At 49.2% G+C, this 137,678-nt stretch overlaps 6 protein-coding genes, 1 long non-coding RNA gene and 1 pseudogene across 28 annotated transcripts in view; 6 read left to right on the top strand and 2 right to left on the bottom strand.

Moving 5' to 3' along the window:
• The window catches only part of OLFM2 (olfactomedin 2), an 84,736-nt gene extending 75,480 nt beyond the window's left edge, over nt 1-9,256 (top strand). For 2 of the 4 annotated variants that reach the window (XM_003914851.3, XM_009193450.3), the window contains exons 2-6: nt 1,786-1,935; nt 5,134-5,280; nt 5,513-5,732; nt 6,082-6,188; nt 8,114-9,256. In XM_003914851.3, coding sequence (XP_003914900.1) covers nt 1,786-1,935; nt 5,134-5,280; nt 5,513-5,732; nt 6,082-6,188; nt 8,114-8,791 — 1,302 coding nt within the window. In that variant the 3' untranslated portion in view covers nt 8,792-9,256. Of the gene's footprint in view, nt 1-1,785; nt 1,936-4,792; nt 4,895-5,133; nt 5,281-5,512; nt 5,733-6,081; nt 6,189-8,113 lie in introns of those variants that run through there. The other 2 variants (XM_009193451.4, XM_021930684.2) reach the window with 2 other exon arrangements.
• A 4,655-nt stretch (nt 9,257-13,911) lies between these two features.
• PIN1 (peptidylprolyl cis/trans isomerase, NIMA-interacting 1) lies at nt 13,912-28,369 on the bottom strand. The gene is made up of 4 exons (XM_003914852.2): nt 28,178-28,369; nt 24,938-25,150; nt 15,461-15,571; nt 13,912-14,512 (listed from the first exon to the last, which is right to left on the bottom strand). Exons 1-4 carry the CDS (start codon nt 28,233-28,235, stop codon nt 14,403-14,405), a joined length of 492 nt encoding a protein of 163 aa, XP_003914901.1. The 5' UTR covers nt 28,236-28,369; the 3' UTR covers nt 13,912-14,402.
• A 158-nt stretch (nt 28,370-28,527) lies between these two features.
• On the top strand, nt 28,528-29,499 carry LOC103879923. The gene is made up of 2 exons (XR_640719.4): nt 28,528-28,716; nt 28,901-29,499. It is a non-coding gene; the product is annotated as an uncharacterized LOC103879923 (long non-coding RNA).
• A 5,393-nt stretch (nt 29,500-34,892) lies between these two features.
• Nucleotides 34,893-37,474, bottom strand: UBL5 (ubiquitin like 5). Of its 2 annotated transcripts, none has more exons than XM_003914848.3 (5): nt 37,351-37,474; nt 36,947-37,013; nt 36,667-36,750; nt 36,467-36,504; nt 34,893-35,047 (listed from the first exon to the last, which is right to left on the bottom strand). In XM_003914848.3, the coding sequence occupies exons 2-5, from the start codon at nt 37,000-37,002 to the stop codon at nt 35,004-35,006; spliced, it is 222 nt and encodes a 73-aa protein (XP_003914897.1). In that variant the 5' UTR covers nt 37,003-37,013; nt 37,351-37,474; the 3' UTR covers nt 34,893-35,003. The 2 variants fall into 2 exon arrangements, with proteins under 2 accessions (XP_003914897.1, XP_003914899.1); XM_003914850.2 differs by having other exon boundaries at nt 37,271-37,437.
• Nucleotides 37,475-39,459: 1,985 nt separating this feature from the next.
• Nucleotides 39,460-39,982, top strand: LOC116271698 (annotated as a pseudogene). The gene has a single exon (XR_004180390.1). The product of XR_004180390.1 is annotated as an NADH dehydrogenase [ubiquinone] 1 alpha subcomplex subunit 3 pseudogene (transcript).
• A 5,724-nt stretch (nt 39,983-45,706) lies between these two features.
• Nucleotides 45,707-54,477, top strand: FBXL12 (F-box and leucine rich repeat protein 12). 4 transcript variants are annotated; one of them, XM_009193448.4, is made up of 4 exons: nt 45,708-46,232; nt 46,344-46,416; nt 50,894-50,937; nt 53,031-54,477. In XM_009193448.4, the coding sequence occupies exon 4, from the start codon at nt 53,031-53,033 to the stop codon at nt 53,850-53,852; it is 822 nt and encodes a 273-aa protein (XP_009191712.1). In that variant the 5' UTR covers nt 45,708-46,232; nt 46,344-46,416; nt 50,894-50,937; the 3' UTR covers nt 53,853-54,477. The 4 variants fall into 4 exon arrangements, with proteins under 4 accessions (XP_003914895.1, XP_009191712.1, XP_009191713.1 ...); XM_009193449.4 differs by having other exon boundaries at nt 45,708-46,206; nt 53,031-54,474; XM_003914846.5 differs by lacking the exon at nt 50,894-50,937 and having other exon boundaries at nt 45,707-46,232; nt 53,031-54,474.
• Nucleotides 54,478-54,551: 74 nt separating this feature from the next.
• ZNF846 (zinc finger protein 846) lies at nt 54,552-106,809 on the top strand. 14 transcript variants are annotated; one of them, XM_009193436.4, is made up of 8 exons: nt 54,552-54,635; nt 71,506-71,677; nt 72,839-73,251; nt 99,568-99,657; nt 100,295-100,421; nt 101,546-101,632; nt 103,914-103,996; nt 105,440-106,729. In XM_009193436.4, exons 4-8 carry the CDS (start codon nt 99,643-99,645, stop codon nt 106,727-106,729), a joined length of 1,602 nt encoding a protein of 533 aa, XP_009191700.2. In that variant the 5' UTR covers nt 54,552-54,635; nt 71,506-71,677; nt 72,839-73,251; nt 99,568-99,642. The 14 variants fall into 14 exon arrangements, with proteins under 14 accessions (XP_009191700.2, XP_009191701.2, XP_017807669.2 ...); XM_009193437.4 differs by having other exon boundaries at nt 71,506-71,557; XM_009193438.4 differs by lacking the exons at nt 54,552-54,635; nt 71,506-71,677 and adding an exon at nt 72,416-72,518.
• Nucleotides 106,810-128,530: 21,721 nt separating this feature from the next.
• Nucleotides 128,531-137,678, top strand: part of LOC101010825 (zinc finger protein 562) — a 49,288-nt gene continuing 40,140 nt past the window's right edge. The window contains exon 1 of the mRNA XM_021930679.2: nt 128,531-128,943. Within this exon, the coding sequence (XP_021786371.2) occupies nt 128,852-128,943 (92 nt within the window). The 5' untranslated portion in view covers nt 128,531-128,851. The remainder of the gene's footprint in view (nt 128,944-137,678) is intronic.

Genomic DNA, 137,678 nt, shown 5'->3' on the forward strand with positions numbered 1-137,678 from the left:
GGGTTTCACCATGTTGGCCAGGCTGGTCTCGAACTCCTGACCTCAGGTGATCCACCTGCCTCATGGGTATCTTCTAGTCAGTTTGGAAGTTTATGACTGTCTTGTGCCTAGAGTTCCCTGGTACTTATTAGCATTTCTAAGACTCTGATAAGTCCCACAGTAACAAAACTTGTTTCTCCCAGTAAGACACACATTTATTTGACCACAGAGCATCCTTTTCCCAGCACACCTGGTAAGATTACCAGTGTTGCAAGGAGCATGGCTTGGGAAACAAAGCCATAATTGATCACTGGATTATCTGAGCATTTTGTCTGCCATTACCTTGCCTGAGTGGCTCCAGGTAGGGTGGGGCACAGCAGGGTTGCACTTAACATTTAGTGGCCCTGATGGCTGGGCACAGTGGCTCACGCCTGTAATGCCAGCACTGAGGCGGGCGGATCACCTGAGGTCAGATCCTTTTTTTTTTTCCTTTTGAGATAGGGTCTCACTCTGTTACCCAGGCTGGAGTGGAGGCCAGGTGTTGGAGATAAGCCTGGCCAACATGATGAAACCCCATCTCTGCTAAAAATACAAAAATTAGCTGAGCATGGAGGCGTGCACCTGTAATCCCAGCTACTCAGGAGGCTGAGGCAGGAGAATCCCTTGAACCCGGGAGGCAGAGGTTGCAGTGAGCCCAGATTGCGCCACTGCACTCCAGCCTGGGCGACAGGGCAAGACTGTGTCTCAAAAACAAACAACAGGCCGGGCGCAGTGGCTCAAGCCTGTAATCCCAGCACTTTGGGAGGCCGAGACGGGCGGATCATGAGGTCAGGAGATTGACACCATCCTGGCTAACCCGGTGAAACCCCGTCTCCACTAAAAAATACAAAAAAAACTAGCCGGGCGAGGTGGTGGGTGCCTGTAGTCCCAGCTACTGGGGAGGCTGAGGCAGGAGAATGGCGTAAACCCAGGAGGCGGAGCTTGCAGTGAGCTGAGATCCGGCCACTGCACTCCAGCCTGGGCGACAGAGCGAGACTCCGTCTCAAAAAACAACAACAACAACAACAACAACAAGAAAAAAACACCAAAAACTGAAAAACAAACAAAAAACAAACCATGAAGTGGTCCTGAGATAGCTCCAGAGCCGATATGTCACTGTGGCCTGGGGAAGCAGAGAGGAGGCCTAGGTTTGGGGGTTGAGTGGATCTTTTTTTTTTTTTTTTTTTTTTTTTTGAGATGGAGTCTCGCTCTGTCACCCAGGCTGGAGTGCAGTGGCACGATCTCTGCTCACTGAAAGCTCTGCCTCCCGGGTTCACGCCATTCTCCTGCCTCAGCCTCCTGAGTAGCTGGGCCTACAGATGCCGACCACCACGCCCAGCTAATTTTTTTGTGTTAGCCAGGATGGTCTCGATCTCCTGACCTCGTGATCTGCCCACCTCGGCCTCCCAAAGTACTGGGATTACAGGCATGAGCCACTGCGCCCGGCAGATCTCTGTTCTAATGGCAGTTACGGAGACAGTGTTGTGTGTGTGCATGAATCTGTGTGAGAGAATGAATTCTGGTCTTGGAGAACAGTTGAGTCCTCCAATTCCTTGCCGTGTTCCTCAACCCCTCTGCACCTCAGTCTTGCCATCTGTGAAATGAGGCTCCTTAAGGAGGGCCTGAGATCACACACAACAGGCACTGGCATATGCCTGGAACCCAGCAAAGGGCATCTGTGGTTTCCTCGGGCCCCCTTCCTGTCCCAGCGAGGACGAGGCAAGATCCTCACTGGGATCCCAGTCTCTGACGCCCATCTCTTTGCAGACTCTTTTCCAGAGCCCAGAAGAGGGCTGGCAGCTGTACACCTCAGCCCAGGCCCCTGATGGGAAATGCATCTGCACGGCTGTGATCCCAGCGCAGAGTACCTGCTCTCGAGATGGCAGGAGTCGGGAGCTGCGGCAACTGATGGAGAAGGTGAGAACCTTCCAGGTGCCCTGGGGGCGGCTGGGAAAATCTCCCAGTTCTCACCCCGCCCTCCAGCCCCATCCAGGTCAGCCAGTGGCCATATCCAGCTATGCAAATTATTCAGAGCTGGCTGATAATCCAGCTTCTCTCCAGGCAGGTCCTTTTTTTTTCTTCCCCCTTTTGACGCAGGGTCTCACTCTGTTACCCAGGCTGGAATGCAGGGACATGATCAGCTCACTGCGGCCTCAAACTCCTGGGTTCAAGCAATCCCCACTCCTCAGCCTCCGAGTAGCGGGGATTACAGGCATGCACCACCATGCCCTGCTAATTTTTTTTTTTTTTTTTTTTTTTGAGACGGAGTCTCGCGCTGTCACCCAGGCTGGAGTGCAGTGGCGCGATCTCGGCTCACTGCAAGCTCCGCCTCCTGGGTTCACGCCATTCTCCTGCCTCAGCCTCCTGAGTAGCTGGGACTACAGGCGCCCACCACCGCGCCCGGCTAATTTTTTGTATTTTTTTTAGTAGAGACGGGGTTTCACTGTGGTCTCGATCTCCTGACCTTGTGATCCGCCCGCCTCGGCCTCCCAAAGTGCTGGGATTACAGGCGTGAGCCACCGCGCCCGGCCGCCCTGCTAATTTTTACATCTTTTGTAGAGATGGGGTCTCCCTATGTTGCACAGGCTGGTCTCAATCTCCTGGGCTCAAGTGATCCTCCTGCCTCGACCTCCCAAAGTGTTTGGATTACAGGGGTGAGCCACCATGCCCAGATGGCTACTTTATCCACTATCTGTTCAGTGCTTTTTTTTTTCTTTTCTTTTTTTTTTTTTTTTTTGAGACAGAGTCTCACTCTGTCACCCAGGCTGGAGTGCAGGTGCAGTGGCATGATCTCAGCTCACCACAACCTCCACCTCCCAGGTTCAAGCGATTCTCTTGCCTCAGCCTCCCAAGTAGCTGGGATTACAGGTGTGTGCCACCACGCCCAGCTAATTTTTGTATTTTTAGCAGAGATGGGGTTTCACCATACTGGTCATGCTGGTCTCGAACTCCTGACTTCAGGTGATTTACCTGTCTTGGCCTCCCAAAGTGCTGGGATTACAGGCGTGAGCCACTGCGCCCGGCCTGTTCAATGCTATTTTGGGAGAGAAGCCAAGCACTTATTGGGGTTGGGGTAGGGGAAGGAAGGAAGGAAGACTGGAGGGGCAGCATCTCAGTGTCCTATGTGTGAGCTCTGGACACATAGCTCACACATGTGTCTGATGGGTCCACCAGACACATCCCACTCAGCTTTGCAGTTCACCAGACTCACCTGCTAAGAAGGCGTTCTGTGTCCGTTGGGGAGGGTCTCACCCTCCACCCCAAGAGGCTCCTATAAAAGTTTCCTTCTATCTCTGATCATGGTCAATAGAAAATAGTCCCCTGGGCCGGGCATGGTAGCTCACGCCTGTAATCCCAGCACTTTGGGAGGCCGAGGCACGTAGACCACTTGAGGTCAGGAGTTTGAGATCAGCCTCTACTAAAAATACAAAAATTAGCCGGGCATGGTGGCGTGTGCCTGTAGTCCCAGCTACTCGGGAGGCTGAGGCAGGAGAATTGCTTGAACCTGGGAGATGGAGGTTGCCGTGAGCTGAGATGGCGCCACTGCACTCCAGCCTGGGTGACAGAGCGAGTCTCCATCTCAAATAAATAAATATAAATAAATAAATAAATAAATAAATAAATAAATAAATAAAACTTATAAATTGCTGATGTCTGGAATTTCCCACTTAATATTTTCGGACTGCGGTTGGCCTCAGGCAGCTGAAATGTGAAACTGTGGAGAAGGGAAGAGTACTGTAAAAACGTTTTGTGGCGTTCAGGGTGGGTATTAGGCTGCTGGGTTTCTGAGAGTTTCCAAGTGTCATGTGAATAATTGTACAGGAAAGTCTGTATTTCAACAAGCATCCAGTGGTGACTCTGAGTTTACCTTAGCCAGGTGGAGTCCACTTTAGTCAGGTGAAGCTGGTAGGAATCTACCTTAGCCAGGTGAGGGTCTACCTTAGCCAGGTGAGGGTCTACCTTAGTCAGGTGAGGGTCTGCCTTAGCCAGGTAAGGGTCTGCCTTAGACAGGTGAGGGTCTACCTTAGCCAGGTGTTCATCTTAGCCAAGTGAGAGTCTACCTTAATACGGTGGGAGTCTACCTTAACCAGGTGTTCACCTTAGCCAGGTGGAGTCTACCTTAGCCAGGTGAGAGTCTACTTAAGCCAGAGATGGAGTTCACCTTAACAAGGTGGCTACCTTAGCCAGATGTTCACTTTAGTCAGGTGGGAGTCTACCTTAGCCAGGGGGAGTTCAACTTACCCAGGCGGAGTTCACCGTAGCCAGGTAACTCCTGGCTACAGTGAGGTGGGAGCTGGGGACTCTCAGGTTGGGTCAGGAGAGGCCAGGGCAAGGGAAGTTTATTTAACTCATTCAGCCAAAAAGTATTTACTGCGCCTCTACTCCAGGCCAGTGCTGGGCACTGGAGGTTAAGCTATGGACAAGCTAGACGCAGCCTCTGTCTCTGAGGGTCCCACCTGAAGGAGGCAGATGGATGAGAATGTTCTACATAGTCACACTGGGAAAGAAATGACCAGGCAAGAGGAGAGTGAGTGAGCGGCTACCTGGGACAGAGTGGTCAGGGAAGGATGCTTTGAGTGGGGGATGCTGGAGCTGAACCCTGAAGGATGAGAAGGAGCCAGCCATGGGAATGTGGGGGGAACAGCACTCCAGGTAGAGAGACCAGCAAGTGCAAAGACCCTGCGGAGGGAAGGAGCTTAGAGTCTGTGAGAACAAAGAGAGAGGAAGTGGGTGGGGTGGGGGGCGGGGCAGGACCAGCCAGCGCAGGATCTGTGGAGGAGGAAGGTGATTTAATCTGTTTTGAAAGTTCCTTCTGTCTGCTGTGTGGCGAATTGACTACAGGGGATGAAGGTGGAACTGGGAGACTAGGGAGGAGGTGAGAGGTGGTGGTGGGTGGACCAGATGGGAGCCAGTGGGTAGGAGGGAGAGAGGGATGGATGGATGGATGGATTGGGCACACGACTGGGAGGCTGCTGGTAAGCTCAGGGGAGGAGAAGGTGGCCTTGTCGATCTGGTGTTTGCGCAGCCTCTGGCCCTGCCAGCTCTTGTCTGTGGCATCTCTGGGTTGGGATTTGGGGAAGGAGGTCTGGTCCCTTCAGTTGTCCCCATTCCTAGGTCCAGAATGTCTCCCAGTCCATGGAGGTCCTTGAGCTGCGGACGTATCGCGACCTCCAGTATGTACGCGGCATGGAGACCCTCATGCGGAGCCTGGATGCGCGGCTCCGGGCGGCTGATGGGTCCCTCTCGGCCAAGAGCTTCCAGGTGGGTCCTCCTGGGTCCAGACCAGAGCTCAAACGAATGATTGGGATTTGGTATCCATTAGTTCCTACAGTGGAGTCATGTCTGGGAAGAATCTAGGGTCCAGTCTGAGCCAAATGCCAAGGGTCAGGTGTGCATCAAAGACAAAGAGTGAAGTTATGAGTCAGAGGTTGAGGTCATGTCTGGGTCAAAGACCAGAGGTCAGGCTTGGCCACGGTTCCATCTTGATGCACAGGAGCTGAAGGACAGGATGACAGAACTGTTGCCCCTGAGCTCGGTCCTGGAGCAGTACAAGGCAGACACACGGACCATTGTACGCCTGCGGGAGGAGGTGAGGAATCTCTCCGGCAGTCTGGCGACCATCCAGGAGGAGATGGGTGCCTACGGGTACGAGGACCTGCAGCAGCGGGTGATGGCCCTGGAGGCCCGGCTCCATGCCTGCGCCCAGAAGCTGGGTATGCCTTGGCCCTTGACCCTGACCCCTGATCTCTGACTGCCACACCCAACTCCAATATCACCTGTTTGTGCCTAGAAGCTGGGCACAGTTTTGACCTCTAACTTCTAAACCTCAACCCTTGACCTTCCTACCTAAGGCTACACCTGAGTCTAGAAGCTGGAAATGGCCCTGATCCTTGGCTTCTAACCCCTCACTCACAACTGAACAACATATTGGGACCAGATTTTTGAGTCTTCCCTCATCCCTGGTCCCAACTTTCCCAACTTGATCATAGCACTTCATCTTTGCCCTGCCTCTCTTGGGCTGTTCCCTTCCCCATCCTTATTCCCCCTGTTCCTACCTCCCAGGCTGTGGGAAGCTGACCGGGGTCAGTAACCCCATCACCGTTCGGGCCATGGGGTCCCGCTTCGGCTCCTGGATGACTGACACGATGGCCCCCAGTGCGGATAGCCGGGTGAGTGACTGCGCCCACCCCTGGGGTCAGGGCCTGGGAGGGACAGAGCCTCTGACTGCCCATACGTGCCCCGGGAGTTCACACTGGTGACTGTCTTGTAGCCCAAAGTGTCCTGGATCCCCCAGGGTCATTGGACCTCCCTGTCCAGTAACCCCCAAGTGACCAAGGGCTTTGCAGCCCTGTGAATCCCAGTCTGTTGACCTCCAGTGTCTGTATAGTGGCTAGTGGTTACTGAGTTCTACCGACCAGTTCTCAGGGACTACTGACGTCCAAGTAACTACCCAATGACCAATGCCTTCCCAAGGACAAGAGACCTCCTCCACCAAGCACTGCTCAGTGACCTTTGGACTTCTAGTAGCTTCCATGGTCATGACTGTCTATCACTTAGACACACAAGAACCATCCATGAGGCCAGGCATGGTGGCTCACGCCTGTAATCCCAGCACTTTGGGAGGCCGAGGTGGGTGGATCACCTGAGGCTGGGAGTTCGAGACCAGCCTGACCAACATGGAGAAACCCCGTCTCTACTAGAAATACAAAATTAGCCGCGCATGGTGGTACATGCCTATAATCCCAGCTACTCAGGAGGCTGAGGAAGGAGAATCGCTTGAACCCGGGAGGTGGAGGTTGCAGTGAGCCAAGATTGCATCATTGCACTCCAGCCTGGGCAACAAGAATGAAACTCTGTCTCAAAAACAAAACAAAACAAAAACAACAAATGCTAGTTAACATGATGACAGCGATAATGTCAATGACACACCTAGTCACCTCGTGGTGACAGGGGTTAGTTAACCATGGCAATGAATTCAGGTGATGTCTTATCATTCAGTAGCTGTCCAGTGACCACTAACCACCCAGTATCCAATGACCAGGGAATTCCTGGACCCAGTGAGTCCCCAGGGGCTGCAGTTCCCCGGGTCCTTTGGGATGAAGCATTGTCCACTTCAGGTCTGTTTTAAGATCAATAGCAGCTGGGTGCGGTGGCTCACGCCTGTAATCCCAGCACTTTAGGAGGCCAAGGCAGGCAGATCACTTGAGTTCAGCAGTTTGAGACTAGCCTGGGCAACATTGTGAGACCTTGTCTCTACTAAAGATACAATAAATTAGCCGGGCATGGTGACTTGTGCTTGTAGTCCCAGCTATCCGGGGAGCTGAGGTGGGAGGATCGCTTGAGCCTGGGAGGTCAAGGCCGCAGTGAGCTGTGATTGTGCCCCTGCACTCCAGCCTGGGAAGAATGGTGAGACCTTGTTTCAAAAGAAAAAAAAAGGCCAGGCATGGTGGCTCATACCTGTAATCCCAGCACTTTGGGAGGCCGAGACAGTGGATCACAAGGACAGGAGTTTGAGAGCAGCCTGACCAACATTGCGAAACCCCATCTCTACTAAAAATGCAAAAATTAGCCAGGCATGGTGATACGCACCTGTAATCCCAGCTACTCGGGAGGCTGAGGCAGGAGAATCGCTTGAACCCGGGAGGTTGCAGTGAGCTGAGATCACGCCACTGCACTCCAGCCTGGGCGAGAGAGAGAGACTCCATCTCAAAAAAAAAAGACCAATAGCACTCACTGGGATCGTGGTCCCACTGGGGCCATGCAGTTCCCCAAGAAACTGCAGCCCCTGGGGACTCACTGGGCCCAGGAATTCCCTGGTCATTGGATATTGGGTGGTTAGTGGTCACTGGACAGCCACTGAGTCATAAGACATCACTTGAATTCACTGCCCATGGTTAATGCTGTCACCACGAGACGATCATGGTCACACTAGGGCCATAATTGGTAATGAACGGTCAACAGAATTCCCATGACTAATGACCACTTAGTGACCGTTGATCTCTAATGGCTGTAACTGGTGCTGGGACCCTTGGGTCATTGGTGGTGGTCCCCCCCCACCAGTGAACAGCCCAGTGACCAGCGGCTGTTCCCATAGGTCTGGTACATGGATGGCTATTACAAGGGCCGCCGGGTCCTGGAGTTCCGTACCCTGGGAGACTTCATCAAAGGCCAGAACTTTATCCAGCACCTGCTACCCCAGCCGTGGGCGGGCACGGGCCACGTGGTGTACAACGGCTCCCTGTTCTATAACAAGTACCAGAGCAACGTGGTGGTCAAATACCACTTCCGCTCGCGCTCCGTGCTGGTGCAGAGGAGCCTCCCGGGCGCCGGTTACAACAACACCTTCCCCTACTCCTGGGGCGGTTTCTCCGACATGGACTTCATGGTGGACGAGAGCGGGCTCTGGGCTGTGTACACCACCAACCAGAACGCGGGCAACATCGTGGTCAGCCGGCTGGACCCACACACCCTCGAGGTCATGCGGTCCTGGGACACCGGCTACCCCAAGCGCAGCGCCGGCGAGGCCTTCATGATCTGCGGTGTGCTCTACGTGACCAACTCCCACCTGGCTGGGGCCAAGGTCTACTTTGCCTATTTCACCAACACGTCCAGTTACGAGTACACGGACGTGCCCTTCCACAACCAGTATTCCCACATCTCGATGCTGGATTACAACCCCCGGGAGCGCGCCCTCTATACCTGGAACAACGGCCACCAGGTGCTCTACAATGTCACCCTGTTTCACGTCATCAGCACCTCTGGGGACCCCTGAGCCAATGCTGTGGCTCAGGCTGCTGCCTGGGGGGCCTCCGGGGGCTGGGGGCCCTTTTCATTCTGCCTGTGTCCCTCAAGGGTGATCTCTCTGTCTCTGTCATGCCCTTTCTCCCCACCTTTTTGCTGGGCTTTTGTTCTCTGCCTGTGTATTTCTGTCTATTTTCTCAATTTCCCCTCTTCTCCTTTATTGATCCCTGCTTTTAATACACTTCTTTCTTTCTGCCTTTTTATGGATGTCTTTTTCTTTTTATGGCTCTGGTTCTCCAGTTCTTTCCCTGTCTCTGCCTCTCTCTGTCTCTCTCACTCTCTCTGTCCTTCCACCCCTCCCTCCTTGCTTCCCACCCATTCCTCATCCCTCACTCCCACCCCCACCCCCAGGAGTTGAGTGCATGGATCTGTTTCTTTTTTTATTTACACTTTTTCTTTCCGGTTTGCCGGAATAAACGGGACCTTTGACATTTGATGCTTTGATGACTCTGTGTGTCCAACAGGGGCAGAGGTGGAGGTGGCCCCAAAGTCCAAGCCTGGAGACCCATCTCCAGTGAGGATCCCCTTATTCCATGACTTGAGCTTAAGCAAACTGGGGGGAAGGGGTTCCCCAGGGCCAGCCCTTTGGAGAGATGGGTGAGGAGACCCAATCCCAAGTTGTTTTGATCGAAAGCAATTCATTTAAAAGCAGTTTGATCAAAACAACCGAGAATTCTAGCACAACAATGAAAACTGGTCTCAAATGAGTATTCTCCCGTCACTGGATTGCCACTCTCTGATCACTCTTGATGCATTACCAAGTGGTCTGGAAAAAAAATTTTTTTTTTTTTTTTTTTGAGGCGGAGTCTCGCTCTGTGGCCCAGGCTGGAGTGCAGTGGCCGGATCTCAGCTCACTGCAAGCTCCGCCTCCCGGGTTCACGCCATTCTCCTGCCTCAGCCTCCCGAGTAGCTGGGACTACAGGCGCCCGCCACCTCGCCCGGCTAGTTTTTTGTATTTTTTAGTAGAGACGGGGTTTCACCGGGTTAGCCAGGATGGTCTCAATCTCCTGACCTCGTGATCCGCCCGTCTCGGCCTCCCAAAGTGCTGGGATTACAGGCTTGAGCCACCGCGCCCGGCCCAAAAAAAATTTTTTTTTGAGACAGTCTTGCTCTGTCACCCAGGCTGGTGTGCAGTGGCATGATCTCAGCACACTGCAACCTCCGCCTCCCGGGTTCAAACGATTCGCGTGCCTCAGCCTCCCAAGTAGCTGGGATTACAGGCACGCACCACCACGCCAGGCTAATTTTTGTATTTTTAGTAGAGATGGGGGTTTCGACATGTTGTCCAGGGTGATCTTGAACTCCTGGGCTCAAGTGATCTGCCCCCCTCGGCCTCCCAAAGTGCTGGGATTACAGGCGTGAGCCACTGAGCCCGGCCAGTCCGGCAATTTTTTAAATGGGTTTTTAACAATCGAGCTGGCTTCTGACAAGCAGGGTATGAAAGAGTAGGGCCCAGCTGAATTTTTCCTTTTTCTTTTTTCTCTTGTTGCTTTGTAATTTCAAAAATCGTTTTTAAATGAGTCACATTTGTGCCGAGTTAGCTAATCACAAAAAAAGCTAGAAACAGCCTAAAGGGGCACTCAGGTGCCTTCAGCTGAACACACTCACCCCGCACACATGGAGCCTGTTTGCCTGGAAGAGGGATTGGGCAGGGATAGCCCTTGATGGGGAACCAGAACTCTTGGAGGGGAAGAAGAGGAAAAGACAAGACGTTTTGGAGGCAGGAAAGAAGAGTATGAGGGAGACAGGAAGGGACTGAACTATGAGAAGGCCGGATACAGCAGCTCATGCCTGTAATCCCAGCACTTTGGGAAACTGAGGTGGAAGGATCGCTTGAGCCCAGGAGTTCAAGACCAGCCTGGGCAACCTAACAAGACCACATCTCTAAAAAAAATTGAGAAAACTAGCCAGGCGTGGTGGTGTGCGCCTACAGTCCCAGCTACTCGGGAGGCTGAGGTGGGAGGATCTCTTGAATCCAGGAGTTCGAGGCTGCCATGAACCATGAGCGCCACTGCATTGCAGCGGGGCCACAGAGTGAGACCTTGTCTCAATTTTAAAAATAAAAAAGGAGGCCGGGCGCGGTGGCTCAAGCCTGTAATCCCAGCACTTTGGGAGGCTGAGACGGGCGGATCACAAGGTCAGGAGATCGAGACCAGCCTGGCTAATACGGTGAAACTCCGTCTCTACTAAAAAAATACAAAAAAAACTAGCCGGGTGAGGTGGCGGGCGCCTGTAGTCCCAGCTACTCGGGAGGCTGAGGCAGGAGAATGGCGTAGACCCGGGAGGCGGAGCTTGCAGTGAGCTGAGATGCGGCCACTGCACTCCAGCCTGGGCGACAGAGCGAGACTCCGTCTCAATAAATAAATAAATAAATAAATAAATAAATAAATAAATAAAAATAAAAAAGGAGAAGCTAAGTCCTCAGCAGCCTTAGAGATCTGGCTAAAGGCAGGGGAGGGGAAGTCACAGACGGGGAAGAACCAGATGAAGGCTTTATACGAGCCAGGCCTGTCTGAAGGCCTGCATGAGGTGGACCTAAGGGGTGCAGCCAGGCTAGTTGGAAGGGGTACAAGAACAATGAGGAGCGTCACCCTTGGGGCTGAGGGGCCAAGAATGAAGGTAGGGGAAGCTGCCCAGGTGATCCTGCCCCATGTTGACCCCAGTGGTTGGTCCCTATTGAATCCAGAGCAGAAACATCATTTAAAGAACCCCAGTAGCCCAGACCCCCACCCCGCTGAGGCCACAGAGTGGGTGCTCCCCACTCCCCCGAGGGAAGCTCTCCCCATCTCTAATTAATGGTTTCCCTGATTAAATCATCTCCGCTCCGTGCTGGCATCTCCGGGAACTCGGATAGTGGGGCCATATTGGGAATGAAACCAATGAATAATAAATGGGACTGCCTAATGTACTCATTTAAAACCAATTTTTAGAGAAATCCTCAAGAAAAGCAATTAATTTCCATTTAAGCAAATATGTTTGACATTGGAAAAAGGATTCATTCCCGGATTAGCACGTGGAGAGGCACCTTACTCTGTACCAACTGAAAAAATGAAATGAAAAGCAGCACAAAGCCGGGACACCTAGAACATCTGTATCCCCCCAACTCCCACCCCAATTTACATTTATTTGGAGGCAGAGAGTCTCCACAGTGAGAGGACAGGGTAGTTTATTGCCCTTAGATACTGGATTCTCCCAAAGTAAGGTGCAGAATTGAGGATGCTGAGGTCCACAATCTTTGTCCACAATACGCTGAGTGCTGGGGAGCCACATTCTCAAACCGCGATTGGGGCTGGGTGTGGGTGTGTCCATCACATCTGTACCAGGTCCTCAGAGAGATCACACACACACACACACACACACACACACACACACACACACACAGGCTCAGAGCTTTTGAGTTTGTGGTTTTTGTTACAAACAAGGATGGGCAGGCAGACTAACACTTCCCAGGCCAGGATCAATCTGTGTGCATATGTGTGCGTCTTCGGCTGTCCACTGCTAACTCACTGATTTCCCCTCTCATCATGGACATGGGCACCGCGAAGCCAACTCCAATCCTGGGGCAGTAATCCCGTTTACCCCAAGGTGACCTGCTCCAGCCCTGCCCTACGGCCACAGAAGCCAGGGGCATGTGGAGATTGACCCCCTGGGGCAGGTCTGGCCTGGGAGGTGCCTGTAAAGTGGCACTAGGGAAGACTACACTGTCACCATCCTAAAGGCCTGGGATTTATGCCCTGTTTCTAGGCAGGAGGGGGTGAGTGGGAGGTAAGGGAATGCACAGCTGCTTAATAATGAATCACGGCCCCGAAGTGGGCTCTGGAGGCATGGTTACCTAACAGTGACATTCTCATTTGGGTTTTGGCCACTGCACAGACAGACAAGGGAAGGGGGTGCCTGGGGGGGCAGGTGGTCACACCTAGACCAGGGGACTCCCGAAATGCACAGGACACAGAGACAACCAATCACATGGCCCCACACATTACTGGGCAAATGCAGACAAACACACACACACACACACACACACACACACACACACACACACGGGTGGGGGGCAGCGTCTCCCACACAGAACGATGCACACCCTTCCCTGGGCCCTGCTGCTGACAGGACACAAAACCCATTCTTCACCTTAGAGTGGAACTCGGCAAACCCTCTGGGCCCCAGCCACTAATTTCCTATCCTTCCAGAACCAGGGCCTCCACTGTTCCAGGAGGGGTGGTCACTTCCCCAACCCCACATCCAACTGCTGGTGTGAATGGTGGCGCGGCTGCCTCACTCCCAACCCCCTTCCACCAGGCGACGGGAGAACATTCTGCCTGGCGGTGTAGCCATGCAGCCGGCTCTCCCCAGCCCTCTGGAGCTGAGAGGAAACCCATTAAACCTTCCTAATGACAAACGCTCCGGCAGGCAGGCAGCAGGCGAGTGAGCGATTGCTCCCGAAGCCAGCCAGATGGGAGCAGGCGCAGGTGATTGTTTATGAGGCTTGGCCTTTATTAGAAACTCAGCGCTTGCAGGAGGGGAGGTCCCCTGGGGCCAGGCTTTAGTTGCTCAGGTCCCTAAGCTCTGCCAGCCAGGCACCCCCACAATCTGGGCTGGTCCCCATCAAGTGGAAGGGGAATAGGGCGTGCAGGCATAACCACTTTTCCACCAGACCCACAGCCCCCGACTGAACAGGGGATGGGGGTCAGGCAGGCCACATCCATAGCCCCAACACTGGCGGGGGACCCCATCTCCCCACCACCCGCCCCAGGATCCCCTCTGTTGCACCTTCAATTGAGCACTAGAAGCCGTGTCTGCTCCCATCCCCCTCCCCGCAGAAGCCCCCTCCAGTCCAGGAGGGCCCTGTTGTCATGGTAACCGCAGCTGCAGTGGGTGCTGGGCCAGGTGCTGGGTTTGACCCATGAACCTTCCGGAAGTACCTGAGATGGCAGGGAAGCAGGTCTCAGGGTGCAGGTCTCAGGGTGCTGGCCCAGGGCAAGGGGGAGTCTTGGGGGAGAACGTGCAGCTGGGACTCAGGATGGGGTGGCTGTGATCCCCTCCCCGCGACATCGTCCCCCCATGCTTCCCCGGGGAGAAATGAGACACAGGAGAGCGGAGCAGTGGTTCTGGGTTTAATTGGGGGTGAAAGGGTGCTGCACAGTTGCTCAGAGGGCCCATGGCTGGGCCGCACGAGTGTTTGCTTTTGCGACTGAACAGAGGAGCGTGGCCTAACTAGAAATAACTCGGTCCTCAAGTCTGCCTCCAGGACCTGGGGGAACACGGGGCAGCTCTGCTGACCAGGTCTTCTCTTTGGAACACCCCTCCCACCACACTGCCCTGGGTCTGAGAGCCTCCCACCCCTGCTGAAGTCAATTCCTTAAGGGAGAATCTGGCAGTCGCAGCCCCAACTGGGGATGGACAGGGAGTGGGGACCCCAGGGCCCCTAATCTGGAAGGGCCCCCTCCCAGCCATTTTGGGAACAATAAATACTGTGTTACGGTGGCAGGGAGTGGGGGATTTGGCTACTGGCTGGCGGGCAAGAGGGGAGCTGGCGGGCCCAGCTGCCCTGCCCCACCCCGAGGCCAGGCCTGGGCTCCCCACCCTCACTCAGTGCGGAGGATGATGTGGATGCCGGAATCCGTGAACACAGGCCCGCTCATCTCCCCCGTCCGCAGCGCAAACGAGGCGTCTTCAAATGGCTTCTGCATCTGACCTGGGAGCCAGGAGGGGCGGTGGGGGCGTCAAGGCTGGGCTGGCAGAGGACAGGATGAGGCAGGGCGGGCAGCAGCCACGACAGATGGGGCTCCTGCCTGCGCTGAGCCTCACACTCGTCCACATTCATCCGTCACCACGTTTATTGCTGGTGCTGAGCGGCGGCCCAGCTAGGGGCGGCAGGGCCATTAAGAAGGCCCTGGGAAGCCGGAGGACAGCATGAAGGATGGCAGGCAGGGCTGCGGCTGCCGCTGCACGTTTAGGGGCCACTTCGGTGGTGAACTCGTCTCCCTGGGCCTGGTTCCCAGCCCTGCCATGTCATCTGTCCCACCAGCCTTCTCGGAGCTGGTGGGCAGCTCCTGGCCCCATGCTGCCACCCCGCCCCACTAAGACACCTGCACACCATACCCTGCAACCCATCCTGGCCTTTCCCTGATGTTCTGCAGATCACGAGGACTGAAGAGGAGAAAGAGGAGGCTGCTTGGTCCCCTCTGTCCCTGATTTCCACTCTCCTGGCCAGACAGGCCTAAACTCAGGGCCACCTCCTCTCACCCCTGGTTTCCCCACCTTTGAAAGGGATTCTGGGGGACATGCCCTGGGACTCTTAGGGCCCCCAGCCTTAAACCACAAAAAGGAAGAGGCAGAGGACAGGACGTACCTGCCTTGGTGGGCCTGGGATGAGGACATCTGCGCGCAGACACACAGAGGCCGCGCCCCCACCCCCGGGTAGAGATGATTCCAGGAAGAAAGTGCTGCAGCCCCCTCCCTGTGTGGCCCTGGCCCTGCCCAGCAGAGCAGCCTCTGAAGCCTGAGGAAGGGGCTGTGCTGCCACCTGCTGGACCCCGAAGGCCGGTGTGGCACCCGGGAGCCCAGTGCCCAGACCCTCCCGGCCTCTATCCCTCAGGGTAGTGGGGGTCCCCCGACCTGGTGGGGCCCATTCCTTGCGCACCTCTGCTGAAGGCACCCAGGTCTCCCCTGGCCTTGGCTGAGCTGCAGTCGCTGAACTGTGAGGCCAGAGACTCAAAGTCCTCCTCTCCCGACTTGATCTTCTGGATGTAGCCTGCGGACATGGAACGGAATGGGAGTGCCAGGTCAGGGTGGCGGGACCTGACCAGACAGGATGGAGGGCTCCAGAGCTGGCCGGCGGGGGAGGCAGCACTTCACTCGGAAAGCCTCCCCCTACAGGCACACATGCTCCCCATACCCCTCTCCTCACACACACCTGCAGGCACAGTCACACCTGTCCTCACACACACCCAAGAAGAGGCGACTTTCACGTGCATGAGCACTCGGTGCACCCCGCCAGTCACCCATGAGCCCTGCAACCCTGCGGGTCTCACATCCCTGCTCCCGCTGTCACTCTCTCCAGCACACACACATGCACACACACACACACACACACATTTGAGGGAAAATCTACATCCAAGCTGGACAGATCAGAGGAGTGCAGGAAGCAGGGAGACGCTGACCCAGGCAGGGAGCTGGGCCCCCAGGGCCCCCTGGGCAGAGGTGGGAGAACTGTCCAGAGAGGGCCCAGCATTGCCACGGCAGCCCATGGCCTCAGCTGTCCCATCTGGGAAGAACAGCCTGGCACTGGGAAGGGTCTCCAAGGCACCCCGGTGGGCTTTGCAAGGGACACTCGTGGACTGTAGCCCCAGGGTCCCAGAGGCAGGCGACACAGCTCTTCTCCTGGCTCCCCACCTACGGTCTGCATGCTGACAGAACTTAGGGCGGCCCCACCCTGTGTGGCCTAAACCAGCCCATCGACTCTGACTCTCCAGGAGGCGGGGGAGGCCAGGGCTGCTGGAGGAAGGAGGAACAGGGCTGCTGGCAGAGGGGGGCAGGATAGCAGCAGAGTAGCATCTGAGTGACTCATGTTTCGGGAGCCAAGTGGGGAGGGTTGCGTGTGTGTGCACGTGGTGTGTGTTGTGTGAATGTGTGTGAGCAAGTCTGTGTATGCACTCTTGTGCACATGCCAGGTGGGAAGAAATGGCTTACCGCCTTCCCGAGTCCAGGCCGCCCCCAGGAAGGTGCCCATGGGCCAAAGTCTGCTCTACCCCAATCCTCCTCTTGCTCTGACACCAATGGGTGTCCCTTCCAGTGTCCTCCCTAGGCCAGTGATGTGACAGCCCCAGCAAGCCAGGGCAGCCCTCTGGGTGAACTGCACCCACCCCGTGTACCCTATGGCCTGGCAGCCACGCTCCAGGGACACCAGTTCTTCTCTCCAACATGAGAGTCACCCTGACACACTCAGTAGGGGGTTTCCTAACGTCACCCTGACACTTCTACCCATTGCTCCTTCTGACCTAAATGAGGCCATGACACGACTGCCGGCCAACCTGCCCAGGACACACATAGCTGACGCACCCGCCTACAGCCTGTCAGAGAGCCATGGGGACACTGCTGGGTGACCTAGCCAGTGCTAGGAGGCCTGGACACCCAATCATGGCACCTGCTGAACACACTGAACTGATCCAATTGTCCCCAGGGTTCCTCGGCCTCACACTCTGACCTGGTTGGGACCATGATGGAAATGGTACCACCATGACAGCACAGCCATAGCTCCCTGTTGGGCTGCACGTCATGGCAGCCACCAGTGTCCTGGTATCTGAGCTGGATGTCAACAGGACCTGCTGCCCTGACATCCCTTTGCCCCTCCACCTGACGGTCTTGTGCCAGTGGCTGTGACATGCAGCACAGTGCCTGGCACCGAGCAGGACCCTGACCAATGTCCCTTGCTTTCATCATTCTTCCCCTCCGTGTGGACTGCATCCCAGGGATGACGCAGCCTCTACTGCTCTGCTGCCCCTATCCTTGGCCCTTCCGGCCCACGTGTCCTGGTCAGATCTGGCCATCACTCTGGGGCATTGCGTGGTGCCTGTCCGACAGGGACATCAATGCCATACAGGGCCCCAGCTTCTGTTGGGATGGCATATTACAGAGGCTTCTGCCCATGATGCCCTGGTTTGATCAGAACACCCCACTTCCAGGGCTGCCACAGGGTCCCCCTCTGTGCCAGACACATCCACCAGTGACTCCGACTTAAATTAGATGTTGCTAGGACCCCCTCCCACCCTTCCTCTCCCTGAACTTCTAGGTATCTCCTTGGCCTTAGGCACAGAGCACTGGAGTCCCCTGTCCCCGCTTCTGTCTGGACCACTAAGCCAGCCAAGGTACCCACCTGCTTCGGGGAAGCAGGACTGCCTGCAGGCGCTGAGCATCTGAGGAGCCAGGTCCAGCCCCAGGCCCTGAACAAGCATCACCCTGCTGCAGCCCCCAGCGACCAGGGCTGGGGGCACAGCCACAGGGATCCCTGAAATTGGACAGCCTGTCCAAGTTGTCCTCTCACACACACAGTGGCAAGCCATACCACTTAAAAACAAATAAAAGCCACACTTTGGCGCCCCCATAGCTCATCTCACCCAGATCTGCCTCTGACCTGCCAGCTCTCTTGGAAAACCTGCTTTGATGAAAGCCAGCAACGACTGTTTTGTTTTCCGTTTGTAGAGATGGGGTCTCATCATATTTCTCCGGCTGGCCTTGAACCCCTGGGCTGCAGCAATCCTCTTGCCTCAGCCTCCCAAGTAGCTGGAATGATTTTTTTTTTTAAAGTGCTTTCTCCTGAACCTGGGAGGTGGAAGGTGCAGTGAACTGGGATCGTGCCACTGCACTCCAGCATGGCAAAGCATGGGCAACAAGAGCGAAATTCCATCTCAAAAAGAAAAAACCAAACACTTTCTTCCTGAGTTCCTGCTCTGTGAGGCTGACCTTGAGGGGTTTGGTTCTGTGTCTTGTTAGCTCAGCCTGCACCCGACCCCCCGACAATGAAATCCTCCTACTCCCGCCCTGCTCCCCTGCCTCGCAGACCTTGGTTTAAGCCTCTCGTCCTGCCTGAAACTCACCAGCTATCCTCTGGTCTCCCCCAGAAGCCTCCCCTAATCCCCTACTGTGTGAGATGCCTCCCCCTGGGTGCTGCATTTACTGCCGTCCTATTGGCAGGTTGCTTCCCTGCCTCACAGTGTGGGAACGAAGGCTGCTGGGTTGGCCTTGTTCATTGCTACACCCTCAGAACCCAGCACTGTGCACAAAACAGGTGTTCATGAATGTTCAAGAAGTTCATGAATAAATGAGACAGAAATAGGCCATGGGGAAGGAGGCAGACAGGGACCTACCACGGGGCTTGAAGCAGAAATGCTGGAATCTCATGCCCTGTCTACCTGAAACTCAGGCTGTGATCCTAAGGCCAGATTTCCTGGGCCTCCTCCAAGACAACATGTCAGCCTTATGGCACCAAACCCATGAAATTTGATGGGGGCTGTCAGGTGCTGGAGCCCCATCCTGATTCGATGTGGCTCCAGCTTAGAACCACACAGATGCAGGGTGGCCTCTCCAGGAGCTCCCAGTCTGGAGCAGGGGCCTCCACCTGCTTCAAGGTGTTCAGGACCCCCTGAAATTGTATGCAAAACAGAATGGCACCTGTCTGTGCTGGCAGACCCCAGCCAGCCTGCTCACAGCATATCCCCAAGGCCCAAGAGGACACGTTATGGGTGCTGACTCTGGACTACGTCAGGTTCAGATCCTACCTCTGCTGCTCCTGAACAATGTGAGTCTGGCAGGTGACCTTACCTCTTGGAGCCTCACTCAACTAGCCTGTAAAATGGGGTAACAGCTGCTCCCACGTTGGAGGCTGCTCCAAGGAGTGAATCAGTGACCGCTTAAGCAGCGGCTGTTGCAGAGCAGGCCCCTGACAGATCCAAGCTGCCCATCCATCTGTTATGGACTCAATGTTTGTGTCACCCCAAATTCATGTGTTAAAGCCCTAACCCCCAGTGTGGCTGCATTTGGAGATGGGGACTTTAGGGAAGTAACTAGGGTTAAATGTGGTCATAAGGGTGGAGCCCTGATCCAACAGGATTAGTGTCCCCTTTTTGTTTTTGTTTTTTTTTTTTTGAGGCAGAGTCTGGCTGTGTCACCCGGGCTGGAGTTCAATGGTGTGATCTCAGCTCACTGTGACCTCTGCCTACAAGGTTCAAGCGATCCTCCTGCCTCAGCCTCCTGAGAAGCTGGGATCACACGCATGTGCCACTACATCCGACTACTTTTTTTTTTTTAGTATTTTTAGTAGAGATGGAGATTCACCATGTTGACCAGGCTGGGTCTTGAATTCCTGACCTCAAGTGATTTGCCCGCCTCAGTCTCCCAAAGCTCTGGGATTACACGCATGAGCCACTGCGTCTGGCCAGGATTAGTGTCCTTATAAGAAGAGACACCAGAGAGCCTGTGCTCCTTCACTCCGTGCACATGCGACTGGGGAATACCATGTGAGTACACAGTGAGAGGGCAGCCATCTACAAGCCAGGAAATGGGTTCTCGCCAGGAACAGAATCTGAGGGAACCTGGATCATGGACTTCTGGCCTCCAGAACTGTGGAAAGTGGTGACTGTTGTTTAAGCCACAGTCTGTGGTATTTTGTTACAACAGTCCAAGCTAATGCACCTCAGTGACCTAGGTGGGAGTGAGGGAACAAACGGGGTAGTCCTTGACCCCAAAAAGGTTTTGAGATGTGCTCTCTCCTCTGCCTTGCCAGATCATTACGCTGCTTCCAGCATACTTCCTTGAGGCTGCCCAGGCACCAGAGGGGAAGGGGCCCGGTTGGGGAAAGAGGTGACAGGGTCAGGTCTGAGAAGACCAAGATCCAGAAGGAGAGGCTAGAGGCTGGCCCAAGGCCAGCAAGCTGGAAGGGTGCCAGTGACCTTGGGGACCCTGGGGCAAAGGGGCTGACCTGGATGCTGGGATGGGTATGTGGATAGGATGGCTGCTCATAGTCTCAGCCTCCCTGGGACCCTCCAGGCCCTGGGCATGTGAGGGGCCGGGGGTGGAGAGTAGGCAGGGAGGGCTTCTCCACGGCCCATCCTCCTTAGACAAGGACACTGGCAATGACTCCCTCGGATCCCTGACAGCCTCTGGCTGCAGCCCAGCAGCTGCAGAGGAGCCAATGCTGGGAAAAGGAGCCTCAGCAGAAAACGTGGAGGCCCCGACTCTCTCTGCAGGCAGCCTGTCCCTTCGGGGCAAGGGCGGAGCACCAGATCTAAATGGGCACTGATGAGATTCAGCCCACCGCCAGCTGGGGAGTGAGCTGCCCAAATCATGATCTCCTGATCACCCGGCATGAACCCTCGAGGGGAGAACATCCACTTCATGGAAGAGAAAATGAGGCCCAGGTGCCCAATGCCCACACCGACACTGCACATGAGGATGTTACTGAGTGTACCCTGGCCAGGGCCACCTCACTGCAGCCTCCTACTGACCTCTGAGGGGATCTGCCCCAGTACCGTCTCAGGCAGTATACCAGGAGAGGGAGGTCGTGGGCCAAGGTCATCATCTGTGTGCTGAGCCCACCAGGCCGCCTGTGGTCCTACCCAGAACTCTTTCTATGGGCTGTGGGGTGGCAGCAGGGGCTACCCATGAGCAGAGACCTTGACTTGACCTCAGCTGCCCCACTGTCCACACCCGAATGACTGGGGCTGAGGCTCCACCATGCAGAATGCACCAGCCACAGAGCCCATCGCTCCTGGATCCTCATAGCCACCCTCTCCCCATTCTACAGATGAGGCAACTGAGGCCCATGGAATGAAGACCACACAGCCGGCACTGAAACTCAGCCCTGTACAAGCCCAGGGTGGGCCATGCTATTCTTCCCTGACCCTCCCCCAGACATCCCACCCCTGCCCACCTAATCCATCACCCAGTCCTTTCTATCCTGCCTCTTGAATCTCTCTCAGGTCTGCTCCCTTTCACTTCTTCCTCCACTTCCAGCCCCCAAGTTCAAGTCACACTGTCTCTCGCTGCAGTTCCTCCCACAGCTTCCATCATGTGGGCAGGCGGGGCTCCTGCTGACATTCCCGAATCTGCAGGTACCTACGGCGAGGCCCTAAGACCTGGCTACTTACCAGGTGCACCTGTCCAACCCAGAGATGGGGGAAACACCCTCGCCCACCACACCCAGGCCCATGCCCTCCTCACTGTCCCCATCGGCCTCAGCCTTCTGCCAGCTCTCATCAAGACCGCCTGAAGCAGCTCTGTCCTACGCCTGGCCGCTCTGCTGACCCCCAGGAGCCCACCTCATGCCGCTCCATCCCCAAATGCCTGAGCCCTCCTACTCACTCTTATGGGGTCCGGAAGCCTCAGAACAGTGACCACTAGAGCTGGGAGGACCCGAGGGGTCATCTCGTGATTCTCTCCTGGCTTCTCCCTCCACTTCTTCCTCTTGCTCTGGGGCAACCAGAACCTCTGAAGGTTCTGCGCCTTCCAGTTTCCCTGGTCCTTGACATTCTAGCTTCCCAGATCTTTGCTGAAAGCAGAGCACTGCTGGGTTCCTCTCCTCATCCCACATGGCCACATTATGTCCTGCTGCCTCCAGGAAAGAACTCAAACTCCTCACCTGACAAGGACCATCCTCAACCTGGCTGGGACCTGCCCGTGAGAGGTCTCACCACCCCCCAGCTCCCTGCAAAGCCTTCCCCAGAGTCCTGGCTACATCCTAGCCCTAGGCCTTTACTTCTGCCCGTTCTTGTGCCAGGAATCCTTCTTGCTTCCTACTGGCTCATGAAACAAGGCTGTAAGGGCTGACTCCGGGCCAGGCTTTGTGTGGCAGGATGGGAATACAGGGGAAAGAGAGAGATCCAGTCCCTGCCCTCAGAGGTCAGGAGGCTGGCTCTTTAATCAGCCTTCAAGATTCCGTGCAAGAGCTTGGCTTCTCTCTACCATGCTTACATATAAGGCTAACGGGGGCACTTACTGTGCTAGATGCTATGTTGGGGGTGTGCATGTGTAATAACATCCTACAGGCCAGTACTGGACCAAGTGATGAGAGAGTAAAACAACAGCCAATACTGACCGAGTGTGCACTCTGTGCTGGGCCCTGTGTTACCACAACCAACAACTGCAATGACAGTGGCCACTAACAATAACAGAACGTTTACCAATGCCAGGAGCTGTTACTCCCACTTTACTGTACTAGCCAGGAGTCCTCACAACTACCCTGGGAGGTGGGTCCTATTATTCTAATACTAATTTTATAAATGAAAAAGACTTGACGACCGGGAGCAGTGGTTCACGCTTGTCATCCCAGCACTTTGGGAGGCTGAGGTGGAAGGATCACTTAAGCCCAGGAGTTTGAGACCATCCTGGGCAACATGGTGAAGTCCTCTCTCTACTAAAAATACAAAAATCAGCCAGGTGTGGTGTTATGAGCCTGCGGTCCCAGCTACTTGGGAGGCTGAGGTGGAAGGATCACCTGATCCCAAGGAGGTTGAGGCTGCAGTGAGCTATGACACAGCAAGATCCTGTCTCAAAAGAAGAAGGAGAAAAAGATTGAGGTCCAGAGATGTTAAGTAACTTGCTCAAGATCACACAGCCAGGACCCGGCAGAGCTGCATAGCAACCCAGGCTGTCTGGGCATGGTTGAGGGATGGGTTGTTTGGAGTAGGGATAGCCCAGGAGGTTCTGGCGACTCTGAGAAAGGCTGTCAGACACAACTTCCTGCAAGAATGGAAATTGTCTTTTTTTTTTGAAATGGAGTCTCGCTCTGTTGCCTAGGCTGGAGTGCAGTGGTGCGATCTCAGCTCACTGCAAGCTCCACCTCCCAGGTTCATGCCATTCTCCTGCCTCAGCCTCCCAAGTAGCTGGGACTACAGGTGTCTGCCACCACGTCCAGCTAATTTTTTTGTATTTTCAGTAGAAACGGGGTTTCACCATGTTAGCCAGGATGGTCTCAATCTCCTGACCTCGTGATCCACCCACCTCGGCCTCCCAAAGTGCTGGGATTACAGGTGTGAGCCACCATGCCCGGCCAAGAATGGAAATGTGTTTTATATTCCCGCTGTCGAAGATGGCAGCCACCAGCTAAAGTATGACCAGTGCAACTGAGAAACCAATTTTTGATATTATCTTACTTATTTATTTTTGAGACAGGGTCTCGCTCTGTCACCCAGGCTGGAGTGCGGTAGCATGATCTCGGCTCATTACAACCTCTGCCTCCTGGGCTCAAGGGATCCTCCCACCTCAGTTCTCTGAGTAACTGGCACTATAGGTGTATACCACCACGTCCAGCTAATTTTTGTATTTTTTTGTAGAGACAGGGTTTTGCTCTGTTGCACAAGCTGGTCTCAAACTCCCGGGCTTAAGTGATCCTCCCGCCTTGGCCTCCCAAAGTGTTGGGATCAGAGGTGTAAGCCACTGCATCTGAATGGTAATTTTAATTAATTTACATGGAAATAGTACATGTGGTGAGTGGCAGCCAAACTGGACAGCTTTACACAGGGCTCTGCAAATGATGGCCTGCAGGCCAAATCCTCCCTGATTTTGTAAATAATAAAGTTTTCTTGGCACACAGCCATGACCATGTGCTTGCTCACACATTGGTTATGACTGCCATCCAGTTACAAAGCAGAGCTGACGGAGACTGCATGGCCCACGAAACCTAAAATATTTACCATCTGGCCTTTAAAGTTTGCCACCCCAGTGCCAGACTGCAGAGGAAACACAGAACAGAGCAGGGAATAGCTTCCTCCCTTAGGTCAGAATTAACTCACTAGCTCTGCTGGCACTCACTACCTTTCTTTCTTTCGTTTTTTTTTTTTGAGATGGAGCCTTGCTTTGCTGCCCAGGCTGGAGTGGAGTGGTGCGATCTCAGCTCACTACAACCTCCGCCTCCCGGGTTCAAGCAATTCTCCTGCCTCAGCCTCCCGAGTAGCTGGGATTATAGGCACGCACCACCACATCTGCCTAATCTTTGTATTTTTAGTAGAGACAAAGTTTCACCATACTGCCCAGGCTAATCTCGAACTCCTGACCTCAGGTGATCTGCCCTCCAAGGCCTCCCAAAGTGCTGGGATTACAGGTGTGAGCCACCGCACCCTGCACGCAGTCACTACCTTTCTGACCACTCTCTCTGGACCCACCTATGTTTGTGACTTGGGCCCCTACTGGATGATATTACTATTGACAACAGTTCCCACAGACTGAGGGCCCACTGGGCAAAATGCATTGCCTTATTCCCTTGAACTTTCACAATGGTCCTCAGAGGATGCCCATTTTACAGAGAACGCTGAGTCTAGGGGAGGTGACATGAGTCCCCTCTCAAAGGTCACAGAGTTCACAGAGGCACAGTACTACCTGAACCCAGGTCTGCCAGTCCCCGGACTGGGTCCTCTGCCCCTACCTGGCTCACCCTGAAATGCCAGATGGAAAGGAAAGAGAATGGCTGCTGTGAAGGTCAGGGTCATGTCATGCACTGGCGTTCTGGTGTTGGCCAACACCAACGCCTGGTAGCTGAGCAAGCTGGGGTGAAGGGTCTGGTGTGACTTCTACAAAGGCCCACCTGGGAGAAGATCCCCTCCCAAGCCTTTGCCCTTGCCCTGCTCACCGTTGATCAGCTCCAGGGCCTCCTCCTTGGTCCGGGTGATCTTCTCCTGCCGCCAGGACGAGGGCCGCCTTGACTGGCTGTGCTTCACCAGCAGGTGCGAGCAGCGGACCCTGGCGGGCTCCCCCTGCCCGTTTTTGCCACCACTGCTGCTGTTGCCGCTGGGCCGCTCCCACTGGCTGGCGTTAGTGATGTGGTTGAAGTAGTATACTCGGCCTGGAGGGGAGGGCAGGTGGGAATTCAGCTAGGGTTGTGCTTCCATGACACCACCTGAGCCCACAGCCAGAAGCCAGGGTAAGGGCCTGGCTTGCAGGGGATGCCTTCATTCAACAAATCCATGGCGTGTTCACCATGTGCCACAGGCTCTCCAGACATGAGCCAATGTGGCAGGATACAGTCCCTACCCTTAGAGAGCTAACATTCTAGGTGAGAACAGACAGGTGCTAAACAAGCAAACAAAACACAGGATAACATCAATCCCCGATAACTTCAAGGAGGAAAATAACCCAGATAACTTCAAGGAGGAAGCTGGGGGACAGGAAGTTGACTCGAAGCATGCACTCAGCAGGCAGACCACCTGAATTCAAATCTGAATCTGCGTTCAAATGTGATCTACCTTCCCTGGGCCTCAGCGTTCTCACCTGTAAAATGGAGATAACAGTTCCTACCTTAGGGTCATTGAAAGGACTAAATAATAATTTTTTAAAAATTTAAAAAGGGCTAAGCGTGGTAGCTCTCGCCTGTAATCCCAGCACTTTGGGAGGCCAAGGTGGGGTGGATCACCTGAGGTCAGGAGGTTGAGACCAGCCTGGCCAACACAGTGAAACCCCATCTCTACTAAAAATATAAAAAATTAGCCGGGCATGGTGGCGGGCACCTGTAATCCCAGCTACTGGGGAGGCTGAAGCAGGAGAATCACTTGAATCTGGGAGGTGGAGGTTGCAGTGAGCTGAGATTGTGCCACTGCACTCCAGCCTGGGCAACAAAAGCGAAACTCCACCTCAAACAAACAAACAAACAAACATTAGCCGGGTGTGGTGGTATATATCTGTAATCCCAGCTACTCGGGAGGCTAAGGCAGGAGAATTGTTTAAATCTGGAAGGCGGAGGCTACAGTGAGCCAAGATCATGTCACTGCACTCCAGCCTGGGTGCAAGAGTGAGACTCTTGTCTCAGAAAAAACAAAAACAAACCAAAAAACAGGCTGGCTGGGCTCAGTGGCTCAGGCCTATAATCTCAGTACTTTGGGAGGCTGAGGCAGGTGGATCACCTGAGGTCAGGAGTTCAAGACCAGTCTGGCCAACATGGTGAAACCTCGTCTCTACTAAAAATACAAAAATTAGGCAGATGTGGTGGCAGGCACCTGTAATGCCAGCTACTCAGCAGGCTGAGGCAGGAGAATCACTTGAACCCGAGAGGCGGAGGCTGCAGTGAGCCAAGATCATGCCACTGCATTCCAGCCTGGGTGACAGAGTGAGACTCCGTCTCAAAATAAATAAATAAATAGAAGTAAATAAATAAAAAATAAAAAATTAGCCATGGGTGGTGGTACATGCCTGTGGTCTCAGCTACTTGAAAGGCTGAGGTGGGAGGACTGCTTAAGCCTGGGAGGCAGACGCTGCACTGCAGCCGGAGCCACACAGTGAGACCGTCTCCAGAAAAAAGAAGAAGAAAGCACCAAATAAGCTCACACATCTGCAAAATGCCTAGGACAGAAACTGGCACACATTAAGAGTGGGATAGCCTTTATTATCTCCATTGTATAGACGACAAAACGGAGGCCTCACCTTCTGCATCTCTGGGAATGGCAGCAATGAGTAACATTACTCTGTTCCAGGCACATACAGGGGGAGGGAGGAACTGTACTCAGGTACTTCACACCTGAAAGCTCTGCTCTTAGCTACTACACCGTGCACAGTGTTGCAGAGCTAGGAACCAGCATTACTGGTGGCCAGATGTTACCCAGGGAGTAAGGGGTATGAAGGAGTGAATACTGTGAACAAGAAGCTGGAAGTAAAGACCCTACTGGGTGCCACTCTAAAGGCTGACAGTTCGCCTGGGTGACATGGAGTGTCGCCCATAAAGGAAGCCATCAGGGTTGAACCGAGCAGACACAGCAGAAATGGGCCCAGGGCTGGGCAGAGCATCCGGTTTATGCTGGAGGTCCCAGCCACAGGCCAGGGCTAGAGCAGAATGGGCCAGAGCACGGGTTCCAGGGGCAAATGCAGCTGAGCTACGGACTCACTCTAAAACCTTGGCAATGGGCTCTCTCTCTCTGCACCTCAGTTTTCTCATCTGAAAAATGGGGACTAGAGAATAAGGAGATCAAACCTCACGGGGTTAATGAGGAGAGTCCATGTATCCAAAGCGTTCACCAGAACCTGGCACTCAACCAAGGAGAATTATTACTGCAAATGCGATTGCTATGGGCTCTGGAGGCAGCAGAGTGACTCGCGACCTGCCCACAGATGCTGGGCCTGCTACTCAGGAGTTTGCTGTGACACGGGCGGGGGGATCTGGAGGCAAACTGCCTAGGTCCTAATTCAACCCCCAGCCCCTGGAATGATCTTGGACGAGTTCCTTCAGTTTTCTGGCCTCAGTTTCCTTGCTGGTAAGAAAGGAAGTAATAACTATCTGGCTCCCAGAGTTGTGGCAATTCAGAGAGAACTTAAAGCGCTTGACACAGACAAACGGGCCCTGTTACTGGCAATATTATCATTGTGGCTAACCGTTAAATCGGGCCTAAGCACAGGGGCCATCGTCTGGCAGAATGTCACCGGCGATGTCGCAGACTCAGCATTAGGTGTACACGGTAGGGGTGTTAGCAGCGGTAGGTTGTGGACCCGAGGTCGGGCAACACCCTATGCCCTTTGCAGGGTACTGGAGTGTCCCCTTCCCAGGGGTGCCCCCGGGCCCAGCAAGGTGCAGAGACGTCCCCCGGGGGCGTCAGGTGCATTAGGCCGAGAGGTATCAGCCGGGCCGGCAGGGCCAGGGCCATCGCCCCGGACTTCCCGGACCCTCACCCGCCCAGCCCCCTGCCTCAGCTTCCTTTGGCTTCCCGGCGGCTCCTGAGGCTCGCAGTCCCCACAACAGGGCAGGCCGGGGCCGTTACCCCGGGTACGACGCGGAGGAGCCAGGACCCCACAGGAGGGAGGCACCGCTGCCGCCGCGCCCAAGAGGTGAGCTCGAGCCCTGCTTACGCGGGCCCGCGCGGTCCCGCCCCAGCCCCGACCCCCGCGGCACCTGAGCTGCGGCTCATGCGCTTCTCCCAGCCGGGCGGCAGCTTCTCCTCGTCCGCCATCTTCCCTCCTGCCGCAGCGCCTGCTCCGCCTCAGCCGCGCCGCCGGTCGCCCGCGCCCGCCCGCCGCCGCTGCCTATTGGCTAGACGCGCTCTGCAACGGGGCCTCGCGGCAACGCCCATTGGACGCCCCAACCGTCCGGATTGGCTTTCTAGCCTTCTATTGGGTAGAAGAGAGATTGGGCGGACCCTCCCACGTTATCCCTTTGCCCCGCCCCCGGCCAGCCTCAGCCTGTCCCCGCCCACTCGCTCTCCTCGGCTCCTGAGTGGTCCGAAGCGACGCGGCCCCGCCCTTCTCAACGCCCTTTAGCGAGCGCCAAAAAACTCCCGACCCCTTCTTGGCGCGCCTCGCCGCAGAGCCCACCCAGGCGGGACAGAGCTTATGGATTGGCTAATGCAGCAGCAACTCCCGCCTTCCTGAGCCGTTCCCGAAGGTCCGCAAGCCCCCAGCCCTCTCATGCGGAAGCGTCTGGCTGCTGCGGAGGTAACGGCGGTCGAGGTGGTACTTGGGCGGGGCGGTGCTGCCTCTGCTGTTGCCATAGCAATGCAGTTGCCTTGGAGATGAGCACCTAAGTGCCCGATGCTTAAATTTGGCTCCTCCATCCTCCCTCATTCCACCTGTTTCCCCAGATGTCCAAAGCTAACCCAGCCTCTTTTATTTTTTGCAGGGCCAAACTTTTCCCTAGGCTCTGGACCCAAACGCCTTCCACGTCTTTTGGAACCTGCTTACTTCCCTTATTCCTTCACAGTCTGGCTCCTTCCTCCATCCTGGGTGACCAGTGGGTGCCGACATTGACATTCATATAAGAACATGGAGGAGGTACAGGTGGGAGGAGATGAGCTCAGTTTTAGCCAACTTAAAATAGAGTCTGCAGAGCCCGTGGGACACAGAGGAGGTATTTGGGACCCAGGGTTCGGGAACTGTGGGTAGATATGGGAGTTGAAGACACTGACAGCAAACAGTTCAACTACAGTTCACCTAGCATAGAACCCTATGTGACCGCTAAAAAGAATGAGGCTGAGTGAAGTGAACTCAGGGAAAACTGCCCACAACAAATTAGATGCAGGATGCAGTAGAAGGCTAAGAGAAGTCTAGAGCCAGACTTGGGTTTAAAGCCTGGCACTGCCACTTGCTATGTGACCTTGAACTGATTACTTAATGTTACTCTGTACTTTGGTTTCCCAATCTGCAAAGTGCGGATAAGCAATAATACATCCTTCTGTTTGATGTGAAGATTAAATAAATTAATCCACATAAAGCACTCAAGCCAGGCTCGGTGGCTCACACCCGTAATCCCAGCATTTTGGGAGGCCCAGGCGGGCAGACAACCTGAAGTCGAATTCAAGACCAGCCTGGTAACATGGTGAAACCCTGTCTTTACTAAAAATGCAAAAATTAGCCAGGCGTGGTAGCGGGCACCTTTAATCCCAGCTACTCAGGAGACTGAGACAGAAGAATTACTTGAACCTGGGAGGCAGAGGTTGCAGTGAGCCGTGATTGTGCCACTGCACTCCAACCTGGGCAACAGAGCGAGATTTCATCTCAAAAAAAAAAAAAAAAAAAAGGCGAGTGTGGTGGCGCACCTGTAATCTCAGCTACTCAGGAGGCTCAAGTGGGAGGATAGCTTGAGCCTCAGAGGTCGAGGGTGCAGTGAGGCTGTGATTATGCCACTGCACTCCAGTCTGGTTGACAGAGCAAGACCCCATGTAGAAAAAAAAAAAAACCCCACCTCCAAAAACAAAAAACAGTGCCTGGCCCATACCTAGGATATGTAGTGTTAACTGGTATTGTCTGCCGGGTGAAAAAGCAAGTCATAATATGGTACAGCAATTATAGTATGTATGAAAGAACAACAAAACCAAAGCAAAGGAAATTTATGAATAGATCACTTATAGAAAGATATCAAAGATATAAAGCATAAAAAGCAAGCTGCTGAACAGTATGAGTATGAAATTATATATAATTATCAATTACCTGTTAAAAAATAAATAATATGCCGGGCACAGTGGCTCACGCCTGTAATCCCAGCACTTTGGGAGGCCGAGGCAGGCAGATCACAAGGTCAGGAAACCGAGACCATCTTAGCTAACATGGTGAAACCCCGTCTCTACTAAAAATACAAAAAATTAGCCCGGTGCGGTAGCACGTGCCTGTAGTCCCATCAGCTGCTTGGGAGGCTGAGGCAGAATCGCTTTAACCCGGGAGGCGGAGGTTGCAGTGAGCTAAGATCATGCCATTGCACTCCAGCCTGGGCGACAGAGCGAGACTCTATCTCAAAAATAAAATAAAATTAAATAAATAAATAAATAAATAAATAAATAAAAATAAGTAATATGTAATTATCACAATTATATAAAAACTATAGATTTATATCACTAAAAACTTCTGGATTCTTTCCAATATGTTAATGACTATCACTGGAGATGCAGGTGAAGGAAGAAATTAAGAATTTAAGTTTTAGGCTGGGCGTGGTGGCTCACACCAGCACTTTGGGAGGCCAAGGCAGGAGGATCACCTGAGGTCAGGAGTTCAAGACCAGCCTGGCCAACATGGTAAAACCCTGTCTCTACAAAAAATACAAAAATTAGCTGAGCATGGTGGAGGGAGCCTGTAATCCCAGCTACTCGGGAGGCCGAGGTAGGAGAAAGACATGAACCCAGGAGGTGGAGCTTGCAGTGAGCCGAGATCGCACCACTGCACTCCAACCTGGGTGACAAAGCGAGACTCCGTCTCAAAAAAAAAAAAGCGTAAGTTTTAATAGAACATTTTTTACAAGCATGTATTAGCATAATAAAAATACACTTTTTTTTGAGACGGAGTTTTGCTCTTGTTGCCCAGGCTGGAGTGCAGTGGCACTATCTCGACTCACTGCAACCTCCACCTCCCTCGTTCATGCAATTCTCCTGCTTCAGCCTCCCGAGTAGCGAGGATTACTGGCATGCGCCACCATGCCCGGCTAATTTTGTATTTTTAGTAGAGATGGGGTTTCTCCATGTTGGTCAGGCTGGTCTCGAACTCCTGACCTCAGGTGATCCACCCACCTCGGCCTCCCAAAGTGCTGGGATTTTGGCTACTACACCTGGGCAAAAAGATACTTTTTTAAAAAAAAATTGTAGACATGGGCAGTTAGAAAAACAGTGGGGTTTTCATGTACGCTTCACCCAGCCTTCCGTAATATTAGTGTCTTAAATAAATAATAGAACAAAATTCTCAACCAGTAGGGACTTTGTTTCCCAAGGGACATTTGGCAACATCTTGATACATTTTTGGTTATTACAATATCTTCAGACATTTTGGAGCAGGAGATGCTACTGGCTACTGGCATTTCGTATTATATGCCAAGGATGCTGCTAACATCCTGCAAGGCACAGCCCCAACCAAAAGAATTATCCAACCCAAGGGCTGGGCGTGGTGGCTCACACCTGTAATCCAGGGCTTTGGAAGGCCAAGGCAGGAGGATTGCTTGAACCCGGAGTCTGGGACAAGCCTGGGCAATATGGCAAGACCCCATCTCTACAAAAATAATTCACTGGGTGTGGTGGCACGTGCCTGTAATCCCAGCTACTTGGAAGGCTGAGGTGGGAAGATCTTGAGTCTAGGAGTTAAGAGGCTGCAATTAGCCATAAGCTTCCCACTGCACTCCAGCCTGGGTGACAGAATGAGACTGTCTCAAAAAAAAAAAAAAAAAGGCCAGGCACAGTGGCTCACGCCTGTAATCCCAGCACTTTGGAAGGCCAAGGTGGGTGGATCACGAGGTCAGGAGTTCAAGTCCAGCCTGGCCAAGATGGTCAAAACCCATCTCTACTAAAAATACAAAAATTAGCTAGGCGTGGTGGCAGGCGCCTGTAATCCCAGCTACTCGGGAGGCTGAGGCGGAGAATTGCTTGAACCCAGGGAGTGGAGGTTTCAGTGAGCCAAGATCATGCCACTGCACTCCAGCCTGGGTGACACAGCGAGACTCTGTCTCAAAAAAAAAAAAAAAATCCAACCCAAAAAGGTCAACAATGCCAAAGCTCAGAAACCCTGCCATAATATAATTATCAACACTAAGAGACCAATATCAATATAATACTATTAACTAAACCACAAATTCCACCCCCGGTCCTGTTATCCCACTAGTGTTCTCTTTATGTTCCAGGATGGGTGCTCACTGCTACTGGAGTGTCACTGTTTCTGGTCCCTCGAAGTGGACAGAGCAAGGAAATATATATATATGTATACACACATCTATAGGTACTAATATATCTATTAAACAAAAACCTTGAATTCAGACTGATGCCTCCAAATCCAATCCTACAAGGTTCATTTTAAGCACTCCCATCTCCTGTTTTATTTGTAACTTCCTTCTCCACAGTGAGACACCCAGCTCTCTTATTTGTTCAACCCTGTTTGTGTGTATTACATGGGCCCATATGCCCATACCTACAAAAGTAGTTTCAAAATTGCTAAATCATGGCTGGCCTAAGGGCTCACACCTGTAATCCCAGCACCTTGGGAGGCTAAGGCGGGCGGATCACTTGAGCTCAGGCGTTTGAGACTAGCCTGGTCAACATGGTGAAACCCCGTCTCTGCTGGAAATACAAAAAATTAGCCAGGTGTGGTGGCTCCTGCCTGTAGTCCTAGGTACTTGGGAGGCTGAGGCAGGAGAATCGCTTGAACCTGGCAGGCAGAGGTTGTAGTGAGCCGAGATTGCATCATCGCACCCTAGCCTGGGCAAAAAGAGCAAAACTCCATCTCACAAAATAATAATAATCAAAAATAATAATTAAAAAAAATAAAGCATAGAAAAGCAAACTGTGGAATGGTATATAAATATTACAGAACATATAATCATCCCCGTATGATGAAAACTCTAGGTCATTTCAGAAAGTTTCTAGAGTCACTTAAATGTATTAATGCTCACCACTGGTGGGAGGAGTGGTATAAAGAAATAAGAAATTCAGGGCCGGGTGCAGTGGCTCACGCCTGTAATCCCAGCACTGTGGGAGGCTGAGGCGAACAGATCATGAGGTCAGGAGATCGAGACCATCATGGCTAACATGGTGAAACCCCAGCTCTACTAAAAAAATTAGCTGGGCATGGTGGCGTGCACCTATAACTTCCAGCTACTCAGGAGGCTGAGGCAAAAGGATCACATGCTAAGGATCAATCAAAATTCAAATGTAGCTGGGCACGGTGGCTCAAGCCTATAATCCCAGCACTTTGGGAGGCCGAGACGGGTGGATCACGAGGTCAGGAGATCGAGACCATCCTGGCTAACACGGTGAAACCCCGTCTCTACTAAAAATACAAAAAAACTAGCCGGGCGAGGTGGCAGGCGCCTATAGTCCCAGCTACTCGGGAGGCTGAGGCAGTAGAATGGCGTGAACCCAAGAGGTGGAGCTTGCAGTGAGCTGAGATCCGGCCACTGCACTCCAGCCTGGGCGATACAGCGAGACTCCGTCTCAAAAAAAAAAAAAAAAAAAAGAAAATTCAAATCTAAGCCAGGCGCAGTGGCTCACACCTGTAATCCCAGCACTTTGGGAGGCCGAGGCAGGTGGATCACGAGGTCAGGAGATCGAAACCATCCTGGCTAACTCGGTGAAACCCTGTCTCTATGAAAAAAATACAAAAAATTAGCCGGGCGTGGTGGTGGGCACCTGTAGTCCCAGCTACCCAGGAGGCTGAGGCAGGAGAATGGCGTGAACCCGGGAGGCGGAGCTTGCAGTGAACGGAGATCGCGCCACTGCACTCCAGCCTGGGCTGACTCCGTCTCAAAAAAAAAAAAAAAATTCACATCTAGTTGGTCTGACTCTTGAGGCTGAGCTCATGTAGTCACACTTACAGTGCCACACTTTCTACTATCACCTTATTTTTGTCTTGAAAAGAAGTGCCAGGGCCAAGCATGATGGCTCACGCCTATAATCTCAGTACTTTGGGAGGCCAAGGCTGGACGATCGTCTGAGGTCAGGAGTTCAAGACCATCCTGGGCAACATAGGGATACCGTCTCTACAAAAAATTTTACATGGTATGTAATCCCAGCACTCAGGTGAGGCAGGAGAATTGCTTGAATCCAGGAGGCAGAGGTTGCACTGCACTCCAGCCTGGGCGATAGAGCGAGACTCTGTCTCAAAAAAAAAAATAAAAATAAAAAAATTTTAGCAGGCATGGTGGTACACACCGCCCAGCTACTTGGAAGGCTGATGCAGGAGGACTGTGTGAGTCCACTTCAGGGCTGCAGTGGGCTATGATCACACCACTGCATTCCAGCCTGGGTGAAAGAGCAAGACCCTGTCTTAAAAAAAAAAAAAAAAAAATGGTGCCAGGAACTGTGGATGTTTAAACATGCTTTAAACTCATCTATACCTCCTCAGGTCTGTGTGATTTCAGAATCTTAATTCCTAACAATTCCATCTACTGTCATTACCTGGAGGCTCTTTGGTCTATTAGGGTGACAATAATCCCAGCGTCTCTTGACCTTCAGACACCCACAGCAAACCCCAGAGCTCTCTCTGGGCTCCTACACAGACTCCCAGCCTGCTGGTCTACTCTGCCCTCATGGATCCAGTTGATCTGAAGCTCTTATTTCAGCAGGTACACACTGATGGTGCAGTGAAGACCAAACAGCGACCAATCCATCCATCACTAGACAGCTCTCATGCAAAGAGACAGCAACAAAGCAACATCTAAGTCTTTATTAAGGTGAGTTTTTACAAACAAGCATCTATCCCAGTGTGGGGGATGAGGATGGGAAAGGAGAGCGGGGCAGCAGGAAGATGAGGATTCTCATCTATTGGTAATAAAGCTCCAGGTTCATCCCATCGTGGATTTCATCTGAAGGAAAGGTGTTAAGGAATCCTGACTCTGGCTTCCATCCCCACCCCTCTCATCCATTCACAGCTGGGTCAGGGTGGCCTGAGGTCTCAGTTCAGGGCTAAGGAAGCCCATTTTGGACCAGGCCATTTTTATTTGGAGAGAACTGAAACTTTACCAAAAAATTTCTGGCTGGGTGCAGTGGCTCACGCCTGTAATCCCAGCACTTTGGGAAGCTGAAGCAGGTGGATCACTTGATGTCAGGAGTTTGAGACCAGCCTGGCCAACACCGTGATGTTTAAACACAGTGAAAACCCATCTCTACTAAAAATACAAAAAAGTTAGCTGGGCGTGGTGGTGGGCACCTGTAATCCCAGCTACCTGGAAGGCTGAGACAGAAGAATCGCTTAAACCCAGGAGGTAGAGGCTGCAGTGAGCGAAGATTGTGCCACTGTACTCCAGCCTGGGCAACAACAGCACAACTCTGTCTCAAAAAAAAAAAAAAGTTTATGTTCCTTCTGGGCCAAGTGTAGTGGCTCATGGCTATAATCCCAGCACTTTGGGAGGCCGAGGCGGGAGGATCACTTGAGGCCAGGAGTTCGAGACTAGCCTGGAAAATGTGGCAGAACCCCATCTCTACTAAAAATACAAAAACTAGCAAGGAGTGGTGGCACACGCCTGTAATCCCAGCTTCTTGGGAGGCTGAGGCAGAACTGCTTGAACCCGGGAGGTGGAGGTTGCAGTGGACCAAGACCGCGCCACTGCACTCCAGCCTGGGCGACAGAGCGAGACTGTCTCAAAAAAATAAATAAAATAAAAATTCAAAAAGCTTCTGTTCCTTCTGCACAATAGATATACCTGAGTCTCACCCCACCCTGACCTACTGTCCAGCACTCAGGTGGAGGTCAGTAATGAATATTTTGAACTTGAAGTCAAACTTTCACCAACTACCCTCTTCCCCAACCAAATAATTACATAGCTCCCATGTTCTTCTTCTTCTTTTTTTTTTTTTGAGACAGTCTTCGCTCTGTTGCCTAGGATGGAGTGCAGTGGCACGATGTCGGTTCACTGCAAGCTCCGCCTCCCCGGTTCATGCCATTCTCCTGCCTCAGCCTCCCGAGCAGCTGGGACTACAGGCGCCCGCCACTATGCCCGGCTAATTTTTTTGTATTTTTTAGTAGAGACGGGGTTTCACCGTGTTAGCCAGGATGGTCTCGATCTCCTCACCTTGTGATCCGCCTACCTCGGCCTCCCAAAGTGCCGGGATTACAGGGGTGAGCCACCGCGCCCAGCCTAGCTCCCACTTTCTAAGTGCTCACCATGTGCCACGTACTAAGTTAAACACTTAATAAACATTATCTCATGCAGACTTTAGTTTTGAACGAAGATAACCGAGGCTGGGTATGTAGATGCTTCCTCAAGAAGTCACACAAAGGATACAGTCCCCCAGAGACACGTGGTCCTTAAAAATCGTGTACCTAAGGAAAAGAGACATTTCAGAGATAAGGCTAAGTAGGCTCTTCAGCCTGGAGGCTGAATGAGGTAGCCCAGCCTAAGCAAAGGGCTGCTTGCAGCGCTCCCCCAAACCAAAACCTTCCGGCCTAGTCCAGTCCACCCAGTGGCTCTACTACTGCACTCACCACTTCTTCAGGACAATCTTGTTCCAACGGGTGCCAGTTTGGGCTGCAATCAGCTTCTTAAGGTCCCCGATAGTATCATCCGTGCTGGGCGCAGAGGAGTTAAGGCAAATGGGAGCGGTAGAACGAGGAAGAGGACATTCCAGGGCTAAATACCATCTGCCAGAACCCCATCCGCCCCCTCTCCCGGGTTTAACTAAAACCATCCGACAACAGATTGAGTTGCCTGCCTCACGCCAAGCACCCCTGCGGGTACCACTGCCTCTCGGCTGCCAGTGGATACTTGCATTTAACGCGGACCTTCTTCCCCAGCCGGTCGTTGCAAACAACCTCGATCATCCTAGCTGGTGCTACACAGAGCAGTGGGGTGGGAAGTAGCAAAATCAGAGCTTCGGGCGTCTCCCAGACCCAGAAGCCCCAGCCTACAAGTGTCCCAGTCCCAGGCCCTAAAATTCCCGGTTACTGAGCCTTCCGTTCTGCCCCCAACCCCCCGCACTCGAATACTCCCAGGCCAAGTCCCCTGTCCCAGGGCCGCGAACCCCAGGCAGCCGCGCATCCGCCCCTTCTCGACGCCTGAATGCCCTGACACAAAACTCCCTGGCCTCACCTCCCACCGACCCCAGACCCTGGGTGGCTGGGTCGCGACAGCTTTCCCCAACTCCGAGCCTCTCCGCTTGACCCCCTCACCTCGAATCGCCTCGAACCTGCCGACGCCACTAGCTCCTCACCCGAGCGCAGAACTCCGGCAGCAGTTGACGCTGGGAACCGGAAGCGGAAGTAAAAATGCGGGGCCGGAAGTCCCGCCCCTAGCCAGGCGGTGTGGTCAACGCTGGCTCAGGTTTTTCCGGGTTTGCAGTCTGTTGTGTGTTTGCGGTTCACAAGTACGGGTTTCCGTGTCCCAAGGCTTGGCAGGGGGACGCCTGCGGTAAGCGCGCGGGGTAGAGAGGGGGGTCTCGGCGGGTGTGGGGCCGGGGAAAGGGCGTGGAGCGAGAGCCAGAGATCCGGCGCTGGCCCCAGCTCTTTTGAAGTCATTGTTGCAGGGAGACTCGGTCACATGGTGGGACACCAGAGGGTCCCGGGGGTGGGGGCCCGAAGCCTCTTTCTGCGGCTACTAGGAGCTAGGGCGGAGCGGGTAGGGGGGAGCGAATTCTGCAGTCATCCCTTCTGACCCCCTGGGTTCATTCGGGGCTGGGCCTCGTGAGCATTTTGCTCACCTCTGCCCTCTGGCCATCGCATTCCCCCGGGATGCGGACTCCAGTCAATAGGCGAAGCTGGATCCTGGACTAGACTCTACGCTGCCCAATAGCTGCTGTTACCACACAGTTCCAGGCTCTTGGTGCCCCGAACAAAAATTTGAACGAGTCACACAGAGATAGCAAAGCAGCAAGTTTATTAAGCACAGTATTGCACTCTCGGAGGGGAGAGCGGACTGACCTCTGCGAGATAAGATCAGCCCCAGCTTGGTGTAGTTTGGGTCTTTTTTTTTTTTCCCGACGTAGTCTCGCTGTTGCCCAGACTGGAGTGCAATGGTGCGGTCTCGGCTCACTGCAGCCTTCGCCTCCCGAGTAGCTGGGATTACAGGCGCCCGCCACCACGCCCGGCTAATTTTTGTAGTTTTTGTAGAGATGATGTTTCACCATGTTGGCCAGGCTTTTCTTCTTTTCCCAAGGCTGCCTAATGTGTAGCCAGTGTCTACCTTTTTGAATGATAGGTGTGTTGCTTAGTTACTTTGGCCCCTGTGCGCTTGAGGGCTGTCTTCATTCCATAATTTTAAGTACCTGCATGATATGCCGTCCATATGCATGAGCGCTAATGAGCTGGTTATCCTTATGTTAAGGATACTTTTTGTCTTTAATGCGCATGCTTATGCCTAAAGAGCTGTTCTTTACTGGTTTGGTCCTGATTTCCCCGGCCATGGGATTTTTACTCAGTTTTTAATCTTTCTTTTGTTTTGTCTCCTCAGCTTCTGCCATTTATCTTGCTTCTTGCTCACCCGCCCCTTCACCTTGCTTCTGCTCTCTGGTTTTACTTATTTTGCCCTTTATCCAACGTTTAATTCCCTTTGCTCTTCTTCTGCTTCATTTTCCTTGTTCTCCTGCCTCACTGTCAGTCACCAACCTTAAATGCCTGCAAGGTAACTGGAAACTTTGGACAATTGCACAGTCTCCTGCATCTATATCTTTGGGGAGCACTCCATACCACATTCCAGGTTTGCGAGGGCTGGTGGGACAAGGGCCTTCCTTCCTCAATTCAGTCAATTTGTAAGCCAAAAAGTATCTGAGACAGGTCTCAATCGACAGGTTTATGTAGACAAGGTTAAGGACATGCCTGTAATCCCAGCACTTTGGGAGGCCGAGGTGGGCAGATCACGAGGTCAGGAGTTCAAGACTAGCCTGGCCAACATGGTGAAACTCCGTCTCTACTAAAAAAAAAAAAAAAAAATTTAGCCAGGTGTGGTGGCGGGCACCTATAATCCCAGCTACTTGGGAGACCGAGGCAGGAGAATCGCTTGAACACTGGAGGCGGAGGTTGCAGTGAGCTGAGATCACGCCACTGCACTCCATCCTGGGTAACAGAGTGAGGCTGTGTCTCAATTCTTTTTTTTGAGACAGAGTCTTGCTCTGTTGCCCAGGCTGGAGTGCAGTGGAACAAACTCAGCTCACTGCAACCTCTGCCTCCCTTGTTCAAGCGATTCTCTTGCCTCAGCCTCCTGAGTAGCTGGAATTACAGGCACGCACCACCACACCTAGCTATTTTTTGTATTTTTAGTAAAGACAGGGTTTCACCATGTTGTCCAGGCTGGTCTCGAACTGCTGACCTCAAGTGATCCGCCCACCTCAACCTCCCAAAATGCTGGGATTACAGGCGTGAGCCACCATGCCCGGCCTATCATTTGCTTTTGAATGGCAGGATCCAGAGACTAAAACCACCTTTTACTATTGTTGAACTATACTGCTACAATGGTTTAAGAATTCTCCAATGCCGGAGACCAAGATGGCTGCGAGGCTCAGCGCCTTCCTCAAGAAGGCCTGGGACAAGGAGCCAGTGCTGGTCGCGTCCTTTGTCATCGGGGGCCTCGCTATAATTATGCCCTCATTCAGCCCCTACTTCAAGTACTCCATCATGATCAATGAGGCCTCGCCCTACAACTACCCAGTGCCCGTCCGTGATGATGAGAACATGCCGGACGTGCCCAGCCACCCCCAGGACCCTCAGGGCCCCAGCCTGGAGTGGCTGAAGAAACTGTGAGCACCTTCACTGACAGAGGCGGCCCCTCCCACGGCTCCCAATAAAAATGTGAAAACCAAAAAAAAAAAAAGAATTCTCCAATGCCAGCGCGGTGGCTCAAGCCTGTTTCTGGCACTTTGGTAGGCTGAGGTGGGCAGATCACCTGAGGCCAGGAGTTCAAGACCTGCCTGACCAACATGGAGAAACCCCATCTCAGCTAAAAATACAAAATTAGCCTGGCGTGGTGGTGCATGCCTGTGATCCCACCTACTCGGGAGGCTGAGGCAGAAGAATTGCATGAACCAGAGAGGTGGAGGTTGCGGTGAGTCAAGATAGTGCCATTGCACTCCAGCCTGGGCAACAAGAGAAACTCCCCGGATTACAGGCATGCACCACCACGCCCGGCTAATTTTGTATTTTTAGTAGTGACGGGGTTTCTCCATGTTGGTCAGACTGGTCTCGAACTCCCGACCTCAGGTGATGCGCTGGCCTTGGCCTCCCAAAGTGCTGGGATTACAGGCATGAACCACCATGCCCAGCCTCTCTTCTGTTTTTCTATTCTAAGGTCTCATAATGTTTAACCTGTGTACTTTGCTTAAAAATTCCAGAAACTGGCCTTGAAAATCTAAATATAGGCCAGGCGTGGTGGCTCACACCTGTAATCCTAGCACTTTGGGAGGCCAAGGCAGGCGGATTGCATGAGTTCAGGAGTTGGAGACCAGCCTGGGCAACACGGTGAAACCCCGTCTCTACTAAAATACAAAAAAATTAGCCAGGTATGGCGGCATGCATCTGTAGTCCCAGCTACTTGGGAGGCTGAGGCAGGAGAGTTCTCTTGAACCCAGGGGGCAGAGGTTGCAGTGAGCTGAGGTCATGCCACTACACTCCGGCCTGGGAGACACAGTGAGACTCCCGTCTCCAAACGAAACCAAACCAAAAAAAGAAAATCTAAATATAAAACCAAAGTTGTGGAACGCCCCATCCCAGGGAAAGAATCTACAATCCTGTTTTGGTCAAGCTGACACCTGCCAGACCAGCAGGTGGCCCATTACTCAAATGGAAACCAGACATGCTGACTTATGCATCTGAACTCCATTTCCTGACCCCTAGCTGCAGCTGTACCTCGGTAGAACACCCTTTTCTTTCCTGTCTTGATGATTGTTGGAGTACTCTGTAAGTTTCCCTAATAAATGCTTTGGACTGATTGCTCTGGTAATTGGTGTTTTCTTGAAATCCCCACTGGTCCCATCTTGGGATGATTTAGGGCATTCCTTTGTGGGAACTCCCCTGCCTCTGCTTTTGGGGAGACTCCAGCCAGGACAAAACAGATTGGAAGGTCAAAAGTGAGCTGAGGGGGCTGAGGTGCCTGAGGAAGTTTAGAAGCAGCACATATTTGCATTCTCTTAGAAATCCTGGGTCATGGCCAGGCACAGTGACTCACACCTATAATCCCAACACTTTGGGAGGTCAAGGCGGGTGGATCACTTCAGGTCAGGAGTTTGAGACCAGCCTGGCCAATTGGCAAAACCCCATCTCTACTAAAACTACAAAAATGTGGTGGGCGTCTGTAATCCCAGCTAGTCAGGAGGCTGAGGCAGGAGAATCACTTGAACCTGCGAGGCAGAGGTTGCAGTGAGCGGAGATCGTGCCACTGCACTCCAGCCTGGGCAACAAAGTGAAACTCTGAAAACAAATACTGGGCCGGGCGCGGTGGCTCATGCCTATAATCCCAGCACTTTGGGAGGCCAAGGTGGGTGGATGATGAGGTCAAGAGATCAAGACCATCCTGGCTAATACAGTGAAACCCCGTCTGTACTAAAAGTACAAAAAAATTAGCCATGTGTGGTGGCAGGCGCCTGTAGTCCCAGGAGGGGAGGCTGAGGCAGGAGAATGGCATGAACCTGGGAGGTGGAGTTTGCAGTGAGCCAAGATCCAGCCTGGGTAATAGTGCAAGACTCCATCTCAAAAACAAACAAAAAGAAAACAAAGAAATACTGGGTCACGCAAGCATTGACTATAGTTACCACTGCATGGTAGCATGGTAGGATTACTGAGAGTCTCATTCTCCCTTCTTTTTTTTTAAATTTTTTTTTTGAGACAGTGTATTGCTCTGTCACCCAGGCTGGAGTGCATGGCACAATTATAGCTCACTGCAGCCTCCAATTCCTGGACTCCAGAGGACTCACCTCCTGGGACTTCAGGTGTGCACCACCATGCCCGGCTGATTTTTTTACTTTTTGGAGGGACACTGTCTCACTATGTTGCCCTGGCTGGTCTCAAACTCCTGGCCTCAAGTGACCCTCCCAAAGTGCTGGAATTACAGGCATGAGCGACCACACCCGGCCTAATTTTCCCACTTCGTGGTGTTTTTCCAGATTTCTGACACTGAACATATGTTACTTTTGTAATCACCGGGGGTGGAAAAGGAAATGTTTGCTTTTTCAAAATGTTCTAATTTCTCAGTGCTGGATTCAAAGATCCGCCAAGCACAGGGTCTTGGTGCTGAGCTGTGGGGCGAGGAGTTGGGAAAGGGATGAGGAGTACTGCTGAGGGAAGAGGAAAATGGGGCCAGGTGCCATTACATCACACCTGCAATCCCAGCACTGGGAGACCAAGGTGGTAGATCACCTGAGGTCAGGAGTTCGAGACCAGCTTGGGCAACATTGCAAAACCCCGTCTCTACTAAAAATTAAAAAATTAGCCAGTTGTGGTGGCACACATCTGTAGTTTCAGCTACCTGGGAGGTTGAGGCACAAGAATCACATGAACTTGGGAGATGGAGGTTGTAGTGAGCGAGATCACACCACTACACTCCAGCCTGGGGGACAGCCTGGGACTCTATCTCAAAAAAAGAAAAAAAAAGGTCGGGCACAGTGGCTCACGCCTGTAATCCCACTACTTTGGGAGGCTGAGGCGGGCAGATCACCTATCACCTGAGGTCAGGAGTTCAAAACCAGCCTGACCAACATGGTGAAACCCCATTTCTTCTAAAAATACAAAATTAGCTGGGCTTGGTGGCACATGCCTTAAATCCCAGCTACTTGGAAGGCTGAGGCAGGAGAATCGATTGAACCCGGGAGGCGGAGGTTGCAGGGAGCCAAGATTGCGCCATTGCACTCCAGCCTGGGCAACGAGAGCAAAACTCTGTGTCAAAATAATAAAGAAAAGAAAATAAATTTTTAAAAAATAAAGTGGATCCTGGTACAAGGTTTACAAGGTATGTAAGAATGTCTCCGTTATTTTAAATGAACTCTTAAGTTCTGAGGAAACCCAGGCGGGGTCTTAAGGACTTTGTTTTACCTTCTAGCTTTTGCTTGAAGGCCCCACTTTCTCCAGGTCTTTAATTTTTTTTTTTTTTTTTTTTTTTTTTTGAGACAGAGTCTTGCTCTGTCGCCCAGGCTGGAATGCAGTGGCGCGATCTCGGCTCACTGCAAGCTCCGCCTCCTGGGTTCACGCTATTCTCCTGCCTCAGCCTCCCGAGTAGCTACACATTCATCAGAGCTACTGCAAGGTATTGGTGAAGGCTCACTGCTGTGGTTGCACATGGAGACCTGGCCTGCTGTAGGAAGATCTGTTCTCAGAGCTGCTTTCCTTGGCGGGGGGCGGGGGGGATACTTTCCAGAAGGTAAAGTTTTGGGTCAAGACCCAAGGAGCAAGCTGGGCAGGCCCCTTCTACACTCTTGTTTCCTGGGTTCCTGGTCCAGAGGAAGGCTTGTATGTGGGTTTCTTTTTCTCTCACCTGACTACTTCTCTCCCTCTAGCCCTGTATGCTGGTGGTGCAGGAACCCCCTGTAACTGAGTGGGGATGGCGGGGAAGGGACACCTGGGTTCTGCCAAACTTAAAGGAACTCCCCTTCCCCTGCCAGAGTTCACAAGAAGGGAAGTAATCTTAGGGGTGGAGGCAGGTGCATAGGAGTTTCCTCCCCCCACTATCTGAGCACCTCAGCAGAGCTGGGGTGCACAAGTCCCATCTGCCACCCCAGAATTCAGTCTGATAATAGGAGGGCAACAAGCCAAGAAGATACACATAATGCAGCCATAAAAAAGAATGCAAGCAGCTGGGCATGGTGGCTCATGCCTGTAATCCTAGCACTTTGGGAGGCTGAAGCAGGAAGAACCTCTTGAGCCCAGGAGTTCAAGACCAGCCTGAGCAACGTGGCAAAACCCCGGCTCTACAAAAAAATACAAAAATTAGCCAGGCGTGGTGGCTCACACATGTAATCCCAGCATTCTGGGAAGCTGAGGCAGGTGGATCACTTGAGGTCAGAAGTTCGAGACCAGCCTGGCCAATATAGTGAAACCTCATCTCTAAAAATACAAAAATTAGCCGGACATAATGGCTGGCGCCTGTAGTCCCAGCTACCCCGGAGGCTGAGGCAGGAGAATCACTTGAACCTGGGAGGCGGAGGTTGCAGTGAGCCGAGATTGTGCCACTGCACTCCAGCCTGGGTGACAGAGCAAGACTTCATCTCAAAAAACGAAACAAAAATTAGCCGGGCGTGTTGGCATGCGCCTACAGTCCCAGCTACTCGGGAGATTGAGGTGGAAGGATCACTTGAGCCCCAGAGGCTAAGGCTGCAGTGAGCTGTAATTTCGCCACTGAACTCCAGACTGGGTGACAGAGCGAGACCTTGTCTCAAAATTAAAAAAAAAAAAGAAAGAAAAGATAATGAAATCATGTCCTTTGCAGCAACATGATTTTTATTTTTATTTATTTATTTATTTTTTTTTTTTGAGATGGAGTCTTGCACCCGTCTCGCAGGCTGGAGTGCAATGGCACGATCTGGGCTCACTGCAACCTCCGCAATCTCTCTCTCTCTCTTTTTTTTTTCTTTGAGACGGAATTTCACTCTGTCACCCAGGCTGGAGTGCAGTGGCGCTATCTCTGGCCACTGCAACCCCCACCTCTCGGCTTCAAGCGATTCTCCTGCCCGGGTCTCCCAAGTAGCTGGGACTACAGCCGCGCGTCACCACGCGCAGCAAATTTTTGTATTTTTAGTAGAGATGGAGTTTCACCATGTTGGGCAGGCTGGTCTCAAACTTCCGACCTGAGGTGATCCGCCCACCTCGGCCTCCCCAAGTGCGGGTATTACAGGCGTGAGCCACCGCGCCTGGCGAATTGCTGTTTTAAAAATACACACACACACACACACACACACACTCATAGTTTCTTGGTGGACTTGTCAATTCAGAAAGTATCTGTAGTATCAATGAAAGTGAAAAATTCAACAGGTCCTTTGGACACGCTATTCCACTAATACAAATTTATCCTTGTGCATAGACATCAAGAAGCATTACCAAGTAAAAAAGTAGAGTTCTCTGACTACCAAGTCATTCGCTCAGGGCCAGATTCACAGGCCTCGCCCCGCCTCAACCACGCCTTCATGGCGTGGTCTTCTCGCTGTCTCCCTCCGCCGTCCCCACCTTCGGAGCGTCTTCGTAGTTCCCCAGCCACGCCCTTGGCGCCGGGTCCTGTTGCAGTCTCGTTTCCGTCCCGACTACGTCTTCTCGGCTAGGTCCTTGTCGCCATCCCCGCCCCCAGGGTCTCGTCCCGCCCCAGCCCCGCCTTCCAGCGGTTGTCCGGACCTCTCCCGGCCCCGCAAGCCTCGTCCCGCCCTAGCCACACCTTCCAGGCGTGGTTCTCGTCTGCAGCCCCACCTAGGCCTCGCCCCGGCTTCCGGGCTTGGTCCTCGCCTCTATCCCCGCCTCCGATCTTCGCCCCACCCCAGCCACGCCTTTTGGACTTGGTCCTCGTCTCTAGCCCCGCCCCCGAGCCTCGCCCCAGCCCCGCCTTCCGGACTTGGGTCCGGTCTCTGGCTCCGTCCCTGAGCCTTGCCCAACTCCAGCCACGCCTTCCAGGCTCGGTCCTCGTCTCTAGCACCGCCTCCGATACTCGCCCCACCCCAGCCACGCCTTTCGGACTTGGTCCTCGTCTCTAGCTCCGCCCCCGAGCTTCGCCTCACTCCAGCCCCGCCTTGCGGACTTGGTCTTAGTTCCCAGTCGCGGCCAAATCACGCCTCAGCCACGTCCCGCAAGACTCTCACTGCCTCAGTCACGCTTTCCAGTCTGGTTTCTGGTCCCCATCCGCGGCTGGTCCGGCCCTGGGACCCAATCACTGCCCAGCGAGAGGAAAGTCAAAGCCCTCTACCGGCTACGGGAAGGTCGCGGCCGCCGCCCTGTCAGCCGCCTCGGGGCCCCCGGGGGGACCCCCTCGGGTCTCCTTAACCGGAAGCGGAAGTGCGTGTCGGCGGGATCATGGCGACTTTGGTCGAACTGCCGGACTCAGTCCTGCTTGAGATCTTCTCTTACCTCCCGGTACGGGACCGGATCCGCATCTCCAGGTGCGGCCCCGCCTCCGGGGGGGAAGGGCCGGGCGGAGGGCGCACCTGGGACCTGGAGATGCGATGTGGCCTGGGGCTGGGGTCGTTCTAACCGCGCGTCCCCTCCCCCAGGGTCTGTCACCGCTGGAAGAGGCTGGTGGACGACCGGTGGCTGTGGCGACATGTCGACCTGACGCTCTACACGGTAGGCATGGCTGGCCAGGCGGGCCTGGGCCGCGGTCGCGGTGCCCGGACCCAAAAGACCACCTCTCCCACCCTGGGACAGTATGTCGGTACCCGGGCTGGGGATTTAGAGCCAGGTAGTCCTGGGCCTATCTCGGCATCATCGCTTACCTGCTCCTATTCTACCTCAGGGCCTCAATTTCCCCATCCCTGCAATGGGGATAAAGGACAGTACCTGCCTCACGGGGCTATTGTGGGACTTCACTGAGATCATGCAGGGAAAGGGCTTAGAACAGTCTGGCACATATTTATCATTCGATAAATGCTAATTTATGACTATGTTATCAAGTTTTTGTTTTGTTTTTGAGACAGGGGTCTCGCTCTGCTGCTCAGGCTGGAGTGCAGTGGTGCGATTGTAGCCTCGACCTCCCAAACTCAAGCGATCCTCTCATGTCAGCCTCTTGAGTAGCTGGGACCACAGGCGCTCACCACTATACCCGCTAATCTTTTATTTTTTGTGGAGACAGAGTCTCACTATGTTGCCCAGGCTGGTCTCGAACTCCTGGGCTCAAGTGATCCTCCCGACTTAGCCTCCCAAAGTGCTCAGATTACAGGCATGAGCCACCGCAATTGGCCCACCCAAAACATTTAGAGATATATTTGTTACCCTTTTTGAAACTATTTTCATAGATAACTGCTATTATAAAGTGGATTTGCACCCTTCCTTTTACCTTACTTCATATGTGTGTGTCCATAAACAATTATAGTATTAGTAATGTATTTCTAAACTTCAGGTAATGCTGTTCTACTATTTAGATAGTGTTCTACTTTTAGACTATTTTACTGTATATATCCATCTGTAACTCCCTTTAATACAGTATTGCTTTTGAGGTTATTTTTTTAAGGACAGTCTTGCTATGTTGCTCAGGATGGTCTCGAACTCTTGGACTCAAGTTGTCTCCCACCTCAAGTCTCCTGGAGTGTTGGGGTTACAGGTCTGAGCCACAGCGCCTGGCCTGATATTATGAAACTTAGAGTATTCTCAGTCATTGGTTTTGCAAGGAAAAGTTGATTCATCCATTGGTTTTGTGTGCATTTATGCTCTGCAGTTTATCTTTCTGTAATTAATTTTTTTGAGATGGATCTCACTCTGTAACCCAGGCTGGGGTGCAGTGGCGAAATGATAGCACACTGCAGCCTCAACCTCCGGGGCTCAAGCGATCTTCCTGCCTCAGCTTCCTGAGAAGATTCATTAGAACATGTTTCTTTCTCTCTTGGTTCATGATATAGTTTGGCTGTGTCCCCAACCAAATCTCAACTTCTCAATTTCTAAGCAGCAAAGCACTCAAGAGGTGACTTGGGTACTGTTAAAAGTATTCAGTTTTCTAAGGGAAGCAGAGCTGAAAAGTTTGGAAATTTGCAGCCTGACTATGTGATAGAAAAGAAAAACCCATTTTCTAGGGAGAAATTCAAGCCAGCTGTAGAAATTTACATAAGTAGCAAGGAGTCTAATGGGCTATAGGGAAAATGTCTCCAGGCCATGTCAGAGACCTTCATGGCATCCCCTCTCATCTCAGGCCTGGAAGCCCAGGAGGGAAAAGTGGTTTCCTGGGCCGGGCCCAGGGCCCCCATGCTGCATGCACCCTGGGACTTGGTGCCCTGTGTCCTAGCCGCTCCAGCTGTGGCTGAAAGGGGCCAATGTATAACTCAGACTGTGGCTTCAGAGGGTGGAAGCCCCAAGTCTTGGCAACTTCCACGTGATCTTGAGCCTGCTGGTGCATAGAAGCCAAGAACGGAGGTACGGGGCCGTGCACGGTGGCTCACGCCTATAATCCCAGCACTTTGGGATGCCAAGGCAGGCGGATCACTTGAGGTCAGGAGTTTGAGACCAGCCTGGCCAACATGGTGAAACTCCATCTCTACTAAACATACAACAAATGCGTGGTGGCACATGCTTGTAATCCTAGCTACTTGGGAGGCTGAGGCAGGAGAATCGCTTGAACCCGGGAGGCAGAGGTTGCAGTGAGTCGAGATCATGCCATTACACTCCAGCCTGGGTGACAAGAGCGAAACTCCATCTCAAAAAAAAAAAAAAAGAAAAAAAAAAGAATTGAAGTTTGGGAACCTCTGCCTAGATTTCAGAAGATGTATGAAAACGCCTGGATGTCCAGGCAAAAGTTTGCTACAGGGGTGGGGCCCTCATGGAGAGCCTCTGCTAGGGCAGTGTGGAAGGGAAATGTGAGGTCAGAGCCCCCACACAGAGTCCCTACTGGGGCACTGCCTAGTTGAGCTGTGAGAAGAGGGCCACTGTTCTCCAGATTCCAGAATGGTAGATCCACCCACAGCTTGCACCATGCACCTGGAAAAGCTTCAGACACTGAACGCCAGCCTGTGCAAGCAGCCGGGAGGGAGGCTATACCTTGTAAAGCCATGAGGGGCCAAGCTGCCCAAGACCATGGGAACTCACCTCTTGCATCAGTGTGACCTGGATGTGAGACCTGGAATCAAAGGAGATCATTTTGGAGCTTTGAAATTTGACTGCCCCACTGGATTTCAGACTTGCATGGGGGAACCCCTTTGTTTTGGCCAGTTTCTCCCATTTGGAATGGCTGCATTTACCCGATACCTGTACCCCCATTGTATCTAGGAAGTAACTAGCTAGCTTTTGATTTTACAGGCTCATAGGTGGAAGGGACTTGCCTTGTCTCAGATGAGACTTTGGATTGTGGATTTTTGGATTAATGCTGAATGAGTTAAGACTTTGGAAGACTGTTGGGAAAGCATGATTGGTTGTGAAATGTGAGGACATGAGACTTGGAGGGACCAGGGGTGATGTGATATGGTTTGGCTGTGTCCCCACCCAAATCTCAACTTGAATTGTATTTCCCAGAATTCCCATATGTTGTGAGAGGGACCCAGGGGGAGATAATTGAATCATAGGGGCTGGTCTTTTGCATGCTATTCTTGTGATAGTGAATAAGTCTCACGAGATCTGATGGGTTTATCAGGGGTTTCCACTTTTGCTTCGTTCTCATTTTCTCAATTTTTTTTTTTTTTTTTTTTTTTTGAGATGGAGTCTTGCTCTGTTGCCAGGCTGGAGTGCAGTGGCACGATCTTGGCTCACTGCAACCTCTGCCTCCTGGGTTCAAGCAATTCCCCTGCCTCAGCTTCCTGAGTACCTGGCACTACAGGTGCGTGCCACCACACCAAGCTAATTTTTTGTATTTTTTAAATTATTTATTTATTTTTCTTTGAGACAGAGTCTTGCTCTGTCACCAGGCTGGAGTGCAGTGGTGCAATCTCGGCTCACTGGAACCTCTGCCTCCCGTGTTCAAGCAATTATCCTGCCTCAGCCTCTCGAGTAGCTGGGACTACAGGCGTGTGCCACCACACTTGGCTAATTTTTTTTTGTATTTTAGTAGAGACGGGGTTTCGTCATGTTGGCCAGGATGGTCCCAATCTCCTGACCTCGTGATCTGCCCGCATCGGCCTTCCAAAGTGCTGGGATTACAGGCATGAGCCACTGCACCTGGCCTTCTTTCTCATTTTCTCTTGCCACTGCTATGTAAGAAGTGCCTTTCGCCTCCTGCCGTGATTTTGAGGCCTGCCCAGCCGTGTGGAACTGTAAGTCCCATTAAACCTCTTTTTCTTACCAGTTTCAGGTATGTTTTTATCAGCAGCATGAAAATAGACTAATACAGTTTGTATTACATGGGTTTACATATGCATGTATAAAAGGCAAATGCAAGCATGCTTTCTTAAGGATTGATAATAAGCTATTTTCTTTCAGTGAATGGAAGAGCTTGATATAGAAACACCTTTTTGGCCGGGCGCGGTGGCTCACTCCTGTAATCCCAGCGCTTTGGGAGGCTGAGGCGAGCAGATCACTTGAGATCGGGTGTTTGAGACCAGCCTGACCTACATAGAGAAATCCCATCTCTACTAAAAATACAAAATTAAGGCCAGGCATGGTGGCTCATGCCCATAATCCCAGCACTTTGGGAGGCCATGGTGGTCGAATCACGAGGTCAGGAGATCAAGACCATCCTGGCTAACATAGTGAAACCCCATCTCTACTAAAAATACAAAAGAAAGCACAGCCGGGTGTGGTGGCACATGCCTGTAGTACCAGCTACTCGGGAAGCTGAGGCAGGAGAATTGCTTGAATCTGGGAGGCGGAGGTTGGAGTTAGCTGAGATCACACCACTGCACTCCAGCCTGGGCAACAGAGAGAGACTCCGTCTCAAAAAAAAAACCAAAAATACAAAATTAGCCAGGCATGGTGGCACATGCTTGTAATCCCAGCTACTCGGGAGGCTGAGGCCAGAGAATCGCTTGAACCCAGGAGGCGGAGGTTGTGGTGACCGAGATCGTGCCACTGCATTCCAGCCTGGGCAACAAGAGCAAAACTCCGTCTCAAAAAAAAAGAAAAGAAAAGAAACACCTTTGTAAGCACACATGAAGAATATGTTATTAGACAATTTTCCTTTTTCCATTAGGCCCTATGATGTCAAGTAGAGAAATCCAGCAATAAAAGGCAGATGTAAGCATGCTATTTTTTTCTTTTTAAGATAACATGTACTTATAATGAAATGCCCAGTGCTATCAATTATGTATGCTTTTTATTTTCTACTAAGTCTAACTTCCCAGGGTTGATTTTTGCAGCTTCCACTGTACCAGGCTGTGATTTTTTTGAGACGGAGTTTCGCTTTTGTTGCCCAGGCTGATACAATGGCACAATCTCGGCTCATCGCAACCTCTGCCTCTCAGGTTCAAGAGATTCTCCTGCCTCAGCCTCCCAAGTAGCTGGGATTACAGGCATGCACTACCACACCTGGCTAATTTTGTATTTTTAGTAGAGACGGGATTTCTCCATGTTGGTGAGGCTGGTCTTGAACTCCTGACCTCGGGTGATCCGCCTGCCTCAGCCTCACAAAGTGCTAGGCTTGAGCCACCACTCCTGGCTGTGATTTTTTTTTTTTTTTTTTTTTGAGACAGAGTCTCACCCTGTCGCCCAGGCAAGAGTGCAGTGGTGTGATCTCAGTTCACTGCAGCCTCCACCTCCCAGAGCTGGTTCTCATGCCTTCGCCTCCTAAGTAACTGGGACTACAGGTCCCTGCCACTTTGCCCAACTATTATTTTTATTTTTAGTTTTAGTTTTTTGTTTATGTTTTGAGGCAGAGTTTCACTCTTGTCACCTAGGCTGGTGCAATCTTGGCTCACTACAACCTCTGCCTCCTGGGTTCAATCAATTCTCCTGCCTCAGCCTCCCAAGTAGCTGGGAATACAGGCGCCCACCACCACGCCCAGCTAATTTTTGTATTTTTAGTAGAAACGGGATTTCACCATTTTGGCCAGGCCGGTCTCAAACTCCTGACCTCGAGTGATCCACCCGCCTCAGCCTTCCAAAGTGCTGAGATTATAGGCGTGAGCCACCATGCCTGGCTTTCTAAAATTTTTAGTAGAGACAGGATTTCGCCACGTTGCCCAGGCTGGTCTTGAACTCTTGAGCTCAGGCAATCCACCCACCTTGACCTCCCAAAGTGCTGGGATTGCAGGTGTGAGCCACCGTGCCCAGCCTTTTCATTTGTTGTTTTGTTTTTTTAACATAGACCTAATTTACTCCGGGTAGTTTTCACCTTTTAAAATTTTATTCTGTGTTGCTTATTTCTACTGGAGGTGATCATTAAGAAACAGGTAAAATGTCAATGAGTTGTTTTGCTCTCTTTCTTAGTCCAGAAAAATCGTAAGAATCTATTGCTAAAGGTAGATTCTGTTAGTATCTTTTTCCCCCCAGCAGATTTATCCTTTTTTTTTTTCTTTTTTTTTGAGACGGAGTCTCATTCTATCACACAGGCTGGATTGCAGTGGCACGATCTCAGCTCACTGCAACCTCTGTCTCCTGGGTTCAAGCGATTCTCTTGCCTCAGCCTCCTGAGTAGCTGGGATTACAGGCACTCGCCACCACGTCCAGCTAATTTTTGTATTTTTGGTAGAGACATGGTTTCACCATGTTGGCCAGGCTGGTCTTAAACTCCTGACCTCAAATGATCTACCCACCTCGGCCTCCCAAAGTGCTTGGATTACAGGCATGAGCCAGTGCGCCTGGCCCCCACCAGATTTATTCTAAGTGGCTGAGTGCAGTGGCTCATTACTGTAGGCCCAGCACTTTGAGGGGCTGAGATGGGAGGATCGCTTGAATCCAGGAGTTGGAGACCGGCCTGGGCAACGTAGCAAGACCTCGTCTCTACTAAAAATAACAAAAATTAGCTGGGCATGTGTCAGAAGTCCCAGCCACTTGGGAAGCTGAAGTGGGAGAATCACTTGAGCCTAGGAAGTCCAGGCTGCAGTGAGCCATTATCTCACCACTGCACTCTAGCCTGGGTGACAGAGCAAGACCCTGTCTCAAAAAAAAAAAAAAAAAAAAGATTTGTTCAAAGCCCTAGCAGGCAAGATGGTGCACTCAAACCGTCTTGTTGAACCTGGGGAGGTTGAACCTGGGGAGGAGACTGGCTAGGGAAGGGCAGAAGCAGGGCACCAGAATCCCCCACCCTGGGGATGTGTGTCTCCAGCCCAGCAGGGGCCTTGGAAACTCCATACCTCTCACTGTGTCACCCCAATCCCTGGCTCTTACAGATGCGACCTAAAGTCATGTGGCACCTCCTTCGAAGGTACATGGCATCCCGGCTCCATTCCCTGCGGATGGGTGGCTACTTGTTCTCTGGCTCCCAGGCCCCCCAGTTGTCCCCTGCTCTGTTGAGAGCCCTGGGCCAGAAATGCCCCAACCTGAAGCGCCTCTGCCTACACGTGGCCGACCTGAGCATGGTGCCCATCACCAGCCTGCCCAGCACCCTGAGGACCCTGGAGCTGCACAGCTGCGAGATCTCTATGGCTTGGCTCCACAAGCAGCAGGACCCCACCGTGCTGCCACTGCTCGAATGCATCGTGCTGGACCGCGTCCCCGCCTTCCGCGACGAGCACCTGCAGGGCCTGACGCGCTTCCGGGCCTTGCGCTCGCTGGTGCTGGGTGGCACCTACCGTGTGACCGAGACAGGGCTGGATGCTGGCCTGCAGGAGCTCAGCTATCTGCAGAGGCTCGAGGTGCTGGGCTGCACCCTGTCTGCTGACAGCACCCTGCTGGCTATCAGCCGCCACCTCCGGGATGTGCGCAAGATCCGGCTGACCGTGAGGGGCCTCTCTGCCCCTGGCCTGGCTGTCCTGGAGGGAATGCCGGCCTTGGAGAGTCTGTGCCTGCAGGGTCCCCTCATCACCCCGGAAATGCCCTCCCCCACTGAAATCCTCTCCTCCTGCCTCACTATGCCCAAGCTCAGAGTCCTTGAGCTGCAGGGGCTGGGCTGGGAGGGTCAGGAGGCGGAGAAGATCCTGTGTAAGGGGCTGCCCCACTGTATGGTCATTGTCAGGGCCTGCCCCAAAGAGTCTATGGACTGGTGGATGTAACTACTCCACCTGTCCCTGGGAGCCATCCTAGCTTTCATCGTTGAGCCCCAGACCCTCTGAGCAGCACTTTGAAGAGGGTAGATAATCAGACTTGAGGAAATTCAAAGCCCCAGGTTGACAGAACAGAGGCCTAGTGACCTCCAGACCATTGGAATCACTGTTTGCCAGCTGTGTGGCCTTGGTCATATCATCAGCCTCTGGGAAGCCTAGTTCCCACATCTGGAAATAAGGATGATCATAGCTACCTCATGGTTACATTGCAAAGCCTTACTCAAAAAGCTCCCAGCCTCCAGAGGCTCTCGATGAAGAGTCACCTTCACGGTCGTCCTCAGGAACAGGACAGATGAAGAAGGGGTGAGGTTAAGACTTAGGGGCACCCGAGGGGCTGAGCCCCCTTATGAGTACCCAAGAAGGACTGTCTATGCATGCACACCCACAAGCCTATATCCCATTTGTATACCTACACGCACGCAAGAGACGCGGAGAGATAGGCAACGCAGACTCGCTATTCAATGATTGATATGCTCATAAAAGCTCTCAATTCTATTTTCTGTATTTTGTATGCTGTATTTTCCAAGACATATTATTTTGCTATTAAAGAAAAAAATCATTTTTTTTTTCCCAAGAAGTATTCACTTTATTCATTCAACCAATGTGTCTTGAGCTTCTACTATTTTGCAGGCACTATTTTAGGTTCTGGGAAACTGGGCCACAACAATGAACAAAACTGACAAGACCCTGCCCTCATAGATCTCATAGAGGAGAAGACAGGACAACAAACAGGTAAACCAATCGATGTTTTAATTTTTTTGGGCAGGGACAGAGTCTTACTCTGTCACTCAGGCTGGAGTGCAATGGTGTGATCTCGGCTCACTGCACCCTCCACCTCCTGGGTTCAAGTGATTCTCCTGCCTCAGCCTCCCGAGTAGCTGGGATTACAGGCGCCTGCCACTATGCCTAGATAATTTTTTGTATTTTTAGTAGAGATGGGGTTTCACCATGTTGGTCAGGCTGATCTCAAACTCCTGACCTCATGATCTGCCTGCCTTGGCCTCTCAAAGTGCTGGCATTACAGGTGTGAGCCACTGCACCTGGCCACCATGTTGTAATTTTGGAGACTCTGAGCCAATACACCAGGGTCATGTAATGGAACCACACTTGCATGGTTAAGTGAGCAGGGCAGGCCTCTGTGCTGAGATCTGAGAGATGAAGAGAAAGCAAAAGTCAGAAGAGCTAGGGGAAAAGAGGGAAGGCCAGCACAGCTGAGAATGAACTTGGCATTTTCCAGAAACGGAAAGCAGGTTGTGTGGCAGAATGAGCAGGGGGAAGAGCTGTCTAAAGTGAGGTCAGGGCCGGGCATGGTGGCTCACATGTGTAATCCCAGCACTTTGGGAGGCTGAGCTGGGTGGATGACTTGAGCCCAGGAGTTCAAGGCCAACCTGGGACATCTGAGGCAGGCGAATCACTTTGAGTTCAGGAATTCGAGACCAGCTTGGTGAAACCCTATTTCTACAGAAAAAATTAGCCAGGTGTGGTGGTGTGTATCTACCCAGCTACTCCCTGGTTTCCCAACTATTCAGGAGGCTGAGGTAGGAGGATTGCTTAAGCCTGGGACTCGGAGGTTGCAGTGAGCTGTGATCACCACTGCACTCCAGCCTGGGTGACAGCGTGAGACCCTGGTCTCAAAAAAAATAAATAAACAAAAGGAGATAATGGGAACAGGAGTGGGCAGGGCCTCGCAGGTGGCTCAGGCTTTAGGGGTTCAGTAAGTAACAACTCCTTTTCCTGCCTTTCGAGTCTGAACCACTTGAAAGATGCAGGTGTCAGATTGTAATCGTGGGCGCCCACCTCTGAGATGAGCGTTGCTGTGTGTGGCTAAGCCCCGGCTCTGTGGGTTCACTGCCGGCTCAGCAGGCCAGGATGCCTCCTCTGGTACTTAGACCCAGGTTGGAGAAGAGGGCTGAGCTGGGTACACTTGGTTTCTTATTCCAAACTCACCCATCAGAGAAGAGCTGGAGGTGTTCCTCCCATGCTCTTCCCACTCAGAGTTGCAGTAGAAATTCCTTCTCTCTCTCTCTTTTTTTTTTTTTTTTGAAATTGAGTCTCGCTCTGTCGCCCAGGCTGGAGTACAGTGGCACAATCTCATCTCACTGCAACCTCCGCTTCCCAAGATCAAGCGATTCTCCTGCCTCAGCCTCCTAAATAGGTGGGATTATAGGCATGCACCACCATGCCCGACTAATTTTTGTATTTTTAGTAGAGCCGGAGTTTCACCATATTGGTCAGGCTGGTCTCAAACTCCTGACCTTGTGATCTGCCTGCCTCAGCATCCCAAAGCACTGGGATTACAGGTGTGAGCCACCGCACCTGACTTTTTTTTTTTTTTTTTTTTTTAATGGAGATGGTGCCAGGCACGGTGTGTCCCATGCCTGTAATTCCAGCATTTTGGGACACCAAGGCGGGAGGATCATTTGAGGTCAGGAGTTGGAGACCAGCCTGGCCAACATGGCGAAACCCTGTCTCTACCAAAACTACAAAGATTAATTGGACCTGGTGGCACATTCCTATAATCCCAGCTACTCAGGAGGCTGAGGCAGGAGAATCGCTTGAACCCTGGAGAGGGAGGTTGCAGAGAGCTGAGATCGTGCTGCTGCACTCCAGCCTGGGCAACAGGGCGAGACTGTTTCAAAAATAAATAAATATAGATAGATAGATAGATAGATAGATAGATAGATAGATAGATAGCGAGAAAGAGAGAGAGAGACAGGGGTCTCCTTATGTTGCCGAGACTGGTCTCGAACTCCTGGGCTGAAGCCATCCTACTTCAGCCTCCCAAGTAGCTGGGACTACAGGAATGTGCCATCACGCCTGGCTAATTTTTATTTTTTGTAGAGATGGGGTCTCACTATGTTGCCCAGGCTGGTCTCTAACTCCTAAGTGCAAATAATCCTCCTGCCTTGGCCTGCCAAAGTACTGGGATTACAGGCATGAGCAGCCTCACCTGAAATTCCTTCTCCATCTGGTCACACGAGGGCTAGGGTATGAGTGTGCCCCTGATGTGGCCGTAGTCAGGGTCTGATTGTCCAGTGCTGTGACCAACCCCAGCAGCTCCAGCCCAGGACATCTGGGGGCTGGGTTGAACCAGGTGGAAACATAGAGATTGGTGAAGTCTCAGAGCCTGTGGGGGCAAGGAGGGAAATGAGGTCTATTAGACTTGCAGAGAGTGTCTGGAGAGCTGGGGTCAGTTTGGGAGAATATGAGGGTGACTCAACACCAGCCCTGTGCTGGACTCTGCAGGTGGTTCTGGAAGTGTATTGCCGATGCCCCAACCTGGAACAACTCCATGGGAAAAAAGCTTCCTTTCTTTCTCCTCCCTGCCTTTCCAGTAGGAAGGGAGCAGCAGGCATTAATTTTAGTTTTTTGTTTGTGTTTTGGAGAAGCAAGTCTCACTCTGTCACCCAAGCTGGAGTACAATGGTGCCATCTCAGCCCACTGCATCCTCTGCCTCCTAGGTTTAAGTTTCAGCCTGCCTTAGCCTCCCGAGTAGCTGGGATTACAGGCACATGCCACTACACCCAGCTAATTTTTATATTTTTAGGAGATGGGGTTTCACCATGTTGGCCAGGCTGGTCTCAAACTCCCGGCCTCAAGTGATCCGCCTGCCTTAGCCTCCCAAAGTGCTGGGATTACAGGTGTGAGCCGCCACGACTGGCCAGCAGGCATTAATTTTGAAGCAGGTAAGTGTTTACAGGCAGTGCTAGCAGATGGGGGAGGAAAGTCCTGATCTGTAGCGTTTGCTGATTACTATGTTGTAAACACTGTCTGATCACAGCTGGTTTCAAGCTACCAACAGTTTAACAACTGGCTCACAAAATAATTGAAGATTCAGCATTTGGCTCTCTTGAGCCACAGCATAACACTGGTTACAGGTGTCTCTTCCTGGGCTTACCCTGTGGAGAATTCATTCTGCCTTAGTGACCTCTAACATGGGCCTTGACCCGAGGGGTGATGGGGTGATGGGATATCAGACAGAGCTTCTCCCCTTTTGGGACCTCTCTGCCCCTGATCATTGCTTTCTCCCAGATAAGGGGCTGGGGGCTTCAGGGCTGCCCTCCACTGAAGGCAAAGCATAATCACAATAGCTGACATTTATTATTATTTTATTTTTATTTATTTATTTTGAGACACGGTCTTACTCCATCACCCAAGTTGGAGTTCAATAGTGTGACTGTAGCTCACTGCAGCCCCAAATTCTGGGTTCAAGCAGTCCTCCCACATCATCCTCCCCAGTAGCTGGGAATACAGGCATGTACCACCACACCTGGCTAATTTTTAAAAATAATAGGCCGGGCACGGTGGCTCATGCCTGTAATCCCAGCACTTTGGGAGGCCGAGGCAGGCGAATCATGAGGTCAGGAGATTGAGACCATCTTGGCTAACATGGTGAAACCCCGTCTCTACTAAAAATACAAAAAATTAGCTGGGCATGGTGGTGGGCGCCTGTAGTCCCAGCTACTCTAGAGGCTGAGGCAGGAGAATGGTGTGAACCCGGGAGGTGGAGCTTGCAGTGAGCAGAGATTGCGCCACTGCACTCCAGCCTGGGTGACAGAGCGAGACTCCATCTCAAAAAAATAATAATAATAATAATTTTTTTTTTTTTGTAGAGACATGGTCTCACCATGTTGCCCAGATTGGTCTCAAACTCCTTGGCTCAAGCGATCCTCCTGCCTCAGCCTCCCAAAGTGGTGAGATTACAGGCGTGAGCCACCACACCCAGCCTATTGAGTGCTTCTTATGTGGCAGGCCGTGTGCTCAGTCCTTCATGCATGAACTTCTATCAGCAGCCCACTGAGCGAGGTAGAGATGAAGATACTGAGGCACAGAGAAGTTAAGTTGCCCAAAGCAACATAGCTGGTAAAGTAGAACCTGAGTAATCTTACTCCACAATCTTGCCCAGGATATAAAGCTGCCATGCTGCCATGCAACAGTATCTGAAAGGGAGGCCCAGTAACCGGGCCTCATCAGGGGCTGTGAAGGCAGTCATGACTCCATCTTGGATGCCGACTGCCATCTTGACTTCCAGTTAACGCAACTCCTGAGAACAACTCCAACATTTCTACGTTGCTGTTTTTTTTGGTTTTTTTTGTTTTTTTTTAAGACGGAGTTTTTGTTCTTGTTGCCCAGGTTGGAGTGCAATGGTGCAATCTCGACTCACTGCAACCTCTGCCCCTAAGGTTCAAGAGATTCCTGCCACAGCCTCCTGAGTAGCTGGGATTACAGGTACCCACCACCACACCCAGCTAATGTTTTGTATTTAATAGAAATGGGGTTTCACCACGTTGGTCAGGCTGGTCTTGAACTCCTGATCTCAGGTGATCCACCCACCTTGGCCTCCCAAAGTGCTGGGATTACAAGCATGAGCCACCACGCCTCGCCTACATTTTTTTTTTTTTTTTTTTGAGACAGAGTCTTGTTTTGTCCCTCAGGCTGGAGTGCACTGGCCCAATTGCGACTCACTGCAACCTCCCTCATCCGTGCTCGAGCAGTCCTCCCACCTCAGCCTCCCAAGTAACTGAGACTATAGCTGCACACTACCATGCCTGGCCTTTTTTTTTTTTTTTTTTGTAGACATAGGGTTTTGCCATGTTGCCCAGGCTTGTCTTGAACTCTTGGGCTCAAGCCATCTGCCCATCTTGGCCTCCCAAAGTGCTGGGATTACAGGCATGAGCCACTGCATCCAGCCAGGATTTCTACTTTATTTACTGTTCCTTGTGTAAGAATATGTACTCACCATAGATCCTGCCCTTGGACCAAAGCGACCTTGATGTTATCGTACAAATTATAGGCTGTGACACATAACACGTTTTTGCCTGTCTGGAGGGTTAACTTGGCCTACACATTCTTTAAAAAACAAAAAAAAAATTTTTTTTTTTTTTCGAGACAGGGTCTTGCTTTGTTGCCCAGGCCAGAGTGCATCATGGCTTATTTCAGCCTAGACCTCCAGGGCTCAAGTGTTCCTTACCCCCTCAGCCTCACAAGCACCTGGGACTTTAGGCACATGCCACCATGCTAATTTTTCTTTTTTTGTAGAGATGGGGTCTCACCATATTGCCCAGGCTGGTCTCAAACTTTTGGGCTGAAGCGATCTGTCTGCCTCAGCTTCCCAAAGTGCTGGGATTACGGGCATGAGCTACCCACCATGCCAACCCCCTACAGCTTCACTGAGGTATAATTAACGTGTAATAAATTGCACATATGGCCAAGCGCAGTTACTCATGCCTATAATCCCAGCACTTTGGGAGGCAGAGGCAGGAAGATCACCTGAGGTTGGGAGTTCAAGACCAGCCTGACCAACATGGAGAAACCCCATGAATAAATACAAAATTTACTAAAAATACAAAATTAGCGAGGCGTGGTGGCGCATGCCTCTAATCCCAGTTACTCGGGAGGCTGAGGCAGGAGAATTGTTTGAACCCAGGAGGCGGAGGTTGCTGTGAGCCGAGATCGTGCCATTGCACTCCAGCCTGAGCAACAAGAGTAAACTCTGTTTTGAAAAATAAATACATAAATAAAAATTGCACATATTTGAAGTACATAATTTGATGAGCTTTGACATGTGTGGACGCTCATGAAACCATCACCCCTAAGAGTTTCCTGTGCTCTTTGGCATCTCTCTCTCCCTAAGCAACTGGAGATCTGCTTTCTGTCGCTACAGATTATTTTTGCTTTTCCTTGGATTTTTTTTTTTTTTTTTTTGAAACAGAGTCTCGCTCTATCACCCAGGGTGGAGTGCAGTGGCGCAATCTCGGCTCACTGCAAGCTCTGCCTCCCGGGTTCATGCCATTCTCCTGCCTCAGCCACCCGAGTAGCTGGGACTACAGGTGCCCGCCACCATGCCTGGCTAATTTTTTTGTATGTTTTTAGTAGAGGCTGGGTTTCACTGTGTTAGCCAGGATGGTCTCGATATCCTGATCTTGTGAGCCACCCGCCTCAGCCTCCCAAAGTGCTGGGATCACAGGCATGAGCCACCATTCCCGGCCTTCACTGGATTTTATGTAAATGGAATCACATAGTGTATACTTTCTGTGGTGAGGAAGAGGTCTTGTCTTTTTTGTTTGTTTTTGTTTTGTTTTGTTTGTTTGTTTGTTTGTTTTTGTGTTTTTGAGATGGAGTTTCGCTCTTGTTGCCCAGGCTGGAGTGTAGTAACATGATCGCGGCTCACCTCAACCCCTGCCTCCCGGGTTGAAGCAATTCTCCTGCCTCAGCCTCCTGAGTAGCTGGGATTACAGGCATGCGCCACCACACCTGACTAATTTTGTATTTTTAGTAGAGACAAGGTTTTTCCATGTTGGTCAGGCTGGTCTCTAACTCCTGACCTCAGGTGGTCCACCTGCCTCGGCCTCCCGAAGTGGTGGGATTACAGGCGTGAGCCACCACTCCCAGCAACGAGGGCTTGTCTTTTACTCAGCGTCGTGATTTCACGGTTCATCCAGGTTGTTTTAGGAACCAACTGTTGTTCCTTTTATCTCTGAGTAGTAGTATTTTGTGGTATGAATCTAGCACAATTTGTTCATCCACCCATTGATGGATATTTGTGTTTAGACATGAAATTTTCATTAAAAATTAACTTCTGGGCCGGGCGCGGTGGCTCACGCCTGTAATCCCAGCACTTTGGGAGGCCGAGACGGGCGTATCACAAGGTCAGGAGATCGAGACCATCCTGGCTAACACGGTGAAACCCCGTCTCTACTAAAAAAAATACAAAAAAAAACTAGCCGGGCGAGGTGGCGGACGCCTGTAGTCCCAGCTACTCGGGAGGCTGAGGCAGGAGAATGGCGTAAACCCGGGAGGCGGAGCTTGCAGTGAGCTGAGATCCGGCCACTGTACCCCAGCCTGGGCGACAGAGCGAGACTCCGTCTCAAAAAAAAAAAATTAACTTCTGATGTCAAAAAGAATGCATATTGGTCAGCCATAGTGGCTCACATATGTAATAACCTGCCTCACAGATTCAAGGGATTCTCTTGTCTCAGCCTCCTGAGTAGTTGGGATTACAGCCCGCCATCAGATTTTTGTGTTTTTAGTAGAGATGGGGTTTCGCCATGTTTGCCAGGCTAGTCTCAAACTCCTGACCTCAAGTGATCCGCTGGCCTCGGCTTCCCAAAGTGCTGGGATTACAGATGTGAGCCACTGTGCCCAGCCTTAGACATAAAATTCTAAGGCCCCCCTAAGCCATCTGAATGAACTTCCTCCTCAGCTAGGGCTCTTAAAATTTAACCTGAGAGGCCGGGCACGGCCTCTTTTTTGTAAAAAAAATGCAAAAATACAAAAAATTAGCCGGACATGGTGGCAGGCGCCTGTAGTCCCAGCTACTTGGGAGGCTGAGGCAGGAGAATGGCATGAACCCAGGAAGTGGAGCTTGAAGTTAGCCAAGGTAGCGCCACTGCACTCCAGCCTGGGCGACAGAGCGAGACTCTGTCTCTAATTAAAAATTTAAAAAGACCCAAAGGCCGGGCGCAGTGACTCATGCCTGTAATCCCAGCACTTTGGGAGGCTGAGGCGGGCAGATCACCTGAGGTCGGGAGTTCAAGACCAGCCTGACCAACATAGAGAGACTCCTTCTCTACTAAAAATACAAAATTAGCCGGGCGTGGTGGCACATGCCTGTAATCCCAGCTACTCGGGAGGCTGAGGCAGAAGAATCACTTGAACCTGGGAGGTAGAAGTTGCAGTGAGCCGAGATCTCCAGCCTGGGCAACAAGAACGAAACTCTGTCCAAAAAAAAAAAAAAAAAAATTAACCTGGGAGACTGTTTCAGGCCATAGTGGGAAGTGGGGGTCGAACATGTCTCATCATACCTCTCCGGGATTAACATCAACACAGACTTTAAGTCTGATAAGAGGCCGGGCGCGGTGGCTCAAGCCTGTAATCCCAGCACTTTGGGAGGCCGAGGCGGGTGGATCACGAGGTCAGGAGATCGAGACCATCCTGGCTAACATGGTGAAACCCCGTCTCTACTAAAAATACAAAAAACTAGCCGGGCGTGGTGGCGGGCGCCTGTAGTCCCAGCTACTCGGAGGCTGAGGCAGGAGAATGGCGTGAACCTGGGAGGCGGAGCTTGCAGTGAGCCGAGCTCGCGCCACTGCACTCCAGCCTGGGTGACACAGCGCAAGACTCCGTCTCAAAAAAAAAAGTCTGATAAGAAACATTTTACAATGTATTTCTCGGAAGCGTGCTAGCTAAAAGCTTCATCTGCATAGTAAAATTTTGGTCTCCCCTACCTCTTATCATCACAACTGAGACATTCCTTTCTTTTTTCTTTTTTTTGAAAAGAAATCTCGCTGTGTCGCCCAGGCGGGAGTGCAGTGGTGCCATCTCGGCTCACTGCAAGCTCTGCCTCCTGGGTTCATGCCATTCTCCTGCCTCAGCCTCCCATGTAGCTGGGACTACAGGCGCCCGCCACCACACCCGGCTAATTTTTTGTATTTTTAGTAGAGACAGGGTTTCACTGTGTTAGCCAGGATGGTCTTGATCTCCTGACCTCGTGATGTGCCCACCTCAGCCTCCCAAAGTGCTGGGATTACAGACGTGAGCCACCGTGCCCACCCAGCCTTTTTTTTTTTTTTGAGATAGGATCTCACTCTGTTGCTCAGGCTAGAGTGCAGTGGCACGATCTTGGCTCACTGGAGCCTCCACCTCCCAGATTCAAACGATTCTCCTGTTTCTGCCTCCTGAGTAGCTGGGACTATAGGCAGCCGCCACCGTGTCCAGCTAATTTTTGTATTTTTAGTAGAGGCGAGGTTTCACCATGTTGGCCAGATGGTCTCGATCTCTTGACCTGGTGATCTGCCCACCTCGGCCTTCCAAAGTGTTGGGATTACAGACGTGAGCCACCACTCCTGGCCCTTTTTTTTTTTTTTTTTTAGATGAAGTATTGCTCTGTCACCCAGGCTGGAGTGCAGTGTCATGATCTCGGCTCACTGCAACCTCTGCCTCCCAGGTTCAAGCGATTCTTCTGCCTTAGCCTCCCAAGTAGCTGGGACTACAGGCGGGTGCCACCACGTCTGCCTAATTTTTGTATTTTTATTAGAAACAGGGTTTCACCATGTCGGCCAGGCTGGTCTCGAACTCCTGACTTCAGGTTATCCGCCTGCCTCGGCCTCCCAAAATGCTGGGATTACAGGCATGAGCCACCATGCCTGGCCACAGACATTCCTTTCCATTGATCCCAGGTATTTAGACAAACTCAACCAATTGTCAACTAGAAAATGTTTAAATTGGCTGGGCGTGGTGACTCACGCCTGTAATTCCAGCACTTTGGGAGGCTGAAGCAGGCGGATCACCTGAGGTCGGCAGTTTGAGACCAGCCTGACCAACATGGAGAAACCCCATCTCTACTAAAAATACAAAATTAGCCGGGTGTGGTGGCACATGTCTGTAATCCCAGCTACTCCAGAGGCTGAGGCAGGAGAATGGCTTGAACCTGGGAGGGCAGAGGTTGCTGTGAACCGAGATCAGGCCATTGCACTCCAGCCTGGGCAACAAGAGTGAAACTCCATCTCAAAAAAAAAAAAAAAAAAAAAAGAAAGAAAAGTTTAAATTTACCTATAGCGTGGAAGCTTCCCGCTTTGAGTTGTCCTGCTTTTCTGGACCAAGCCAATGTATTTATTAAATGTATTTGGTTGATGTCTCCTGTCTCCCTAAAATGTATAAAACCAAGCTGCACCCTAACCACCCTTGTCACATGTTCTCAGGACATCCTGAGGGCTGTGTCGTGGGCCATGGTCATGGTCACTCTTATTTGGCTCAAAATCAATATCTTCAAATGTTTTACAGAGTTCGACTCTTCGTTGACCATTGCCTTTGCAAAAATATCAGGACAATCGAGGTGGCTCACGCCTGTAATTCCAACATTTTGTGAGGCTGAATGAACTCTAGAATAGGCGGGTCACTTGAGTCTGGGGAGGTTGAAGCTGCAGTGAACTGATTGCACCTCTGCACTCTAGCCTGGGTAACAGAGTGAGACCCTGTCTCAAAAATATATATATCAGGAAATTATGACAGTGAAAGAGATCTGAGCCAACCCACCCCCCCATCTTCCTTTTCCCTTAATATTTCCTGGGCTATTGGGCTGAGGTAACTTTAAGAAATATTTAGGCTATAGTTTAAATGATAATAAGCTTTGCCCAAAACTCAACCACTTTGGTAAAACTAATGGGGGACCATCAGGCTGTGGGAAGGAGAGGAGCCTGACTCCTGCTGAGATGCAGACATAAATGTCAGCCACTATTCCAGAGGTTATGAAATATGCAACTTCCCCAATTACTCCTGCAAATAACATCACTATTGCTGAACCCCAGATTGGCCTTTTGAGATACCCGTTCGGGTTTTATTGCATGTCTGACACCTAACACTCCACACGGACCCGCCAACCCTGCTCCTATGGCCCCACCCAAAATCGATTCAGTCTGTAGGACGGCTTTGACCCCCTATGATTTCATCTCTGCCCCAACCAATCAGCAGCAAGCACCTGTTACCCGGCCATCCCCACCCCTTCCCCCAAACTGTCTTTGGAAAACCCCTAACCTAGGAGTTTTGAGATGATTTGAGTAGGAACTCCGACTCCCACGTGGCATGGCCGGCCTCATGTCCACTAAACTCTTCCTTTACTACCACACCATATTCTTTATGCAGTGGGCAGGAAGAAGGCCTCCAGCAATTTCAGCTTGAGCTCAGGAATTCGATGTCAGCCTAAGCAATGTCGATGAAAAGCAACAAACTCTGTGAAATATTTGAAGAGATTCATTCTGAGCCAAATATGAGTGACCATGGCCCGTGATAGAGCCCTCAGGAGATCCGGAGAACATGTGCCCAAGGTGATTGGGGTGCAGTTGGTTTTATACATTTTAGGGAGACATCAGACTTCAATCAAATACATTTAAGAAATACATTGGCCGGGCGCAGTGGCTCACACCTGTAATCCCAGCACTTTGGGAGGCCAAGCTGGGCGGATCACATGAGGCCAGGAGTTCGAAACCAGCCTGACCAAGATGGTGAAACACCGTCTCTACTAAAAATAAAAAATTAGCTGGGTGTGGTGGCAGAAGCCTGTAATCCCAGCTACTCAGGAGGCTGAGGCAGGAGAATCGCTTGAACCAGGGAGGTGGAGGTTGCAGTGAGTGGAGATGGCACCCAGGCTGGGTGACAGAGTGAGACTCCATCTCAAAGAAAAAAGAAGGAAAATAAATACATTGGTTTGGTCTAGAATGGCAGGATAGCTCAAACCGGGGGCTGGGGTGGAGTAGGTAGGGGTGGGGCTTCCAGTTTTTAGGGAGATTAAAACTTTTTTTTTTCTTTGTTTTTGAGAGGAGGCTTTAAGGTTATGGAGATCCACGTTCTTTTTTTTTTCTTTTTTTCTTTCTTGAGATGAAGTCTCGCTCTTGTTGCCCAGCCTGGAGTGCAATGGCACCGTCTCGGCCACTGCAACCTCCGCCTCCCGGGTTCAAGCGATTCTCCTGCCTCAGCCTACTGAATAGCTGGGATTACAGGCGCCAGCCACCACGCCCAGCTAATTTTTTTTTTTTTTTCTTTTGAGACGGAGTTTCGTTCTTATTGCCCAGGCTGAAGTGCAATGCTGGGATCTCGGCTCACCACAACCTCCATCTCCTGGTTCAAGCAATTCTCCTGCCTCAACCTCCTGAGTAGCTAGGATTACAGGTGTGCGCCACCACACCAACTAATTTTGTATTTTTAGTAGAGATGAGGTTTCTCCACGTTGGTCAGGCTGGTCTGGAACTCCCGACCTCAGATGATCCACCCGCCTCGGCCTCACAAAGTGCTGGGATTACAGGCGTGAGCCGCCATGCCTGGCTAATTTTTGTATTTTTTTTTCTTTTCCGGAGATGCAGTCTCGCTCTGTCGCCCAGGCTGGAGTGCGGTGGTACAACCTCAGCTCACTGCAACCTCAGCCTCTGGGGTTCAAGCAATTCTCCTACCTCAGCCTCCTGAGTAGCTAGGATTACAGGCGTGTGCCACCACACCCGGCTAATTTTTGTATTTTTAGTAGAGACGGGGTTTCACCATGTTGGCCAGGCGGGAGACCCAAGTTCTTATTTCCAGAGGAAGCCTTCAGGTACTACACTTCAGAGAGAATAGGTTGTAAAATGTTAATCAGACAGACCTAGGGGCGTGGCCTCGCATGAAGACCAGCCCTAGAAGGCGGGGCTGGGAGACTGTGATCACCCAGTGGGTCCTGTTGAGGAGACTTCAGGCAGAGTGGGCGGAGCAAAGGAAAGGGCTCAGGCTTGGGGGCGGGACTTGGGTGGGTCCTTCATTCTGGTTGGCCAAGCCTCTGTATGTCCCAAATAAAAGTCTCTGCCTTCCCGAGAACTTATTATAATAAAACATCAGATTTCAGGCCGGGCGCGGTGGCTCAAGCCTGTAATCCCAGCACTTTGGGAGGCCGAGACGGGCGGATCACGAGGTCAGGAGATCGAGACCATCCTGGCTAACACGGTGAAATCCTGTCTCTACTAAAAAAATACAAAAAAGCTAGCCGGGCGAGGTGGCGGGCGCCTGTAGTCCCAGCTACTCGGGAGGCTGAGGCAGGAGAATGGCGTGAACCCGGGAGGCGGAGCTTGCAGTGAGCTGAGATCCGGCCACTGCACTCCAGCCTCGGTGACAGAGCAAGACTCCGTCTCAAAAAAAAAAAAAAAAAAACCATCAGATTTCCAGAGGTATCTGCCAGTCCACAGAGTGAATCACGCTTCCATTCATCCCGTTTCTTCTATAGGCCCTTGAAGAGAGTTTAAAATTTTCTTCTTAAATCGGCTGTATCTTTTGGTGAGGTTAACTCCTAGAGATTATATATAAATACATTTAGTTTTTTTTGCTTTTTTTTCCAACCGATGGTTATTGAGGAGTTCTGAGAGATGAGGAACGTGCTCTGATTTAAATCACAAATGTAGGCTGGGCGCAGTCACTCACACCTGTAATCCTGGCACTTTGGGAGGTTGAGGCAGGATTCTTTGAGTCCAGGGGTTCTAGCCCAGCCTCAGCAACATAGGGAGACCCTGTCTCTATGAAGAATTAAAATTAAAAAAAGAAATAGCCTGGGTGCGGTGGCTCATGCCCATAATCCCAGCATTTTGGGATGTCAAAGCGGGTGGATCACCTGAGGTCAGGAGTTCAAGACCAGCCTGACCAACATGGTGAAACCCGCTTCTACTAAAAATACAAAAAATTGGCCGGGCGCAGTGGCTCATACGGGGCCATGAGAACAACTAAACATTTTGGCTTTTACTATGAGTGCAACACAAAGTCATGGAAGGGTCTGAGCTACTGCAGCAATAATTATCTGATGTATATTTTAAGAATATCTGTCTGTCATTTGTACGACTCTTGGGAATCAAAGGGAGAATCAGGGAGCATAACTGGAAAGTTAAGGCAATAATCCCAAGGAGAAGAAAGTGGTTTGGAAAGTTGGTAGCAGGGGAGAACAGAGGAATTGTGGTGTGGTCTGAGGCTAAAGTGAAGGTAGATCCAAGAGCTATCTGCTGATGGATTTTCTTTCTTTTTTTCTTTTTCTTTTTTTTTTTTAGAGACAGTCTCACTCTATCACCTAGACTGGTGTGCAATGGGCACAGTGATAGCTCACTGCAGCCTGGAACTCCCGGACTCAAGTGATTCTTCCACCTCAGCCTCCTGAGTAGCTGGGACTACAGGCGCCCACCACCACATGCAGCTTTTTTTCTTTTCTTCTTCTTCTTCTTTTTGTAGAGATGGGATGTCACTATGTTGCTCAAGCTTGTCTCTAACTCCAGCCTCAACCAATCCTCCTGCCATGGGCTCCCAAAGTGCTGGGATTATAGGCATGAGTTACCAAGCTTGTAACCACCTAACTGCCTAGAGCTGATTTGTCAATACGGGAAATTGCAACAGAGAAAGTTTCATTGATGCAGAACCAGCTAGCCGTACAGGAGACCAAAGTTTTACCATTATTCAGATCAGTCTCCCTGAAAACTCTGGGATCAGGGGGTTTGTTTGTTTGTTTGTTTTGAGACAGAGTTTCGCTCCTGTCACCCAAGCTGGAGTGCAATGGCGCGATCTTGGCTCACAGCAACCTCTGCCTCCTGGGTTCAAGTGATTATCCTGCCTCAGCCTCCCAATTAGCTGGGATTACAGGTGGCCACCACCACACCCGGCTAATTTTTGTACTTTTTTAGTAGAGATGGGGTTTCACCATGTTGGACAGGCTGGTCTTGAACACCTGACCTCAGGTGATCTACCTTCCTTGGCCTCCCAATGTATTGGAATTACAGGCGTGATCCACCACACCTGGCCTGGGATAGTGGTTTTTGAGAATAATTTGGTGGGTAGGGAGTCTGAAAGTGGGAAGTGCTGATTGGCAGAGTCTAAGATGAAATCATAGGGAGTGGAAGCTGTCCTGTTGCTCTGAGTCAGTTCCTGGGTGGGAACCACAAGACTAGATGAGCTGGTTTATCCATCTAGGCGGCCTCAACTTGTGCATCGAAACACAGGGTCTGCAAAATATCTCAAGCACTGATTTTAAATTTTGCAATAGTGATTTTATCCCCAGGAGCAATTCGGGGAGGTCCAGAATACTGCACCCTCCAGCTGCATGACTCCTAAACCATAATTTCTTACCTGTGACTAATGTGTTAGTCCTGCAAAGGCAGTCCAGTCTCCAGGGAAAAGGAGGTTTGTTTTGGGAAAGCATTGTTATTGTTTTTGTTTCAGAGTTAAACTATAAACTAAGTTCATCCCAAAGTTAGTTTGGTCTACATCCAGGAATGAACAAGGACAGTGTGGAGGTTAGAAGCAAGTTGGAGTTGGTTTGGTCAGATCTCTTTCCCTGTAATCATTTTCTCAGCTATAATTTTTGCAAAGGCGTTTTCAAGCCTAGCACCCAGGGCTCTTAAGAAAGACATTCGGCCGGGCGCAGTGGCTCACCCCTGTAATCCCAGCACTTTGGAAGGCTGAGGTGGGCGGATCACGAGGTCAGCAGATCGAGACCATCCTGGCTAACACAGTGAAACCCCATCTCTACTAAAAAAAATACAAAAGACGGCCGGGCGCGGTGGCTCAAGCCTGTAATCCCAGCACTTTGGGAGGCCGAGACGGGCGGATCACGAGGTCAGATCGAGACCATCCTGGCTAACACAGTGAAACCCCGTCTCTACTAAAAATACAAAAACTTAGCCGGGCGAGGTGGCGGGCGCCTGTAGGCCGGGCGCAGTGGCTCACCCCTGTAATCCCAGCACTTTGGAAGGCTGAGGTGGGCGGATCACGAGGTCAGCAGATCGAGACCATCCTGGCTAACACAGTGAAACCCCATCTCTACTAAAAAAAATACAAAAGACGCCAGGCACGGTGGCTCACGCCTCTAATCTCCGCACTTTGGGAGGCCGAGGTGGGTGGATCACGAGTTCAGGAGATCAAGACCATCCTGGCTAACACGGTGAAACCCCGTCTCTACTAAAAAATACAAAAAATTAGCCGGGTATGGTGGCAGGTGCCTGTAGTCCCAGCTACTTGGGAGGCTGAGGCACGAGAACGGCATGAACCCGGGAGGCGGAGCTTGCAGTGAGCTGAGATCGCGCCACTTGCACTCCAGCCTGGGCAGAGCGAGATTCTGTCTCAAAAAAAAAAAAAAAAAAAAGAATAGGCGTGGTGGCCAGCGCATGTAGTCCCAACTACTTGGGAGGCTGATGCAGGAGAATCGCTTGAACCTGGGAGGCCGGGGTTGCAGTGAGCGGATATCGCACCACCACACTCCAGCCTGGGTGATAGAGCCAGACTCTTGTCTCAAAAAAAAAAAAAAGGCATTCAGGCCGTGCCTGGTGGCTCATGCCTGTAATCCCAGCACTTTGGGAGGCTGAGGCGGGCAGATCACATGAGGTCAGGAGTTTGAGACCAGCCTGGCCAACATGGTGAAACTCCATCTCTATTAAAAATAAAAAATTAGCCAGGTGTGGTGGCATGCTCCTGTAATCCCAGCTACTTGGGAGGCTGAAGCAGGAGAATCACTTGAACCCGGAGGTGGAGGTTGCAGTGAGCCGAGATCGCGCCACCGCACTCCAGCCTGGGCAACAGAGCCAGATTCCGTCTCAAAAAAAAAAAAAAAAAAAAGGAAAAGAAAAGAAAAAAGAAAGACATTCAATTAAGCGTCTTCCTTTTCCCACAGACTCTAGACTTTAACGTCTTCAGTAGGAATCAACGAGGACATTCAGAACAGTCTGTCCTTAAACACAAAGACATTTCCTACCTCATACCTCATAATCACGTGATATAAGGGTTGAGAATGTCTCCACAGCCAATCCCATACAGGGGTGTTCAAGAATACAGTTATGGGTTGTTAGTTTTTGTTTCTGGTTGGGCCAGTAAAGCCCCTTCCTCATCCCTCTTTTCCACTTATCACTAGAGACAGAAACTAAAAACCATGGCTTCGGCTGCTACAAGACTAAAACAAAACAAAACAAAACAGGACAACAATAACAAAATAAGGCGACTTGGATAAGCTGGCTAGTAAATCCATTAACGAAGGTCCCGCCCTCATGATCTAATCACCTCCCTAAGGCCTCACATCGTAATATCATCACCTCCAGGGTTAAGATTTACGCATTTGGCTTTGCAGGGTGGTGACGTGCGGGGAGGACACACACAACATACAACTCGACCACAGTGAGGTAGGAGACTGGGCAGGACTTGCTTCATTTCCTGATCCCTACAGGATAAAGTGAAGAAACCACCTGGAACCAGCAGATGGCACCAAAAGCCATCTCTAGTTGCTCTCCTTACTCATTAGGGTAAGACACTCCTACTAGAGCCATGACAGTTTATAAGTACCATGGCAACAACATGAAAGTTACCATTCACTTCCATAACAACGACCTGGAAGTTACAGCCTCCTTTCTAGAAAGTTCTGCATGGCATACCCCTTAATTTGCATGTAATTAAAAGTGAGTATAAATATAGCTAGCCAACAGTACAAAATGCTGATTCTAGGCACACTGCCTAGGTTTTGGCTGTACTCTGGAAAAAGCAACTCTGAGTCAATGGAAGATCCTTGTGTAACATCACCAGTTGAATTCTTTCCTGGGTGAATCCCCAATCATGGCACTTACCTGCATCAATAGCACACTTCTATCTCCTTAGGCACCTGCTTCTAAGCTAAAACTGCCTGCTTGCCAAAAAGATAGAAGAATTTTTATTTTTCATTTGGATAAAGGCAATTAGCTAACACAAATGGCCACCCCAATTACCAGAAAAACTTAGGGTGAACTTCAGCAATATTGTTAACACAGTCATTGTGTTATGAATTCTTTTTTTTTTTTTTTTTTGGAGACAGAGTCTTGCTGTGTCCCCCAGGCTGGAGTGCAATAGCCCAATCTCGGCCCACTGCAAGCTCCGCCTCCCAGGTTCAGGCCTTTCTCCTGCCTCGGTCTCCTGAGTAGCTGGGACTACAGGCTCCCGCTACCACGCCTGGCTAATTTTTTGTATTTTTAGTAGAGACGGGGTTTCACCGTGTCAGCAAGGATGGTCTCGATCTCCTGACCTCGTGATCCGCCCACCTCGGGCTCCCAAAGTGCTGGAATTACAGGCGTGAGTCACCGCGCCCGGCCCTGTCTATTTCTTAATGTCTGTAGGGTAAGTGCCAACAGTTCTTCAGGAGTGTTTTGGGTTTTACTGGCCTTTTGCACTTCCATATACATACATTTTATTATAAATAGATCAGGTTCTTCATCAAAACATGTTATTTTGACAGAAAACTTGTTAACTTTCTATATTAAGTAAGAATAATTCAAGTCTTTACATTGAAACTTCTAATCCATCAACAAGGAAGATCTATCCATTGATCTAGGTTATCTTTGACCTCTTTCAATAGTATTTTACACATTTCTCCGAAGAGATATTGCATACTTTGTTGTTGTATTTATTTCTAGTTATTTTACTGCTGTTGTCGGCAGGTAACAAGTTATCTACGGCCGTATAACAAACCACCCAGAAACAGCGCATCCTCGTACAAGCCCCATAAATGCAGAGGAAAGCGAGCAGAGGCATTTCGAGGTCCCGCCCAATCGACTCCCTCCATCGTGGTCCCGTGCCCGCGCCGGGTTGCGCCCCGCGGTCCCCAGTGAAGCCAGAAGGACGGGGTCCAATCGCTGTCGGCTGTGCGGAAACTGGGACCTCTCCCCAGGATCGTGGAGGACGCGACCTCCGCCCCTCCCACTGCCTCAGGCCTCGGAGACCGGGTCCAGAGCCCTCAGCCGCTTGCGAGCCCGGAGAGGGGAATCAGAAGTGCGCGTGGGCAGAGCGGCGCCTCCTTCACAGTAACCGTCGCTGACCCGCTGGTTTTCCCTGCACCTTCGTCTGCTACCAGGTGGGGCTTCCGGGGCCGCTTCACCACCTGGAGGGAGGGAGACCGGGGCGGGGACTCGGTGAGGGGAGAGATGGGGGGCGGGGACTCCAGAGGGAGAGAAGAGGCGGGACCTGGGTGAGGGGCAAGTGACAGGACTGGGACCGGATGGACGGACAGGGGTCTGGTGGAGGGGGAAGGGATGGGAGATTGGACGGGGGACAACAGGGTGGGTCTGAAGGGTGGAACAGGGGCGGAAGGGTGGAGGGTGGAGATGGATGGAAGGAAGGAGGGGGGGGGGGGGGTGGACGGGGTCGGGAGGATAGGGGCGGGACGGAATGGACGGAGGGGACAAAAGAGACGTGGGCGGGGACCCGGTGGGAGGGAGGGGTGGGGACTCCCCGTGGTGGAAGGAAGGGTGGAAGGGGTGGACTCAGGGAGACGCAGTGGACTCGATGGACGGGGGGTGGAATGGAGGGGGGGATATGGACCCCGGGGGGAGACGGGGTGGCCCCGGGAAGGATGGAAGGAGGCGGAGGACCGGGTCCTGCGACAGGGAGCCGGGGTAAGGGGCGGGTCTCTGTGAGCGTAGATGGGGCTGGTGTCGTAATAGGGAGGGGGATTCAATGAAGGCGGAGACCAAGGTGGACTCTCCGTGAGGGTGGAGATGGAGGTAGGGACTCCCCGTAGGAGGATAGGAGGACCGGGAGTCGGTGATGCGGGAGACTGTGGGCGGAAGATTACCCAGGTGCTGAGGCAAGAGACTGAAGGCACAAACTGTTTCAGCATAATAAAGAAGATAGAGGCCGGGCGCGGTGGCTCACGCCTGTAATCCCAGCACTTTGGGAGGCCGAGACGGGATGATCACGCAGGTCAGGAGATCGGCGACCATCCCATAACACGTGAAACCCTCATCTCTACTAAAATGTAAAAAATTAGCCGGGCGCGGGCGGTGGCCTGTAGTCCCAGATGAAATAGGAAAGTGAGCCGAGATCGCCTTTACCGCACTCCAAGCAGCCCGGGTGACAGATGCACTGGCCTCAAAAGCAGGCCAGTTAGAATAAGAATAGTTATAAATTAGATATAGAGATGATCATGGACATTATCAATCATTAGTATAAACATTATTAATCATTAGCTTTTAATATTACTCTTTGTTGTATTACTAATATAACCAAGAAATAACTGGCGGGTATAGGGTCAGGTGCTGAAGGGACATTGTGAGAAGTGACCGAGAAAGCAAGAGGTGAGCCCTCTGTTATGCCCGCATAAGGGCTGCTTGAGGGCTCCTTGGTCAAGCGGTAACGTCAGTGTCTGGGAAGGCACCCGTTACTTAGCAGACCTTGAAAAGGAGTCTCCTTTCTTTGGAGGAGTCAGGGAACACTCTGCTCCACCAGCTTCTTGTGGAAGGCTGGATAATATCCAGGCCTGCCCGCAGTCATCCCGAGGCCTAAACCCCTCCCTGTGGTTCTGTGCTTCAATGGTCAGGCTTCTTGTCCACTTTCATGTTCCTGTCGTACTCCTGGTTCCTCTTTGAAGTTCTTGGAAGATAGCGGTAGAAGAAATAGTGGAAGTCTTGAAGTCTTTGATCCTTCTGATAAGTACATAAAAGAAAACGCTGACGTAGGCTGCCTTCCCTCTCTGCTTTGGCTACCTGTAAGGGCAGGGGGGCCCTCTGTGCTATAATCACGTGACTTGCTTGACCTTATCAATCGCTTGGAGGACTCACCCTCCTTACCCTGCCCCCTTGTCTTGTATACAGTAAATATCAGCGCGCCCAGCCATTCAGGACCACTACCGGTTTCCGCCTCTTGGTAGTAGTGGTCCCCCGGGGTCCAGCTGTTTTCTCTTTATCTCTTTGTCTTGTGTCTTTATTTCTTACTATCTCTGGGCTCCGCACACGGGGAGAACACCTACAAAGGCGCTCCAACGTGGGTTTCTCTCTCTGTGAAGTTGCGCTTTGAGCGCGGTACTCAGCGAGGACTTTCTGGACTTTCATGACAGATTTCTGAGGATTGCGGTCATTAAGCTTGGTGATAAGCTTGGGCACTGAGTGTCTCGGGGACACCATGGGACAAGGCACTACAAAGTACTTGGCCTATTTAAACTTCATAAGAATCCTTCTTAAAGAAGGAGGAATTTCAATTTCCTCTGACAAGCTAATTGAACTCTTTGAGGTCGTCGATTTCATTTGCCCTTGGGTTCCAACTGAAGGAACTCTAGAACTTAAAGATTGGGATGAGGTGGGCCGACAGTTCAAAATCTGTTGGGCGGGACATGTTATCCCACCAGCCATTTGGACAGTTTGGTTCTCAGTTCGCTGTATCTTAGAATCCTTGCAGCCACGGGAGGAGGGAATGGAGGGTTGTCAGGCCTCTGAGCCCAAGGTAAGCCATCGTATCCCCTGTGACTTGCATGTATACATCTAGATGGCCTGAAGTAACTGAAGAATCACAAAAAAAGTGAAAATGGCCTGTTCCTGCCTTAACTGATGACATTCCACCACAAAAGAAGTGAAAATGGCTGGTCCCTGCCTTAACTGATGACAGTACCTTGTGAAATTCCTTCTCCTGGCTCATCCTGGCTCAAAAGCTCCCCCACTGAGCGCCTTGTGACCCCCACCCCTGCCTGCCAGAGAACAACCCCCTTTGACTTTAATTTTCCACTACCCACCCAAATCCTATCAAAAGGCCCCACCCTTATCTCCCTCAATGACTCTCTTGTCATACTCAGCCCGCCTGCAACGTGATTAAAAAGCTTTACTGCTCACACAAAGCCTGTTTGGTGGTCTCTTCACACGAACGCGCATGAAAAGGGTACTCTACCTTTCCTCTCCTCCGAACAGGTTGAGGAAGTCCTCAGTACTCTCTCTCCAGAGGACACCACGAAACTTGAGGCCGTCATTTTAGAAACAGACCTCCGCTCTGATATGCCTTTGGCACCAACAACTACACCACAGCCTACCACGCCTACTGCGCCCACAATATCGCTTTATGAGGACCTTATGAAGGATCTTCTTCCCCCCACCCAAAAAATCAGCTGACAAACAGCTGTCGCGGCAGGAACCTCCTGCACTGTCTCAGCCCTGCTGTAGGACTCTCTGTCAGGCCTCTGAGCCCAAGCCAAGCCATCGCATCCCCTGTGACTTGCACGTATATGCCCAGATGGCCTGAAGTAACTGAAGAATCACAAAAGAAGTGAAAATGCCCTGTCCCTGCCTTAATTGATGACATTCCATCACAAAAGAAGTGAAAATGGCCTGTTTCTGCCTTAATTGATGACATTACCTTGTGAAATTCCTTTTCCTGGCTCATCCTGGCTCAAAAGCTCCCCCACTGAGCACCTTGTGACCCCCACCCCTGCCCGCCAGAGAACAGCCCCCTTTCATTGTAATTCTCTTTTACCTATCCAAATCCTATAAAACAGCCCCACCTTCGCTGACTCTGTTTTCGGACTCAGCCCGCCTGCACCCAGGTGATTAAAAAGCTTTATTGTGCACACAAAGCCTGTTTGGTCTCTTCACATGGACGCACATGACTGTTTTAATTTAATGTAATGTAACTTAATTTAAGAGCTAGTAATTAAACATGAGGCCAAGTAAGTAAGAAAGTGGCAGTCTTTTGTGCAGTATGCATACACTCTCAGACAGGTTCACTGGTCCTCAGGTGTGAAGGGGCCAGGGAAGTGTGGCTGACTCTCAGGGTGATGTTCTCAGACCACAAATGGGGGCGAAGGGGTGCATACGTCCTGCCGGCGGTGGACTTTATGCCTGGGAGCTGGAGGGGAGTTTGGGGCGTGTATGTAGGAGTGAAGCATGAGCCCCGATTGTCCCGGCTTGACGTCATTCTGCGCATGTTCAGTTGATTTGGTTCTTTTCCCAGCAGGGAAAATCTGTGATGAAAGAACCGGAAACAATGGGGACTGCTCATCTTGATGCCTTCCTCCATCTTGTCCCTCCCTCACCCAAACAGTCCAACCTCTTATTGATTATAAGAATTTAGAGGCCGTGGTCTGTTTCATGGGGGGTCAACTGTGAATGAACTCCCGTCCACAAAGAATGTCAGTTGTGGGTTGGGAGGGAGTTGATCCCGTAAGTGGGAATGGGTTGGGAGGAAGCTAACTGGATAATCTCTGGGCATGAATGTTCTGGGGTGTGTGATGTATTTGGAGTAGGCAGGAGAGTAGCAGGATTGAGAGAAGAACAGGTGGCTATTTTAATGTCAGGATTTTCTAAAAATAGGACATGGAATAACTGTATGCGGGAAGGAGTGAGATGACTGATGCATTTGTGGGTGATTAAGTCTTGAAGACGATGTGTGGAATGGACTGTAAGTGGGCCTCCTAAGGTAAGTTTTAAAGCTTCTTTGGTTAGTTCTGCCGCTGCGGCAAGAGCGCGTAGGCAGGGCTGCCATCCCTGTACTGTGGTGTCTAGTTGTTTGGAGAGATAAGCGACTGGTCTGAAGGTTGTGCCTATTGGCTGGGCCAGGAGACCTGTAGCTATCTTATGACGTTCATCAGTGAAGAGGTAGAATGGGTACAGGGGGTTGGGTAAGGAGAGAGTGGGGGCGGACAGGAGACATGATTTAAGGCGTGTGAAGTGTGTAGCTATTAATTTTGGGTCTGATAGGGGTCCTGTTGGGGATTCCTTGGCAGCTTGGTAGAGGGGTTTGGCCAAGACCCCAAAATTTGGGATCCAATGTCGGAAGAATCCTACAAGACCTAAGAAAGATAGGATTTCGTCTCCGTTAGATGGGGGGGTGAGACTCTGAATGAGACTTAATCTATCTGTAGTCAGCGATTTGGACACTGGGGTAAGTTCTATGCCTAGGTATATAACCTTGGGAAGGCAAAGTTGGGCCTTTTGTTTGGTAATCCTATAGCCCAGCCTACCTAAGAAGTTAAGTAGGGTGGCAGTATCCTGTAAGGAAATGTCATGTGAGGGGCTGCATAGAAGTAAATCATCAACATACTGGATAATGGTGCTGGAGTGGAATGGGCACTGGACTAGGTCTTTGGCCAATGCCTGCCCAAAGAAGTGGGGGCTGTCTCGGAAACCTTGGGGGAGAACCGTCCAAGTGAGTTGAGTAGAAACATGGGTTTCGGGATCTTCCCAAGTGAAAGCAAAATAAAGTATGTGTCGGGATGTAAAGGAATAGAAAAGAATGCATCTTTTAGATCAGGACAGTGAAGTGGGAGGAGGTCTCAGGAGGTATGCGTGAGAGAAGGGTATAGGGGTTAGGGACTGCCCAGGTGTGTTGGGATTACTGCCTCATTAATGATCACGTAAGTCTTGAACTGATCTGTAAGCTCCACAGGGTTTTTCTTAACAGGGAGGATGGGGGTGTTGCATGGAGAATGGGTAGAGACTAAATCTGTTGTTAAATGCATGATCGATAATCAAGTTGGATTGCGGTGTACCAGTGGGAGAACAAAGGAAGCGGAGCAGAGTAGGTGGAATTAAGGTGGATAGGATGGTAAATGTTGAAACGCTTCAGTGCGATATCCTGAGAGACAGAAAGAACAGATGGAAAGAGATAAAGACAAAGTCGGGAAGAACAGATGAAAGAGAACAGAGTAGAGACAAGAGATGGAAGACGAAGACAGAATGAACAAGACAAGGTGGAAGAACAAAAGACAAAGATGCGGGAAGAACAAAGATGGAAAGAACAAATTAAGTTTCGAATGGAAGAAAGAAGAGATAGAAGATAAAGACAAATTAAGAACAAGGTCTTGCCAGATGTAATTTTCGACCAGACAGCCTGTTGGGCTACTTTTGGTGTAACCAAACTCTATCTAAACTCTTAACCATACCTCCATCACCCCAGTCCTTTAGTTCCGGTATCTTTAGTGCCTAGCAACCCTATATAGCAAGGAGAATTGTCTGAACAGCTTCCCAGCTCAGCTCCATATGCTTTGTGCGGGCTGTTTTCTTCCCTTGGTATGGGGTTTCCCTAGCTTCAACAATTTGGCCAACCGTAACCCCCAGACCACCAGTGGCTGCTGCCTGTAGTACAGCAGATGCTTCCATTCCTAATTCCCATACTAATCCTCTGCCTTATGTTATGTCTTGCTCCCATTCTAATAAAATTTTCCCGAACCAAGGTCCAAGAGATCACCGAGTCACCTTCAACCAAATGCTCCTGCATCCCTACACTCAGCTGCCAACCTCAGACCCTAGCTGGCCCCTTAGCAACCCAGGAAGCTTGGCCAGACCCAGACCACAGCCCTAGAGATTCTTATAATCAATAGAAGGTTGGACTGTTTGGGTGAAGGAGAACAAGATGGAGGAAGGTGAACAAGAAGGCATAATCCATGTTGCTTCCGGGTTCTTCCTCACCAACTTTCCGCCAGCGGAAGATGCGAATCAACCGAGCATGCTCCAGGTGATGTCAATCCGAAGGAATCAAAACTTACGGCCACGCCTATGGAGGCGCCCTATCACGCCTTATCACCCGCTGCCCTCCCCGCTTCAGTACCAATGCGTAAAGATGCCACTGGCGAGAGCAGCGTATTCGGCCCCGCATTTGTGGACGGAGAACATCACCCCAAACTTGGCGACCCTGGCCCCACACCTGAGGACCAGAGAACCTAGATCCGGTGTATGCATATTGCAATAAAAAGGACTGCCACTCTTATGTACTTTGGCCTCATGTTTTAGTGCCAGCTCTCCTAAATTAAGTTAAATTACATTAAATTAAAACAATGACACTCTCAACTATTCATCTGTTCGGCCCGGTAATGAGGCCCTCAGCGCTATCTCCTCACTCAATTCTGCCTTTCCTCCTATGCATGAGGCTCCACAGAGCTGAAGCCTGCAGATCAGCAGCAGCCTGGAGTTCAGGCCCCTGAAAGACCTGAGCAGCTGGGCCTCAGCCTGGCTTGAAGGCTCTCAACTTCTCCTCTATTCAAAACTCCAATTTTTTTTTCTACTTCTGGTGCAGTCACAACTGCTGTTGCTACACATAAGCAGCAGGTTACATATATTCCTGAGAATGACACCCCTCTTATGAGGCCATTTCTCAGGCAAAGGAATATGGGGATCCCGACGTATGACAGTTTCCTGTTATTCTACAATCTCCTGTACCTGCCGCCCCCGTTCGGGCCGCCCCCGCTCTGGCTGCGCGGGATCAGCCACAGCCCCGCTGACCAAGCTCAGCAGGCGGCTGATCCCGCTGCTCCTCCAGACCCTCAGCTCATTGATCAGGCTCCTCAGCTGGCTGCCTCAGCCTCCTGAGTAGTTGGGACTACAGGCGCCCGTCACCACACCCGGCTAATTTTTTTTGTATTTTTAGTAGAGACGGAGTTTCACCGTGTTAGCCAGGATGGTCTCGATCTCCTGACCTCGTGATCCGCCCGCCTCGGCCTCCTAAAGTGCTGGGATTACAGGCGTGAGCCACCGCGCCCGGCCAATTTTTGCATTTTTAGTAGAGATTCGGTTTTACCATGTAGGCCAGGCTGGTCTCCAACTCCTGACCACAACTGATCCGCCCACTTTGGCCTCCAAATGTGCTGGAATTATAGGCATGAGCCACCATACCCAACCTAAATGGCAGCAGCTTCTAATGTAGCAATGCACTTGCTTTCCTGTCAAGACAGACTTTCCATGGGGGAGAATCCCTATGAGTGCAATAAGAATGATAAAGTCTTCAGTTGATTAGTTATCCCTTAATTGACAGGCACCAACCCAACGTGGTGAGAAGTATAATCCATGTGGAAAAACCAGGCCTGGAGCGGTGGCTCACGTCTGTAATCCCAACACTTTGAAGATTGATTACAAACTGGGAGGTTCAGGTGGGAGAATCTCTCTTTTTTTTTTTTTTTTTTTTTTTTGAGACGGAGTCTCCCTCTGTCGCCCAGGCTGGAGTGCAGTGGCCGGATCTCAGCTCACTGCAAGCTCCGCCTCCCGGGTTCACGCCATTCTCCTGCCTCAGCCTCCCGAGTAGCTGGGACTACAGGCGCCCGCCACATCGCCCGGCTAGTTTTTTTGTATTTTTTTAGTAGAGACGGGGTTTCACTGTGTTAGCCAGGATGGTCTCGATCTCCTGACCTCGTGATCCGCCCGTCTCGGCCTCCCAAAGTGCTGGGATTACAGGCTTGAGCCACCGCGCCCGGCGGGAGAATCTCTTTAGCCCAGGAGTTCAAGACCAACCTGGGCAATATAGTGCAACCGCTATCTCCACAAAAAATTAGCCTGCTATGGTGTCACGAGCCTGTAGTCCCAGCTACTGGAGGAATTGAGGCCGGACGGTCGCTTTAGCCCAGGGGTTGGAGGCGGCAGCGGTGAGGGTCTCAGTGAGGGGGAGATGGGTGGGGGCACCCGGTGAAGGACAGACGGGGGCGGGAGCCGTGATTGCGCCACTCAGTCCAGCCTGGGCAACAGAGGGAGATCCTGACCTAAAAAAAACCCCTCTTCACTATTATTTTTGGTATAAAATAAATTATTTTAAAATTTTTTTAAGAAATAAAAATAATAGTGAAGAGGGATGCATCAGTTGAATACTGCTGTATAACAAACCACCCGGAAACAGCGCATACTCGTACATGGCTGCATAAACGCAGAGCAAAGCGAACAGAGGCATTTCGAGGTCCCGCCCAACCGACTCTCTCTATCATGGTCCAGCCCCCGATTCGTCGTTCCGTCGGGTTCCGCCCCCAAGGTTCCCAGTGAAACCGGAGGGCAGGGTCCAATCGCGTTCGGCAGCGCGGAAACTAGGACTTCTCTCCAGAGTCGTGGAGGACGCGGTCGCCGCCCCTCCCAACTCCTCAGGCCTCTGAGGCCGGGTCCAGAGCCCTCAGCTCCTTCTCAACTCTGAGAGGGGAATCAGAAGTGCGCGTGGCCCAGGCAGCTTCCTGCCCATGCTGCCACCCGGCCCAACGGTTTCCCAGCAGTAGCCTCTGCGACCAGGTGGGGCTTCAGGTGCGGCTTAGTCACTGGAGGGGCAGGGGCAGAGGTCTCGGTGAGGAGGGCCATGGAGCAGGTCTAGGTGAGACGATAGGGCGAGGACTTCAGTGAGGTGAAGGCAGAAGCGGAGTGAGAATGGGGAGCAGGTCTCAGGGAGGAGATAGGGCAGAGTCAGGGAAGTGAGACAGGGCAGATCTCGGTGAGGAGATGGGGCGAGGTCTCGGTGAGGAGAAGGCGGTAGAGGCTCGTGACGGTTAAGGGCAGCAACCAGTGGCGAAGATGAGAACGAAGTCCGTGAAAGATAGGGATAGGGTCTCCCGTGAAAGAAGTGGTTAGGCGGACTTCGGTGAGAAGGGTCAGGGGCAGATCTGCGGTATGATATCCGCCTGTAATCAGGAGCTGAAGCGGACGGATCACGAGGTATCGGTCGGGCCGCGTGGTGAAACAAATCACTAAAATACCAAGAATTAGCTGGTGGTGGGGCGCCTGTAGTCTCAGCTACTTTCGGGAGGCTGAGGCAGGAGAATGGCTTGAACCCGGGAGGCCAGAAGTTGCAGTGAGCGAGATCGGGCCATCCAGCCTATGGCGACACAGCGAACTCGATCTCAAAAAGATCTTGGTGAAGGGGGACCTGCAGGGTGGTCTCAGTGAGTGAAGAACAGATGAGGCGGGGGTATCCTGAGGCTGCATCAAATGGTGCATATTTCCCAGTCTCACTGACTTCTTAGGGTTAGGTTAATATACGTGTGGGGGAAAGAGAGAGATCAGACTGTTACTTGCGGGGAAAAGAACGAGACATTAGACTGTTACTGTGTCTATGTAGAAAAAGGAAGACATAGGAAACTCCATTTTGATCTGTACGAAGAAAAATTCTTCTGCTTTGAGATGCTGTTAATCTGTAACCTTAGCCTCAACCCTGTGCTTGCAGAAACATGTGCTGTATTGACTCAAGATTTAATGGATTTAGGGGCATGCAGGATGTGCTTTGTTTAAAATGTGTTTGCAGGTAGTATGCTTGGTAAAAGTCATTGCCATTCTCCATCCTTGGTTACCCAGGGACACAATGCACTGTGGAAAGCTGCAGGGACCTCTGCCCAAGAAAGCCTGGGTATTGTCCAAGGTTTCCCCCCACTGAGACAGCCTGAGATATGGCCTTGTGGGAAGGGAACGACCTTACCACGACCTTACCATCCTCCAGCCCGACACCCTTAAAGGGTCTGTGCTGAGGAGGATTAGTGAAAGAGGGAGGCCTCTTTGCAGTTGAGATAAGAGGAAAGCATCTGTCTTCTGCTTGTCCCTGGGAATGGAATGTCTTGGTGTGAAACCGGATAGTACGTTCTGTTTACTGAGATAGGAGAAAACTGCCTTATGGCGGGAGGTGAGACATGCTGGCGGCAATACTGCACTGAGACGTTTGTGTAAAGTCAAACATAAAGCTGGCCTACGTGCACATCCAGGCACAGCGTCTTTCCTTAAACTTATTTATGACATAAAGTCCTTTGCTCACATGTTTTCCTGCTGACCCTCTCCCTACCATTACCCTGTAGTCTTGCCACATCCCCCTAGCCCAGATAGTAGAGATAGTAGAGATAGTGATCAATAAATACTGAGGGAACTCAGAGACCAGTGCCAGGGCAGGTCCTCACTTGCTGAGCACCGGTCCCCTGGGCCCACTTTTCTTCCTCTATACTTTGTCTCTGTGTCTTATTTCCTTATCAGTCTCTCGTCTCCACCTTGCGAGAAATACCCACAGGTGTGGAGGGGCAGGCCCCCTTCAGTACAAAAAAAAATGTACATGGGCCTGGACTTTTTTTCTTTAGAAAAAAAAAAATCACCTTATCTGGCCAGGTGTGATGGCTAGTGCCTGCAGTCCCAACTCTTTGGGAGGCCGAAGTGGGCAGATGCTTGACCTCAGGAGTTCGAGACCAGCCTGGGCAATATGGCAAACCCAGTATCTACAAAAATAAAAATACATAAAAATAAAAATTAGCCAAGCCTAGCGGCACCATGCTTGTAGTTCCAGCTACTTGGGGGGCTGAGGCGGGAGGATCACCTGAGCCTGGGAGGTTGAGGTGGTGGTGAGCAGTGATTGTGCCACTGTACTCCATCCAGGTGACAGAGTGAGACCCTGTCTGAAATTAAAAAACAAAACCAAAAAAACCACGGTGACTCACACCTGTAATCCCAGCACTTGAGCTCAGGAGTTGGAGACCAACCTGGTGAAGTGTCTCATTATTATTTATACAAAATAAACTTATTATTTATACAAAATAAACTTTTAAAGAAGAAAATACATATATATATTTTTTAAAGTGATGAGAGTCTCACTATGTTGCCCAGGCTGGAGGGCAGTGGCTATTCATAGTGGCAATCATAGCACACTGCAGCCTTGAACTCCTGGCCAACATGGTGAAACCCTGTCTCTACTAAAAATACAAAATTAGCTGGGCATGGTGGTGCAGGTCTGTAATCCCTGCTACTAGGGAGGCTGAGGCAGGAGAATCGCTTGAACTTCGGAGGTGACTCATGCCTGCAATCCCAGTGCTTTGGGAGGCTGAGTGGGGAGGATTGCCTGAGGCCAGGAGTTGGAGACAAGCCTGGGCAACCTAGCAAGACCCCATCTCTGGAACAGAATATTAAAAATTAGCCAGGCGTGGTAGTGCACACCTGAAGTTCCAGCTACTTGGGAGGCTGGAGGATTGCTTGAGCCCAGAAGTTTGAGGCTGCAGTGAGCTGTACAGCACCACTGCACTCTAGCCTGGATGACAGATCGAGACCCTGTGTCATAAAAAAGAGAAAGCACATTGCTCTTTGGCTAACATGACACATTTTTTTCCTTTAATATTTTGTGGTGAAAACTAGTCACAAGTGCTAGTGCCATTCCTGGTGGGGCAGCTATTTTTCAGCAATCACTCTGTATTCTGGAAGGGAAGAAAAATATTGAGGGAAAGTTCTATCTCTGGATTCTGCTAACTTAAAAAATTTATTAGGCCAAGTGCGGTGGCTCACACATGTAATCCCAGCACTTTCGGAGGCTGAGGCGGGTGGATCATCTGGGGTCAGGAGTTCGAGACCAGCCTGGCCAACATGGTGAAACCCCATCTCCACTAAAAATACAAAATTAGTGGGGCGTGGTGACGTGCACCTGTAATCCCAGTTACTCCGGAGGCTGAGACAGGAGAATCACTTGAACCCAGAGGTGGAGGTTGTAGTGAGCCAAGATTGCGCCATTGCACTCCATCCTGGGCAATGAGAGCAAAACTCCGTCTCAAAAAAAAAAAAAAAATTGTTTGCCTTTGGGAAATTTCTCTTTATCTTCTTTTTCGTTGGTAGAGCAATGAAAAAATAAAGGTTTTTTTTGTTTGTTTTCGTTTTTGTTTTTTCCACTTGCTTGGCTGTAAAGAAAAATGTTTTTTTGTGGGATCTGGGATTTTAAATCAGGACAGTCTTTCGGAAGACTGTTTGCCAGATTTCCACAAGCAGGTGTCTAGACTAAAATTAGTTTCTACTTTCCTGGAGTTCATCAGACAGCATGAAAAATAAACAGGGTAAGTGATAAAGCATTATGACAAGACTTATAATAAAGGAATTTCAAAGGGGCTATAGGGTGCTGGGAGTGGGGAGGGATAAGAGTACACCTAACAGGAGGCGGGACGTGGTGGCCCATGCTTGTAAATCCAGCATTTTGGGAGGCCAATGTGGACAGATCACTTGAGGTCAGGAGTTCAAGACCAGCCTGGTCAACACAGTGAAACCCCATCTCTACTAAAAATACAAAAATTAACGGGGCATGGTGGTGCATGCCTGTAATTCCAGCTACTCAGGAGGCTGGGGCAGGAGAATCGCTTGGACCTGGGAGGCAGAGGTTGCAGTGAGCCAAAATCTGCCACTGGGCTACAAAGGGAGAGTCCATCTCAAAACAAACAAACAAACAAAAAAAACCCCAAAAACACCTAATAGGATATTTTCCCCAGAGGAGGCAAGATTGACTTAAGTTCTGAAATATGTGTAGCACTATATCAAGTGGACAAGAAGAGCATATGAATGCAGAAGCCAAGTCAGTAATTCTCAACCTAATCCTTATGGAATTTCCTGGAAACTTGAGAAATGTACTAAGGGCTGGGTTCTACCTCAGACCAATTAAAACAGCATTTATGGGGATGTGTCATGGGTATCAGTGTTTTTAAAAGTCCTCCAGTGAATCTAATATATAGCGGCTGTTGAAAACCACTGCATAAGGGCCATGGTGAATTCATGAAAGTTAAATGATTTTGGTATGTCTGGAGTCTCTAACTGTGGAACATTAGAACTGGGAGTAAAATATCACTAGGTCAGGCTGAGTGCAGTGGCTCACACCTGTAATTCCAGAATTTTGGGAGGCTGAGGCAGGTGGATCACGTAAGATCAGGAGTTCAAGACCAGCCTAGCCAACATGGTGAAACCCTATCTGTACTAAAATACAAAAATGAGCTGGGCATGATGGTGCACACCTGTAGTCCCAGCTACTCGGGAGACTAAGACAGGAGAATCGCTTGAACCTAGGAGGCAGAGGTTGCAGTGAGCTGAGATCACACCACTGCACTCCATCCTGGGTGATACAGCAAGGCTCTGTCTTAAAAAAAAAAAAATCACTAGGTAATATCATGATGAAAATTTAAGACTGTTTAAAAAGATTTGGGGCCGGGTGTGGTGGCTCACGCCTATAATCCCAGCACTTAGGGAGGCCGAGGCGGGCGGATTATGTGAGGTCGGGAGTTTGAGAATCGCTTGAACCTGGGAGGCGGAGGTTGCAGTGAGTCGAGATCGTGCCATTCATTGCACTCCAGCCTGGGCAACAAGAGTGAAACTCTGTCTCAGAAAAAAAAAAAAAAAAAAAAAAAAAAGATTTGAGTAGAGTCTTAAAACATTTCAGAGAACTAAGGGAAGGGAAACTTGCTGGGTGTGGTAGCACATGGCTGTAGTCCTAGCTATTGGGGAGGCTGGGGCGGGAGGATCGCTTGAGCCTGGGAGTTCTAAGCTGTAGTGCATATGATCATGCCTGTGAATGACCACTGCACTCCAGCCTGGGCTATATAGCAAGACCCTGTCTTTAAACAGAAAGAAAAAAGAGTGGCCAGGTGCAGTGGCTCATGCCTATAATTCCAGCACTTAAAAGGCTGAGGTGGGGGGATCGCTTGAGCCCAGGAATTTGAGACCAGCCTGGGCAATATCGTGAGACCCCACCTCTACAAAAAAACCCCCACAAAATTAGCTAGGCATGGTGGCGTACACTTGTAGTCCTAGCTACTTGTGAGGCTGAGATGGGAGGATCTCTTGAGACCAGGAGGTCAAGGCTGCAGTGAGGGAAGATCACTCCACTATACCCCAGCCTGAATGACAGGAGTGACATCATCTGTGGAGAGGTCTGGGATGCAACAGCTGAAATCTCCTTTGAATCCCTGTAGTGAATTTTTCATTTTAATTATTGTATTTCTTTTTTTTCTTTTTTTTTTTTTTTTGAGACAGAGTCTTGCTCTATCACCCAGGCTGGAGTGTAGTGGCGCGATCTCAGCTCACTCAAGCTCCCCCTCCCAGGTTCATACCACTCTCCTGCCTCAGCCTCCCAAGTAGCTGGGACTACAGGCGCCTGCCACCACGCCTGGCTAATTTTTTGTAATTTTTTTTTAGTAGAGACAGGGTTTCACCGTGTTAGCCAGGATGGTCTTGATCTCCTGACCTCATGATCTGCCCGCCTTGGTCTCCCAAAGTGCTGGGATTATAAGCATGAGCCACCATGCCTGGCCTAATTATTGTATTTTTTAGCTCTAGAATTTCTTCTTGGTTTCTTTTTAGGTTTTCTATCTCTGTATTGTTATTTATATTCTGTTCATACATCATTTTCTTGAGTTTTTCCATGTCTTCCTTTAGTTCTTTGAACATCTCTAAGGCAGTTGTTTTAAAGTCCTTGTCTAGTAGATCTACCATCAGGAAAAATTTCTATTTATTTATTTATTTTTTCTTTGAATGGGCCATATTTTCCTGTTTGTGTGCCTTGAGATTTTTGTTAAAAACTGGACATTTGAATCTGATAATATGGTAACTCTGGAAAGAAGATTGTCTTCTTTGTCCAGTGTTTGCTGGGCTTTTTCATTTATTGTTTTGGTTGGTTGGTTGATATAGGTTGTCTTTGTGCTGAGGATCACCCTGAAATGTAAAGATATTCTCAGATCTTCTTTAATATTTGTACACCAATGTTCATAGCACCATTACTCACAATAGTTGCCAGTGTTAAACTCAAGTTTTAGTCTGGCTTTAAAAATTTTTTTTTTAAAAATTTTTTAGTAGAGATGGGGTTTTACCATGTTAGCCAGGCTGGTCTCGAACTCCTGACCTCAGGTGATCCACCCACCTTGGCCTCCCAAAGTGCTGAAATTACAGGTATAAGTCACTGCACCGGGCCCCAAACTCAAGTTTTTCCACATCCAATTGTTTAATTTTTTTTTTAGACAGAGTCTTGCTCTGTTGCCATGCTGGAATGCAGTGGCGCAATCTGGGCTCACTGCAGCCTCCGACTCCCTGGTTCAAGGGATTCTCCTGCCTCAGCCTCCCAAGTAGCTGGGATTACAGGCACGTGCCACCACGCCCAGCTAGTTTTTGTATTTTTAGTAGAGACAGGGTTTCACCATGTAAGCCAGGATGGTCTCGATCTCCTGACCTCGTGATCTGCTCACCTTGGCCTCCCAAAGTGCTGGGATTATAGGCCAGGTCACCACGCCCAGCCCCAAACTCAAGTTTTTCCACATCTAATTGTTTTAGTTTTTGTTTGTTTGTTTGTTTGTTCATTTGTTTAGAGATACGGTCTTGATTTGTTGCCCAGGCTGGAGTGCAGTGGCAGGATCACAGCTTATTGCAGCCTCAGACTCATGGGTTCAAGCAATCCTCCTGCCTTGACTTCCCAAGTAGCTGGGATTACAGGTACAAGCCTCCATGCTTGGCCATCCAATTGTGTGTGTGTGTGTGTGTGTTTCTTTCTTTCTTTCCTCCCTTCCTTCCTTCCCTCCCTTCCTTCCTTCTTCCTACCTTCCTTCGCTGCTTCCTTCCCTTCCTTCCTTCCTTCCTTCATACTTCCTCCCTCCTCCCTCCCTCCTCCTTCCTTGCGCCCTTCCCTTCCTTCCCCTTTCTTCTTCTTCTTTTTTTTAATGATCCTGAATCAATTGTTTTAAACATAGCTCAAACAAGCAGATTTTTAGTCCTTTAGGGCCTGTCTCCTCTGCATACCCCGGTGACATTGTGCCAACCATTTGATGGCCACGGAGAAGATAAACCCTCCAGCTATAAAAAGGACCCCAATCCTTTGCTGCTCCTTTAAGAGCTTTCTGATTTAGAAACTTCCCACTAGGCTGCTAAGCAACTTCATCTAGCACATAAGCTCCCTCTCTCAGCTCCCATTCTCTCCCTGGAGTTCTCTTGCTCTCCTCCCGTTCTGAGTAGTGACCTCCAACTCTGTAGCCTCTGGATATTCTCATGCTACGAGGGACCCCACACACAAACCCCTCAAGGCACTGTCCAAGTGTGCCACTGCCACCTTGTGGTCACATCTTTTTCGTTAATCGCCCAAAAATCATTCACATACCCTACATATGCATGTATTTTTGTTTTTCACATTTAGTTCCCTGATCCATTTGGAGTTTATTTTGTGAATGGTGGGAGTTATCCATGTAATTTTGTCTTTTTCCAGATGGCTAACCAGTTAGTCTTAGCACCTTTCATTGCAAACTGCATTTTTGCCCCAATTGATCTGAAATACCACCTTTCTGAACTGAATTCCCATATGTTCCTGGATCTATTTCTAGATATTCCATTTTATCCCATTTGTCTGTTTCCTGTTCCTATCCACAGTTTTAATTCTGGAGGCTTTATAGTATGTCTTAATATCTGTAGGGCATTGCCACTTTTGTTTTTCAGAGTTTTCTGGGGTATTATCAGATGTTTGTGCTTCCATATGAACTTTAAAAATAATTTACATAACTCCATTAATAAGTTTGGTAGCTTTTTATTGGGATTGTTATATTTTTGAGTTAACCTGTTAAGAATTGCTATCTATATGATGTTAAGTCATCTTATAGAAGAACAAGGAATTTTCTATTTGTTCAAGTCTATTTTGTGTCTTTCAAGAGTGTTTGTTTTAAAGCTTCTTCATGTAGGTGTTACACATTTTTTGATAAGTTTAAATCTAAGTATCTTTATGTTTCTATTCTACATAAGTTTTATCTTATTACATCACCTTACTGGCTTTTGACTGGTAGATGAATGCCATTAGTTTTTAGATAGCAATTTCACATTCTGTTAACTTATTATTTTATTCTCTAGGGCTTTCCATATATAATATCACATCATCTGCAAAAACAGATAGTTTCCTTCTTTTGCAATTCTGTGTTTCTTTTCTTTTTCTTCTTCTTCTTTTTTTTTTTTTTTTTTTGAGACGGAGTCTTGCTCTGTTGCCCAGGCTGGGGTGCAGTGGCCGGATCTCAGCCCACTGCAAGCTTCGCCTCCCGGGTTTTTACGCCATTCTCCTGCCTCAGCCTCCCGAGTAGCTGGGACTACAGGCGCCCGCCACCTCGCCCGGCTAGTTTTTTGTATTTTTTAGTAGAGATGGGGTTTCACCGTGTGAGCCAGGATGGTCTCGATCTCCTGACCTCGTGATCCACCCGTCTCGGCCTCCCAAAGTGCTGGGATTACAGGCTTGAGCCACCGCGCCCGGCCCTTCTTTTTTTTTTGAGACAGAGTTTTGCTCTGTCACCCAGGCTGAAGTGCAGTGGTGCAATCTCAGCTCACTGCAACCTCCACCTACTGGGTTCAAGTGATTCTCCTGCCTTAGCCTCCTGAGTAGTTGGGATTACAGGAGCGTGCCACCATGTCCGACTAATTTTTTTTTTTTTTTTTTTGAGAGGGAGTCTCGCTCTGTCTCCCAGGCTGGAGTGCAGTGGCCAGATCTCAGCTCACTGCAAGCTCCGCCTCCCAGGTTTACGCCATTCTCCTGCCTCAGCCTCCCGAGTAGCTGGGACTACAGGCGCCCGCCACCTCGCCCGGCTAGTTTTTTTTTTGTGTGTTTTTTTTAGTAGAGATGGGGTTTCACTGTGTTAGCCAGGATGGTCTCGATCTCCTGACCTTGTGATCCGCCCGCCTCGGCCTCCCAAAGTGCTGGGATTACAGGCATGAGCCACCACGCCCAGCCAATTTTTGTATTTTTAATAGGGATGGGTTTTTACCTTGTTGGCCAGGCTGGTCTCGAGTTCCTGACCTCAGGTGATCCTCCCGCCTCAGCTTCCCAAAGTGCTGCGATTACAGGTGTGAACCACCTTGCCTAGCTGCAATTCTAGGTTTCAAATTACTTTTTCTTACTGAACTGCATTAGCTAATGCTTCCAGTACACACACACACACAGACACACACACACACATACACACTTGGCTATAGGTATAGGTAATCATCGTAAGAAAGTATTCACTAATTTCTATTTTTCTGGAGTGCTGATGTCAATAATGGACATTGTACTGGGTGTGGTGTTGCATACCTATAGCCCCAGCTACTAAGGAGGCTGAGGGAGGAGGATCCCTTGAGCCCAGGAGTTTGATCCAGCCTGCACAACATAGGAAGACCCTATCTCTGACAATAATAACCATAATAATAAATGAGTGTTGAATTTTTTTCCAAAGACTTCATCAGCATCCATGGAGAAAGTCACATGACTTGTTCTCATAGATGTATTTATATGGTGCATTATTCAACGGATTTTTTTTTTCTTTTCTTGAGATAAGGTCTGGCTCTATCACCCAGGCTAGAGTGCAGGGGTGTGGTCGGTCTCAGTTCACTGCAGCCTCTGACTCCTGGGTTCAAGCGATCCTTCCACTTCATCCTCCTGAGTAGCTGAGACTACAGGCACACACCATCACACATGACTAATTTGTCTTTTTTGTAAAGATGGGGTTTCAACATGTTGCCCAGGCTGGTCTGGAACTCATGAGCTTGGACAATGCAACCCCCACCTCAGCCTCCCAAAGTACTGATATTACAGGCATGAGCCACTGCACCTGGACTATTTAATGGATTTTCTAATAACTGCACTAATATTGCTGCTTTAGGCTAAATTTCACTTGGGGATATTTTCTTAATGTGGTCTTGTCTTTTATTTGCTAAAAGCTAATATAGCATGTTTGAATCCATATTCAGAATTGATATTGGTTTGCAATTTTTAATTTTTTGTACTCTACTTTTTTTTTTTTTTTTTGAGATGGAGTCTCACTCTGTCACCATTGGAGTGCAATGGTATGATCTCAGCTCACTGCCACCTCCGCCTCCTGCGTTCAAGCGATTCTCCTGCCTCAGCCTCCTGAGTAGGTGTGATTACAGGTACGTGCCACCACACCCGGCTGATTTTTGTATTTTTAGTAGAGACAGGGTTTCATCATGTTGGCCAGGCTGGTATTGAACTCCTGACCTCAGGTGACCCACTAGCCTTGGGCTCCCAAAGTGCTGGGATTACAGGCGTGAGCCACCACGCCCAGCCTCTGCCACAGTTTATATCAATGATTTACTTTCTTCATAAAAGGAATTAGGAAGTGTTTCTTCATTTTCATTGTTCTTAAATTATGGAGCACTGGGAATATCTGAACTTGGAAGGTTTGGTATAATTCTCCATTTAAAACCTCTAAGCCCACATTTACAGTTCAATGACGGTTGACAAGGGTGTCAAAATAATTCAATGGGGAAAAAATAGTATTTTAAATGAATGTGACATAGTCTTAAAAATGTCTGAAACAGTCCGGGCGTGGTGGCTCACACCTGTATTCCCAGCACTTTGGGAGGCTGAGGCGGGTGGATCATGAGGTCAAGAGATCGAGACCATCCTGGCCAAACATGGTGAAATCTTGTCTCTACTAAAAATACAAAAACTAGCTGGGCGCGGTGGTGTGCACCTGTAGTCCCAGCTCTTCGGGAGGCTGAGGCAGGAGAATCATTTGAACCCGGGAGGCGGATGTTGCAGTGAGTCAAGATAGAGCACTGCATTCCAGCCTGGCAACAGAGTGAGGCTCCATCTCAAAAAAAAAAAAAAAAAAAAAAAGACACTTGCACACACATTTATAGCACACAATTTGTAATTGCAAAAATATGGAACAAGCCTCAATGCCCATCAACTAATAAGGGGATAACGAAAATGTGGTGTATATACACCACATAATACTACTCAGCCATAAAAAGCAAGAAAGTCATAGCATTCTGAGCAACCTGGATGGAGACCATTATTCTAAGTGAAGTAACTCAGGAATGGAAAACCATATATATGTTCTCACAAGTGGGAACTAAGCTATGAGGATGCAAAGGCATAAGAATGATATAATGGGCCGGGCGCGGTGGCTCAAGCCTGTAATCCCAGCACTTTGGGAGGCCGAGACGGGCGGATCACGAGGTCAGGAGATCGAGACCATCCTGGCTAACACGGTGAAACCCCGTCTCTACTAAAAATACAAGAAAATTAGCCGGGCGAGGTGGCGGGCGCCTGTAGTCCCAGCTACTTGGGAGGCTGAGGCAGGAGAATGGCGTGAACCCGGGGGGGCGGAGCTTGCAGTGAGCCGAGATCGCGCCACTGCACTCCAGCCTGGGGCACAGAGCAAGACTCCGTCTCAAAAAAAAAAAAAAAAAAAAAAGAATGATATAATGAACTTTGGGTGGGTGCAGTGGCTCATGCCCATAATCCCAGCACTTTGGGAGGCTGAGATGGGCGGATCGCTTGAGGCCAGTAGTTCAAGACTGGCCTGGCCAACATGGTAAAACCCCATCTCTACTAAAAATACAAAAATTAGCCGAGCATGGTGGTGCATGTCTGTAATCTCAGTTACTCAGGAGGCTGAGGCAAGAGAACGGCTTGAACCTGGGAGGCGGAGGTTGCCGAGATCATGCCACTACACTCCAGCCTGGGCAACAGAGTGAGACTCCGTCTCAAAATAAACAAACAAACAAACAAACAAAAAAAAAAAAGGAAAGAAAGAAAGAATGGACTTTGGGGACTCGGTGGAAGCGTGGGAGGAGGATGAGGGATAAAAGTGGATAAAAAAACGACACATTGGGTACAGTGTACACTGCTCGGATGATGGGTGCACCAAAATCTCAGAAATCACCACTAAAGAACTTATCCATGTAACCCAAAACCACCTGTTTCCCAAAGGCTATTGAAATAAAAAATAAACCTTTTTCCATTTTTATTTACATTGATATTTGTTTTCCAGGTTTTATTTTTTGAGCTGGGAATTTATTTTTTATTCTCCTTTTTTTTTTTTTTAAGACAGTCTCGCTCCGTTGCCCAGGCTGAAGTGCCGTGGTGCCATCTCGGCTCACTACAACCTCCACCTCCCAGGTTCAAGTGTTTCTCCTGCCTCAGCCTCCCGAGAAGCTGGGATTACAGGTGCACGCCACCACACCCAGCTGATTTTTGTTATTTTTTAGTAGAGATCAGATTTCACCATGTTGGCCAGGCTGGTCTTAAACTCTTGGCCTCAGGTGATCCACTTGCCTCGGCCTCCCAAAGTGCTGGGATTATAGGTGTGAGCCACTGCACCCAGCTATTCTCATTTTTATTGACAAAAGTGTTTAGGAATATGAAGTTTCCTTTGACCACTGCTTAAAAGATGTCCTGTATTATCCATAAAAGCCAAAAAAAAAAAAAAAAAAAAGAGAGAGAAAACCCAATATCCAACAACTGTTGTTACAATACAGCCATACAATGGAATCTTATTTAGTAAAAATAATTAAGTACTGATACATGCTACTTGGATGAACCTTGAAAATATAAACGAAACAAGCCAAACTCCACGTTTTATACTCTAATTCTACAGGCAATATCTACAGGAGCAATCTTTTTTTTTTTTTTTTGAGACGGAGTCTCGCTCTGTAGCCAGGCTGGAGTGCAGTGGCCGGATCTCGGCTCACTGCAAGCTCCGCCTCCCGGGTCTACGCCATTCTCCTGCCTCAGCCTCCCGAGTAGCTGGGACTACAGGCGCCCGCCACCTCACCCGGCTAGTTTTTTGTATTTTTTTAGTAGAGACGGGGTTTCACCGTGTTAGCCAGGATGGTCTCGATCTCCTGACCTCGTGATCCGCCCGTCTCGGCCTCCCAAAGTGCTGGGATTACAGGCTTGAGCCACCGCGCCCGGCCTTACAGGAGCAATCTATACAGACAGAAAGATTAGTTGTTGCTTTGGACTCTGGGGGTGGTAGTGGGACTGGATGAGTGGATCGGGTGATCATGGCTAGGGTTTATTTTTGTGGTCATGAAAATGTTCTAAAATTGATTGTGATAATTGATGCACAAATATATGAATATACCAAAAAAAGAATATATTTTAAACAGGTTAGTTGTATGCTGTGATAATTGTATCGCAACAAAACTAAAGGCCTAAGGAAGGAACTGAATGTATCAGAGGCATAGATCATTTTATGGATTAACAGGTTAATCTTTTTTATTTATTTATTTATTTATTTTTGAGACGGAGTCTCGCTCTGTACTCCACTCTCTACTGGAGTACAGTAGAACCGTATTGGCTCACTGCAACCTCCGTCTCCTAGGTTCAAGCAATTCTCCTGCCTCAGCCTCCCGAGTAGCTGGGATTACAGGGGCCCACCATCATGCCCGGCTATTTTAAAAATATTTTTAGTAGAGATGGGGTTTCAGCATGTTGGCCAGGCTGGTCTCAAACTCCTGACCTAAGGTGTTCCGCCCGCCTCGCCCTCCCGAAGTGTTGGGATTACAGGCGTGAGCCACCGCCCCCAGCCCCATCAGGTTAATCTTTTAAAAAGGGTGTCGCCGGTCTCGAACTCCTGGGCTCAAGCGATTCTTCCGCAGTACCTAGGACTACAGCGGGCTTATCTTTGTAAATACGTTTATATCCCTGCCGAGGGTTGAAGAAACACGGAGAAAATCCTGCAGAAAAGAATTTCCCTAGGGTGGTGGCTCAGGCCTATAATCCCAGCACTTTGGGAAGCCAAGGTGGAAGGATCACTCGAGCCCAGGAGTTCCAGACCAGCCTGAGTAACACAGAGAGACCCTGTCTCTACAAAAAAATAAAAATAAAAATAAATTAGCCTGGTGTGGTGGCACACACCTGTGGTCCAAGCTACTCGGGAGGCCGAGTGGGGGAGGATCCTTTAGGCTCAGGAGTTCGAGATCAGCCTGGGGAACATGGTGAGACCTGAGTGTCTAGAAAAAGATAAATTAGCTGGGCGTGATGGGCGCGAATGTGGTCCAAGCTACTCCGGAGGCCGAGGCGGAAGGATCGCTTCAGCGCAGGAGTTCCGGGCTGCAATGATCTATGACCAAGCCACTGTACTCCAGACAAGGCGGCAGACCGGTGCCTTATCTCAAAAAACTAAAAAGAAAAAGAAAAAGAAAAAAAGAAAAGTACTCGATGAGCACCCCGCTCTCAAAAAGCTAAAAAAGAAAAAAAAAGAAAAGCACTCGATGAGCATCCCGCTGCCTGCAGTCCAAGCCTTGGGTGACGCCTCCACGCAAGCCCCGCTCCCTGCGCCGGTCCCCGCCTCCGACCCGGCCTTTGGCTCTGCGTTTCCTGGCCAGCGTCGTTCCCAATATCGACAGATTGATCTGGATCCTGGTCCACCCCGGATGCGAGAAAACGGGACTTTTCTGTCCGCGTGTCGAAGAGGCTGCCCCAGCTCTTCTCTGCGCTTCAGATCATCCTCATTCCAAAGCCGTTGGGGTTCGGCCCCCTTACGCTTAACGCGGTGCGCAACCGGAAGCGGAAGTGCGAGACGGTGCGCCGCCATACGTAATGCGCGCTCTCCAGGCGCTTCCTAGCTGTTAGCTGGGTTTTCACTTCAGCCGGCGCTCATGCTCAACGTAGGCAGGGCCGGGCAGGAGGGCCTAGCGGGAGGCGGAGTGAGGGTCGGAGGGCGCCGCCCCGGGCTTCGGCTACGTCTGAGACGCGCCGGCCTAACGCGGCTGCTCTGGGGAAGCGGCGCCTCCTCCCAACCAGAACCAGGAGGCGGGGGTTCTCCCCGCCTGCTCCTCGGAGCGCGTCTTCCCGCTGCGCCCGCACCAGTCTGGGCCTGGCCCAGGGTCCACGGTGGAGGCGTGTTTTTTTCTCCAACCACCGCGCCCCCTCTGTTTAAAATCAGCCAGTCAACCTTTTTGCCCTTTCTCCAGAGGGAAAAGCATCGCCGCTGTTCTGGAAAAGGGCCCCAGCGTCCTCTTGTCACCGACCGGGCGATTGCCGTGCGTTCCGGTGAGCCCTGGACGGAGGAGATGCTCTGGCTGTTGGCGGGGGCGGGGGGCGGGCATCGCTTATTGAAATTTGAGAAATTGCTCAGCAGTTAAATGCTCTCTCAAGTGTGCAGGAGTTGTAGGTTTATAGAAATAAAAGCAAATATTGCCACAGTTGTAAAGCAAAATAGCAATACCCTGCTGGTTTTGAGATCAAAAGCAGCTGCACTTCCTAGGTCTGTACCTCCCAAAGAGCTTCAAAACGGAGGGGCTTCCAGGAAGTAGGATGCAGCCTGCATTATGCCAGTATCAGAAGTTACAGTTGTATTAACTGTGAGAGAGACATGTTTTGTTTCGGTGTTTTTCCCCTCGTGTGTGTGTGTGTGTGTGTGTGTGTGTATATATTTTTTTTTTTTTCCGAGACGGAGTTTCGCTCTTGTTGCCCAGGCAACAGTGGCTCACCCCTGTAATCCCAGCACTTTGGGTAGCAGAAGCAGGAGGAGCCCCTGAAGCTATGAGTTTGAGACCAGCTGGGGGCAACATAGTGAGACCCCATGTCTACAAAAAATATAAAATAAAGCATAACTAAAGTCAGTGACAATATCAAGTCTTTTTTTTTTTTTTTTTTTTTTTTAGGCGGGGTTCCCCCTCTCCTCCCAGGCTGGAGTGCAGTGGCATGATCTCGGCTCACTGCAACCTCCATACCCAGGGTTCAAGCGATTTTCCTGCCTTGGCCTCCCAACTAGCTGGGACTACAGGCGCGCGCCACCACGCCCAGCTAATTTTTGTAGTTTTAGTAGAGACGGGGTTTCACTATTTTGGCCAGGATGGTCTCGCTCTCTTGACCTTGTGATCCACCTGCCTTGGCCTCCCAAAGTGCTGGGATTACAGGCCTGAGCCACCGTGCCCAGCCATATTTTTAAACAGTATCAACTAAATATGGACTTGGTGATGCAACATGCATACGTGTGCCAGGCTAAATGTAAAAGTTATTCATCATATTATTTGAAATAGCCTAAATTAGAAACAACTCAAATGTGGATCCACAGAATGGATGAATTGTGGCATATTTATTTCTGTGGATTTTTTTTTTTTTTTTTTTTTTGACAGAGTCTTGCTCTGTCACCCAGCCTGGAGTGCAATGGCACAATCTTGGCTCCTTCCTGGTTCAAGTGATTCTCTTGCCTTAGCCTCCCGAGTAGCTGGGATTACAGGCACGAGCCACCAGGCCCAGCTAATTTTTCTTTGTATTTTTAGTAGAGATGGGGTTTCACCATGTTGACCAGGCTGATCGTGAACTCCTGACCTCAAGTGATCTGCCCACCTCGGCCTCCCAAAAAGTGCTGGGATTACAGGCGTGAGCCACCGTGCCCGGCCTCTGTGGCATATTCTTCAGCAAAGATATGAACCAAATCACAGGTGGATGAAAACAACAACTTGGGTGCACCTCACAAGCATAATGCTGACTGAAAAAAGCCGGACACAAAAGAATCCTTATTGTCTGATAGTTGCTAGGCAAAGTCAACTAGAGTATTTTTTCTTGTATTCTTTGTTTTCGTATATACGTGTGTGTGTGTGTGTGTGTGTGTGTATATATATATATATTTTTTTTTTTTTTAAATAAAGAGACTTGGTCTCACTATATTGCCCAGGCTGGTCTGTAACTCCTGGCCTCAAGCCATCCTACTTCGACCTCCCAAAGTGTTGGGATTATAGGCATGAGCCACCGCCTGGCCCAACTAGAGTATTAAGTGTCAGAATAGTATTACAATTGGGAGGCATGTCATAGAAAAGACTATGTCTGAGATGCAGGGTATGGAAATGCTCTATTTTTTTTTTGTTGTTTTTTAAGACGGAGTCGCACTCTGTCACCCAGGCTGGAGTGCAGTGGCATGGTGTCGGCTCACTGCAGTCTCCACCTCCCAGGTTCAAGTGATCCCTCGACCTCAGCCTCCCCAGTAGCTAGGATTACAGGCATGTGCCACCACACCCTGCTAATTTTTTTGTATTTTTAGTGGAGACGGGGTTTCACCGTGTTGACCAGGCTGATCTAAAACTTCTGACCTCGAGGAATTCGCCTGCTTTGGCCTCCCAAAGTGCTGGGATTACAGGCATGAGCCACCGTGCCCAGCCTAAAATATTTTTTGTTTGATATATCCAACTGACATGCTATTATTCTTTTCCCAAAGGTCATTTTTTTCCAGGACACTTTCTGTTTTCATCAGAGGAACATCGAGGAGGCAAGGCTGGTGGCTAGATTACTGATGGATTCTTCTCAGGCAAGTTAGGAAAGACCTAACTTCAAAATGTTATGCTTGTAGCTATCATCAGGTAGCCTTACCTCCTTATCGTGTATTCAAGCATCTTACAGAAATGATGGTCCTACTCAGGAAATAACTCCCCAAATGAATTTCTCTAGAAACCATGCCATCTCAGGTTATACAGAGATTGCAATGGAAATGATTGTTTTATCTCAATATTGACTAATTCTTTCTGATCCTCAATCATGCTTGTTGGCTCATTGTTTTGCTGAGTGTTATGACAGATTGTAAGAAGGGGATGGAGGTGTCTAATCTGAAGGAATTTCTGCATCACTGTGGAGATACTTCAATTTTTATTAGATTTTACATAGTGCTGCAACATATTCAGTGCAGACTGCAGCTATAAATAGAGGAGGACTGAGGCCAGAAGAACCCATTGTAAAGCTGTAGTAAGACCAGTTTAGTCATGTTTCAGTGATGCTGATGAGTCCACGTGACTGGATGCAGTTGCAAGACAATATCTATATAGAGGAGAAGAGGCCTGAGGCCTGGGAGTACTGCAGGCTTCTAGTCTTCCTTAGTCCTTCATGCATTTTTCTTAGAACATCAGAGAAGATGGTACTTAGCTGAAGCCAGCATGTATTTAATGGTTTAGCACTTAGTGACCTTTGAGGATGTGGCTGTGGACTTTACCCAGGAGGAGTGGACTTTGTTGGATCAAACCCAGAGAGATCTCTACAGAGATGTGATGTTGGAGAACTACAAGAATGTCATTATACTAGGTAAAACTGGCATCATTTCTTCACTGACCCTTTTAGGAAATCAATGTTTCTTGAATGTTTGCTGTCAAATAAGGGTACTGTAATAAGCAAGTAAGCAAGACAGGCATAGACGTTAGCCAGTGGGCATTCCTGGTTTTTTTTTTTTTTTTTTTTTTTTTTTTTTTAGACACAGTCTGGCTCTAGCGCTCAGGCTGGAGTGCAGTGGCACAGTCTCTGCTCACTGCAACCTCCCCCTCCTGGGTTCAAGTGATTCTCCTGCCTCAGCCTCCCAGGTAGCTGGGATTACAGGCATCCACTACCATGGCCAGCTAATTTTTGTAGTTTTAGTGGAGACAGGGTTGCACCATGTTGGCCAGGCTGGTCTCAAACTCTGACCTCAGGTGATCCACCTGCCTCACCCTCCCAAAGTGCTAGGATTACAGGCGTGAGCCACGTGCATGGCCTGGGCATTACTTTATAGAACAAGCTTGTAAACTTTCTTAAAGCATTATGATATTTATGCACAGACCTGTTTTTTCATTTGTTGTAGCTCATCAGCTATTGTTAGTGTTAGTGTATTTTATACGTGGCCAAGACCATTCTTCCAGTGTGGCCCAGGCAAGCCAAAAGATTGGACACCCCTGGCATAGAGGATTCCCCATGAAAATAAAGATTTAAGTAAATGAGTTTATTTCATGTATGGATTAAAAACTTTAAGACTTTAAATGTGTATGTGAAGTTGGACTTGGTTTTCCAGGCTCGAGCAATTCACTTGCCTCAACTTCCCGAGTAGCTGGGACCACAGACCCATGCCACCATGCCCTGCTAATTTTTGCATTTTTAGTAGAGGTGAGGTTTCACCATGTTGGCCAGGCTGGTCTTGAACTCCAAGCCTCAAGTGATCTGCCTGCCTTGGCTTCCCAAAGTGTTGGGGTAACAGGCATGAGCCATTATGCCTGGCCAACATTTTTGCTATTTAATCGTTTTAGTGCACGTATTGGAAATGTTGTATGATTAGTTTGCTGTTTGTAAAGTTACACTTGACCATCTTCAGAATCCCTGAAGGCAAAAGTATTCGTTCCCCATTCGAGGACATGGTGTTATGTCTTGCATGGGGCTCTTCTTTTGTGCATTTTTCCCTCCAGCAGGGTCTGAATTATGCAAAACCAGTCTCATGTCTGGATTGGAACAAATGGAAGAGCTGAGGACAGGAGTGACAGGAGTCCTGCAGGGTGAGTTCATTAGCAGATATGGTATCATGAAGATCAGTGCCGGCCTGCGAGAAATGCAGTACATTGGAAATGTTACTTTGCAAACTTCTCAGGGTATGCTTTTCTTCCTGAGAAGGCTAAGGCCATTTGATTTCCTTAGATAACTTCAACTCCCCTCATCTTTACATTTCCATTGATCTTCTCAACCTTTTTTCTGTTCTCAGAAAGGTTAGTGTGCCTTATTTGAAAATTCCATCTTATGCATGTAGGTCCTTTGCCAACACCTTCTCATATTGCTTCTTGTTTCTCCCATCTTTTTGCTTACTGTCAGCCTCAGTTTTCTGCATATTATTACTTGGATAATAAGTAATACAGTTTTTTTGTTTTTGACATGGAGTCTTGCACTGTTGCCCCGGCTGGTGTGCAGTGACCCGATCTTGGCTCGCTGCAACCTCCACCTCCTGGGTTCAAGCAGTTCTCCTGCCTCAGCCTCCCAAGTAGCTAGGATTACAGGCGCCTGCCACCACGCCCAACTAATTTTTTGTATTTTTGGTAGAGATGGGATTTCACTATGTTGGCCAGGCTGTTCTCGAACTCCTGACCTTGTGATCCACCCGCCTCAGCCTCGCAAAGTGCTGGGATTACAGGTGTAGTAATACAGTTTTGACACCATATCTTTATCATTGCAAAACTTCTGACATAGCCAAACTCTTTATAGTCCATCTTTCCATTTGCTTCACTCTTTTTTTTAATCATGTTTTATGCGTGTTTGGAAAGATTTACAAATGCGCCATATACTTTTTTTAGGTAAAATATACACAATTTTACCGTTTTAGTGTTGTGCAGCTATCAGCTCTTTTTACTTTCAAAGCATTTCTTTCTTTCTTTTCTTTTCTTTTTTTTTTTTTTTGTTTTGAGACAGAATCTCTCTCTGTTGCCCAGGATAGAGTCTAGTGGCACCATCTCGGCTCACTGCAGCCTCCATCAGCTTCCTGGGTTCGAGTGGTTCTCTCGCTTCAGCCTTCTGAGTAGTTGGGACTACAGGCGTGTGCCACCACACCTGGCTAATTTTTGTGTTTTTTGGTAGAGATGGAGTTTTACCATGTTGGCCAGGCTGGTCTCAAACTCCTGACCTCAAGTGATCCGCCTGCCTCTGCCTCCCAAAGTGTTGGGATTACAGGCATGAGCCAGTGTGCTTGGCCTAGTTTTAAAACATTACCATCACACCAAAGGGAAATCATGTACCCATCAAGCAGTCACTCCCCAGTCACCCTGCAAAGACTGATTTGCTTTGTCTCTCTATGGATTTACCCTTTTTGTATATCTTATATAAATGGAATCATACAATGTAACCTTTTCTGTCTAGCTTCTTTTACTTAGCTATATATATGTGTGTGTGTGTGTATATGTATGTGTATATATGTATATGTGTATGTGTGTGTATATATATGGATATGTGTGTGTGTGTATATGTGTGTGTGTGTATATACATATATATATATATATTTTTTTTTTTTTTTTTTTTTTTTGACACAGAGTCTCACTCTGTCACCCCGGCTGGAGTTCAGTGACGTGATCTTGGCTCACTGCAACCTCTGCCTCCTGGGTTCAAGTGATTCTCGTGACTCAGTCACCTGAGTAGCTGGGATTACAGGTGCACATCACCACACCTGTCCAATTTTTGTATTTTTAGTAGAGACAGCTCTTCACCATGTTGGCCAGGCTGGTCTTGAATTCCTGGCCTCAAGTGATCCGCCTGTCTTGACCTCCCAAAGTGCTGGGATTATAGGCATGAGCCACTGCACCCAGCCCAGCACAGTTGATTCTGATAGCTTTTCTGAACTCATTAGTTATATTGTGGTAGGAAAGAGCTCTGGAGTTCTTCACTCTGCCACATTTGATTATGCTATTTCTGTTCTTTAGGCTTTTTTTTTTCTTTTTTTTTTTTTTTTTGAGACAAAGTCTTGCTCTGTAGCTTGGGCTGAAGTGCAGTGGCGGATCTCAGCTCACTGCAACCTCTGCCTCCTGGGTTCAAGTGATTCTCCTGCCTCAGCCTCCCAAGTAGTTGGGATTACAGGCACACGCCACTGCACCTGGCTAATTTTTTGTATTTTTAGTAGAGACAGTGTTTCACCATGTTGGCCAGGCTGGTCTTGAACTCCTAACCTCAGGTAATCTGCCTGTCTAGGCCTCCCAAGGTGCTAGGATTACAGGCATGAGCCACCACGCCCAGCCCCATAGGCTTTTAAACGACTTTATTCCACAATTTTTCTCCCAAGCTGCATCTTTCACTTTATTTCAGAATTGGATTTGCAACTCAAAACCAAAGGCTCCCCACTGCTGCAAGATATTTCTGCAGAAAGATCACCAAATGGAATACAATTGGTAAGATTTCCAAGGGATGAAATCTTCCACACTAGGACAAGAAGCACAATATTCATTAAAATTATATGAGGAAAATGGCATTTACCCAAAGAAAACAGAGTCTGAAGAGATTCTCTGAATATCATGAATATGGGAAGTACTCTAAACTTATTATAAACATGTTTCTTCTCAGAGATCTCACAAATAAATATCCACAAACATACAACTCAGCTATTCAGTTTTTGGTGCATAATTTATTTTACTTTATTATTATTGTTTGTTTGTTTTTTTTTTGAGATGGAGTCTCGCTCTGTCGCCCAGGCTGGAGTGCAGTGGCGCGATCTCGGCTCACTGCAAGCTCCGCCTCCCAGGTTGACGCCATTCTCCTGCCTCAGCCTCCTGAGTAGCTGGGACTACAGGTGCCCGCCACCGCGCCTGGCTAATTTTTTGTATTTTTAGTAGAGACGGGGTTTCACCGTGGTCTCGATCTCCTGACCTTGTGATCCGCCCGCCTCGGCCTCCCAAAGTGCTGGGATTACAGGCATGAGCCACCACGCCCAGCTCTACTTTATTATTATTTTTGAGACAAGGTCTTACTCTGTTGCTCAGGCTGGTGTGCAGTGGTGCAGTCTTGGCTCACTGCAACCTCTGTTTTCTGGGCTCAAATGATCCTCCAGCCTCAGCCTCCTGAATAGCTGAGACTACAGGCGTGAGCCACCATGCCTGGCTGATGGCTGATTTTATTTATTTATTTATGTATTTATTTATTTTGTAGACATGGGGTTTCACCATTTTGTCCAGGCTGGTCTCAAATTCCTGAGCTCAAAGCAATCCACTTGCTTTGGCCTCCAAAGTGCTGGGATTACAGGCATGAGCCACTGTGCCCAGCGCATAATTTAGTCTAAATATTTCTCAGATGTATTGTGGCTCATGCCTGTAATCCCAGCACTTTGGGAGGCCAAAGCAGGCAGATCACTTGAGGCCAGGATTTGGAGACCAGCCTGGCCAACATGGCAAAAATCTGTTTTTACTAAAAATACAAACATTAGCTGGGCATAGTGGCACATGCCTGTAATCCCAGCTACTTGGGAGTTTGAGACATGAGAATCCCTTGAACCGGGAGGCAGAGGTTGCTGTGAGTCGAGATCATGCCACTGCACTTCAGTCTGGGCAACAGAGTGAGAATCTTTATCAAAAAAAAGAAAAAGTAATAAAAAATAAAAAATATATATATCAGACAGATTGTCTAAGAAGCTCTGTGAACACAGAGAATATAGGCAGGCTGGTGGCCTCATTGTCCTGTTATTCAACTTAACTCAAAAATGAGGCTGGAACTCTGTACATATAATGGATATGTTAAAATGTTTAAATATATTTCCAATGCATAAATGTTGTGACTGAGGAGAAATTCTGTTACCATACTGAATGTGAGAAATTCTTTGTTCATCTTTTATATCTGAACAGGAGAGAAGCAATACTGCAGAGAAACTCTATGACTCTAACCATTGTGGAAAAGTCTTCAGTGAACACCCATTTCTTATGACTCACATGAGAACTCACATTGGCGAGAAAACTTCTGAGGATAATCAGAGTGGAAAAACCTTAAGAAAGAACTTTCCTTATAGTTTTTACAAGAAAAGTCATGCTAAGGGGAAAACGCCTAAGTATGTTAAACATGAAAAAGCCTTCAACAAGTTTTCAAATCTTACTAGGCAGAATAAAACTCACACACAAGAGAAGTTGTGTGAATGCACAGATTGTTGGAGAACTTTTCTTTATCAGTCATCCCTTAAGGTACATGGAAGATCTCACAATGGAGACAAACATTATATATGTAAGGAATGTGGGAAAGCCTTCAGTAATTCCTCACACCTTATAGGACATGGAAGAATTCACAGTGGAGAGAAGCTCTATGTCTGTAAAGAATGTGGTAAAGCTTTCATTCAATCCACAGGACTTAAATTACACATCAGAACTCACACTGGAGAAAAACCATATAAATGTAAAGAGTGTGGGAAAGCCTTCACCCATTCTTCATACCTTACTGATCATACAAGAATTCACAGTGGAAAGAAGCCCTATGTATGTATGGAATGTGGAAAAGCCTTCACTAGGTCCACAGGACTTATTTTACACATACGAATTCACACTGGAGAAAAGCCATATGAATGTAAAGAGTGTGGAAAAGTTTTTATTCATTCCTCATACCTTACAAAACATGTAAGGATTCACAGTGGAGAGAAGCCATATTTATGTAAGGAATGTGGGAAAGCTTTTACTCGTTCCTCAGGACTTGTTTTACATATGAGAACACACACTGGAGAAAAGCCCTATGAATGTAAAGAATGTGGGAAAGCCTTTAATAATTCCTCAATGCTTAGTCAACATGTAAGGATTCACACTGGAGAGAAGCCATATGAATGCAAAGAATGTGGGAAAGCTTTCGTTCAATCCTCAGGCCTTAGTACCCATTTAAGAACTCACACTGGAGAAAAGGGCTATGAATGTAAGGAATGCGGTAAAGCATTTGCTCGTTCCACAAATCTTAATATGCACATGCGAACGCACACAGGAGAAAAGCCTTATGCATGTAAAGAATGTGGGAAAGCCTTTAGGTATTCCACATGCCTTAACGTTCATATGCGAACTCACACTGGAGCAAAACCATATGATTGTAAGAAATGTGGGAAAAACTTCACTCAATCTTCAGCACTTACTAAACATCTAAGAACTAAGGCATGTGAAAAAACCTGAAGTGTTCCTCAGATCTTAGTATTTACATCTAAATTCATCTGGAAACAAAACATATGAAGGTAAAGAATATGAAGAACCTTCACTGAATTTCCATTTCTTATGTAATAGGAATGAATTTAACATGGACACAAGTCCCAGTGATATAAGGAATAGGCGAGAGTAGTAGTTCTTCACACCTTATAAAGTGTAAGAACTCACCTTTGGGAGAAAAATCTGGTTCTAAGACGTGGTAAAGGCGAGCTGTGATTGAAAGCTCCCATGTAATCCCAGCACTTTGGGAGGCCAGGCGAGGTAGGATCCACAAGGTCCAGGAGATCGAGACCACAGTGAAACCCGTCTCTACTAAAAAATACAAAAAATTAGCCGAGCGTGAGTTGTAGGCCTGTAGTCCCAGCCTCGGGAGGCTGAGGCAGGAGAATGGCGTGAACCCGGGAGGCGGGCTTGAGCCGAGATTAGCCACTGCCTCCCAGCCTGGGCGACAGAGACTCCGTCTCAAAAAAAAAAAAAGGCGATGGTAAAAGCCTGTTTCTTCCCACTGTGTTTCTTTTTCTTTTTTTTTTTTCTTTTCTTTTTTGACAGAGTCTCTCTGTCCCGCAGGCTAGAATGCAGTGGTCACGTTTCTCGCCCCACTGCAGCCTCTGCCTGCTGGGTTCATTCTCCTGCCTCAACCTCCAGTGAACTGAGCATGTGCCACCATGCCCGGTTAATTTTTTGTATTTTTAGTAGAGGCGAGGGTTTTTACCATGTTAGCCAGAATGGTCTCCATCTCCTGACCTCATGATCTGCCTGCGCCAGCCCTACAAAAGGCTCTTTAGGCATGAGCCATCACATATGTGTTTATTTTTCATACCAAAAATTACCATAAAAGCCAATTGAAGGTAAGAATGAGACATAGCCTTAAGAGCTGCAGCCTTCATAGCACTTCATAATGCGACACTGGAGAAAAGCCTCTGTATGTAAGGAATGTGATAAAACATTTACTTAGGACTTAGTATCCACATGAGAATTCATAGTGGTATAAAACCCTACAGATGTAAAGGCTGTAAGATCTTCACTTATATCTCTTAATAACTCAACATTAAAGAACTCACAATGGGCGGTAGCGGTGGGCTCAAACCTGTAATCCCAGCACTTTGGGAGGCCGAGATCGTGAGATCAGTCAGGAGATCAAGAGACCATCCTAGCTAACGGTGAAACCCGTCTCTACTAAATACAAAAATGGCGGTGAGGTGGCAGCCTGTAGTCCCAGCTACTGAGGGAGAATGAGGCGGGAGAATGGCGTGAACCCGGGAGGCCCGGGCTTGCAGTGAGCCAGAGATCCGGCCACTGCACTCCAGCCTAGGCGACAGCCGAGACTCCGTCTCAAAAAAAAAAAAAAAGAAGAACTCACAATGGGCGAAAGATAGCCTATATATAGAAATCTAGGACAGCGCTAGAAATTTCGGCAGTTTCATGTAAGAAACCTCATCAATTTAGGCATGTTAAATTTGCTTCCATTGTTACTAAGTGAGTCAACTTGCATTAGAGAAACCCTATGAGGTAAGATGTGGAAATCTTTACTTTGCCGCCTCATCGTCAGTATATGGTAATCTCAAGAGATAGAGAGCATTATGAATGCTAGAAATATGGGAATGCCTTCATATATGTATATATACACACACACACACACACATGCACAGACATGTACATACACATATGTATTATTTCATCCTTTAATATAAATGATAATTCATACTGGAAAATATTGATAATACAGAATAGGAAATGTTGCATCCATTTTACAAGTCTTACTATACATGTGAAAACCACTCTCTTGAAGAAGCTATATAAATGTGGCCATATGGGAATATGCTGGGTGGCTCGTGCTATAATCCCAGCACTTTAGGAGAATCGAGGTGGGCCGAATCACTTGAGGTCAGGAGTTTGAGACCCAGCCTTGCCAACATGGATTGGCCTTGTCTCTACTAAAAATACAAAAATTAGTAAACATGGTGCCCCGTAATCCGCTGTGGGAGGCTGAGGCAGGAGAATTAGTGAACCAGAATGGGCTACGGATGTGACATACCTTCACTGCACTGCAGCCTGGGTGACAAACCAAACTCCAATCTCAAAAAAAAGAAAAAATGTATTTACTAGCAGTACACATATCCCTTAAAGTGCCTCTGAAAATACTCACTGGAAGAATAAACTATGATCTGAGGAGTTATGGGAGAAGCTTTCGGTACTGTTACTGTACACAAGATCATACTAAGAGGAGAAGTGAAATAAATGACATGAAAATGAGATTGCTTTCTATATGTCTTACTGTCCATGGTGACTTGTCATGGACAGTAGAATTTCTGTCAGTTGAAAAGTTTGTTTTTAAAATTCCCCCTAAGTAGAATTTTTTCTATATCGTAGTAAGAAGAGCATGTGGGAGGAGTGAGAACTGGAACAATGGACTGTGCAGTGGATGTTAGGATGTTATATTTAATCCCCATGGTGACCAGGCCATGCCTCTAATTCCAGCACTTTGGGAGGCTAAGGTGGGCGGATCACAAGGTCAAGAGATCGAGACCAGCCTGGCCAACATGGTGAAACCCCATTCCCACCAAAAATACAAAAATCAGCTGGGTGTGGTGATGCGTGCCTGTAGTCCCAGCTACTCGAGATGCTGAGGCAGGAGGATCGCTTGAACTCGGGAGGTGGAGGTTGCAGTGAGCCAAGATGACACCATTGGACTCCAGGCTGGGCAACAGAGTGGTACTCCATCTCAAAAAAAGAAAACAAAAAAATCGCCATGGAAACTACAGAGAAAATACCAATGGAATATATACAAAATGAGAAGAAAAAAAGATGTCACTACAAAAAACAAAGTAACAAGAAAGGCAGTAATGTAGGAAATCAGGGACCAAAAAGCTGTAAGACATCCAGAAAAAGAGTAACAAAGTGGCAAAATAAGTCTTTTTTATTGTGTGGTTTTTTTTTTTTTTTTTTTTTTTTTTTTTTTTTGAGACGGAGTCTCGCTCCGTCGCCAGGGCTGGAGTACAGTGGCCGGATCTCAGCTCACTGCAAGCTCCGCCTCCCGGGTTTACGCCATTCTCCTGCCTCAGCCTCCCGAGTAGCTGGGACTACAGGCGCCCGTCACCTCGCCGGGCTAGTTTTTTGTATTTTTTTAGTAGAGACGGGGTTTCACTGTGTTAGCCAGGGTGGTCTCGATCTCCTGACCTTGTGATCCGCCCGTCCCGGCCTCCCAAAGTGCTGGGATTACAGGCTTGAGCCACCGCGCCCAGCCTTTTATTGTTAATTATATGAAAGATAAATGGGATAACGTCTCCAATCTAATGGCATACTTTGGCAAAATGGATTAAAATACACAATCCAACTGTATGTTAGATGAAGTCTGGCTCTGTCGCCCAGGCTGGAGTGCAGTGGCGCGATCTCGGCTCACTGCAAGCTCCGCCTCCCGGGTTCACGCCATTTCCTGGTTCAGGCTCCCCAGTAGCTGGGACCACAGGCGCCCACCACCACACCCGGCTTTTTTGTGTGTTTTTTACTAGAGACAGGGTTTCACCATGTTAGCCAGGATGGTCTTGATCTCCTGACCTCCTGATTCGCCCGCCTCGGCCTCCCAAAGTGCTGGGATTGCAGGCATGAGCCACCATGCCCAACCTTTTGGGAGGCCCAGTCCTGCGGCTGTATGCGCCCAGGCTGGAGTGCGGTGGCGCCGGTCGGCTCACTGCAAGCTCCGCCTCGGGTTCACGCCATTCTCCCACGCCTCTCAGCCTCCGAGTAGCTGGGACTGCAAGCCAGCCTCCTGGCCAGCTAGTAGTTTTGTATTTTTTAGTAGAGGCGGGGTTTCACCATGTTAGCCAGGATGGTCTCAGTCATTTTCGTGATCCACCGCCTCGGCCTCCCAAAGTGCTGGGATTACAGGCTTGAGTACAGCCCGGCCATTTTTTTTTTTTTTTAAGATGAAGTCTGTCTGTGGCCCAAGGGCAGGAGTGCAATGGCAGTCTGGCTCACTGCAACCTCCACCTCCTGGGTTCCAGCAATTCTCCCTGCCTCAGCTTCCTGAGTAGTTGAGATTACAGGCACCCACCACCAGGCCCAGCGAATTTTTGTAGTATTAGTAGAGACAGGGTTTTACCATGTTGACCAGGCTGGTCTCAAACTCCTGACCTCAGGTGATCCGCCCACCTCGGCCCCCCAAAGTGCTGGGATTACAGACGTGAGCCGCCACACCCGGCCGTCCTTCACTTTAGATCTAAAGACAAAAAAGTTTGAAAGTTAAATAATGGAAAAAGATAATTCCATGTAAATAGTAACCTAAAGAGAATTTTGCTGGGTATACTAATATCAAACAAGGTAAATTTGAAGTCAAAAACTGATAGAAGAGACAGTGAATGACAGTATATATTGATAGAAGGTAAAATTCATCAAGAAGATAAAAAATTGTATGTATCAAATATCAGAGTCTAAAATACATGAAGTAAATATTGGCAAGAGTCAAGGGAAAAATAAGACAATTCTGCATAACAAGGTGCAGAGACCTCAATATACCACTTTCAATTTAATGGTGGGACAGCCACCCATAATATCAAGAAGGAAACAGGACAAGTGTACTATATACCAGTTGGCTCTAACAGGCACAACCCACTTAACAAAGCAGAAGAGAACACATTTTTTTCTCAAGCCTATGTGGAATAGTTTTCAGGAGAAACCATATGTTAGGCCACAAAACAAAATCTTAATGCAATGTAAAGACTGAAATACAAAGTACCATTTCAAGTCACATAGAGATGAAAAACAAGGGAGGAAATGAAAAACAGGAAAACTGGAAAATTCACAAATACTTTTACTGTAAGCAACACACTCCTGATCTACCAATGGGTGAAGGAAAAATTCACAAGGAAATTAGAAAACATCTTGAGAAAAATGAAAACAAAGACATGGCATACCAAAATTTATGAGATGTTGCTGTGGTCTAAATTTTGTCTCCTTGGCCAGGCACGGTGGCTAAGCCTGTAATCCCAGCACTTTGGGGCCAGGGTGGGTGGATCACAAGCTCAGGAGATCGAGATATCCTGATTGCTTTATGGTGAAACCCTGTCTCTACTAAAAAAAAAAAAAATACAAAAAATTAGCTGGGCATGGTGGCAGACACCTGTAGTCCCAGCTACTCTGGAGGTTGAGGCAGGAAAATGGTGTGAACATGGGAGGCAGAGCTTGCAGTGAGCCAAGATTGTGCCACTGAACTCCAGCCTAGGGGACAGAGTGGGACTCCGTCTCAAAATAAGTAAATAAATTTTGTCTCCTCAACTTGCATATGTTGACATCTTAACTCCCAAAGTGATTGTATTAGGAGCTGGGAACTTTGGGACATGATGAAGTCATGAGGGTCTGCAGAACGGGATTACCCCCCTCATGGAAGACACCCCAAAGATATTTCATGCCACTTTTGTATTTGGTTTCTTCAAGAAGATGGCTGTCTGTGAACCAGGAAAAGCGTCCTCACCTGACACTGAATCTGACTGTACCTTGATCTTTGACCTAATCTCCAGAACTGGGAGAAATAAATTTATGTTGTTTATTAACCACCAGTCTCTGGTATTTTATTATAGCAGCCTGAATGGACAGATACAGTGAAAGCAGTGAAAAGAGGGAAATTCATAGCAGTAGCTACTCAAATTCAAAAAGAAGAAAGATCTCAAAGATTAAGTCAAGGAATGTTTCACAGAATTCAGTTTAAAAAGAAAAGTGCTGGAAAGGATGTAAATTAAATAATGTATGAGATAAGCAAAAAGTTTCAATATCCAGCTACAAGGCATTCTAGAATGAGAGAATAGAAAAAACAAATGGGAAATTACTGAAAGAAGCAATAATAATTTTTTTGGGTGGGGGACGGAGTCTCAATTTGTTGCCTGGAATGCAGTGGCACAATCTCCACTCACTGCAACCTCCACCTCCCAGGTTCAAGTGGTTCCCCTGCCTCAGCCTCCCAAGTAGCTGGGATCACAGGCATGCACCACCACACCCGGCTAATTTTTGTATTTTTTTTTTTTTGTAGAGATGAGGTTTCATCATGTTGGCCAGGCTCAACTCCTGATTTCAGGTGATCCACCCACCTCGGCCTCCCAAATTGCTGGGATTACAGACGTGAGCCACCATGCCCGCCCTTGAAATACTGTTTCTAAAAGGTATATGGAAGAACAATAGACAAAGATAATCAAGACCCAGCTGATAAAAAAGGTGGAAGAACTTGCCCTAATGAATATCAAGATTAAAACTATAGTAATTAAGATACCGTTGCATTGTACACAGACAACTAGACTGTTGGTACACAATAGCCTGGAAATAGTCATGTGTTTTAGTCTGTTCTTGAATTGCTGTAAAGAAATACCTGGCTGGTCATGGTGACTCATGCATGTAATCCCAGCACTTTGGGAGGTGATCCACCCGCCTCGGCCTCCAAAGTGCTGGGATTACAGGCATGAGCCACTGCACCCCACGAGATCACATTTTACAGTAACGTTACGTGCATCCATATAAGAGACCACCTGAGCAGGCTTAGTGTGAGCAAGGCTGTTTATTCACTTGCGTGCAAGTGGGCTGAGTCCAAGAAAGGGGTCCGTGAAGGGTGATTATCATTGGTTCTTATAGGTTTGGGGTAGGCGGTGGAGTTAGGGGCAATTTTTTTTGTGGGCAGGGGTGGAGGTTATGAAGTACATTCTCAAGGGTAGGGAGGATGTTACAAAGTACATTCACAAGGGCAGGGAAGGTGTTACAAAGTACATTCTCAAGGGTGGGGAGGTTGTTACAAAGTACATTCACAAGGGCAGGGAGAGTGTATTGTCACAAAGCCTGGGAGGAATGTTACAAAATACATTCACAAGAGCAGGGCGGGTGTTGCAAAGCACATCCACAAGGGTGGGGAGGAATGTTACAAGGCATATTCACAAGGACAGGGAATATCACAAAGTACATTATCTCAAGGTTGGGGAATGTCACCATGGTTTGACCATGGTGCAGCCAGCTCAGAGGACCTTACCTTCCTGTTTTAGGGAAAGTCCTTACCTTCCCTAAAGGACTTTACTTTCTTCAAGGAAGAACTAATGGTCTTTTAAAAACATTATTATTATTTTCTTAATAAGAAATAAAACGAGAAAGAATAGTGAAAACTTGGGGTGAAAATTTTGGGGGCGGTATGGAGGGCTGATGGGCGATGTTCCTCAGGGCTACTTCGAGCGGGATTAGGGGTGGTGTGGGAACCTACAGTGGGAGAGATTAGACTGAAGTAAGATTTTGGGGTTGTTCGGCCGGGCATGGTGGCTCAAGGCTGTAATCCCAGCACTTTGGGAGGCCGAGACGGGCAGATCACGAGGTCAGGAGATCGAGACCATCCTGGTTAATACGGTGAAACCCCGTCTCTACTAAAAAATACAAAAAACTAGCCGGGCGAGGTGGCGGGCGCCTGTAGTCCCAGCTACTCGGGAGGCTGAGGCAGGAGAATGGCGTAAACCCGGGAGGCAGAGCTTGCAGTGAGCTGAGATCCAGCCACTGCACTCCAGCCTGGGCGACAGAGCAAGACTCCGTCTCAAAAAAAAAAAAAGAGATTTTGGGGTTGTTAAAAGCAGCATTTGTTGTATAGAGTGATTTGTGATAGCCTGGATGCAGTTTTGTAGGAATTGAGAGAATAATCGGAAGACCCAAGGCCTGAATAAGAGAAGGAGGAAGACAGGTATTAAAGGACTAACAATTGGAATAAGCCAGGATACCCAGTTAGAGAGTGGCCAGGAGGGTCCAGAGTAATTAGTTGCCTGACTAGCAAGTTTTTGAGCTCTGTGTTTGAGTGTTTTGATGTTATCATATACTAGGCCAGATTGATTGAAGTAAAAACAACACTCTTCATTAAGAAATATACAGAGTCCTCCTTTTTCAGCAGTGAGTAAATCAAGGCCTTGGCGGTTCTGGAGGACACCTGCAACTAAAGTGTCAACCTGGGCTTGGAGGACAGATAAAGTTTGTGATATATCTGTAATGCTAGCAGAGAAGCCATTAGAGAGGCTGCAGAATGTTGTGACAGAGGTTGAGACGCCTGCTATTCCAGTTCCAAGTGCAATAGTGGAGGCAGAAAGTCCTAGACCCACAAGTGAAGGGATTAGTGGGATAACTCTTTTTTGTCGTGTTGGTGTCATGAGGGGGACAGGCAGTTGTTCGTTCCCATCTGCAAACTGGATTTTGGGGGTAAGGAAGACTAGAGCACATGTGCCTGTCCAGTTGGCAGGTAGGCACATGTAGGTGAAAGAAGCACAGAAAAGAGACCTTGTATCAGGCATAACTGGAAATGTAAAGTGAAAAGGTGAGAGGGTGTACTGAAAGAGGAGTCCTGCACCCAAAATCCTAGAGCTCCAGCAAGGGCAGCAGCTGTTAGAGGTTGTAATGGGAATGGATGGTGCAGCTGCGTAGAGGGAGACGTTCGGTTCTCATGGTGTATAAGAAAGCGTGTAGTATCTATGAGTAGCCTTTCACTACTATTCATGGGGCTGGGTATAAGCAAGCAAGAGGAGGGGCCAGGAGGAGAGTCAGATGAGCAGGGGGAGGGTAGCCAAGGATGGAGTGAGATGCAGGGTACGTGTCTTCCTAAACAATAGTGACTGCCAATGTTTTTTAGTTTGTCAATAATGATAGAGGGCTTATCAGTAATGTGATGTTGGAATGCTCCCATCTGTTTGGTAATGTGTGTGGCTTGGTTCTGGAGACAAAGAGGAAAGGAATATTTGGAGGGTGGAAGGTTTCCTAAAGGGATTCCAGTAGGCTGTTGTCTGGAGAAGCATAAAGGAGCCGCAACAGGGATAGTTGTTTGTGTGGTTAGGGGTCCAAATATGGGGGAGGGGGGAGGAATTGACATAAGGAGAAAGGTGCCGTAAGTTGATGCAGAGAAGTGTGGCAGCTTTTTGGTGCGAAATCTCTGGGGAGTTCTCACCAAATCTGTCTAGAAAGTAAAGAAGTTCCTCAGGCGGGTAAAGATGAGGGCTATTAAAGGAGGTTTGGGCCGGGCGCGGTGGCTCAAGCCTGTAATCCCAGCACTTTGGGAGGCCGAGACGGGCGGATCACGAGGTCAGGAGATCGAGACCATCCTGGCTAACACGGTGAAACCCCATCTCTACTAAAAAATACAAAAAATTAGCCAGGCGAGGTGGCGGGCGCCTGTAGTCCCAGCTACTCGGGAGGCTGAGGCGGGAGAATGGCGTGAACCCAGGAGGTGGAGCTTGCAGTGAGCTGAGATCCGGCCACTGCACTCCAGCCTGGGCGACAGAGCGAGACTCCGTCTCAAAAAAAAAAAAAAAAAAAGGAGGTTTGGAGGTGCAGGGAGAGAGGAGAGGTAGCTCAGTCAGCCTGTAGAGTGGGGACAGCTGTGTAAGAGCAGGAAGAAAAGGAAACGCATAGGTAACAATTCTTTGCTAGAGAAGGATTGGAGGCAGTGAGGAGAGAGTGGGTGAGATTGATACCATGCTGGAGGTAACTAGGGAGACGTAGAGAGTGACTGGAGAATGGAGGCAAGGATAAGAGTGAGTAGAAAAGTTAAAAAAAAAAAAAAAGGGCTTCATCAGGATAGAAGAATTGGAGTGCATCTTGCCACCGAAGATCTTCTATTCACTCCAAGATAGAGTTAAGGGTGGCGATTTGAGGTAAAACCAGGAGATACCAGTTATGATGATTTGGAGGAAAAGTGTAAACTGGCAGCAAACAAGGGCAGGGCATTTACGAGTACTTGAGAATGGTGAATACGTGTATGATTAGACAGAAGACAGTAGGGATGACAAGTTTTTGGGGCACAGTCCAAGTAGTGGGGGTGACTTTGTAAAGCCCTGTTGCAAAAGGTAGGGTAAGGAGGAATAGACCTAATAGAATGAAGGGATGTATTAGGCTCATAAGGGTTATTACTGTTCTACTGCTAGTAAGTTTAAGGGAAGTAGGGGAGAGTACTTGCGACTTGTAGGAGGAAGAGGAGAGATCAGGCTGGCTGTCTGGCAGACACAGATTTATTCTGGAATGGTGAACCCAATAGGGAGGGTCCTGCAGGTGGACAGGAGTTGGGGTACTATAGATGACTAAGCAGGGTCCAGTCCATCAGGGTTATAGAGTTTGAGGGGTCAGATTCTTAATAAGAACTGATCATCCAGCTAGAGTGTTGTCATATGGCTGGGAATCTGGAGTAGGCAAGCGAAGATTAGCAGCCTGGCGAATTTCCTGTCTAGCCTGCTGGAAGATTGGAAGATAGTCACCTAGAGGGCGGGTGTCTGGCATGAGGCAGCGGCCCAAAAAGAAGGTACGTCCATATAGTCAAATGGACTATACCCTATAGCTTCTCGAGGACAGGCTCTAATTCTAAGGAGGGCAAAAGGTAAAAGTACTGTCCAGTCTTTTTTAAGTTGAAGGCTGAGCTTGATGAGGTATGTTTTTTTTTTGTTTGTTTGTTTTTCTGAGACGGAGTCTGGCTCTGTGTCCAGACTGGAGTGCAGTGGCGTGATCTTGGCTCACTGCAAGCTCCGCCTCCCGGGTTCACGCCATTCTCCTGCCTTAGCCTCCCGAGCAGCTGGAACTACCCGCGCCGGCCACCGTGCCCAGCTAATTTTTTGTATTTTTTAGTAGAGACGGGGTTTCACCAGGTTAGCCAGGATGGTCTCCATCTCCTGACCTCGTGATCCGCCCGCCTTGGCCTCCCAAAGTACTGGGATTACAGGCGTGAGCCACCGCGCCCGGCCTGTGAGGTATGTTTTTAAAAGACCATTAGTTCTTTCTACCTTTCCCGAAGATTGAGGATAGTAGGTGCATGAAGGTTCCACTGGATGCCAAGGGCCTGGGAGACTGCTTGAGTAACCTGACTAATGAAGGCCAGTCCATTATTGGACTGTATAGAGGTGGGAAGGCCAAACGGAGGAATTACGTCTGACAGAACGGAAGAAATGACAGTGGTGGCCTTCTCAGATCTTGTGGGAAAGGCCTCTATGCATCCAGTGAATGTATCTACCCAGATCAAAAGGTGTCTTAGTGTTTTGACTCCGGGCATATGGGTAAAGTCAATCTGACAGTCTTGGGTGGGGCAAATCCTTGAACTTGATGTGTAGGAAAGGGAAGGGGCCTGAGCTATCCCAGAGGGGTGGTAGAGTTAGTGGACTGGTAGTGGAACAGGTGATGAGAGTTCAAGTTTATCTGAGGCTGCCCAGGGGCCTTCCTAGAGAGGCTTGACCTGCTCTGCTCCTGTCAGGTAGGTCTGTGAGACCGCTCGGGCTGTCGGTCCTCGCGAAGGTCGGGGTCGATAATTGCAGCGCTCTCCCACGGTGCTCCCTTCAAAAGCCTCCAAAAAGACCATTGTGCGTTTTTTCTGTGAGGAAGAGAATTTCCTCTGCTTGAGCCACGTTAACTCGTGCGCCAGCATCGTCCCGCCTTACAGACCCTACCATTCCCACACATTCCGGTGAGCATTGGGTGAGGGATGGTTCAAAGGGGCATCTTGTTATGCGAACGAATGTTTCACCTGACAATGTTTCTTTGTTTATGCGTCATAAACGTACTTTTTACACCTTACATTCTGTTATAAAGACACTTTAATAGGTGTCTAGGGAGTGCATATTTCTCTACGGAAATATAAAATTACATAGACCACAAACAGGTCTTTCTACTGAAGGAAAATAAGAATGCTAAGCTATTTTGATCTGCAACTTCGTAAGCCTGGACCTCCCCACAGACTTTAAAAACAGGGGCCGGCCAGGCGCCGTGGCTCACGCCTGTAATCCCAGCACTTAGGGAGACCGAAGCGGGGAAATCACCTGAGGTCAGGAGTTTGAGACAAGCCTGGCCAACATGGCAAAACCTCGTCGCTACTAAAAATACAGAAAAATTAGCTGGACGTGGTGGCACACGTCTGTAACACCAGTTACTCAGGAGGCTGAGGCAGGAGAATCGCTTGAACCGAGGAGGAGAAAGTTACAGTGAGCCAAGATCGTGCCACTGCACTCCAGCCTGGGCGACAGAGCGAGACTCTGTCTCAAAAAAACAAAACAAACAAAAACACAACACACACAAAACCCCAAGCAAACAAACAAACCAGCGGCCCACCTGGGGATAGGAGACCAACCCAGGCAACAATAGCGAGACCCCGTCCTTACAAAAATAAAAATAAAAATAAAAACCAGCCAGACGTGGTGGTGTATGCCAGCTGCTCCGAAGGCTGAGGCAGGAGGATCACTTGAGAAGGAGAGTTCGCGACTAAAGTGAGCTATGATCGCACCATTGTACTCCAGCCTGGGCTACAGAGCAAGACCTTGCCTCTTAAACAAAAAGACAAAAACGGGCACCCAGGAGGAAAAGATGGAGGCTTTGTTGCACTAGTATTAAGAATCAAATTTACCATTCGCCCTCTCCCTAGAAAACTAAAATACCTTTTATGGCGAACTATTTGAGAGTTAAGTTGAAAATTGCAGGAAATTGATACTTGACTTTCAAGTAGTTGGTAACGCATTTTCTAAAGATAAAGGATACTGGTCTACTAAAACCACAATATTTGTATTTCAACCAAGAAAATTAAAAAAAAAAAAAGTCATTTAGGCCGGGCACAGTGGCTCTCATCTGTAATCCCAGCACTTTGGAAGGCCGAAGCGGGCGGCTCACTTGAAGCCAGGAGTTTGAGACCAGCCTGGCCAACATGGCAAAACGTCATCTCTACTATAAAATAAATAAATAAATAAAGCTGGCACCTGTAATCCTACCAGCTGAGACAGGAGAATCACATGAACTCGGGAGGTGGAGCTTGCAGTGAGCTGAGATTGCGCCTCTGTATTCCAGCCTGGGCGGCAGAAGGAGACTGTGTCTCAAAAAAAAAAAAAAAAAAAAAACAACGGCCGGGCACGGTGGCTCAAGCCTGTAATCCCAGCACTTTGGGAGGCCGAGACAGGTGGATCACGAGGTCAGGAGATCGAGACCATCCTGGCTAACACGGTGAAACCCCGTCTCTACTAAAAATACAAAAAATTAGCCGGGTGCAGTGGCGGGCGCCTGTAGTCCCAGCTACACGGGAGGCTGAGGCAGGAGAATGGTGTGAACACGGGAGGCAGAGCTTGCAGTGAGCCGAGATTGCGCCACTGCACTCCAGCCTGGGCGACAGAGTGAGACTCCGTCTCAGGAAAAAAAAAAAAAGTCATCAGTATCTACTTTGTAAAAAAACAAAATTCTCCACATGGTTCCAAAATAGGCCCTTGGGAGCTAAGATCTATTTAAAGTTTATGGCTTTTAGTATCTTTGAACCTAGACCAGTTACTATTGTTTCTCTGTCACATCAAGTTTTTGAAGAGTCACATATTATTTCAGAAAGACATACATTTTAAATCTTTCTGATTGTAGTCTTATGGTGTATTTAAATGTTTATTTTATTTTTTGTATTTCTTACAAAGTGATGAATGCTCATGGTTCATTAAAGCATAATGAAAAAAAAAAAAAAATCCAACCAAGGGCTGCTCTTAGGGAACTTGTAAACTAGTGGAGTGGCAGACGTCTAACCAAGCAAATAAATGTTTCATTACAATTTTATTTATTTATTTATTTTATTGAGACAGGGTCTCCCTCTGTCACCCAGGCTGGAGTGCCGTGGTGCCATCTCTGCTTACTGCAACCTCCGTCTCCCAGATTCAGGCGAGTCTCATGTCTCAGCCTCCCAAGTAGCTGGGATGACAAGGTGTGTGCCACCATGCCTGGCTAATTTTTGTATTTTTCGTAGAGATGGGGGTTTCACCATGTTGGTCAGGTTTGTCTTGAACTCCTGACCTCAGGTGATCTGCCTGCCTCAGCCTCCCAAACTGCTGGGATTAGAGGCGTGAGCCACTGTGCCTGACTTATTATTACAAATTGATGAGAGTTTTGGAAGTAGAGGACAGTATTGTTTTCTATGTGTATATATGGGAGTAGACGAATGTAAGAAAAGTGAGTTCTATTTAAGGTGAGACCAAAAAGATGGTGTCTAAATTAGCCATATTGAAAGGAAAGGGAGTAGGAGGTAAGGAAAGCATCATATAAATTGGCTGATTACATATCTACAGTGAGAGGTGAGTACATCAAGGGTTTTTCTTAGGTTTGATAGAATTTTCTTTGGGGGTTAAAATGAGGGATGAATCTAATCTTCAACATTATAACTACAGAAAAAATAAGTGATATCTAATCGAATGATGTAAACCAAGAGAAAATAGAAGAAACCATGAATATGCTTTATTTTCATGAGTAGGAAATTAATTGAAAGAATCAGAATCAGTGGCTGACTGAGCACTTGAAAATAAGTTCTTTTTTTTGTTTGTTTGTTTTGTTTGTTTGTTTGTTTTTTGAGACGGAGTCTCGCTCTGCCGCCCAGGCTGGAGTGCAGTGGCCGGATCTCAGCTCACTGCAAGCTCCGCCTCCCGGGTTCACGCCATTCTCCTGCCTCAGCCTCCCAAGTAACTGGGACTACAGGCGCCTGCCACCTCGCCCAGCTAGTTTTTTGTATTTTTCTTTTTTTTTTTTTTTTTGAGATGGAGTCTCGCTCTGCCGCCCAGGCTGGAGTGCAGTGGCGCGATCTCAGCTCACTGCAAGCTCCGCCTCCCGGGTTCACGCCATTCTCCTGGCTCAGCCTCCCGAGTACTTGGGACTACAGGCGCTCGCCACCTCGCCCGGCTAGTTTTTCGTACTTTTTAGTAGAGACGGGGTTTCACCGTGTTAGCCAGGATGGTCTCGATCTCCTGACCTCGTGATCCGCCCGTCTCGGCCTCCCAAAGTGCTGGGATTACAGGCTTGAGCCACCGCGCCCGGCCAATTTTTGTATTTTTCTAGTAGAGACGCGGTCTCACCATGTTAGCCAGGATGGTCTCGATCTCCTGACCTCGTGATCCACCCGTTTCAGCCTCCCAAAGTGCTGGGATTACAGGCTTGAGCCACTGCGCCCGGCCGAAAATAAATTCTATGTGAAAATTCACTTAATGGCCGGGCGCGGTGGCTCAAGCCTGTAATCCCAGCACTTTGGGAGGCCGAGATGGGCGGATCACGAGGTCAGGAGATCGAGACCATCCTGGCTAACACGGTGAAACCCCGTCTCTACTAAGAAATACAAAAAATAGCCGGGCGAGGTGGCGGGCGCCTGTAGTCCCAGCTACTCGGGAGGCTGAGGCCGGAGAATGGCGTGAGGCCGGGAGGCGGAGCTTGCAGGGAGCTCGGATCCGGCCACCCCACCCCGACCAGAGCTACAGACCGCGACTCCGTCTCAAAAAAAAAAAAAAAAAAAAAAGAAAATTCACTTAATTATCAATCTTAGCAAATATGTGTTCATATATGGAGGGGCAAGGCTCTTCGTGGTATTCAGTCCAACTTTGGGTTCTTCCTACCCAAAGTAGGACTCCATTTCTGAGAAGAAATGCACAGAGTAACCAGTCCTATGTGAGACTCCTATGTGACCGACACATCTACTTACTCCATGGGTAAATGAAACCAGAAGACTCCCCTGCCGACATGGGCTGCCGGAAAGCTCTGAAGGAACCACGAGGCTTAGAAATACCAACATTGGGCTGAGCGCGGTGGCTCACGCCTGTAATCCCAGCACTTTGGGAGGCCGAGGAGAGTGAATCATGAGGTCAGGAGTTCAAGACTAGCCTGTCCATGATGGTGAAACCCCGTCTCTACTAAAAATACAAAGATTAGCTGTGTGTAGTCATGGGCACCTGTAATCCCAGCTGCTGGAGAGGCTGAGCCAAGATCACACCACTGTACTCCAGCCTGGGCGACAGAGCAAGACTCCATCTCAAAAAACAAAAACAAACCAAAAAAAAAAAAAAAAGAAGAAAGAAAAGAAATACCCACATTACCATCTGTATTTGTCACTTAGGGGTCCCAGTGAGCTAGAGACATAGAGAAAAAAATGATATGTTCTGAAGATAAGGCTGATGAGGATGTGCATATTTTGCTGGTTGCAGAGAGTATTAGAGAAAATTTCAAAAACTGTTGGCAACATCTACTAAATTTGTACAAGTACATGCTCTCTATTCTTTTTTTTTTTTTTTTTTGTGAGACGGAGTCTCGCTTTGTCACCCAGGCTGGAGTGCAGTGGCCGGATCTCAGCTCACTGCAAGCTCCGCCTCCCGGGTTTATGCCATTCTCCTGCCTCAGCCTCCCGAGTAGCTGGGACTACAGGCGCCTGCCACCTCGCCTGGCTAAGTTTTTGTATTTTTAGTAGAGACGGGGTTTCACTGTGTTAGCCAGGATGGTCTCAATCTCCTGAACTCATGATCCGCCCGTCTCGGCCTCCCAAAGTGCTGGGATTACAGGCTTGAGCCACCGCGCCCGGCTTCATGCTCTCTAACATAAGAGTAATGGCTTCAGTGTGCATCAAGATAGCAGTAAAGACATTTCACCAGCATTATTTGAAGTAATCCTCAATTGGAAATTACCCAAATGAGATCAACAGAATGGGTAAATTGTGACATAATTATGCTACTGGAATGCTGTCCAGCAAATGAAGTAGTAAAGGTAGGTACAATGATATGGATCAATGTCACAAAGATAATCTTAAGATCACTTGTTTTTCCACAGTTAGTTTTTTCTACCTTGTACCAGAGCCAAGGTGTTTCTCAAAAGGAGGGTAGTTTCCTGCAGAAGATGCCGTAGATTTGCTCCACACTACTGTGCTGTGAGTCTCCTATTGGTACTTGCCAGAGAATGCTACGGAGTCATTGAGTGTGATTGGATCTGCTAGATCATTTGGACTAAGTGCTTGAGAATATTATAGAGCAGCCTGAACTTGATGCAAGGCACTTTCCTTTTTTTTTGTTTTTTGTTTTTTGAGACAGAGTTTTGCTCTGTCACCCAGACTGGAGTGCAATGGCGCAATCTCAGCTCACTGCAACCTCTGCCACCAGGGTTCAATCAATTCTCCTGCCTTGGCTTCTCAAGTAGCTGGGATTACAGGCATGCACCACCATGCCCAGCTAATATTTGTATTTTTAGTAGAGACAGGGTTTCACCATGTTGGCCAGACTGGTTTTGAACTCCCAACCTCAGGTGATCCACCCACCTCGGCCTCCCAAAGTGCTGGGATTACAGGCATGAGGCACCTCGTCCGGCCTGCAAGGCACTTTCTTGCTGTGACCCCACTTGAAACTGAAGGTCTCATAGGTGACTTTGTAGACTGAATAAAGCACATTCAAAAGTGATATATGTTTTAAAAGGAAACATTGTCATTTGCAACAACATGGATGGACCTGGAGGAAAATATGTTAACTGAAATAAGCCAGGTATAGAAAACAAATACCAGATGATCTCCCTTGTATGTGTAATCTAAAAAAGTTGGATTTATAGAAGGAGAGAGAGAATGGTAGTTACCAGGGGCTTAGAGGTGTGGGTTGGGGAGATGTTGGTCAAAATTTCAGATAGAAGGAATAAGGGCGGCCGGGCGCGGTGGCTCAAGCCTGTAATCCCAGCACTTTGGGAGGCCGAGACAGGCGGATCACGAGGTCAGGAGATCGAGACCATCCTGGCTAACACGGTGAAACCCCGTCTCTACTAAAAAAAATACAAAAAACTAGCCAGGCGAGGTGGCGGGCGCCTGTAGTCCCAGCTACTCGGGAGGCTGAGGCAGGAGAATGGCGTGAACCTGGGAGGCAGAGCTTGCAGTGAGCCAAGATCCTGCCACTGCACTCCAGCCCAGGCGGCAGAGCGAGACTCCGTCTCAAAAAAAAAAAAAAAAAAAAAAAAGAGGGAATAAGGGCAAGAACTATATTATACGACATAATGACTACAATTAATAACAATATATTATATCATTGAAAATTGCTAAGAGTAATGTTCTCACCCCAAAAAGTTAAATATGTGAGATAATGTATATTAGTTAATTAGTTGGATTTAGGCCTTCGACAATGTACACACATTTCAAATATGATTTTCATTTGTCCATTAAAAATAAAATATTAGCTGAGCATGCTGGCTCATGCCTATAATCCCACTACTTTGGAAGGCTGAGGTGGGAGGATTGCTTGAGGTAAGGAATTTGAGACCAGCCTGTGTGACATAATGAAACCCATCTCTACAAAAAACTTAAAAAATAGCTGGGTGTGCTAGTGGCATGTACCTGTAGTCCTAGCTACCTGGGAGGCCTAGGCAGGAGGATCAGTTGAGCCCAGGAGTTTTGAGCCTGGGTAACAACAAGACGTTGTCTCTACTAAAAGTTAAAAAAAACAAAACAAAGTAGTCGGGCATGGTAGCAGCACCTGTGGTCCCAGCTACTAAGAAGGCAGAGGCGGCCGGGCGCGGTGGCTCAAGCCTGTAATCCCAGCACTTTGGGAGGCCGAGGCAGGCAGGATCCGCGAGGTCAGGAGTTGAGACCATCCTGGCTAACACGGTGAAACCCCGTCTCTACTAAAAATAGAAAAAACCTTGAGGCGAGGTGGCGAGAGCCTGTAGTCCCGGCTTTCGGGAGGCTGAGCAGGAAAATGGCGTAAAAGCCGGAGGCCGGAGCTTGCAGTGAGCTGAGATCCGACCCTGCACTCAACCTGGGCGACACAGACTTTCTGTCTCAAAAAAAAAAAAAAAAAAAGAAAGGCAGAGGCAAGAGAAGGGATCACTTGGCCTTGGGAGTTGGAGGCAGCAATAGTATGATGGTGCCGCACTGTGTTCCAGCGCCTGGCAGACCCTGTCTCTTTTTTTTTTTTGTCTGGGTCTGCTCTGGCGGGCTGGAGAGATGCGATGGCGGATCTCACCTGTCGCCTCCCGAGTTTCATTCTCCCGGCTATCAACCTCGGTAGCAGGACTACAGCCGCTCCTTCCCGACTAATTTATTGACCCTGTTAAAGGATGATCTCGATCTCGACTTTATGATCCCGCCGATGCTGGATGGCGTGAAACTCCCAGCCCGCTCTTAAAAAAAAATCCACCAGGCCAGGTACAGTGGCTCGCACCGCCAATCTCAGCGGCACTGTGTGGAGGCCGAGGCGGGTGGTGCTGGTTGGGAGTTTGAGACCAGCCTGGCCAACATGAACCCCTCTCTGCTAAAAATACCAAAGAAATTGGCTGGGCACGGTGGCTGGCGCCTGTAATCCCAGCACTTTCAGAACTGGGTGGGCAGATCATGGGTCAGAGTCTCAAGACTATCCTGGCCAACTTCGGTGAAACCGTCTCTCTACTAAAAATACAAAAAAAAGTTAGCTGGGGCCGGTAGCGGTGGCTCAAGCGCCAATCCCAGCACTTTGGGAGGCGAGAGGCAGCGGATCCGCGAGGAGTCAGGAGATCGAGACCATCTAGCTAACAATGAAACCCGTCTCTACTAAAAATACAAAAATCTAGCCAGGCTGAGGTGGCGAGCCTGTAGTCCCAGCACTTGGGAGGCTGAGGCAGGAGAATGGTAAACCGGGGCCCGGGAGCTTGCAGTGAGGCTGAGATCCCGGCCACTGCACTCCAGCCTGGGCGACAGAGCAAGACTCCGTCCTCAAAAAAAAAAAAAAGTTAGCTGGGCGGTACAGCCACCTGTAGTCCCAACTGCTTGAGGCACTGAGGCAGGAGGATGACAGACAGGAAGCGGAGGTTGCAGTGAGCTGATATCCCACACTACTGCACTCCAGCCTATGGCGACACAGTGAGAACTCTGTCTCAAAAACAAAAACAAAAACAAAACGAAACAAAATGAAAATTAAGCCAGGAATGGTGGGGGGCACCCATAATCCCAACTACTTGGGAGGATGAGGCAGGAAAATCGCTTGAACCCGGCAGGTGGAGGTTGCAGTGAGCACAGTTCGTGCCACTGCATTTCACCCTGGGTGACAAGAGTGAGACTCCGTCTTAAAAAAAAAAAGCAGGGTGACAAGCTGTAATCCCAGCACTTTAGGGAGGCCCGGCCAGGCGGATCCGGAGTCAGGAGGTCGAGACCACAGTAGAGCGTCTCTACTAAAAATACAAAAAATTGCTTTAGGCCTTGGTGGTGAAGCGCCTGTAGTCTAGCACTACTCAGGAAGAGCTGAGGCAGGAGAATGCGTGAACCTGGGGAGGCGGAGCTTGCAGTGAGCGAGACCAGCCACTACACTCCAACCTGAAGCCTTGAACTCCGTCTCAAAAAAAAAAAAAAAAAAAAGTCCACATAGTCAACCAGTGTGATGCTTTTTACAATGTCAGGACCACTGAGGACTATATTTTGGCAGTGAACATGAAGGAGAATTTATGCAGTCTGGAGGCAATGGTGTGGAGCGATTCTGGCTGTTTTTTCAAATTGGCATAGAGATAAGAACATTATCTTCATTAGTTGTACACCAAGTGCCAACTGTTGTGCTCCTTCATTTCAGTAAACATAATACATTCAGAAAAACAGCTGGCCAGGCTCAGTGGCTTACGCCTGTAATCCCAGCACTTTGAGGGGCTGAGATGGACAGATCACTTGAGGTCAGGAGTTTGAGACCAGCCTGGCCAACATGGCGAAACCCTGTCTCTACTAAAAATACAAAACTTAGCTGGGCATGGTGGCACATGCCTGTAATCCCAGCTACTCATGAGGCTGAGGCAGGAGAATTGCTTGAACACAGGAGGTGGAAATTGCAGTGAGCCAAGATTGTGCCACTGCACTCCAGATGGAGCGAGACTCCATCTCATGGATGGATGGATGGATGGATAGATAGATAGGCCAGGCATGATGGTGCATACCAATGGTCCTAGCTACACAGGAAGCTAAGGCAGGATGATCATTTGAAGCCAGCCAGGAGTTTGAGGTTACAGTGAGCCATCACACCAGTGCACTATAACCCAGGCAATGGAGTGAAATCCCAACTCTGAAAAAAAGTAAAACATGCTGGGCAGCGTGGGTCATGCCTGTAGTCTTACCACTTTGAGAGGCTGAGGCAGGCAGATCGCCTGAACTCAGGAGTTTGAGACCAGCCTGGGCAACTGGGCAAAACCCTGCCTCTACAAAAAAATAGAAAAATTATCTAGGTGCAGTCGCACGCACCTGTATTCCCAGTTACTTGGGAGACTGCGGCATGAGGATTGCTTGAGCCTGGGAGGTGGAGGTTGCAATTAGCCCAGATTGTGCCACTGAACTACAGCCTGGGAGATAGAACAAGACTCTGTCTCAAAAAAAAAAAAAAAAAAAAAAAAGAAAAGTAATAAGTGTCATCAAAATAATGTTTCTGTGTTCAGATGGGTGAAATCTCTTAATATGGCTGAAAATGTTTTAAATCCTTTATCCCCTCCTCAGCAGACAAGAAGCTACAGTGGATGGAAACTCTGTGAGAATTGTGGAGAGGTCTTCAGTGAACAGTTTTGCCTTAAGACACACATGAGAGCTCACAATGGAGGGAACACTTCTGAGGGTAATTGTTATGGAAAAGACGTCCTCAGTGTGCACAAGGAAGCCTCTGTTGCACAGGAACTTTCCAAATTTAATCTATGCGGAAAAGTCTTCAACTTAACTCCAGGCCTTGCTGTACATCTTGGAATTCTCAGTGCAAGACAATCGTACAGGCCAGGCGCGGTGGCTCACGCCTGTAATCCCAGCACTTTGGGAGGCCGAGGCGGGTGGATCACAAGGTCAGGAGATCGAGACCATCCTGGCTAACACGGTGAAACCCCGTCTCTACTAAAAGTACAAAAAATTAGCCGGGCGCGGTGGCGGGCGCCTGCAGTCCCAGCTACTTGGGAGGCTGAGGCAGGAGAATGGCCTGAACCCGGGAGGCGGAGCTTGCAGTGAGTCGAGATCACGCCACTGCACTCCAGCCTGGGAGACAGAGCGAGACTCCGTCTCAAAAACAAAAACAAACAACAACAACAAAAAAAGTTCTAACTTGGTAGCCAATGGGGACAAATACAGAATGTGATGTTCCGTTATAGCCAATGGAAACCAGACACTGCAGCAACGTGGACGCGTCAGGTTATAAATGACCCTGTTTCCTTTGTTTAGTGTACTCTAGTGGCAAAACTTCTGGCGAGTGTACCTGTTCTGCCAAAAGTAAAATGGGCTTGCTGAGGAAATTCAGTTTACGTTCAAGTGCTATTTCTTTAAGGCACTGGGGAACAAGCATTTCTAACAACCTGGTCCTACCTGGCTGAAACTGGATCCCGGAAGCTCCGCCCCTCCCGAGGCTCCTAGCGGAAGTGATGTCAGCGCGCCGCCACCATCTTTTCCCGCGCTGGCTACCTTTGGTCAGTGCTGTTTCGCGTTTATCCTGGTGGAGTCCACCCCTGCTGTGGTGAGTTCCGCCTGCTTGGGGGTCCAGGAGATAAGAGGGGGTGTGGGTGGGGGGTGCAGTAAAGGAAGGATTGGGCGCGGTCGCCCAGGAGCCTCTCGGATCCTGCTTGTTTCACTAGCTTCTCTAGGGGTTGTTGGTCCTCCCAGCGCGGCCAGTTCCAGGTTCAGTCGGTCCACGTCAGGAGCCGCGTCGGGAAGTGTTTGTCCCGAGTCTGCGCGGTGTTTTCTGGAGTGCTTTCATTCGCTGTGCTCTTCTCTTCAAAAACTTGGAAAGCAACCTTTGTGAATGTTTTTCTTTCCGAAAGGAAAAGGATATCTGCCATTCTAGTGAGGTTGGCTCTGGCCCCGCATCCTCCCGCGTCAGGCGTGTTCCTGGTGAGCACCAGCATTAAACTGGTTTCAAGAGGGCTCTGACTTCCGGTTATTTGCTAAAAAATGTCTCATCTGAGAATCTGGCATTGTCTTGGTGTCCTTTACTTATTTTTGACACATTACATTTGGATGGAAAAAACAGTTGTTGAAGGTGTGCCTGTTTCTGTATGTAAATATGAACACGTGTAGACTGTAAGCCTTTAGTTTTTTTATTTTTATTTTCTTGGACGTTATTTGTTTTCTAGTTGTTACCAGCTACAAGCCTTTCTACTTCAGAAAGGCAGGCCAGACGCGCTGGCTGAAGCCTGTAATCCCAACACTTTGGGAAGCTGAGGCAGGTGGATCTGAGGTCAGGGGTTTGAGACCAGCCTCGCCAACATGGTGAAACAGGGTTTTGCCATAGAGACGGTGTTTTGTCATGTTTGTCAGGCTGGTCTTGAACTCCTTACCGCAGGTGATCTGCCCGCCTGCAGCTTCAGTCATCTTAGGTACATAATGAAGTTAGCAATAACACACATGGCTGGTGGCTACTGAATTGTTCTGTGCAGGTCTGAACTGCCTTCTGGTCATATTGGGGGGTAACAGCATCCACAGGAGATCAGGCTGTAAGGACAAATATCAGACTAATTATTAGGGTTATTTGAATGTAGAATTTTTTCAGTATTAAATAGAAGTAATGAGCCAGGCATGGTGGCTTATGCTTCTTATCCCAGCACTTTGGGAGGCCAAGGCAGGAGGATTGTTTGAGCCCAGGAGTTTGAGACCAGCGTGGGCAACCTGGTGAAACCTTGTCTCTACTAAAAATATAAAAAATTAGACTCAGTGGTGAAGGGGGCCAGCCCCTCCACACCTGTGGATATTTCTCATCCGGTGGGATGAGAGACTGAGAAAAGAAATAAGACACAGAGACAAAGTATAGAGAAAGAACAGTGGGCCCAGGGGACTGGCACTCAGCATACAGAGGACCCGCACTGGCGCTGGCCTGTGAGTTCCCTCAGTATTTATTGATTATTATTTTTACTATCTTAGCAAGAGGAGTGTAGCAGGGCAACAGGTGGGGAGAAGATCAGCAGGGAAACATGCGAGCAAAGGAATCTGTATCATGAATAAGTTCAAGGAAAGGTACTGTGCCTGGATGTGCACATAGGCTAGATTTATGTTTCTCTTTACCCAAACATCTCAGTGTAGCAAAGAGTAACAGAGCAGTATTGCTGCCAGCATATCTCACCTCCAGCCACAGGGCAGTTTTCTCCTATCTCAGAATAGAATGAATGGGAATGCTAAGCTTTACATCGAGACGTTCCATTCCCAGGGAGGAGCAGGAGACAGAAGCCTTCCTCTTAACTGCAAAGAGGCCTCCCTCTTTCACTACTCCTCCTCAGCACAGACCCTTTATGGGTGTTGGGCTGGGGGATGGTAAAGTCTTTCTTTTCCCATGAGGCCCTATCTCAGGCTGTTTCAGTAGGGGGAAACCTTGGACAATACCCAGGCTTTTGTGGGCAGAGGTCCCTGTGGCTTTCCTCAGTACATTGTGCCCCTGTTTAATAGAGAATGGAGAATGGCGATTACTTTTACCAAGCATACTTACCGCAAACATACTGTTAACAAGGCACATCCTGCACAGCCCTAAATGCATTAAACTTTGATTCATTACAGCACACATGTTTTTCTGTAGGCACAGGGTTGGGGCTAAAGTTACTGATTAACAGCATCTCAAAGAAGAGGCTTAGAATTTTTCTTGAGTACAGATCAAATGGAGTTTCTTATGTCTTCCTTTTGAGGGCGAGGAGTCTTTTTTTGAGGGCAGGAGTCGGCTCTGTCATGACTGGAGTGCAGTGGCCAGATCTCCAGCTCACTACAAGCTCCACGCCTCCCGGGTTCAGCTATTCTCCTGCCTCAGCCTCCCGAGTAGCTGGGACCACAGAGGCGCCGCCACCCTGCTCCAGCTAATTTTTGTGTTTAGTAGAGGCGGGGTTTAGCCGTGTTAGCCAGGATGGTCTCGATCTCTGACCTTGTGATCCATCCCGTCTCGGCCTCCCAAGATGCTGGGATTACAGGCTCGAGGCACGGCCCGGCTTGAGGCAGTCTTGCTCCTGTCCCCAGGCTGGGTCGCGGTGGCGGGATCTCGGCCTCACTGCAAGCTCCTCCTCTCGGGTTCACGCCATTCTCTCCTGCCTCAGCCTCGAGTAGCTGGGACTGCAGAGCACCGCCGCCAGCGCAGCTAGTTTTTTGTATTTTTTAGCAGTAGAGGCAGGGGGTTTCACCGTCGGTAGCCAAGGATGGTCTCGATCTCCTGACCTCACCTTGATCCGCCCGCATTTCGGCCTCCCAAAGTGCTGGGATTACAGGCAGGCCACTGCGCTTCGGCCATGTCTTCACTTTTCTGCAGCCGACACAATGGCACAATCTGATCTCTCTTTCTTTTCCCAACACAGTGGTGTGCACCTGTATTCCCAGTCACTTTGGGGGCTGAAGTAGGAGAATCACTTGAGGCCAGGAGTTTGAGACCAACCTGGCTGATATGGCGAAACCCCGTCTCTACTAAAAATACAAAAATTAGCCAGGGTGATGCATACTCTAATCCCAGCCTTCTCAGGAGGCTGAGCCTGATAATCCACTTGAACCTGGGGAGGTAGAGGGATTACAATAATGAGTTGGTGTGCCATTGCACTCCAGCCTGGGTGACAGAGTGAGACTGTGTCTCAATCATAATTATATAATGATAATAAGGCATGGTGATGCACACCTGTGGTCCCACCTATTCAGGAGACTGAGGTGGGAGGATCACTGAGCTTACAGGAGGTCCTGGAGAGCCGAGGCACAATGGTGGAGTACTGCACTTCAACCTGGGCAACAGAGTGAGACCCTGTCTCGGTAGATAGATAGAGGTAATGATAGCTATTGGGAAGGATGGTTATGATAATTGAGCATGTATATATAAAGCTACTAGAGCCACTTGTGACACACTAGTCCTCAGTAAATGTCAGTTATGATCCAATACTATCATTACTGGCGGGCCGGTGGCTCAAGCCTGTAATCCCAGCACTTTGGGAGGCGAGGCCCGAGGTGGATGTGAGTCAGGAATCGAGACCATCGGGTGGCTAACATGAGTGAAACCCGTCTCTACTAAAATACAAAAACTAGCGGGAGCGTGGTGGCGCCTGTAGTCCCAGCTACTCGGAGGCTGAGGCAGGAGAATGCGTGAACCTGGGAGGCTGCAGTGAGCGAGATGAAACCCCACTGCCTCCAGCCTGGGTGACACAGCGAGACTCACGTCTCAAAAAAAATACTATCATTACTGAGTGATGATACTGAGTACAGTTTTGTTAGCCTTCACATCTGTCACCTGCAGAGAAACTCATGCATAATATTCAGTGACTGATGTTTGATGTTTGTTGTTTGATGATTGATATGAACAGGACCTCAAATAACCCATACAAAGAGGAATGGAGATTGCTTCTATTGACCTAGATTCGTAAGTTACCTGAAGTGACTTACTTCCCACTAAGTTTTCAGGAACCAATCTGCCTTTGAAGACAAGGTAGTAGTCCTGTATCCTTCACGCAGAAAAACAGATTATGGAGCCGAGCTGCCTGTTGTGTAAAAAGGGTAATAGTTTTATTTTACAAGAAAACACACCCTGAAAAAATGTGACTCTTTTTTTTTTTTTTTTTTTAAAATGTGACTCTCCTATCATAGTAGTAGTAACGCTCATGAAGCTTATGTAGCGTTTCCGAAGGCACACAAACCAGGACTGAATTCTAAAACAGCATTCTGGCTGGGCACAGTGGCTCATGCCTGGCATCAAGGAAGACAGCATTGAGGCCATCAGCCTCAGAGCATGGCACGATCATTGGTTGTCCCAATGCTGAGCTCCTTGTTGATGCTCTTTCAGAGATTCACAGTTTGGAGTCACCTCCCACCCAGCATGTAAGAGTCCAGTGAGCTGGGCCTGAGCAGGCATGCCACTGGTTTTTCTTTGGTTGTTTTTTCGAGACGGAGTTTCTTGTTGCCCAGGCTGGAGTGCCTTGGCTGCCAATCTCGGCTCAGCAGCCTCTGCCTCCTGGGTTCAAGAAGCAATTCTCCTCCCTCAGCCTTCCTAGTTGCTGAGATTACAGGCTAATTTTGTATTTTTATTAGAGACGCGTTTCTTAATGTTGGTCAGGCTAATCTTGAACTCCCGACCTCAGGTGATTTGCCCGCCTTGGCCTGCCTAAGTGTTGGGATTATAGGTGTGAGCCACCACACCTGGCCACTGGTGGTTCTTTTAGGAGGAATCAAAGTGAGATGTAGAATACTATTTTGTTTTATTTTATTTATTTATTTATTTATTTATCTTATCTTATTTATTTATTTATTTATTTATTGGAGACAGAATATTGCTCAGTCACCCAGGTTGGAGTGCATTGATGCAATCTCAGCTCACTGCAACCTCTGCCTTTTGGGTTGAAGCAATTCTCTTGCCTCAGTCTCCCATGTAGATGGGATCACAAGCACGCGTCACCAGGTCTGGCTAATATTGTTTGTTTGTTTGTTAGTTAAATGGAGTCTCACTCTGTTACCCAGGCTGTAGTACAGTGGCACGACATCAACTCTCTGCAACCTCTGCTTCCCTGGTTCAAGCAATTCTCTACCTCAGCCTCCTGTAATTTTTATTTAATTTTTTTATTTTTATTTATTTATTTATTTATTTTATTTTTTTTTTTTTTTTTTTTTGGGGAGCTGGTCACAAGCTCTGCTGCCAGGCTGGAGTGCAGTGGCAGGATCTCAGCTCACTGCAGGCTCCGCCTCCCGGGTTCCATGCATTCTCTGTCTCAGCCTCCCGAGTGATTGGGACTACAGGCGCCGCCACAGCGCCCGGCTAGTTTTTTGTATTTTTAGTAGAGGCGGGGTTTCACGGTGTTAGCCAGGATGGTCTCGATCTCTCCTGACCTGCGTGATCCGCCCGTCTTGGCGGATTACAGGCTTGAGCCGCAGCCCGGCTTTATTTTATTTTAGAGATGGGGTTTTGTCATGTTGGCTGATCTTGAATGCCTGACCTCTCCCCGTGATTTGCCATATGGCCTCCAGAATGTTAGGATTACAGGCGTATAACCACTAATGCCCGGCCAGGATGCAGTTTAGAATTCAGCCCTGGTTAGTGTGCCTTCAAATGCTACATAAGCTTTTGTGAGTGTTACTACTATGGAGCAGATAGAGAGTCACATTTTCAGGGTGTAATAAGTTTTCTTGTAAGAAAATGAAACTATTACCCTTTACTGACAGGCGGCTCGGCCCATCCTGCTTTTCTGGGTCTGTGACACCGGGACTATGGCATTTTCATGACAGTGTTGCGTGTGTACAGTTTTCACCGGGAGTGTGCAGGAATATGTAGAATTTCAAGCTAGGATGGAACTGACTTCTAGGCATGAGAATGGTTAGGATGGGCGAGAAGCTCTGGCTTCTCAATGCCTTCTTAATTTCCCACTAAGATTGTTTTCCACGAGGGAACCAATCTGCCCTTTTTTGAAGACAAAGGTAGAACGATGGTGGAGGACTACCTGGCAAGTGCTTATCAGGTAAACAGACAATGTACCATTATACAAAATGGCTTATACCCGCATCCCAATGACATTTCCTTCTGGAGCAGACTCATCTCCAGAGTTTTCTTAAGAGCAATGAAGCCTTACTCAAGAAGACTGAGTCCCCAGATTTCCCCAGAGAATGAAGTCTCCTGTGCCAAAGAAAAGTGTTAGCGAAAATCATCCCAGTAGCTCAGTAATTACTGCTTAAAAGCTTGACCTTGATGGTACCAGCTGCGTAAACACATTGCAGGTGTAGTGACGGGTATTGATAAAAGCAGATGAAAAGAAGTGTCACACTATCAAGTTATTCACTTATCAGCATTTATCAGATATGCAAAATTGTGCTCGGGGTATTGCTGCATAGAGACCAATGGGACAGGAAGAGCTCTAACCTGGTTGTGCTGAGATAAAGTGTAAAGCAGTGCAGTGACTCACATGCCTGTAATTCCACAGCTACTCCAAAGGCTGGGGTGGGAGAACACTTCAGCCGGAGATGAAGCTGCAGCGTAAGCCTGTGTGACACAGTGGGACCCTGTCGTTATATATAAATAAATAAACAGATTGGATAGATAGATAGATAAAAATTCATGCTTAGGAAGTACTGTTCTCATCAAATTAAAAATTTAAAATTTAAGAATAAAAATATTTAAAATTAAAATAGACCAGAGGCCAAGGATTTTGAAAAGAGAGAGAAACATTTCAGGCATATGCCTGTAGGAGGTCCACCTTGATTGTTTAGACACAAGAGTTCCTGAGACATTAAACCCTGGAGTATATATTGGGAGATCTCAAAACCACATATAAGTGAGTATAAGTTTCCCCTTCATCATTCTCCAGTGAGCATTGGTGGAAGTGTTCATTGGCTCAAACCAGCATGTGTGTGATGACTTAGGATTCAGTGACGTTTGATGATGTGGCTGTGGACTTGCTTCACCCAGAGAAGTGGGCTTTACTGGACACAATAGAAATAATACTACAGAGGATGTGATGCTGGAGAACTACATGAATCTGGCCTCTGTGGATAAGAGTAGCATCACTTTGCTTGGCATGGTGGCCTGCACCTGTAGTCCCAGATACTTGGGAGGCTGAGGTCAGAGAAGTGCTTGAGCACGGGAGTTTGATACTAGCATGGACAATATTGTGAGACCTCATCTCTTAAAAAAAAAACATAAAAATAAAGACTAGGCCAGGCATGGTGGCTCACGCCTGTAATCCCAGCACTTTGGGAAGGGAAGGTGGGCAGATCATGAGGTCAAGAAATCAAGACCAGCCTGGCTAACATAGTGAATCCCCTTCTCTACTAAAAATGCAGAAAATTAGCTGGGTATGGTGGCACATCCGTGTAGTCCCAGCTGCTTGGGAGGCTGAGGCAGTAGAATCAGTTGAACCTGAGAGGCAGAGGTTGCAGTGAGCACGTGAGGGTTGCATCACTGCGCTCTAGCCGCAATGCTTGAGAAAGTGAGACTCCATCTCAAAAAAAATAAAATAAAATACAATAAAAATAAAAATAAAAAAAGATTTTTAAAGATCCACTTTGCCTCAGAAGATTTAAGCTATTTTTCTCAGAATTTCGGGTATCTCTGACTTTTATTTTCCATGTAGTCAAACATTTCTATGACCTAACAAAACTACCTGTTCTGTCTTTTTTTTTAAGTTTATCATTTTGATACCTATTATTTATCCCGATCTTTCCTACTTTCCTTTCCTGATAATCTTCTCTTACTGTTCCCCATCGTTTAATTTTTCACAGAAGCAGTTTGTATTAAACTATCTAGAAGCACATCAGTTGTAATAAACCCCACGTCCTTATAGCCAAATTTTGACACTTGGAAATCCTCAAAGTTCTGGCTTATCTTTTATTACTGTGTTTTAATTTGAAAACAAATACAAATGCTCATGGATTTTAAACAGGTACTATTTCCTATAGGCATATATATTTTCTTTTCTGCCAACTGCAGAATGGGAAATACAACCTAGAATCAAAGGGTCATCACTTCGGCAGGGTTTTTGAAGAATCAATATTGATGGGATACAGGTAAGATTCATTTGAGTGATATTTCTTAGTTTCCTCTCAGAAAAGATTGAGAATTCCATTCTGGGAAATAGCATCATCAGAGCTACCTCAACCATGGGAGGTTGAGGTAGGTGGATCACTTGAGGTCAGGAGTTTAAGTCCAGACTGGTCAACATGGTGAAACTCTGTCTCTACTAAAAATGTAAAATCTACACTATTTGGTTGGGTACAGTGGCTGACGCCTGTAATCCCAGCACTTTGGGAAGCTGAGGCAGGAGGGTGCTTGGAGTCTGGAGGTCCGGAACCAGCCTGGGCAACAGGAAGACCCTGTCTCTACAAAAAATAAAAAATTAGCGGGGTGCATTGGCATGCAACTGTAGTCCAAGCTCCTTGGAGCACTGAGGCAGGATGATGGCTTGAGCGTGGGAGATTAAGACCACAGTGCACTGTGATTGTGCCATGGTACCCAGCCTGGATGACAGAGTGAGAACCTGTCTGGAATCACCCCCGACAATTAAAAGAAGACAGTTTTTCTTGTTTTGTTTTGTTTTTGTTTCTTAAATAATTTAGAGCCAGTGGCATAAAATTCTAGCAAAAGATCCATCATTCAATCTGGAAGAAATCAAGAAGAGTGAAATGAAAAATTCATCATTAAAAATACAAATGGAGGTTTGTGGCTGAGTGGCTCAAGCCTGTAATCCCAGCACTTTGGGAGGCAGAGCCCAGGCGGATCAAGCGAAGATCACAAGATGAGACCATCTACCAGCTATAACACTGGTGAAACAT

The sequence above is a fragment of the Papio anubis genome, chromosome 20, assembly GCF_008728515.1.
Source record: "Papio anubis isolate 15944 chromosome 20, Panubis1.0, whole genome shotgun sequence".
In the NCBI taxonomy this organism is placed as follows: Eukaryota; Metazoa; Chordata; class Mammalia; order Primates; family Cercopithecidae; genus Papio; species Papio anubis.

What these genes read in the sequence shown, in the direction of transcription:
- PIN1 (XM_003914852.2), bottom strand. Translation starts at nt 28,235, where the DNA reads ATGGCGGACGAGGAGAAGCTGCCGCCCGGCTGGGAGAAGCGCATGAGC. An exon ending in GGCCCTGGAGCTGATCAACG is followed by an intron (nt 15,572 to 24,937) that starts GTGAGCAGGGCA and finishes CCATGTCCGCAG; the next exon opens with GCTACATCCAGAAGATCAAG. An exon ending in CCTGGGTGCCTTCAGCAGAG is followed by an intron (nt 14,513 to 15,460) that starts GTGCGCAAGGAA and finishes CCTGGCTCCCAG; the next exon opens with GTCAGATGCAGAAGCCATTT.
- UBL5 (XM_003914848.3), bottom strand. Translation starts at nt 37,002, where the DNA reads ATGATCGAGGTTGTTTGCAACGACCGGCTGGGGAAGAAGGTCCGCGTT. An exon ending in AAGGTCCGCGTTAAATGCAA is followed by an intron (nt 36,751 to 36,946) that starts GTATCCACTGGC and finishes CTCTGCGCCCAG; the next exon opens with CACGGATGATACTATCGGGG. An exon ending in CCACGTGTCTCTGGGGGACT is followed by an intron (nt 35,048 to 36,466) that starts GTATCCTTTGTG and finishes CCTTTCCTTCAG; the next exon opens with ATGAAATCCACGATGGGATG.
- FBXL12 (XM_003914846.5), top strand. Translation starts at nt 46,147, where the DNA reads ATGGCGACTTTGGTCGAACTGCCGGACTCAGTCCTGCTTGAGATCTTC. An exon ending in GACCGGATCCGCATCTCCAG is followed by an intron (nt 46,233 to 46,343) that starts GTGCGGCCCCGC and finishes CCCCTCCCCCAG; the next exon opens with GGTCTGTCACCGCTGGAAGA. An exon ending in TCGACCTGACGCTCTACACG is followed by an intron (nt 46,417 to 53,030) that starts GTAGGCATGGCT and finishes TGGCTCTTACAG; the next exon opens with ATGCGACCTAAAGTCATGTG.
- ZNF846 (XM_009193436.4), top strand. An exon ending in CAAGAATGTCATTATACTAG is followed by an intron (nt 100,422 to 101,545) that starts GTAAAACTGGCA and finishes TTTTCCCTCCAG; the next exon opens with CAGGGTCTGAATTATGCAAA. An exon ending in AGTGACAGGAGTCCTGCAGG is followed by an intron (nt 101,633 to 103,913) that starts GTGAGTTCATTA and finishes ACTTTATTTCAG; the next exon opens with AATTGGATTTGCAACTCAAA.